At 40.4% G+C, this 144,179-nt stretch overlaps 1 protein-coding gene and 1 pseudogene across 3 annotated transcripts; both read right to left on the minus strand.

Annotated features, from left to right (window-relative positions):
- Positions 1 to 8,363: 8,363 nt before the first annotated feature.
- BRWD1 (bromodomain and WD repeat domain containing 1) lies at positions 8,364 to 117,641 on the minus strand. Of its 3 annotated transcripts, none has more exons than XM_032355136.1 (41): positions 117,458 to 117,641; positions 117,294 to 117,352; positions 117,124 to 117,153; positions 116,880 to 116,939; positions 96,487 to 96,637; positions 94,344 to 94,442; positions 93,816 to 93,976; positions 92,397 to 92,618; positions 88,055 to 88,155; positions 86,713 to 86,783; positions 84,826 to 84,926; positions 84,013 to 84,053; positions 83,068 to 83,166; positions 80,136 to 80,286; positions 79,734 to 79,868; positions 75,280 to 75,408; positions 74,639 to 74,864; positions 64,145 to 64,330; positions 61,898 to 62,081; positions 57,935 to 58,028; positions 54,105 to 54,209; positions 47,345 to 47,439; positions 45,444 to 45,633; positions 42,892 to 43,017; positions 42,689 to 42,796; positions 40,347 to 40,471; positions 39,596 to 39,678; positions 36,221 to 36,332; positions 35,517 to 35,578; positions 34,636 to 34,791; positions 34,288 to 34,408; positions 32,992 to 33,117; positions 31,482 to 31,554; positions 30,552 to 30,590; positions 28,659 to 28,805; positions 27,939 to 28,091; positions 24,540 to 24,706; positions 19,025 to 19,248; positions 17,425 to 17,589; positions 14,357 to 15,268; positions 8,364 to 13,383 (listed from the first exon to the last, which is right to left on the minus strand). In XM_032355136.1, exons 1-41 carry the CDS (start codon positions 117,504 to 117,506, stop codon positions 12,269 to 12,271), a joined length of 6,753 nt encoding a protein of 2,250 aa, XP_032211027.1. In that variant the 5' UTR covers positions 117,507 to 117,641; the 3' UTR covers positions 8,364 to 12,268. The 3 variants fall into 3 exon arrangements, with proteins under 3 accessions (XP_032211027.1, XP_032211021.1, XP_032211034.1); XM_032355130.1 differs by having other exon boundaries at positions 54,105 to 54,236; XM_032355143.1 differs by lacking the exon at positions 17,425 to 17,589 and having other exon boundaries at positions 54,105 to 54,236.
- Positions 103,884 to 105,916, minus strand: LOC116597435 (annotated as a pseudogene).
- Positions 117,642 to 144,179: the final 26,538 nt, after the last annotated feature.

Here is a 144,179-nt window from a genome sequence, read left to right on the forward strand (position 1 = left end):
GACTTAAATATTTTCATTTTATGGTATTTGTTGAGGATATAGCAGCCCCAATGAGAAATTTCTGTAGAATTAAGGGTTAATATGGGAATGGAAATAGATTTATACATTTTAGCAGTCAAAAATCAAACCCCGTGCGCCTAAAAATATTAGCAGTTTATTAGGAATTCTTCCTTTTCTCACCTGTACTAGTAACAAGATACTGGTATCAGTATTTCAGATGAACGTATACTATAAACAGAGCAAAGGACACAGACTTTGTACGTTAGAAATATTCTGGCTTATGCCAAGGGGAAAAAAAAAAAAGACGACAAAAAGCCTTTTTTTTTAAGCAGACATGCAACCACAAACAAATTTCTCAAGTAATCTAGACATTTGGGTCTAGCTGTGTAACCAAAATATATGCATTACATTAGTCTGTTAATGAAAAAGGAATAGAAACTCTCAGGTTTCTGTATTTTACTTTTTCAGATTTACACATGCAAATCATATATTAATATTCACAGATATTTTTTAATGGGTAAACAACTTGTTTCTAACAATTCATTTTTCCAATAACATGTTACTATGTTAAAAAGATTCAACAGTGCATTCATTTAATCTGGTGATCTTCCTTTCAACAAATACCTGTTAAATTAAACCTCACTGCAAAGAATTCTTTTTATTATCAAGATTTCTAATCCTAGCAAAGGCCACAGTGAAAGAGCCCACACATGCTGCCGTTTAAGTTTGTTGTGATGAGATTATAATTAATTTGCTCAAAGCATTCATAAAGTACTAATTTTGCTGTAGAGAAACGTAAGAAGATATCACTGTCTCATCCAAAAATATGACTGTTTTAATCTTCATCTATACCTTTTATTTTCTAACTGGTTAAAACTAAGACCTTGCCTCATAATGAGGCACATTTTGGCAACTCTGTAAATGCTGTTATGTGCAAGTAAAAATGAGGAAAAGTTGTTGCAATAGTCACATTCATAGCCTTCATAGAAAAATATATATTCCCTGAATTAGTCTTATCAAGTGGTCACCATTCCATTTGAATTCCAGTATTATAAACAAAGTAAGACATCATTAATGGGTTTTTGCTAATTGCCTGTTTGCCACTCTGCTTCAGAACTCGATTATCAGCATCCCCATCATTGAATCCCCAGGTCCTTCTAGTTTAAATTGTTTTTGACTTTTAAGGTGGTGAATTCTAGGGACTGGATCTTATGAAAGGATTTGCTTTGCTCAAAAGCCAGGTAAGCTTTGTGGCACTTCTCTTGAAATGTGCCTACTTTTTCCCCCCTCTTACTGCAGTAATGACACACCATAGCTGCGCCCGTCTGAACCCTTAAAATTAGCATCAGTTTGCAATTTTGACATTTTTTTTCAGCCCTTGAAGTTTTTGCTACAGACCCTGTACACTTCCCATTATTTTCTTCCTCTAAGGAATCATGGGGTTTCTTCAAGGCCCTTCCTTTCTGAAGAGGAACAATCTTAGGACAGATTACTTGCCTCTGCTTTCTACCTCTCCACTCCGGCTCCACTGTCTAATTTCCCCCTCATAATCTCTGTAGTTGGGTGTCTGTACCAGGGCTCACTGTGACCCGCTCCATTATGGCTTTTAGAAAATTCCTCAAAAAAGGTGCCAACAAGGGATTAACTTTAGAGCTCGGAGCAGAACACAACTGCCAGTTTACTTGTGGTCCCCGATCCCCCTTCTACGTTTCCATAGTCACTATTGTGCTTTTGCTTTCCAGGATCTGAACTGCCTGAAAAAAAAGTGCTTTGCTATTAATATCTTCTAGCTCTTTTTCACTGTCAGAATTTATGGTTGTATCATCCTCTTTATAAACACTCATTTTTTCTTAGCCACAGAAGAAGTTCGATGCGGCAGCTTTCTGCTGTTCTTCCTAAAACACACATTTTCTGGTCTTGAAATCGCATCATGAGATTGCTCATTATTTTTATCTTATTTGCAGCCACAGCGGCGTATCTGCTGAGAACTTTGTCAGGCACCATGCTTGCTTTCGGAGTTTCACTAGGCACTTACACTGCAGCCCTCTCATTATGCATATATGTTCTCATTTTTGTATTGGGTTCTCTGTTCCTAGGAACAGATTCTGAAAAACGAGTGAAAGTTCATGTAAATGCAAAAACCTTGTAACACAAGTTTTTACTACTACTTACAATTCCTCAGTTACACATTTCCTAAACAATAAATTTAAAAATTACTCACATTGCTAAATAAGTAAAAAACGTACATGATTTCTCATCAGTGATACTACATGTTCTTAACGTCGGTAGAACCTCCCATTTCCTTATCAACAAAAGAAGCCTTGAGTAGTAGGCCACCTGGCATGCTTTCTAATCTGCAAAGACAACTGCCACTTCGAACAGGAGCAGACTTGTGAGACTGTATCTTCAGCATCATAAAGCACTAAATTCTTGGTATCGTTTCGGATATTCTCTGTTGAACTATTTAGGATATTCAACAGCAGTTCTGAAATGATTTCCCTAGAACCTCCAAGAGAAGGCAGTACCATCATGACTCGATGTGGCATCAGCTCTGCCTCAAGAAGGTCCTTGAAGTTTGAATTCCAACACCTTTAGTCAAAACAAACATGAACCAGTAGATAAAAAGGAATTGCCTGTTCGTTTTATCTAACTAAAATATGGTTTTAACCCTAGGTCCACTTTTTTAAAAATATTTGAGCATTTTTACATAACTGGAATTATTAAATCCTGGTTCCATTATTATTTAAATAATAATTTTCTGAGCTAGGTATATGCCGGCCATCCAGAGGATCAGGATAAAGATTCTAAAACACTAATTCTATACATATTAACTCTAATTGTTCTAAGAACTAAGAGGTGTAGGGCGACTGTGAAAACCACATTCTAGAAACCAGAGTCACGGGGTAAGGAAAGCTTCCTTTGAGGAGTGTTACTGTAGCTGAGAGCTAGGAACTGTGGAGGAATCAAACAGGCAGAAAGCACTGCGGAGAGGCAATTTTCCAAGCGTGGCCTGAGATTCATCCCAGCTGTGCTGAGGATCCCATGATGTTGCACCCACTGCTCCATGATCACCAACCGGTGGGCTCAAATCAGTGTTAATTCTGCCAATGTCTCAAAGCCAGATTTTCACATTTCAAATATAGGATTAATTAATGCACTCCTAGGCTTTTGGAAAGTTCACATTATGCCACTTCGTTTTTTACAACCTACCTGATTTTGCTATCCAAAAGAAATCAAAGAGGATCTCACTTTTATTTAAAAAAAAAAAAGGGGGGGGCACCTGTGTGGCTCAGTCAGTTAAGCATCTTATCTGCTTTTGGCTCAGGTTATGATCCGAGCCCCATACCAGACGCCCCCTGCTCAGCACAGAGCCTGCTTCTTCTCCCTCTGCCTGCGGATCCCCCTGCTTGTGGTCTCTGATAAATAAAGTCTTAAAAAAAAAAAAAAAAGTTGGGGGCCAAAAGCGCAAACAGGGTTTGGTGTTGGTTTTGCTGAGAGCCTCTAGAGAGGCAGCAAACACCCTGAGCCGAAGAGCGGCCCACTGAGCTCCTCCCCCTGCTGCCAGAGCTCTGGTACGGTCTGAGCACCTGGGCTTGAGCCACACTGATTTTGTGCATCCGTTAGTAAGACATGTCCTAAGCTACCAGAGAAGCCTGAGAGGTGATTTTTCAGAATCTGCAAAGGCCTTCAATTTTTTCCATCTATATTAATGGTAGCTGCATCTTTATTTTATCCCATATTTGGGCTTATGAAAGGTGATCACAGGAATGCCTTCCTTTCAGAGAGCAGGCAAAATCTGTACTTCTTGATAAAAATGCACCTGAACTTCAGCTGCTGAGGGTTAGGTTTTATCTGTTGGCACTCTAGCCTTGCAGCCGTCAAATCAAGCTATCTAAAACTGTTTTAAAGGTACACAAGCCTTGCTGGGGGGTGAGTTTGGGGACCCCACCTCATTTGCAGACATTCAACAGTTGGTAAGAACAGGCTAGAGACCACCGAAACGATGGAGTCCACATCTGGGCTCTCCCACTCTATCCTTTTCACCACTAAGGATGAGAAAATAAGGACTCATTTTGCCAGCTCTCAAGTAATGCTATTCATTCTACCGCAGTGAAACTCCCAACGATCAACAACCTTCCTGGTTTTTCCTTTATGAACAGAGAGGTTTGCCCTTCTGTCACCGATCACAAATGAGTACAGGTGAAAATGGGCTACTGTTGGTTGATATGTTCATTAAGAGTGAGAACTGAGGAAGTCTTCTGCTCTCGAAAGCTCTTCCGATTTTACCCTCAGTCTGTGAAACTAACTTTAAAGATGTGCTTACGCTTTCTCAAAGACCCAGCATAGGTTAGAACTCCTGTACTAAAAGCAACCCCCCCAAAAAATGCATCAAACCTTTTGCCAACTATGGGACTTCTATACTTTTCCAGTGAAATTCTATTTCTAAAGGTAACTCGTTTTGTTCATTCTACGTCTCCAGGCATTGCAAAAATGGCCTTTTCACAGCTGAGTTCATCCTCAGACTGCTGGGCAGCACAGCCTCCCCCTGCCTGGCTGGGCTGTGTGCGGTCACTCACACAAGCAGCAGAGACCATGAGAAAGCTCGCGTTTTCACTACGAAGGGCCTTTTCTGAGGAATGTTTAAAATTACCAACTAATGTCTCTGCAAAGCAACCCTAGATCCAAAGTCAATCTTCAGCACATAAAATCATTGTTAGCCAATCCTAGTATGTGAATTAGTATGCTACAACAGACAAACGCTCTTATAAACAGGTAACAAAATGAAGGTTAAATCTGACCTACACAGGATGAGGGCAACCAGCATCGCTCAACTATTTCCATTTGCATGTTGAAACCACATCAAAAGTAGATAGCCAGTTCACTCCCAACAATATAGCCACCTGATAGTATAGATAAAACCCTAGCACACTAACCACTTCTGTGGGACAAAAGGACTTAAGTGGCAGCAACTAATTCCTTTTTGATGTACTGATGCAATTTAGGAGCCCAGTAAATATGAGCTCATTTTAACAAATGGTTACTTGTAATCCAAAATAAGGGAAAAAAGTTAAGATTCTACAAAAGAAACTCTGAGTAGGTTTTTTAAAGTGCTTTAAGAAAAGCTGCACTTCAAATATGTAACTATGGTGGGGGGATAACGGAGTCAATTCTACTTGTGTACAGCCACTCCAACTTGATGAAGCTGGAACTCGAGTCTTAGACCTAAAATGGGAAGGTCACAGAATAAAGATAAAAGCACTCTGAGAAAGACAGAAGAGTGACAGTGTGGGAAACTAAAAAAAAAAAAAGCATACATGTAAGTCAGTGTTAATTTTATTACTAAGAACTTGGTAAATTATAAAGTGCTTTATTCGCCTTGAGAAAACTACAAACAGTTTTTAGAAATATATACAGGATCATTCAGGGCTAGAGAGAAGTCCAATTTATATGTTAGGGTACAAGCTTATAACTTTTGGAGGACACTGCTCTAACAATACATTTGTGATTGTGTCACTTAATACTAACCAGTACAATCCCCAAGTCCTCCTGTCCCAGATGGTGTTGGTCAGGTGATTTGGAGGAGTTACTGTGCGCTTGAGGGATTGCTGCTTTCCTATAAATGATTCCCCATTTGGATTTGGCAAAAACCTCATCCACAGAGTAAAAATTTACATCTGTAATAGCACCCATCACAGTTCACCTGTATGACCACTTGAAATTGTATCACTGTGTGTTCTAAGATGGTCTGTGGTGAATAGAAATTTGGATGTAGACATTATACTTTTGATTCAAAGCAATTATCTCTAGTTTCTCTATTTTAAGGACTAGTCATATTCCAATTACGATACTTAATACAAAACTGTTTTCCTAGATCCAAAATAAACTTCACATTGCTGTAGAAGCATGAACATTTTTAATCTCATCAGCATTTTAATTGTAGAATATTAAAAACAAATCTGAAAATGGAAAAAAGATGAAAGCATGTCTGAATTAGAATGAACATGTACTAGCCTATTTCACATATTTTTGAAGTACTGGACATTACTGGTTGTCGTGGCTGGTGGTAAATCCAGAGCGGAAACCTTGGTTGCAAATCAATGTAACCTCTGGAGCAAGGCTTTCATCAGAACTAGTTTGAGATGCCTTCTTTCTTGTCTGCCCTTTGGGGCATCTGGGTGGCACAGTGGTTTAAGCCTCCGCCTTTGGCTCGCGTCGTGATCTTGGGGTCCTGGGATTGAGCCCCACATTGGGCTCTCTGCTCAGCGGGGAGCCTGCTTCCCCTTCCCCCTGCCTGCCTCTCTGCCTACTTGTGATCTGTCAAATAAATTTTAAAAATCTTAAAAAAAAAAAAATTCCTTGTCTGCCCTTCACTGAAAAGCAATGAAATGATCAAAATCTCAAGGCGCAAACAGCATTCATCATGGATATTCATTCCTCCCAAAGCACAGGTTTCCAAAAAAGACCCCATACACTGGAAAGCCTCTTTATGTGTTTTCTGTAACTCCCTGAGCTGAGCACTTTCCTGTCTTCTGGGGGAGCTGTTAACACTGCAAAGTCAGCTTCTACAGTACGGCCACATCAGGTCAGGAGATTGTCAGAAATGATTCCAGAATCAAGAGCTGTTCTTCACTAGCTTGGTCACTTTTACAGTTGAACAGATGAATAAATGCATCTATCAAGTCTTCAACACACTCCGTGATAGGAACCACAGAATTCTGTTTGGCTCTGACGGGTAACGTAGCTCATCACTCTTTCTCGCATCCCCAGAAAACTAGTTGTTAACCAGCAACTGTCCAAGACTTGTGATAGCTACTGCCATTTTTTCCCCCCTAAAAATCTGATAAAAGCTCTGTGAACTATCAATTGAGGGATCCTGTACCTGTCTAATGAAGTTTTTAACTTTTAAATTTTGTTGACGTACAGTGCAATACTGGTTTCTGGGCTTAATGAACTTCTTGAAAGAGATCTCAGAGCATTTTTTTAAAAAGATTTTATTTATTTGACAGAGAGAAAGATCACGAGTAGGCAGAGAGGCAGGCAGAGAGGGGGTAGGGAAGCAGGCTCCCTGCAAGCAGAGAGCCCAGTGCGGGGCTCGATTCCAGGACCCTGAGATCATGACCTGAGCCAAAGGCAGAGGTTTAACCTGCTGGGCCACCCAGGTGCCCCAAGAGATCTGAGAGCATTTTAAACTGTTGGACAGGATAAGGTATCAGGCATTAACCGTGGTTTTCAATCTACTTTATTACTTCCCTAATGAAAAGCAGCAGGGCACAGACAATCCAAGGACAACCCCTTTGGGGCCCATCTTTCAACTCCCTCTCCCGACCCCCAGCTCCTATGACAGGGTGGCCCTGCATTCTGCCTGAGAAAGCAATCACAACAGGACAGAGGTTTGAGAGAAAAAATAGAGCTGTTCAAGAGTAAAGATGAGTTGCAAGGTAAATCGACTGCCTACTGCAGACCTTATAGAATTAATCAGCTAGAAGGCTCGAAGTTGTTTAAGATGGTAAGATAACAACATTAAATTTATTATACTCTTTTAGTTAGTAATTGACTTTTAAAAAGGTAAAGAAAACTGGTTCCTAGATGATAACTGAGTCGTGAGCTGTGACAATGAGTTAATTTTAAAAAGTCTGAGACCTTGTGTGGGAGTGAAAAACCAGAGATTTTTTTCATCCGGCTCCAGTGAAAATGGTCAGAATTTCACAGGTGAACTGAATGTGTGCCTACCGCCCGAGGACTAAGTATGGATTGACACTTCGAAAATTACCTTCAGTATATTAAAAATGAGATTGTTTCATGATGTAACTACTGATCAAAAAAGGTAGTAACTTCTAAATACTACTCCTGGAGGCCAGGCCGGCTGCTGCAGTCCAGGCAAACTGTAACTGGTTGTCCTGTTTCACTTAGGTCAGTCAGAATCCCATTAAAGGTTTTCATAAATGATAAAACTTACCTTAAAAACTAAAGCATGACCAGAAAATATGCTCAAACACTGATAATTAAATTCAATAAAACGGTCAGTTGGTCAGACAAATAGATACATATTCTACAGTTACTTACATGCTGCCAGAGACAGACCTGCAGATTTGTAAGACCCCAATGTTGTAACTGGCCCCCATCCAAACTCCCTACATCAGATCCATACAAGCAAAGCTTAAGGAGACACCAGGTAAAGTCTTGATATTTTCCCACCAAATTCACAGTGTATTAAGGAACTAGCTTGGCAGGTTATTAGTGACTAGTAAAAACCTTCCAACTTTTGAGAATCCCCACGTACTGTTTGGCAACATCTATAATTTAAGAAAACAGCTACAAAAACCTCAATTAGAAAGTGAGAAAAGACAACACAGCCCTTACCATTAAGGTCTTTACACTTTAATCTCCATTCATTCACAACTTTTGAGCTACCAAGTGGTATTAGCACTTACTAATCTAGTTTGGACTAGATTTTTCCACAATGTTCCATTTTCTCCCTAGCGTTGACAATTTTACTTGGTTTGGTCTTTGCTCCCAAATACTAGAATTAGAGACAGTCTTTAAACAGTGACGTTGCAAATTTCTTAAGGTTTCTCCTTTATTCCATCCTGTTATCCACAGCAGGAGTTGAGAGATGGACTTACATAATAATGGAGAGTTCTCCCGCAGGGAGGGGGACTACATCACACCAGAAAATAACTCAACTACAATTTCCATACAACGTAAGACACTGAAGTGTTTGTGGACTACTCCAAGATGCCGAATCAAGGAAATATGCTGACTTAACATGGATGAAAAGGATGGAGCTGGTATTTCAGCTACAAAGGGCAAGGCAAACAGACCTGTTCTAGCCATTTAGAAGTTACTCAAAAAAAACCAACGCAACTGAGTAGAAAGGAAAAACCAAAAATACTGTAAGCACTGTGAACAACATTCTTGCATTCTAGTGATACACAAACCTCATTTTTCTCAGGTGGCACAATCAAATTCAATGTGCACTGATGAGAGATTGAAGTCCTTTCAATGTAGTTTTTAAAATGATACAATTAAATTAACAAATTGTGTTCTGATTATTCTAAAAAAAAGAAGGCTAGAAGGACAGGGAATGTAGTATGAACCCAAGGCAGTCCTAAGAACTCTTATCTAAGACGTCAGCAACCAATGGAGTGTGAAGATTTAGTGACAAGTCTTATTCTTATTTTTGGACGATAATACCTTCAAGATGGCACTTTTATTAGCTTCATACCTTCTCATTTGCAATTCTAGGTTTTGAAGTGCCTTTTCCCCAAACATAAGTTCTTTCTCCCCATTTCTGTGTACTATTTAAAAGAAACTTTTGTGTTGTAACTTAGAAGCTGTGAGTAAATGCTTTATCATTCTTTCCAAATAATTACTAAATTGAGAACGAATGTAATCAGAGATTTTCCCCCTAAAATAAAAAAGGGAGAATGACCGCCCTAAGAATTATCTGAAAATGGGATACACTTTCCCTTTTATTCAGAACTTACTACACATTGTTGGTATACCTTTTAAAGTAAGTCTGATTTTAAAAAAAAAAAAATGTTTTTAAACCTCGCCTATTTCTTAAATGTTTGACATCTTTTTTCTTAATAGTCTTTCAAATGAATCAAAACTCAAATCTAAATACCTCAGCCCTTTTTTTCAACCATATATGAATAAAATCATAGGACCCTGAACATATACAACCACAGCAGTTTTTGTTGTTGCTCATATACACCATTAAGTGACTTCAAGTGCAATGAAAAACTATAGCACTTACTTCCGGATCAGTTCACATTCAGTCTGCAAGCTTTTGTCTTTTTTCACAAGTATATACAAACTGATCCCAAACACATTAAAGTACATCCGTGCATTAAATCCCTGCGCATTTCGCATAAAGAGAAGTAGAAAAAAAGTCAAACATGTTCTAGTGCTCAATGTAAACATTTTGAACTATTAATTATTTATTAATTTTCCTTAAAGTACTTAGGAGTGTGTGTCACATATTCAAAGTTAACCTTAGGAATAGCACCATGACCAAAAAAACCCATAAAAGTGATTCTCACTATAATCCCTTAGTTTTACTTCAGAACTTGAGAAGCTACCACTGTCAACCGTATCTTCAAAGTCATGAGGCCAAATTCTTGGTTTGTTTTTTTTTCCAGGTGAAACCAAAATACTGCTTTCTATACACAAAGGTCTAACAGTTTAAAAAAAGACAAAAAAAAAAAATTAGTAATTGGTTGACCAGCCAATCTATGACCAATTAATTCAGTCCAAAAGATAAGAATAGTTCTACTGATGAAGGCTAATGATCAAAGTCTCATTCTACCAAAAGAATTTCTGTATTTATGAACATATTCTATATTTGTATTTATGGATTTTTTTGGTACCTTTTTGCAGATGATGGTAAACATGGAGTTATAACCCTGAGAATAGATATAAAACTGAGAAGCTTTAGAAGAGTTTAAATAAATTAATGGGTAGGACATCTATCACCATTGCTTAAAACTAGGGAAGTAAAGAACATTCCATTAATGTTTTCAGGTCAAGAGTCAAGGCCAATTCTCCTGAATCACTCTCTCTACCATATACTCAACATGAACTCTAATAAGAAGAGCTTCATAGTTTTGAAGTAATCACAGCTCTCTCAACAACAAAGGATGGGTAGGTCTATCCCACCTACCGCAACTGGGTAATGTCCAAAAATATCCTTCCCCTTACATCTAAGTACCTTCTACCATGTCGAATGAACAGATAACTGAAAAGTAACAACACTTAAGAACATTCTCTAACACTGAACCAGAGTCTGATGCTTTTCCATACCTGCCACCTTTAGGATACACAGGAGAAAAACGTTAATTTTGTCTGGAACCAAACACAGGGCCAATAAATAACAAAGGTGGGAGTACTGTAACATACTCCTTCGCTACAAAATATGTAAACCATTTGAATCAAGTCCATCTTCAGGCACAAACAAGCTAGGAATGGCCACCTACACTGTATGGAGTAGCACAACCTATCAAGCAAAAATATTTGGCTCGAAAATAAGTGTACTTATTTATGTATTTGATGATGTGATAGAAGTTTCACTTTAAATGGATTTCAAAATTATTTTCCCACAACACATGACAGTTTCTTAGATTTAAACTAGAGGTCACTAATAAAGATACACTTAGTTGCCCCCGCAAAGAACACCTGGGATTGCACATGGCAGCAGTAAGCTAAAACAAAGAGACAGAGAATGACGTTTAACTGTTTTCCTATATAAATGAGATTTGTGATTGCACTCTTAACAAAACAACTCTACAATCTCAGTGGGAAGGAGGAGAAACTACATATAATTTAAATACTCTCTTGGCCCTGTACACTCTATTAAAGAACACACTTTTCCTAAATCTAAGGCACACAAACTCCTCTATTTCACAGAGTAAGACTATGGAAGACCAAGATTTTGGTTAAATCCCTTACACAGAAACCAGGAGATCTTGAAAAGACAAATTATATAGCATTCTGTTAGTGCACAATTGAAAAGAAAATGCTAGGACTATGGTCTGGGCCTTAGAGGTTTAAAATATACAATCAAAACATCTTAAAAAATAATTTACCAGCACTTTATAAATTCAAGTTTATAAAATAAAAGTGATGACGTTTTCCTTAAAAATAAAGAAAAAGAGAAAAAAGACCCAACAGCATTTGGAAAGAAACCATTTCAATGAAAATGACCAAATCTGGTATAATGCATTCTGCTCAAGTAGCCAGGGGAAGGGGGGGGAGGGGAGTGGTAGGTACCTCGCCTACTAATCATGGTTACACCTCCCATGATTATAATGTCAGTATGCACATAATATGTATGAACAATCTGTAAACATTGGCCACGTGAAACTGTTCGACTACAACAGGACAGGGGTTAGAAACTACCACTTCTTGACGGGTTCAGAAAGTAACTGCGTGACACTTGCTACCATGAAAGTAATGCTTATCGGTTTCGATAACCAGGATGTCTAGTGTTGAACAGATTTCAAATTCTTGCTATCTGTAGTTAAATACTGTCAAAGTAGATCTGCCCCCAAAATGAAGCATATTTTGGCACCTGTGCTGAGCGCTGCTACAAAGGCAAGCAAGTGCAAATAAAGATAACAGTCATGATTTAGTCACATTCATAACTTTTCATAGAAAAATATAAATATATTCCCTGAATTGTAGGACAAAAAATAATTTCAACAACCAGCTTTCACCATAAATTCCAGTCCATTTCCTCTTTCCATGAACTGGCTTTCTGTCAAGGTCATAAGGTGCAATCATCCAACTCCAACACATTTTCTAAGCTTCTGTCGTCATCCCCATCATGGTATCTCACGGTCCTTCTGCCCTGATTTCTCGTTTTGATTTTCGAACGTCGAAGACCTCTTTTCGATTTTGCATAGTCCAAGTCCTCCCAGTCGTTATCGTCCACACTCAGCCTAGGCCGTTTGCTCTGTCTCTGCCGCCTCGCGCCTCTAGCTGCGGCCGCGGCACAAGCTTTACCTTTTCTCGCCGCTTTTGCTTTTCCTCTCGTTTTCCTCTTTTTGGCTTTCGCGTCACCCGCACAGTCCACGTCGGATTCAGTCACAGACGCCAACTCGGAGTCGGACCCGGGGCCGCCGTCGGCCCCCAGCTCGGACGCGCCTCGGGGCCCAGCCGCCGGCCCGCTCTCGGGCTCGGGCCCCGGCCTCTTCCTCTGGGCGTCGGCCTCGGCCGCCGCCTGCGACGCCCGCAGCGCCTTGGTGGAGCTGAACGGCGCCTTCCCGTAGGTCCGCAGCCGCCGGCCGTTCCACCTGCGCAGCCCGTAGTTCAGGTCGTCCTCAAAGGCGTTCTCGGCGCTCGTCTTCTGCGCCACAGCGGCCTCCGCGGGGCCCGGCGCACCCGCCTCTCCCCCGGCAACATGGCCCGGCCACGGCTCCGCGGAAGCCCCGGCCGAGCAACTCCTGGCGTGCGAGGGCGCAGCGTCTGCCCCGGGGCTCCCGTGCCTGCTCCCGGGCTCGGCGCTCGGCAGCCCGTCGGAGCCCGAGTCTCCGCGGGGAGACGGACGGTCGCCGGCGCGCGGCTCGTCGGGCCCTTCCCGGCCGCCGTCCCCCTCAGACCCGCTCGCCGTCTTCCCAGCGGGCGCGCGAGCGGCAGCGAGGGGCTTTCTCCGGCCGTTTCTGCGTCTGGGGCACGCGCCGTCTGCGCGGACGTCCTCCGCGGCACTCCCGAGCTTGGTCTTACCGGCAGCGGCGGTCGCCCGTCTTCGCGGAGTCCTGAGGAGACCCGTTTTGGCTCTGGAGGCCTTCTTAGCCACCTTCGAATTGCTGTCCGAGTCACTGGAACAGACCCTTTTCCTGGAAGCCTTCCTGCTTTGCCCATGGTCCTGTGACGCGGCACCTGCGAATTAAAAATGAAGAGCAGCCTGTGAACCCGCAAGGGCACGTGTGCAGGAATTCCCTGCCCGTCAGTCTAGACGACCGGCGCGGGCATTCTCCGGCCGCCGAAGGAGCGCGGCGGCGGCGCTCGGGCGCCCGCGCCCCTGCGGCCCGGGGCTCTGCGCAGCCGCAGCACCGGCCACGGGCCCCGCGCGCTGCCAGCGCCGACGCCCCGGGCCCTGCGGCCACAGACCCAACACACCGCACACAGACGTTTTATTTACACGAATACACACTACCTTCTCCTCACTCGTGCCCTAGCGTACGCAAACTAATCACTGACCCTCAGCCTCCCTGAAACTTTTTCACTTCACAACACTGAAGTTACGCCAACACCCTTAATCTTAGCTTTGGCCGCCACCTGCCAAGAATACACCCTTAAATCAGCAGGCGGTTCCCCCTCCCTGTGCTCCAGAGTTCTTAGGAGGCAAGTGGACAATAATGAGAGCCAGGCTCATGGAAAACATGCAGACCCAACGAGCTGCTACACGTCAAGCACGGAGAACAATTTCCCGACCCACAGGCCAGCTGGGGGGGCACTCTGCTGGGGGCTGCTGCTGTCAGTCTTACGCATCCCTTCCAAGCAAACAGTCCTACCCTTTTCTTTCCTCCTCTTAAACTAACACCACAGCTTATAAATGTGCTTGCCTCTGCTTTCCTGAAACCCACAGCCAATACAAGAAGTGAAATCTTACCAGAAACAGCTGTTAAGGTCAAGACTGCCTGTTATGTGAATAAAACTAAACATGTTTGGCAACCAGTTATGCGTGCACACAGAACATCAGGGATGCACAGAACAGACTGAGAACGCATGCGATGGACAGAAAATCACCGGTGAAGAGAAGTTTCATGGGGGGAAACAAAAAAACAAAGCTCTAAGGAGAGAAGAACAGTGAGAACACGCCAGTAAGCCAAGATTACATATTATGAATTACCTTTCATAAAACTGTTTGGTTTTCCTTTTGTATTGTCATCATCTGAATCCAAATCAGTCTCAGATACATGATCTGAGAAACACTGGGACCCGGCAGTGGGTTCACACTTCGAACCCCCTCTAACCAGGTTCGTTTCCATTCTGTGGTAGCTGCCACCTTCTCGATCTTGCTCTTCAGATTCCGAGTCCTCTGAATCACTGAAGATCTTTGCTTTTTTAAGGAAAGTAAGATTCTTGCGACCTGTGTTGTATTTCCTACCAGCATACTTTCTTGGTTCAGAATCTGCTTCCTCCTCTTCCTCTGAGATGCTCTCTGCCTTAAGTTTCTGCCCAGATGTGGATGGACCAGCAGTTCTATTATGTACATTATCGGAATCATGACTTTTAGAGTCTTCATCAGAAGACTCTATTTTCAGGAATTTAGTTTTAGAAGTTGCTGGAGCATGCGACTTATACCCATTAGCATGCCAATTTTTGCGGGCTACTCGCAAGTCACTTTCTGACTCTGAATCCCCATTTTCAGACTCATTCACAGTATTCTGGGCAGCATGAGAACTGAACAGTGGTAATGGCTGATTTCGGTCTTTTAGTTCCTCTTCTTCAATTTCAGACTTTAAGCTCTGATCATCTTCGGAATTATGTAATAATTTTTTTCTAGCCACAGCAGAAGCATTACGGTGAGGCAACTTACGGCCAGAACAGACACTTTCAGAGCTAGAGTTCTCCTCTACGTCACTCATGAGCTTTATCTTATTGGCAGCCACGGCAGCACACTTTCGTAGCACTTTTCGGTTATTTCCAGCCCTGGCTTTTAAACTTTCACGGGTCTCCACTGAATTGTTATCAGAGTCACTTAAATAGACTCTCTTTCGAGTGGCTTTCCTGCCACATCCGTTCTCTAAAGAAACTGGACCTAGAAATAAAGTAGCAATAAGATTAGGAAAGTCTTCCTTATTTCAACATTTTTTTTAAAAAATTTATTATTTTAGAACAGATGTTCCCTACCTTTTAATGCCAAAACAGATTTCCCGTCTATATCTAAAAAGCCCTAAGGATGGGGGCGCCTGGGTGTCTCAAGTTAACTGTCTGACTCTTGATTTCAGCCCAGGTCATGATCTCAGGGTTGAGAGACCCAGCTCTGCCTTGTGCTGGGTGTGGAGCCTGCTTAAGATTCTCTCCCTCTCCCTCGATCATGCATCCTCCACTCCCAAAAAAACCCCAAACCACAACAAAATCAAAAACAGAAACAAAAAACAGCCCTAAGGATGAAACAGAAGAGAGCCCAGAATAAACCCACACCTACACAGTCAATTAATTTACAAGAGAAGAGGCAAGAATATACAACGAAGAAAGGACAGTCTCTTGAACAAACAGTGCTGGGGAAACCCAGCAGCCAACCAGCAAAAACATGAAATGAGATTACTATCTTACACATACACAAAAATTAACATAAAAAAGGATTAAAGACTTGAATGTAAGATCTGAAACCATAAACTCTCCTAAAAGAAAACACAGGGGGTCTAAGCTCCTTAACACTGATCTTGCCAATGATGGTTTTTTTTTTGATCTGACACCAAAAGTAAAGGCAATAAACCCAAGAATTAACAAGTGGGACTACATCAAACTAAAAGCTTCTGCACAGCAAAAGAAATCATCAACAAAATAAAAAGGCAACCTACTGATACATGCAAATCATGTATATGATAAGGAGTTAACTGTTCAAAATATTTAAAGACCTCATACAGTTCATCAGCAAAAAACAATCTGATTTAAAAATGCAGAGACATTTTTTAAAATGCAATCTGATTAAAAAATGAGTAGACATTTTTCAAAATATGGCTCACAAATAATGGCCAAAAGAATGCGAAGATATTCAACACCACCAATAAGGGAAATGCAAATCAAAACCACAGTGAGATGTCATCTCACACCTGTCAGAACAGATAAAATTACACAGGAACAACAGATGTTGGCGAGAATGCAGAGAAAGGGGAACCCTCATGCACTGCTGCTGGGAATGCTAGCTGGGGCAGGCACTGTGGAAAAAAGTACAGAGGGTCCTCAGAAGGTTAAAACTGTAACTGCCCTATGATCCCACAACTGCACTACTAGGTATTTATCTAAAGAAAATGAACCACTAACTTAAAAAGGTATCGGCACCCCAATTTCACTGCAGCATTATTTACAAAAGCCAAGATAAGGAAACAACCAAGGCACCCATTGGCAGATGAATGGAAAAGATAATGTGGTGTATCTCTACAACAGAGTTTTATTCGATCATTAAAAAATGGAATATTTGTGACAACAAGGATAGACCTTGAAGGTATCATACTAAGCAAAGTAAGTCGACAGAGACAAATACTGTATAATTTCACTTGTATGTGGAACCTAACACACAAAATAACCAAAACAAACTAAGAACCAAGCTCACTGATCAGAGAGCAGATCTGGTGGGGGAGGAGTGGTGAAGGAGATCAAAGACAAGAACTTCCAGTTATAAGACACAGGGATGCAATGTACAGCATGATGACCACAGCTAGTACTCCTGCACATCTGAAAGCTTCTAAGAGTGAATCTTAAAAGTCCTCTTCACCAGAAATAAAGAAAAACTTTAACTATGTATAATAACTGACTATAACTGTATTATTGTGATCATTCTGCAGTACATACAAATACCAAATCATTATGTTGTACCCCGGAAATATAATGTTGTATGTGTCAATTCTATCACAATTTTTAAAAAAATCTAAAATGGTGGGACACCTGGGTGGCTCAGCAAGTTTAAGCATGTGCCTTCAGCTCAGGTCATGATCTCAGGGTCTTGGGATCGAGTCCCGCATCAGGCTTATTGCTCGACAAGGAGCCTGCTTCTCCCCTTGCTTATGCTCGCTCTCTTCCTTTCTCTCTCTGGCAAATAAATAAAATCTTAAAAATAAAATCTTAAAAAAAAACCTAAAAAAGACCTTTAACCATATGTGTAGATACATTAAAACAATAAACCATTCTATGCTTAACTTAGGGATTCCCTTGATAAACACTCCTCCAAGTACCAACCACTGAGTGTCTTACCACTTTTCCTCTGAGCAGCTCTGGTTCTTGTCACCCTGAGACTACTGCTTCTGGCCAGCCCACTACGTAAGGAAGCTTCACGCGGTCTTGACCTCTCTTTGCTTTCCTCTGAACTATTAGAAGCTGAAGATGAAGAGGTACCTAAGGAATCTTCCATTTCACTTTCTAAGAAAAAATAAAGCATCACCAGTTCGTCACACATATTCTCTCTTTACACACATACGCAGCTGTTTCATAACAACAAGCTAAAAGCAGATTCTCAAAATACTTAGAGGAGATTATGTTTTTAAAAACTGTTTCAAAGAACAGGTCATAAAATTCTGGCATTAAAAAGTATGTCATCAGCATTCCAAATTCAGTTTTTTCTCTGAAAGGACCATATTGAATCCTGGATTGGATTCAATAAATACAGTTTACGTATTTCATAAACTTCCATTTAGAAAGTATTTCCTTCAGGATAGACAACTGCTGTGTAGTCCCATGTCAGTGGACACCCTTTCAGGCCTTGTGCTAGTAGTAAACCCTCTAACAGCACAGTGGTACCACACGTGCTTTCAGCTCAAGAGCCATTTCGACCTGTTCCACTGCAAAGGGGGAGGGAAGGACAGAAAAAAACAAGATAAATGACCTGAAGAGTACATGTCACTTCTCCCTAACGACCTCACTGAATGAGTGCACGCTCCAGTGCGAACACGGCACAGAGAAGCTTCCCGCTCTTTCGTCTACTCCATCTTTACAAACGTATCACAGAGTGAAAGTTTCATCAAAGTGAGTGGGAGCATGTTGCTAAAAGATAAAATTTTGCTCCACAAATACAACCCCAACTCTGTGTTAAAGTGGCTGCGTTAGGACACGAGTCACCAAGTTGTGTTTCTGTCTCTGAAACTGCTCTGCCATTTGCCATTCTGCCTGTCCCTATTCTATTCCGGTCCACTTCCCAGCACACTGACTCGGTTTCTAGATTCTTCCCTTTCCCTGCATATTACTGCCAAACTGACTGATCTTCCTGAAACAGAATTCATCATGTGATTCCCTTACTCATCCAGGGACCCAAATAAGTAATCCAAATTCTTCTGCAAGGCTTGCCACTCTACACTGCATTCTACCTCTTTGGTCCTATTATTTTAAGTCATAGTAATAAGTCATCAAAATCACTCAGAGCAACAGGGAAGTATACACCCACCACAGCCTCATTCCCACAGTGCTAAAAAAGGTTTAGGATTAGCTTTGGTTACACTACCAAAGAGCCAAGAACCATAAGCAGCTTGGAATTTACTAGGCTCACATGATGATGATAATGATGTGTTTTTTTTAAAAAAAGAAAAAAGCATCATATTTTGTATACTAAGTGTGATATTTATATCCCATTATTTAAAACAGAGAAGATTCAAGTTTGCATAGAATGCAACTGCACATTTGCAAAGACCAGCACTTATCAAACATATAGTAACTGCTGCAATTTTGTTACTTTTGACTCTTTTGAATACAATTTCCTCAACTGTTAGGACAGTCTTATTTATTCCTTCCTCTGAAGGCACAGTAACTGGCAGTGCTACACACAGGAGTGATGGACAGTTAATTAACAATGCTCCCGTCTCACCAGATAACGTGGAGCCATCATGCAGAGTGACAGGCCTACTTCTCCTTCTTTCTGACGATCCTGTTGAATCCGAGGAGTCACCAGACGTCACCCCTGAAGAGACACTAGCACTTGTCCTGTGGCTCGCAGAGTAAGCAGCCCTACTGGAGGTAGACTGGGTAGGAGAACCTACCAATTCAGGAATTACTTTTGTCTGAGATTTTAACCGCTTCTGCTTAATATTTCTGGTCAAAGACAGGAACAAAGAAAACAAAATTTAATTAAACCAAGAATGCCTGAGTAAAAGTATACTATTACTTAATCTGAGAATAATTTTATGATTGAAACACTGAAATATTCATTGTTAACATCTTAATCTGATATGGATTACTACTAATATTCTTACTCTAAATTATACGTAATTTTATTCCAAACTGGAGTAATGAACAAATGATCCAAGTAGCAGAGTTATGAACAGAGAATCAGACTGAATGTCAAAGTTCTTTGGAATAAAAGCCAATGTTCATGTAATACAGGCATTCATTCATAATACAAAACTGAGTATAAGACACAATTTTCTCTCTTGTCTATCTGTTCCTAAACTACAATATAAGATTAAGAAGAGAAAGCAACAAAACCTAAACAGTAAGAACAGAGGCAAAAAAAAAAAAAAAGATCAGAACAAGATAGTTTTTTCTAACACCAATCCACTCACTTCTAAGTACCAATGAGTTCACTATGCTGCGTACCTGAGCCATGGATTATGAAAAAAAAGTAGAAGTTTAGGACAATACAGTCTTTGGTTTTTAAATTACAGATCCGGGTTTAATATTCATCTTGATAATCCTATTTTTGTTTAAAACAAGACAGAGCAGCTTTTAAGAATATCTAATCTGAGCTTAAAAATAACCACAAGGTTCTTTTTTTTTTTTTTTTAAAGATTTTATTTATTTGACAGACAGAGATGACAAGCAGGCAGAGAGAGAGAGAAGCAGGCTCCTTGCTGAGCAGAGAGCCTGATGCGGGGCTGGATCCTAGGACCCCGAGATCATGACCTGCGCTGAAGGCAGACGCTTAACCCACTGAGCCACCCAGGTGCCCCAACCACAAGGTTCTTTAAAGCAGCAGCTGTTTTGGGCCACCTGGGTGGCTCAATGCATTAAAGTCTCTGCCTTCAGCGCAGGTCATGATCCTGGGGTCCTGGGATCCAGCCCCACATCAGGCTCTCTGCTCAGCAGGGAGCCTGCTTCCTCCTCTCTCTGTCTGCCTCTCTGCCTACTTGTGATCTCTGTCTGCCAAATAAATAAATCTTTTAAAAAAAAAAAAAAAAGCAGCAGCTGTTTTGTCATCATCAGGAAATTTCAAGCTTCTTATGTCAAAATATTAAACTTCCATTACTATCAACTGAGGGACAGACCAATAAATATAAAAAGAAATAGTTACATGCTCATACTGATCATACACTTCATTTTAAAACAGAAAACAAAGTGATAAATACCTACGGAGTAAGACTGCTTCCTTTTCATCCTGACTTTTCATTGGTTCAAAAAGAAAGGATTTTTTTTTTTTAAATTAAACTCCTACGATAACCGAAAAACCCAAACTGAGGCTCATTTTATAAAATAAATGGCCCATACTCTCCAAAAATGTCAATTAAGAAGACAAAGGATGAAATTAAAATTCCTGATTAAGACTAAAGAGGGGCACCTGGCTGGCCCAGTCAGTGGAGCCTAGGACTTTTGATCTCAGGGATGTGAATCTGAACCCCTCATTGCATGTAGAAATTTACTTAAAAAAACAAAAACAAAAAAAACCCTGAAAATAGGATCACGTGAGGATTAAATGAGTTAGTATTTTTTTTAACAACAGACTAAAGAAACATATATATCCATACATACGCAATGCAAGATCCTCCTTTGGGTCTAGATTGGAAAAAAAAAATTTTCCCTAAGGACGTTATTGGGTCAATGGTAGAGATGCAATAAGGTATGGTTAGAACCTTATTTATGTATTTATTTTTTAGCAAATCCACACTAAGTATTTAGGAGTAAAGGAATAGGATGTCAGAAACATTTTTTTGAACAATTTAGAAAAAAAAAAGCAAAACACCTCACAACAAGATAAAGCAATGATAAAGCAAATGTGACATACTATGAAAAACTGGTGAGTCCAAGCAAGGGGTATAAAGGAGTTCTTTCAATTATTCTTCAGCTTTTCTGTAATTCCGAAATTATTTCAAAATTAAAAGTTGGGGGATGGATGGGGGGGGAGGCAGGGAGGACTCACATAGTCCACTTCGTAATGTACATCCCTGAATGACAGGCTGCAAAGCAGCTCAACAGGACAAACTCACTCACTGAAGGAGCACGTGTTTACCTGTTTCAAGGCAGCTGTCAGTCTAAACAAGGGGGCAGGGATGCAAGGAAGACTCTGGCAAACCCTCTCACCCAAAAAGCAAAGATAAAACTGGCAAATCATCCGAAAAAGTCACTTCACAACTCTGGAAGGTAATCACAGGCACTTAACAAATTAAAAAGCATTTATTCAAGAAAACCTTCTGAATCTAAGAAAAAAACTGACTGGAGTTTTGGGCATTTTAACTTTCGGCTATTCCCAATCATGCACACCCCAATTCTGTGGCACAGTGAGGACCAGGATCAAGAGGCAAAGGGAGCTGGCCTGATTTGGGAGTTTTGCAAAACAGCGCATGCTCTGCCTGAGGGCACCAAACTCACTGCCAGCAATCCAGCCAGGCCAACCACATAGCTGCCTAAGCTGGGACACCAGTTAGAGCCAACAAGTTAAAGGAGATCTAGGGAATGAGAGAGTCACAGGAGCCTTTGAAAAGCTCCAGTGTCTTCCCGGGGGTGTGGAAGGTTCTACCTATACTCAAAGTTCTACACATACTCAAGGAGAGCCCAGTTATCTAGTTGTCCTTGGCAGACCCTGAGACTCATGCCTGGAAAAAAAATACGAAGAAGGTGAAGTCAGCCCCACTCCACCCAAAGACCATCTTCAGAAAAGGGTGGAAGGCTTACTTAAAGTGTGTGAACATAAATTTTTGACCACTGAGCTATGCTAAGTCAGAGAAGACATCCAGAAAGACACCCCACCCCCAGCCAATTTCTTTCTTAATTTTTAAAAAGCAGATTTCAGGGCGCCTGGGTGGCTCAGTGGGTTAAGCCGCTGCCTTCGGCTCAGGTCATGATCTCAGGGTCCTGGGATCGAGGCCCGCATTGGGCTCTCTGCTCAGCGGGGAGCCTGCTTCCCTCTCTCTCTGCCTGCCTCTCCGTCTACTTGTGATTTCTGCCTGTCAAATAAATAAATAAAATCTTTAAAAAAAAAAAAAAAAAAAAAGCAGATTTCAGGGGTGCCTGGGTGGCTCAGTGAGTTAAGCATCTGCCTTGGGGTCAGCTCATGATCCTAGGTTCCTGGGATGGAGTCCTGCATCCGGCTCCTTGCTCAGCAGGAAGCCTGCTTCTCCCTTTGCCTGCCATTTCCCCTGCTTGTGCTCACTCGCTCTCATTCTCTCTGGCAAATAAATAAATAAAAATTTTAAAAATAATAATAAGCGAATTTCAGTGGCTTAACACTAGAAAAGACAGACTACAGAACTGGTTTAGGCAACTCACTAAACAAAACCAGCAACAAGCACCATCAGTGAGGGAGAAGGATCAGAATCCAGAATTTCTACAATACATTAACAAATAGCAACAAGAAAACCCAAAGAGATGGTATTTCCAGAATGGCAACATTATTTTATTAAGTATGTACTGTGTCCAACAAAACAGTACAAGGCCTATCAAGAGTCAAGGAAGTTTGCCCACATAGAGGTAAAAAAGCAGGCAACAGAAACAGTCTCTGAAAGGACCCAGATGTTGAACTAAAGGTATTTAAATCAACTATTACAAACACATCTGAAAAACCAAATGAAATAATGTTTACAGAATAAAAGCAAGATGACAAGAATATCGATGAAGACATAGAAATTACAAAAAAACACACATTCTTTTGAGTTGAAAAGCACAATAAACTAAAACAGATCTTCAGAAGACAGGCTCAGCTGCGTATGTGAGCTGGTACAGGAATCGGAGACCTTGGTAGGTGCGTGTTATCCCATCTGAAGAACAGGAAGAGAAGGGAAAATGGAAAGAACCTCAGAGGCGTGTGGGACACCATCCACCATATCCGCATATGTACAGTAGGAGTCCCCAGACGAGAGAGGAAAGGCAGGAGATATTTGAGTAATGGCTAGAAACCACCCAGATCTGATGAAAAACATTCCTCTAGAAAGCTGGAAAAATGCCTACAAACAACCATAGTCGGGTGCAAAATGAAGACAGAATTTTGAAAGCAGCAAGAGAAAAACCATTCCGTATGTACCAGGGAGGGACCGTCAGTAACGGGATTAGAGCTGACTCCTCATGGGAAACAAACAGAGGTCAGCAGGAGGTAGAAGGCAATACTCAAAATGCGGGGGTGGCGGGGAACAAGCACCTGACAACTAGGAATTCTACATCCAGCAAAACTAGTGTCAAACAAAAACCGGTCAGAATGAACTGCTAGCACACCCACCTTAGAAAGACACACTAAAGGACATCGGGCTGCAAAGAAAGGACACCAGAGGGTACTCACTCCACACAAAAAATAAAAACTACAGGGAAAGGTAATCACATAGGTAAATATAATTAACAGTATCAATGATTTCTTTTCTTTTCTTAAGCAATTTTAAAGAAAACTAGCTAAGCCATAGCATGTAAGGATGTAATCTGACAATAACAACACAAAAAAGGGAGGGAGGGAGCTAAACTAGAACACACTTCTTAAGAGAACGGTATGAATCTGAAGGAGGCAGTTCCGAACGGAGATGCAGAGTGCCAGCCCTGAACTCGCAGGAAGACCCCCGCCAGGCCCTCAGTGCGGATTCCAAAGATGCCCGGATACACACTAAACACGGAATTACTCCGTTTTCACACTGCAACACTCTAAAAGATTCTGAAAATATAATATTAATGTAAGCTAAACAAAGAAGACAGAACATAGTATTAAATTCCTGATAGAGAATAATTAATTTATAAAAATAAAAAATAAATAAAAAATTAAAATAGATTAAATTAAATTTTAAAATAACAATAAAATAAATATAATAGAATATAAATTTTGTATTTCTTTACAACTATTCCTCAGAAAAAAATAGGGTGCATAAAGTTTCAACAATATTTCCCTTACTCAATCAAATGCTCAAGGATCACCCAAAGTAATCACTTAACTCTGCATTAAAAGAAAAGGGTTCTTATGTAATAAATAAAACTTCAATCCTAAGATTTTTAAAATCTGCAGTTTTCATTAAATGCTTTAAAATTAACCTACTTACAAATTCTATAGTAGCTGTATATATGCAGTGCTTTCAAGTCATAAAAAAACAAATCTTTCTGAATATACTATACTCCTAACCATTTTAGCATAATAAAATTAAAGAAGCATCACCACCTCAAATTTGTCTAATTGCACACAAAGCCTCCAATAACCAATTCACCTGATACTTTTGTTAGCCTGATTGACACGGTTACAATTTTGCCGTCTCTTGAACCTCTGGCTTCTTCGAAGTTTTTCATTGAACTTTTGACCAATTTTAAAATCAGAGGAGATTTTCTTCATTTTTTCTTCAAATAAGGCAGACAATCTCAAGGTCATACTGTAAATCTGCAAAAATATGAAAGCAAAACTAGAACTACAACATACCTTTCAAAATACTTTCACAAAAAAATGTGTAACACATAGGCTACGTGCAGTCTCTTCTATCACTATTCTAGAAAACGTGTGTTCCTTTACCCATAACCCCCTTCCTTCAGAGACACAACAACAAACAGGCACCATCAAACATACACCTCTCAGACAAAAAGAAAGTCATTTTAAATCAAGCAATTCTCTGTAATCTAGGACTGATGTCTACATGTCTGTGGTTCTCATTTGGCTCTTCCCGTTTTCCCATTTACATGTACAAATCCAAAAAAAAAAAAATGCCCCCTCTCCCAAAGTTAGATGTGAAGCTGGTGGGTTCTAGGATTGCTATTTAGACAGCAAAAGAGCACTGTCTCCTGTGGATGAGAAAACAAAGGCACTTTCACCCTCATCTCCAACTTGCAAAGTGACTGCCTTTGATGCCACCTAAATTACAGACCAAAGGCTATCTTCCCCCGGAGAAGAAAACACACCCTAAAACTTTAACGTGAAAGACTGTGTCCTAACAATTTTTACATTTAAATAGTATCAAATCTTTCACAGAATTCTGCAGTGTGATGTTAAGTGCTACTATAAATAACTGGTATAACTATGTGTTTACAGGAAGTATTCTCAACTCATTCACAATCATTCTTGGAAAATAAGCGAAAAAGTCTAATGTTCAAAAGCTGTGTATCAGTAACTCGGATGCACTTGGCAGAAAGGTGGAGAGGCTACCATTATAGAATCTTTAAAAAAAAAAAAGTGTGTGGGATACATCAATTTCCTATACACTTTTAAACAAACATGAACATATATGACTTTAAATGTATATTTAAAATATATTTGTATTTAAATATATATATTTAAAATATATTTGAAAATATATGCACACACATGCATATACACAATGTATGTGAAATTCAAAATCCCACTTCATGTTTGACTATTATTTCCAGTATTTTGTGTAACTTGAATTTATTCTTTTCCTTCGAATCTGAATTCTAGTGTAAGTCACCAGTTTCAACAAGTGATATTTTTTTAATCGTATTTAAGTTCAAAACCTGATTGTCTTAAAAATCATTACTTTCCTATTACCTGTCTTCTCATTAGATTTTACATAAACCTGTAATACATTTGCATTGAACACAAACATTTATCAAAAATAGATATTAATAGCTCCCCAAAATTTTTCATACATGAAAAAAACCACAGGGGTGCCTGGGTGGCTCAGTGGATTGAGCCTCTGCCTTCGGCTCGAGTCATGGTCTCAGGGTCCTGGGATCGGGCCCCGCATGAGGCTCTCTACTCAAAGAGCCTGCTCCCCCCGCCCCGCCTGCTTGTGATCTCTCTCTCTCTGACAAATGAGTAAATTTTTAAAATTTAAAAAATAAAAAAAAAACATAGTTACAATCATACACAATGGTGAAAGACGGAAAATCATTCCCCAAAATGAGCAATGAGAAAATACTGCGGGCTTTTACCACTGCACTTTAAATTCTAGCCAGGCTAATTAGGTAAAAAGAGAAATAAAGATCATCCGGATGGTAAAGCTAGAACTGAAACTATCGCTCTTTGCAGATGACATGCTCCATATTCATGGCAACATTCCTCCTAATAGCCAAAAAGCAGAAACTATTCAACTGTCCAACAGGAAATGAACAGATAAACAAAATGTGATATAGCCATATGATAGAGTTTTTAGTATTTATTCAGGCATAAAAAGGAATAAAGTTCTCATACGGGATACAACACAGATGAATCTCTCAGATGTCCTGCTGAATGAAAGAAACCCGACACAAAAGACAAATGCTGTGTGACTCCACATACATGAAACATCTAGAATAGGCAGATGCATAGTGACAAAGGACAGGAGACATTACTACCAAGGGCTGAGAGAGGGAGAGAGCACAGAGTTTGCGGAGTAATGCTTGGCAATTAGGGCTTCTGTTTGCATTGACTAAAGAGTTTTGGAAATAGTAGTGATGGTTAAGCAACACTGAATATAATGCCAATACCCAATATAATGCCAATACCCTTAAAAGTGGTTAAGACACCCTGGGGATAAAAATACATGTTTATAAAAAATAAAAAATTTAAAAAAAAAAAAAAGGTGGTTAAGACAATAAAGTTAGTTACATATGTATAACCACAACTTTGAAATTCTGATAATACACAAAAATCCAATTAAATGGGTGAGATGTATGATGTATCTTCAAATATATATTTTTAATTAAAGGGGGAAAGAAGCATGAATGAGATTTGTTCTCTCTCTGGAAAGAAAGTGTCTCACTAATGATGAATACGGACAATAACACAAGCTTAGGAAAAAGTCAGACTTGACATTAAAGTGATGTTTAAAAATTGATGTTAAATCAATGTTAAATTTGCACACTGAATGCAAGGAAAGAGTTCTCAAATTAAGAATTAAACAGGAGAGTCTGATAAATAATGAAGAGAAAGTGAATTTAAGGCAAAACGGTTAATTAGCAGTGATAATCGCTGATCATAGATAAGGTGCTACAACATTAATAAGCAAGTGCTTTAGTTTAAGATCTTCTCAAATCATTGTCTTTTTTTAATTACCCAATATACACTGGCTACAAGGGTTTGTGCTATTTATGAAAATTCGCTGAGAGTATATGTACCCTCCCTTTTGTACATTTATTATTCTTCAACAAATTTTGAAAAGTTATCCAATGTGTATCCAATGTATCCAACGTGTGACATTTTAATAATACTTCAGGGATGTCCTCTCTATTAGTACTCTAATAAATAAATAAAGAGTAAGAGAGCTCATGTGCCTCCTCTCTGCATCCAAAATACCGGTGTGGCGTCAGGAGTCCCACCCCCACTTCCAACCGTTCTTCACTCACTTGCAATATGCTCCCAGCCTCTCTCAGTAAATTTCTAATCCACTTTTCAAGATTCCTACATGTATGAAACACCGGTTTTTCTCGTTCTATGTATCAATTTCACTGGCAGCCTCACTCCCCCCAATTCCTATGTGTTTATATGACTTCAGGTAAAGTAAACACGAATTGCTGAAGGTACCAACACAGACATTCAGGCTGCAGCAGGGCACTATTCTTACCAGTGGTTGTCTCTCTTCCCACGTATCTGCAACATTCCAACACTGATTGACCAGCAAGTGGAAAATAACCATCAACATAGATTATGCATTTTTTTCTCTGACGACCACTTTTAAAATTACCTTTGATCTTTTGTTTGGTGTATACGCTTTTGCATTGCTAAATATCAACCGGATGTCTTTGCAAAATTCCAAAGGGCTGTCATAATTTCCTGCTTCTAAAGTTTCCCTTACTGTTCCAAAATCCATTGGAGTATCTATAATATCTCGGTAGTCCTAGGTTTTAAAAACAATAATTAGTTCAAAGATTTGATAGCTACTTTTAGAAATCCAAGTGCAACAGATCTCTAAAATTTCAAAAGGTCAGAAGGACACCTTAAGAATCATCCTTAACTTTAAAGAGACCAGATAAACAAAATAAATAATATACCAAAATGATATACTTGGTAGGATGTGGAATGACTTTTTTTCCTTCTTTACACTCTCATGTAATTGTCAACCTTCCTACAGTAAATTTGTCTACTTTTTTAAAAGGTCATTTCCCACTCCCGTATTGGAGAAATGAATACAGATGCTTTTATCCAAGTTAGTTTTCCCGGGGCTGGCCCCATGTAGGATCTTCCCATTATGATGTAGCAGTGATTAGCTAGGTCTCAGCCCAAGTTACAAGGGTGTCTATAGAGTCAAGAATAACTATGTAATACAACTCTTCCATTCAGTGGTAAGAGACAAAGTTAACACGAAGCTAAGACATCTTACTCATTAAAGTTTACTTTAAATACCTTCACCCCAATCTCTATACAAAACAAGAAAAGGCCCAAACATTCAACATTGACAACTTACTGGATATTCAACCAAATCAACAGGTTGTCTAAATGGTTCAGAATCTTCACACTGAAAAATTAAGTTCACTAGTTCCTTACACTGTTTCTTCCAGTTACTTTCAACATAGTTGGTCGCTTTGATGCTCCTTTTTTTCCAATCATGGACCTAAAAACACATTTATAGTATTAGAAATTTTTTCAGTTTTAGAAATGTAACAGTGTGGTATGACATAGTATGGTGATAAAAATGCAAGTGAACTGTCTCTGTACTGTAACAATGTGGTTACTCTTTTTTTCTTTTCTATTCTTTTTTTGAAGATTTTATTTATTTGTCTGACAGAGAGATCACAGGTAGGCAGAAAAGCAGGCAGAGAGGGGGGGGGGGGAATGCAGGCTCCCTGCCGAGCACAGAGCCTGATGCAGGGCTCGATCCCAGGACCCTATGATCATGACCTGAGCTGCCACCCAGGTGCCCCATATTGTGGCTACTCTTATTTTCTACCTACTTGGAAGAAACCCACTTTTCTGTAAAAAACCAAGAACATTCATCACTCTGAAAATATTGTTCATCCCACCACCTATCTTCCAAGTATAGAGAATATTTTCACAGAATATGAAGCATCACCTGGGATAAACTGGTAGGCTAAATAATGGCCCCAAAGATGCCCATACCCTAATCCAAGAACTCACGACTGTCACTTTACATGGCAGACTTGACTAACGGCATGGATCTTGACATGGGAAGACTGTCCTGGATTATCAGGATGGAACCAATGTAATCACAAAGGTCCTTTTAAGAGTGAGGCAAAAAAGGGGTGCCTGGGTGGTTCAGTCAGTTAAGCATCTGACTCTTAGTTTCAGCTCAGGTCATGATCTCAGGGTTGTGAGACTGAGCCCTGCGCTGGACTCTGCACACAGAATGGAGTCCACTTGGGATTCTCCCTCTCTGGCCCCTCCCACTCGGGCTCTAAAATAAATAAATAATTCCCCCCCCCCCCCCCTTTAAGGGGCAGAAGAGTCAGAAGCCAGAGACTTCAAGCTGCTGGCATAAAGATAAAAGAGGTGACAAGAAGCTCTAGAAGGTGGAAAAATGCAAGGAAAGGAATCCTAACCCTAGAGCTTCCAGAAAGGAACACAGGAATGATACGCTGATTTTAGCTCACTGAGACCCATGTCCAACTGCTGATCTACATAAGTACAAGACCATTTTTCTTCTTTTTTTTTTTTTTTTAAATTTTATTTATTTAACGGAGAGCGAGAGCACAAATAGGAGGAATGGCAGGCAGAGGGAGAGAGAGAGAAACAGGCTCCCCACTGAGCAGGGAGCCCAATGTGGGGCTCAATGCCAGGGTACCAGGATCATGAACTGAGCCAAAGGCAGATGCTTAACTGAACCACTCAGGCACCCCAACACTATTTTGTTTTTAATTGTTTAAGCCACTAGATTTGTAATCTGCTACAGCAGTCATAGCAAGCAAATACTACAGAGATACTGAACACTTAGAGGAGTCTGTTTAAAAATGAAATTATATGAAAATGACAATAATTCAAGTTTAACTTTCTCAATGTTATTTGGGCCAAGCATATTAGGTAAATTACTATAATAAAAAGCTGAGATTTAAGCAGCAAGCATCTGGGTAACACTTAAAATGTTAAGCATTTTTTTGAGAGAGAGAGCACGTACATGCTCACAGGGTCGGGGTGGGATGGGGCAATAGAGAAAGGATCTTAAAAGCAGGCACCATGGCTCAGCACAGAGCCCCACTCAGGGTTCAATCTCATGACCCTGAGATCATGACCTGGTCCTAAATCAAGAGTCAGATGCTTAACCAACCATGCCACCCAAACACCCTTAGACTGATTTTAAAACACAGAATAAGTAAACAAAGGTCAATCAGGAAGATTAACTTACTCTCCTTCCAGAAGATGTTTTAGGAAGATCACTATCATCCTAGGAATAAAAATCAGAGCAGCTTAAGTGTTAATATTCTCACTTGAAATATAATAATCTAAAAGCATATCAAAGACATTAGGTTTACCTTGTTTACAAAAATCTAAAAAGGCAGACCTTATCAGATGACCTCTGTGGCACCGAGACTCCAACCAACCATTCTTAATAATCCCTTACATCCCCAAAGAACATGCAATAATTCCAAAAGAGCTATAAAAAGTTGCTTTGTGCATGACCTAAATAGAACTTGCATAAGCAACTTTAAATTGGTTTTACCTCTATCCATAAGACCCTCGAAACCATCTCCTACATTTCCTGAATTTCCTACTCTACACATTTTCTTATTCTCTAAATCAGTATCTGTATACCCATTTTTATTCCAAGATAAATCAGCATGAAAATCAGTGAATCACAATAAGGACTTATGTAGAATTTGACATTCCACTGACATGGGTGGTGTTTTAAAAGAATATCCTTCCTACAATTTCTGCAACTTCCTGCTCGATTCTGTATAGACTAAAATATTCAACACCACTGACATGTGCCTTAAACTTCAATACCATCTTGAGTGAAGAACCTGTGGGTACTGTGCACATAATTTTTACTTAGAATTAAATCCAACTCTCAGATACTGGTTTCAGCAAAAGTAGAGAACATACTCCACAGCTATGTTATTCATATAGATATACTTTGCTTATTTGGTATCAATTACTGGTTAAAACTAACAATTACCTCACTGAACCATCTAGATAATTAAGAAATATACTTTTACCAAAATAGTTTTAATAATTCACTAGACTATAATGAGAATTGATATTTTCTACTTCACTCAATATTTTTGTTACCATTTGAAATTAACAAAAATCATTATAAAATTGACAAACTTCATACCAAATCCTCAGCATTTTGCTCATCATTTTCAGAAGTGTTAGAAAGTTCTGAGATATTTGTACAGTCTTGATTCCTAAAAAACAATTTTTCACGTTTTTAAGAGTATGTAGATATAGTTATCGCTGTTGTCAAAAATTCAAACTGTAGGTTAAGATATAAATAGTTCCCCAAGTATGCATGCCTAATTTCAAGCGAGGAATATCAGGGTTTTTTAATCTATCCTCTGCGGGAAAAACATACCATCTTAGAATATTAAAAGCAAGCTCCCCCCCCACCCAGCTAGGTATGTATAAAAATTAAGCTGGTAATCCAGAAATAATACATACATGAGCTCAACTGGATGAACATCCAGATGAGTTTTCCTACACATCATCACTAGTAATACTCATACAAGTACCAAGAACATGGTTGACTGAGATAAAAGGGGGGAAAGTAGAAATCAAAGCAAATTATATTTTCACACACAGAAGAAAGAATGCGAAAGTAGGAACGTCCAGGCACAAGGAAGATGAAAATGGTGTGTGATTTTCCGAAGCAGAAAGAAATGAAAGTTCTGGAGAAGTGTTAGTAAGTCCAAGTCGTCTGGGCAAGAGGTAGAGTCAACCCAGCAAAGTGAGCTAGAGTAGAACCAGTAAATTCCCAGGGTGTAGCCTAATGGTGCAAATGATGGCACAGTTTATCAACCATGTTCTCCAATACATAATTCTTTCCAACAATTCGTATGGCTATGGTAGAAAAAGGCATTAAGATCATAGAGCAAAACTCATTAATTTTGAAGGAAACAGGCTGAGTAATCTGTCCAAAGTGACAAAGAATGTTCACTCGAAGAGATTAAAACTCAGATCTCACTTTCCAAGTCAGTTTCCTTCCTACTCTTCGAAACTTATCTCTCAGCCCACGCATGTGCAAAGCCACACACAAACACGCTCATGTGATACAGTCCCAGAGATAAAAACCAATCTAATCATGACAACACATCTCTCAAACCCAAACTCAATACTCTCCACAAAATAAGAGGTGAGAAAAAATGATAAGGTCAGTAAAGAAGGGAAAGGCCAGGCAACAGAGGGAAAGGACACAGTGACATCAGACACATGAAAGCCATGGGGGTCTGAACTGGGTCCTGAGACAGAGCAAGGCTACTGGTGGAAGAACTAAGGAATTTTACAGGCAATCTGGACTACAGTCATTACACCAAGGACCATTTCTTATTGTTTCATGAGGACATCACAGGTACGAAAAATGTTACCCTAAGGGGACACCGGGTGAAGGGTATCTATAGGGCAACTCTCTGGAAAATTAGTCCAAAGTTTTAAAAAGCAGAAAATTTGTTTAATTTCTCATGCCTTTACTGAAATTACGTTCACAATATATATGTAAAGAAGTGTCACTGAATGTAGCACATTAAAAGGGTATAATTCAGAGAGGAGAAATTATGAACTGGCTGGTTTCAAGAGGTACAACATGAAATGACATTTTCCCACAACATCTCTGATAGGAGGTAACTTACTTTATAAATTTTAAAAGTTGGTCAGTTATCTTCTTAGCTGATCTTGCAATTACACTCTCAGGTTCATTAAATGTCCTGGCATTGTGTTCTATGTATCTGACTTCCCAAACTAATGCAGATAGCCTCCTTCAAAACAAAAAGTAGGCAATTTAGGACATAGAAAATGAAAAGACAGAAACCAAGAAAAAAAAATTAAGCCAGCATATATTTATATATTAAATGTAAATGCAAAAGTTACAACAAATAATAACCTCCTAACGCTATCAACCTGATCACAGTCACAAGCAATTATACCGGAAGCTAAACCGCAGAGAATACATGTAAACACCAAAAATCTTAACAGTTCACTTAATCACATCCAGAAAAAAAAACAGAGCAACCCTCCCTTTCACCTTGTCTAGATATACAACTGAAGCTACTAAGACTCAAAGAAAATGTGTTAAATACCATTAATCCTATGAGAGTAACCAAGCAAAGCAGTTTCTGAACAAAAGCACATTCCCAGGTTTGGCTACACAAATAATGTTAAGAAGCCAGTTTTTTGTATTGGTAATTTCTTGAAGTAGATGAATTACTAAAAAAATACCATAAATTACTTAAAAAAATATATCACCAAGACCACGAATTTTATTATCAGTGTTTTAGAACCAAATATAAAAAGCTGGTGACTCTGGGGAATTAATCTTTTAAAGGCCAATCTTTAACCAAGTTAAGTTTTATCTTTAAATTGAGCTGCTGATAAGAAATAACACGGAGGACATGGGGAGATGGAGAGGAGAAGGGAGTAGAGGGAAATTGGGAGGGGGAGGTGAACCATGAGAGACTATGGACTCTGAAAAACAATCTGAGGGTTTTGGAGGGGTGGGGGATGGGAGGTTGGGTGAGCCTGGTGGTGGGTATTAAGGAGGGCACGGATTGCATGGAGCACTGGGTGTGGTACATAAACAATGAATTCTGGTACACTGAAAGAAATTAAATTTTAAAAAAATGAAATCTTAAATAAATAAATTGAGCTGCTGAACAGGAATGTTAACATGCAAATAAAAACAAATAAGGATGTCTAACTACTTAACATAATTCATAAGAAAAACATACTACAGAAGATTGAGGAGTGAAACATGGTATTTGTCATCTGAACATCAAACATGTCTTACACATAAGACCACAAATTACCATAATGAAAGAAGAGAATGAAACAGAAAGTAATGCTGATCAGCTCCCACTGCACCACCATTCACTCTGGTCAGGATGACCAAAGACCCTTTCAGATTATTTTTAAAGGAGGTTTCTACCGACCTGTAAAATCGATTAACGAGTCTCATCCGAATGGTGTAAAGATCGGTTGGATAAGCTACTACAGTACAGTACTTGGGGTATGTACACAGATCGACTGGCCCTGCAAAAGCTGCCGCTATGTCTGTGGAGGCAGACAGAAGAAGAAACCTTCATCAAAAAATTCGTTATTTTTAAGAGGTTACTTCTCTACAAATGATTAAGAATAGAGCTACGTTTAACACCACAGGCCCAACCAAAAGGTAGCAAACAGAAATTGTAGGGAAGAACACAACCACGGCTTGTTACTGTTTTTAAATACTTCTATAGAAAGGAAAACTTGAACATGAAACTTCACACTAAAACACTTACCAAGATTCAAAAGTTGATCGATGCCACTAATAATTCGTTCACACTCTTCATCTCTTGATTTCTGACCCCATTCACCATCTTGTGGTTTGTAGAGCAATTTCTCTAGCTCATCTGAAGTGACAGAAATACTAGCTCCTAATTCTTCAGGTGGATCAACTATGAATCCCATTAGAAAGAACAAAAAGAAAAATAATCAACCAAACAAATATATATTACATTTAAGTTGTCAAAACTCATAAACAAGACACAACAAAGGAAAACGTAGCTGCTTTACAGTGGAGAAACCTGGCAGACACCACCTTAATCACAAGATGAAGGTTAACATCTTCAGTAGTAAAACAAATGGATACCATGTGCCTCCAGGACTCACTGAGGACCACATACCACTTCTCTAACACTAGTGCCAAAAATGCAAACCCTGGATGATGAGTAAATGTGAATCAAGCCTACACTGAGGGAAATTCTGCAAAATAACTAGCCAGGATTATATGAGAAATGTTCGTGGGGCTACTAAGGTGCACTCAGCATCAAGCTGGAAGCCTATGCTAAGAATTAATGAGCCGGGGTGCCTGGGTGGCTCACTCTTTAAGTGTCTGCCTTCAGTTCAAGTCATGACCCCAGGGTCCTGGGATCAAGTCCTGCTGGGCTCCCTGCTCCACGGGAAGCCTGCTTCTCCCTCTCCCACTTCCCCTGCTTGTGTTCCCTCTTTTGTTCTCTGTCAAATAAATAAATGAAGTCTTTAAAAAAAAAAAAAAGAATGAGCCAGACACGCATTAATTCTCTTGAGTTTTAGTAAACCTCACAGTTACCATGATAATTTAAAAAGGTTTCTCAAACTGAAAACATAGGTAAAATATTTTCATCATTTAAAAATTATATACCATTATCAGGAATTGGTTCCATGTCCCATGGGCTAAGTTTTTCAATTTCAGTGTTGTCCCACCTGTTAAAAAAACAGAAAGTCCAGTTAGCCTGTCATAAAAATGACTTGTGGCTAATAACTAGGTAGCCACTACAAAAGTAAAGAGAATGAAAATATGAAAACCTCGTTGTAGCAATACAAATTTAAATATTAATAGTTAAAATTTTTTAGGAAGATATATAATGAGAAGAGAAAGTATAAAAAAGTATGCCGGGTTCAAAGACAAAGCCAGAAATCCTGTGTGGCTTGTACCACAATGTAGGTCTAAGGAAAAAAAATACTCAAAGACACCATGGAGCCTTGAACGCACACTTCAGAATGGGACTTTATTCCACAGTCAATGGAAAAGCAGCACAGACTTCCGTAAACAAGGGAAATGATGTAATAATGTGCTCCTAAACAAGAATCCTGCAGTATTACACTGAGAAAACACCAGGCGGCTATAGAAATGGTCCCAAGGGTAGAAAGCAGAGCCTGCCTCCAGGGGGTACTGGTGAACAGGAAGCAGCAAGGGCATCCTAGAGATACCACACAGGGGAGACAGACTCAATGAAAGACTAAATCGTGTCTTTAGTTAAAGACTAAATCGTCTTTAACCTGAACCTAATAGTTCTTCATAAAACCACCCACCAGTGGAGGATTAATTTTCCACTGCATACAGACCTAACGATGTAGCACTGGAAATGACTATCAGGGTACTGTGGCTGATACGGCTCTTGACTTAGCACTGTCCCGAACCACCAAGCATCATCAATGATGGAGCGGAACCTGTCACCTGTAAGAGAAGACCAAGTCTGAGACACCAATTTGCCAAGATTAACATTTTTAATTTGTAAAATACAATGATACAGATAAAAATTATTTCTTGATCTTAAAATTAGCCACCTTTCCCAACTTTTCAGCAATCTTCAGTGATAAAGTCAATGTAAAAAAGATACAATGTTACAGGAGGCAGTTTACTGAAAGCATATAACCAAACCGTATAACAGATTAAATATTATGACTAGATGCTGTTGTTTGGTGCATCCAAACACCCACCCCCAAATAAGATGCATTACGTTTTACTACAAGAAACAAAAAACCAAGTTTAATAAAACTCAAAAATCATTTGTAACTATATGTACTATCAATAAATACTTGTTTAATAAGTATATTAAATATATACAGCTCTGAAATATATATTTCTTAAAGAATAAAACAGATTATAAAAGTTATGATGTGAATTTAATCCATGATTGTTCCAAAGTTGTTCCTATATAAATAATGCCACATAAAACTGTCTTAATTGTTATGGTTTCACAATAAGAATCAGGTCTAGATGCACCCTTGGAAATGCTTACATATCGATTATTTAAAATGTCAGGAGCCTGGGTGGCTCAGTCAGTTGAGCATCTGACTCTTCGTTTTGATCAGATCATGATCTCAGAGTTGTGAGATTGAGCCTCACCTCAGGCATGGAGTTTGCTTAGGCTTCTCCCTCCTTTTCCCTCTGCCCCTCCCAACTCCCTCTCTTAAAAAAAAGAAGAAGAAGAAGAAGAAATAATTAAACATCCAAACACTCCTTTATCTTGGCAGGATAAAAAAAAGCAGGCAAGTAGGTATTAGGAGGACTCCACTACAAACCCAAATAACTGCAGAGAGTGCTCCAACCAACTTCAGTCATTTTGGGAATGATTTCTAAGAATGCGTCTAGAGGAACATGCTGTATGTGAGCTACTTCACATATGTTACAAAAGAAACACAGACCACTGTAATAACCCCAACTTTCTTTCCCATGTTCTTCACCATTCTCAAAACAAAGTCACATATCTATCCTTGCTAGATTCGCAGTTCTTTCTTCAAGGAAATTTTTAAGGAAATGGTAGCAATCAAAATTAAAGTTACATCTCACCCCAAAGTAAGAAAATACCCACAAATAATATTAACTAAACAAAGTATGCTTAAAACTAAATTCTATAAAACTGAAAAAAACAGCAATATCGCAATTATCAGATCTACGCGTTTTGAGGGATTTTGTTTTGTTTTGTTTAATTTGTCAAACAGAGAGAAAGTACAAGCAAGGGAAGCAACAGGCAGAGGGAAAAGTAGGCTCCCGGCTGAGCAAAGAGCCCAACGTAGCACTCGATGCCAGGACCCTTGGGATCATGACCTGAGCCAAGGGCAGACGCTTAACTGACTGAGTCACCCAGGCATCCCAGTTTTGAGGTTCTTAATATATTTTCAAATTCACGTAAACATGACTTTTTATGTATATTTCATGTTTTTCCACATTATAAGAAGCCCTTAATTCCTTCACCCCTCTACCCATTTCCCTGCCATTTCATTATATAAATATTCTAAAACATAACTTCAACTTTAGAAAAAAATCTTCGTCAGTTCTAAATTTTTTTTTGAGTATTTATTTATTTTTTTGATAGAAAGAGACACAGTGAAAAAGGGAGTACATGCAGGAGGAGTGGGAGAGGGAGAAGCAGGCTTCCTGCTCCGCAGGAAGCCCATGTAGGGCTCAATCCCAGGACCCTGGGATGATGACCTGAGCCGAAGGTAGACACCCAACAACTGAGCCTCCCAGGTGCCCCAAGTTCTCCTAACTTTTTAAATGAAAAGCATATATTAAAAATCTGATGCAACACCCTGGTTTTTATCTAATTATGTAATGAATTAACTTTATAATTTTTTTTAATTTATCTAAAACTAGAAGATCCTTTCAGTTTGAACAAAAGGTTTTTTTCAGTGTAAGATAACACTTTTAATGAAAAGGAGCCTTAAGAAATCACTTTTCTGTGGGCACCTAGCTGACTCAGTCAGAAGAACATGCAACTCTTTAACCTCAGGGTCATGAGTTAGAGCCCCATGTTTGGTACAGAGATTACTTAAATAAATTTTTAAAAATCACTTTTCTGAAGGTAAAACCTGGCTTTTCCTTAAGCACAAACACAAAAAAAGGACCTGTTTTTGCCTATACAAGAGTAGGATAAACTTGAGTCAAGAGTACGGTAGAACTTGAGTAAAGTTTTCAATATAGGAGAATCAAAATCAAGCAGCTTCTTTTAACAGCACTCCCCAAACTTCAAGAAAACAGGAAGATTTCATGGGGGAACAAAACTGAATTAATTAGAAGATCTGGTACATTCACTTCTCAACCTCAAAAATAAAACAAACCCACTAACTTGTGATAGGTGAGTAGGAATCCATCTCTAGAGCTGAGCTACAGAAAACTTAGTTTAAAATAATTTTTGGATGCACATGTTGGTGGAACGAAAGGACAGCTTCCAACAAAGACATCGTAGGGGTTGGATAAACATAATAGATGGGAAACTTCCAAATCTGGCTATAGGACTTGTTAACTCCCATACATTCCAGACGACTCAAGTTTGCTTTTTATTGTTTCTGTGTGTGGCTAGATGTGTTTTTCTTCAAGAAAAATTTCCTTTACCTCTAGTTCCAAAATAATGCTGACTACTTAAATGGATGTTACCATTAAAAACAGTCCAATAAGGTAATTTCATTTTTTTGTCCAGCCAAATGTCTCAGGGTTATAAACTGTAAATGTTCTATGAATTTGTTTTTTAAAGGAACGGTTTCCTCAAGTCAACCTTTTTAAGACTGCGTGGATATGACATTAAAATATTCTGATATACCAGAATATTATGTTTGAAATCTGCATTATTTTTCAACTTTGATTGTTATATATCATAAAATAATTTTGTGAATTATTAAAAAGAAAAAAAGTGCAATGTGGCGAAGTCTGAAAGGAAAGAAAAGGTCAACCCTAGCAAACAGTCAATGAGTAAGAAATAATCCCTTCAAAAAGTCAGGTACTATCCGAATACAAGAAATGGTGCTTGGCTAAAAACGATATTAAGGAGATATAAATACCAAGCCCTAAGCAAAATATACTCCAGTTGCTTGTATCTTTCCACAACTTACGTGTTCACATCCTCCATAAAAAGCAGCACCAGAACCACAAAAATAGACCAATAAAATAAAAAAGATCATTTTTTAAAGGCATATAAAATTCAGTAAGGATGGACTTACAAGACTGCCAATTCCTCTGTCTTGCTTCATCATAAAATTGACGCAATACAAGAAAGTCAATAACATCTGGCATATCATGGTATCTAAACAGGAATATAAAAAATTGTTAAACTCCCTAAGTAGGTGGTTATAGTTTAGAGCAACAATGTCTAAAAGAAACAGGATGGGAGCTGCACTTGGAGTTTTTATTTTTCAACTAGCCTTATTAAAAATAAGTAAAAAGAAGCTAATAAAATTCATTTTAAGAGTGTATTTTATTTAACCCTAGATACCTTAAATCCTGCTTCACATTGTTTTAAGTATAAAATAATGAGATATTTTATATAATCTTTTTCTTTGTATCAAGTCTTCAAAATCTAGCGTGTACACCTAACATCACACCCAACTGAAATCTGCCACTCTAAGTGCTCAAGAGCCACTGTGACTAAGGGCTACCGTAACAGACAACACAGGCTTAACAGATTATTTACTCTAACATTTTCTCAAAAATAGAGACAGAAGAAATGTCCCCCCAGTCCAGAATTCTCCACACATTTAATTGGCACAGAGAAAGGTATACAACACGCCAACACGTAACTGTTGTTCTAACACATGATCTTTACTTCTAGTGGGCTCCCATCCACCAGAACCTCAACTCACAGGCTGTCCACGGTGCTCTACTATTTACCCTACAGCTAGGGAAAGAACCTGCTCATCACCAAGAGGAAAAATCTAAACTTAAATAATTCCATAAAAAAATAGTAACACATACCTAATAGAGAAAGATTTGTCCATTAGTCTTCCAGTTGCAGGATCTATAAATGCAAGTTTGAGGCAACAGAGTGTAGGGGGCCCAACCTCATATCGTATTCCAACTATTTTGACCAATTCTTGATCCTTTTAACAGATTTTTTTTTAAAAAAGTGTTTAAAAATGGTTAAAACAGAGCAATTCCTCAAGACCATAATTCTCCACATACTGCCACATTAAGTAAACTCACAATTTAGCTTCCAATTTAACATTAATTATAATCATTTTTGCTATCATTTCATGACACATCAATTATTAACTGCAATCATTTTGCTTCACATCTTTTTTTAGGACAGACACTTAACACGGTTTCTCACATAAGGAATATAGTCAACTTTAGAAAATATACCACAAGCAGAAGGAGGAACATGTAAGTCACTGACCAGCTCAATATCTAAAGATAACTGCTGTGAATTATCTGAATTTCTTTGCAGCTTTGTTCTCTTCTTAGAGATACACAATCCTGTTCTGTGTGTTTCTGTGTAAAGACACTTCATCTAATACGTTGATTCATTAGCACTGAACACACAGCCCAAAGTAGTATAACTCACATCTCAACGAAGTTTATCTAACACACATTTTTCCCCATAAAGCACATCATCACTTTCTTGTGCTAACACAGGAGAGCACTTTAAGCACTACACTTGCGGGTTCTTTTATACAGCAAGTCACCAACAAAAAGCATAAAAATGTAAACAGTCTTTACTACTGCATTAAACAGACTCTGAAAAGGACCCTTATTTATGAGATGAGGCTCAAATAAGAAGGCATCACATCGCTCACTCTCAGTTGTAAACATACTGGTCATGCAAATCAAATCTTCTGCCACTCTGTGAATGTTTGCAAGTGACCAGAAAGCATCATGAGCATTGATTTTGGGTTACAAATAACGTACACCAAAAGGCAAATTCAAATATGCAATCTGTGAATAATGAGGATCAGCTGTACTCAGAGACTCAGTAGTAAGTGAGAAAGGTGTACATAAATCAGAACATAACCCAAGCCGAGTTCAAGAAGGACAGCCACTAAGTTGAAGAGTATTTAAGAACAGCTGTCTTTGCTAACACAGCTATTCTCATCATCTAATAGTTACTGTAAGTATCAGAAACATAAAAGCATAAAGAATTAAAAAAAATCAACTGTAATGCTATTCCACATATAATCACTATTGACTTTTTGATGTTTTTTGTTAAGACATGCATCTGTAAATTTTTATCATTACCACGAATATTTCACATCCTACTTTTCCTTAGTAATAAATTATAAAAAGTCAATAGTCATTCAAAAACAAGTATTTTAAAAGCCTCAATTACACAGTGGGCTCTACACAGTAGTTAATTCTGTGAATGTACCATGATTCGATTCCTTCAACACTATAGGATATTTGGAAATTTTCTAATTTTTTGTTTTTATAAACAGTGAAATGAAATTGCCTTGCTCAAAAATTCACATGCATTTCCAGTTGTTTCCTAAATTACTGGAAGTAAAATCATAGAATTAAAACATCTAAATAGATATATATTTTTTAAAAGATTTTATTTATTTATTTGATAGAGAGAGAGAGTGAGATAAGGAATATAAGCAAGGGGAGTAGGAGAGGGAGAAGCAGGTTCCCATGGAGCAGGGAGCCCGATGCTGGACTCGATCCCAGGATCCTCAGATCATGACTTGAGCCGAAGGCAGATGCTTGATGGATGAGCCACTCAGACACCCCAAAACATCTAAATATCTTTCATTTTGATTCCAATCATTAAAACAGCCTCCAGAAAGCCTAGGCTTTTTCATGGACCCTGTCCCCAATGTGAATAACTGGTAACAAACCAAAACCTTTGTTACCTGCTAAAATGTGGTAGTTTCTTTGTCTAAATGTTATTTTTTCAAAAAAATTATAAAACTGGTTAAGTACAGGGGTATTCTGTATTGTTTTCAGCAATCTAGTTTATTATGCATGGGGTCCAACCTTTTTTCCAATTTGTATTTCCTCTCTTGAAAAGTTGTACTTCTTTTGAACATGTATCCTAATACATGCATCTTAAGATCAATAATACATACCGCCAAGCTGCCTTCCTGAAAGACTCTGACACACTTAGTTTTGAATGCCAGTCAACAATACACGAAGACCACCCACTGACAAACATGTCTTCCTGCCGGATCGTAAGTCTTAAAAGGTGATAGCAGAAAGCAGGAAACCAATGGAAAGATAGTGAAGAAATATGCCTCTACTGGTTTATTTTTAATGGATTTGTAAATATTTTACTACCCATGTGCTAACTGTTTAATGATGTAATGACACCGTCCTCTTACCCTGAGATCCATTTTTCTCCATGGCTCCTTGTTGGGCTTCAGCTCATAGATGTTACTCCTTCTGACAGCCTCAATATAAGCTTCATGACCCTGTCGAAAATATATTACCTGCAAAAAGCATACATTTAAAAATTAAAACCTAACAGTAAAATATTTTGTCTTATGGTGTCCATATTCACATTTTTAAAATTTATTACTCTCACCTCATCACCCATTTGAGGAACAAAAGGAGACTTTCGAAGTGTGGTGTCAGTTATCCAAACTGGAGGATGAAATTCATATAAATGTTCCGTATTTGCAAGCTCCACCACAGTCATCCTCCGCAAGCTCTGCCAAGGGGAACAGAACCAAGTTTAGTGCAACAGAAAGGGCATGCGTACACTGTTTCACTGAAAAACAGGGGGCGCCTGGGGGGCTCAGTCAGTTAAGCAGCTGCCTTCGGCTCAGGTCATGATTCCTGGAATCGAGCGCCGCGTCGGGCTCCCTGCTCACTGGTGACCTGCTCCCCCTGCCTGTGCGCTACCACTCTTTCTCTGTGATAAATAAAATCTTAAAAATAAATAAATAAACAAACAGACAACAAAAGAAACTTCACCACTGAGAATGCCTATTTATGGGCACGTCACCTAATGATTAGTTTTTAAATGGCATACGTATTTGGTTCCTTAACATATACAGGAACGTATCACTTGTGAAAGCATTGCAGATTTACCTAGCACTTTTCAAGCATCTCCTGAATTTCTAAGGTTCTTTGTAACACTTTATATCCTACAGAAGAGACCTAATTTCCAACCTAAATCCTCTTCAACAGAGCCTGCCCTACCGACACACCATTCTGAATTCTACCAGGGACAGTCTCCTCTTGACTGAGGTTTTAAAACTGGTAATTTTAAAACACGGCCACAAACTCTTTGATTCTCCTCCTCGCCTCTTCGAGAGATGCAGCCACATCTCCACTTGAGGGTGGGCTGGAACTGCTTCTAACAAACAGAATGAAACAGAAGTGAAGAGAGGCTTTGAAGACTAGGCTGTCACAGGGATTCAGGGTCACCTCTTGCTTACACTTCAGGATCACGTGCTCAGGGAAAACCAGCCACCATGTCCCACAGATACCCACACAGCACTGCAGAGGGGCCCTGTGGTAGGAACTGAGTCCAGTGAGTAAGCTTCAGAGAAGATCAAACCTTCAGACAGCTGCCAACTCCAGCCACTGTGTGCAACCTTGTGAGCCACAAATCACCTAGCCAATCAGCCCTCTGAGTCCCAATCCATCAGAACATGAATACAAGTTCACTGTTTTTTGGGGTTTTTTTTTTTTGACACTTACAATGAAGAAGGAAATGTTTATTATACACAAAGTTTTTCTTAGTACTGATAGCATGAATTCTTACCTGAATGTTAACACAGAACTTCCCTATTATTTTAACTAAAATAAATACCTGTAATATAGGGGACATGAAAGATCTGTTTTATTTTTGCTTTAGGTTTTTTGTGTGTTTTATTTATTTATTTATTTATTTATTTATTTATTTATAATAAGCATGTATTTTTATCCCCAGGGGTACAGGTCTGTGAATCGCCAGGTTTACACACTTCACAGCACTAACCAAAGCACAGCACATACCCTCCCCATTTTTGGTTTTTTTTAAGATTTTATTTATTTATTTGACAGACAGAGATCACAAGCAGGCAGAGAGGCAGGCAGAGAGGGAGGAAGGGAAGCAGGATCCCCACCAAGCAGAGAGCCCGATGCGGGGCTCGATCCGAGGACCCCGGGACCACGACCCAAGCTGAAGGCAGAGGCTTTAACCCACTGAGCCACCCAGGAGCCCCACAAGTTCGCTATTTTAAGGAGCTAAGTTTCAGGGTGATCTGTTACACAGCAACAGAGAACGAGTACAAAGATGGGGCATCTTCAAATAATGGCCACCACTGGCACTACACGAGCCCTGTGCATATGGTAAGGAACAGGAACAGCATAGTTAAGAGCGTGAAGATGCCAAAGAAGGAGAACATGCCAGATGTGGCTGGGACAGAAGAAAGTGCCCCAAAATGCCCTGAAGCGTATTTCTGGTGTTGATTAACAGGAGAAAATAAAGAGTTATTGTGGGATTTTGAGCAAACAGAGCTCCTCCTTTAGGTGTCAAACTGGGGAAGGAGTCAGTGCCAAGGCCAATCTGGGGCAGATTCAACAGAGAAGGCTTCACAACAGAGCAGCTTTTCCAAATATAAATTCCATTTTACATTTGAGTTGTGCTAACATTGTCAAAAGAATATAAAAGTTCCAATTTCCTAAAGATTTTTTTTTTTAATTTTTATTTATTTGACAGAGGGAGAGACAGCACAAGAGGGAGGAGCTGCAGGCAGAGGGAGAGGGAGAAGCAGGCTCCCCGTCAAGCAGGGAGCCTGATGTGGGGCTTGATCCCAGGACCCTGGAATCACGACCTGAGCTGAAGGCATACACTCAACCGAGTCAACTCGCCAGGTGCCCCCAAGACTTTTAATTTTTTTTTTTTTTTTAAGATTTTACTTATTTATTTGACAGAGATAAGATATGGGGCTCCCTGCTGAGCAGAGAGCCCAATGCAGGGCTTGATCGCAGGGCTTGATCCCAGGACCCTGAGATCATGACTTGAGCTGAAGGCAGAGGCTTAACCCACTTGAGCCACCCAGGTGCCCCTTAATTTCCAAATATGGACAGAAACACCTCTATAAAAAGTGTAAAAAGATGTTTTTAAAGATATACTTCTCTTACCTCTTTTTTAGGCTTATTTTCTTTCTTTCTCTTTCGTCTCCGCTTTGGAGGAGATAAATTTTCAGCAGACATTTCATCCTCTGAACTACTGCAAAAGCGGGTAACGCGCCGACGCGATGACGTCCGCAGAGGTGGCTGCAGATTGATGCCTGCATCAGCAGTCCAATCAGAATATCGAGATGACGAGTCACTGGAAAAGGAAAAAAGTGTAAGTTGCAGGGAACCAGAATCGAAGCCCTGACAGCAAACCAGTCACATAACACTAAGAGAAGAGATGAAGTGGGAAGGAAGGAAGGATCATGGGGAAATTTAACTCGAACACTCTGCCTTCACCATCAGCGACTACTGAAATAACCAGGGATCATGCGAAAGAGAGAAACCTGCACTGATGCTGGAAATCAGGAAAGGATGTAAGCCTGAGGAATTATTTTAAAGTATAATACAGAGGAGACACTGTGGAGCACAACATTTAGAGCCACCCATCGATCCCCTTTCAGAAGATGGAGTGTAGTTACGAAAACAGGAGAGATCACACAGAACCGTAAGGGCAGGCCCTCCTCCCACCCCAAGTGAGAGGGGGCTCAGGAATAGACTAGAAACTTTAACTGGAACGAAAAACCATCTGTGAACAGACCAAGAAGCCCAAGGAAAACATAACCACAACAAACAGAAAGCTGTAAGTGGTCAGAGCTTCTTGCCAAGAGGGGGACCATTACTTGATATGACAGAAGATTCATGAGAGGAACTCGTAGCCCACCCCAGAGCAGAAGCAGAGTCCAACAGGAAACTAGATCCAGAAAATGAGCCCCTGCCCAGTGCTAGCTTCAGAAAATACAGAAAAGGATGACAAAGGCCTCTATTGGGCCATCACTGGCCAACCACATACCTCTCAGGCTCAATAAAACATACTCACACTAACACACACATTTCTAAGAGCTGTTTATTATAAAAAGAGTTATTTAGAAAAAATTCAAGAGCACCTGCTTTGTATAATAAAATTCAAGAAAAGATAAATTAAAAGATAATAATTATAGAGACAGAAAGCATAAGAGTGGTTGCCAGAGGACGGGGATGGGAGGTGGAGAATCACTGTTTAGTGGGTACGCAGTTACAGTTTTGCATCAAGCTCCAGAGAGTGTGTGCAAGACAGTATGAATGTACTTAACACTACTGAAACATACACTTAACGATAGTTAAGACAGTAAATTTTATTATGTCTGTTTCATAATTAAAAATGAATTTTAAAAAATAAAATAGACAAGTGTTCTAAAAATTACTCCAGCTCCTAATCATAATGGAATAAGAGAAGTCAAGAAAGAAAACAGAGAACAGTAAGGTGGTCTACACCAGGTGGTCTAGAACAGGACCAATGGAAATAGAAAGAAGATACTTTCAGTCCTATTTGGCAGAGGCACCTTCCTACATGTGGTGATGGATATGTTCATGAAAAGAAAAAGAGGTCCAGGTTTCTGGCTTGAGCATCTGTCAAAGGTGAAGCTGACATTTATTTACCAAGAGAAGGAACAGATGTTAACATCTCGATTCAATGAAATTTCGATACCAAAACTAAACACAAGGTCAACACATGCATAACTAATACTAAACAGAATGATGGTGTTACCACACACACTTTGGATACTACTCATTAGAAATGCAGCTCAAGACTGGACTGATTTGGAGTACACAGACCCGACGTCCTGCCGGCTCAAATGTTTACAGTCAAAAATACCTAAAATATTTTCTACAGATAAAGTTGTTAATCCGGTTTTCTTCTCCTTTTCAATGTACTAAAAAGTCAGTTGTCCCACAGATGTGAGACATCTCAAATGCCATCCGTGCCCCACTGCATCCATGCCTACGACTGAACTGCCGAAAAGATGGGAATAAGGAAAAGCAGATACCTTGAACTCTCGCTGTCACTCTCACTTCTTCGATCACTCCTCCATTCTTCCTCTTCAGAAGAACAAGAGCCTTCACTCTGATCACAGGAAGTCTCCTATTGGCCGAGGTCGGGGGGCGGGGGGAGAGATGTAGATAAAATAAAACTCCTGATTTTGGAGATTAAACAATACAAGTCAAGAAAAACTGTACTTTGTCCTGATCATCTTGGGCCATCGGGCAAGAAAAGAGTTAGATGGACTTAAAAAAACAAGAAGTAAATGTTCTTACTATATTCTTTTTCTTATCAAGCATAAGGCATTAGCGTCTAAGACTTAACACTACTACTGTTGATACCGCCAGCCCTTCTGAGTGAAGCTCGTAAAAAGTCAATGTAGATGTCCTCAGCATTTTGTGGGACTTAGGCCACTGTGACAGGTATGCAACCGGCTCTCATCATTCTACTCTCACCCCCATGACGGACGTTGTGCATCTTTCCATATGACCTATAGATATTCTTTGATGAGGTGTTAGGCATTTTGCTAATTCTTAAACTGGATTGTTTGTTTTCTTATGAATCTGTTTTAAGAATTCATGGTATGTTTTAAATACAAGTCCTTTATCAGATAGCAGTTCTACAAATATCTGCCCCCAGTCAATAGGACTGGGAGTCCTATTTTCATTGCGTTTTCATTCTCTTAATGGTATCTTTCCCAGAGCAGATTTTAATTTCAATGAACTCTAGCCTGTCACGTTTTTCTCTATCAGATTGTGCTTCTGGTATTTTATCTAAAAAGTCACTGCCATTGCCAACGTCCCCTATATTTTACTGTATGTTATCTTCTAGAAATTTCCATTTTGCATTACATTAAGTTTATGATCCATTTTGAGTTAATTTTTATGAGAAGTCTCTGTCTAGATTTTTTTTTTTTTTTAGCATGTGGATATCTAGTCATTCCAACACCATTTGTTGAAACACTATGTTTTATCCACTGAGTGGTATTTGCTCCTTTGTCAAACGCTACTTGATGATCTGTGTATTAGTCTATTTCTCGGTTTCCCTATTCTGTTCCACTCAACTATTGTCTATGCTTTCACTGATCTCACATTGTTTTAAAAATTACAGATTTATACTAACTCTTAATGTCAGGTAGTGTCAGTCCTCCAACTACTTTCTTCAGTATCCTAGGTCTTTTACCTCTGCAAGTAAACTTTAGAATCACTCTGCCAACACCCACAAAATTAACTTGGGATTTTGATCGGGATGGTGTTGAATCTACCGATCAATCTGTGAAGAAAAGACATCTAACAACAACAAACAGCAACAGGGTCTCTCCCTCATTGACTATGGAAATACAAAACACAACATGGGACTCGAGAAAGTCTGGAAGTCTCTTACAAAGCTGTCCAACAGGGCCTTATCATTCGATGCAATAAACATGCTCCTTGGTATTTACCCAAATGCATTAAAAATACTGTCCATACAAAACCGGAATGTGTAAGTTTGTAACAGCTTTATTCCTAACTGTCAAAACTTAGAAGCAGCCAGCATGTCCTTCAGTAGGTAAATATATAAACTGTGGTAAATTCAGACAACCGAATATTACTCAGTTCTAAAAAGAAATGAACATCAAGCCACAAAAAGTTGTAGAGGAAACTTAAACCTCTTTTACTAGAAAGTAGCCAATCTGAAAAGGCTCCATACTATATAACCTAACTATACGGCATTCTGGAAAAGTCTATGGAAACCGTAAAAAGATTAATGGTTGCCAGTGGCTCAGGAGGAGGGAGAGAAGAGTTAAGTATAGCCCAGTGGGGTTTTAGGGCAGTGAAACTGTTCTGTCTGATGCTATTATGGGAGATACTGATATGGCAGACAATGCATTTGTCAAAACCCACAGAACTATACAACACACGGTTATCCCTAATGTAAACCAGGGAATTCACCTCACCAGTTAGAGCAAATCCACCACACTAATTCAAGACATTACTAATAGAAAAGACTGTGTGAAGGAAGAGAATATAGGAATTCACTGTACTCATTGTGTAATTTTTCTGTAAACCTAAACTGCTCCAAAACAGTCCTTTAAAAAAAAAATTTTTTTTATTTATTTGACAGCAATCACAAGTAGGCAGAGAGGCAGGCAGAAAGGCAGAGGGGGAAGGAGGCTCCCTGTTGAGCAGAGAGCCTGATGTGGAGCTCAATCCCATGACCTGAGCCAAAGGCAGAGGCTTTAACGCACTGAGCCACCCAGGTGGCTTTTTTTTAAAGGGAAGAGAGGGGAACAAACAACTTTTTGATCATCACAGCACCAATGGTTGTGATCCACTTTAAGTTCTGGCCATGAGTCCCAGGCAGGTATTTTTAAACTGAGACAGGACCTTTTCCTGTAACAGCATTTAGTTTAGGAGCTTTGATAACAGACCATGAAAATGTCAGTAAGATCCAAAACTCAAAAGGCAAAATATTAAGTTAATATCTACTTTTGGGGGCATCCAGGTGGCTCAGTTGGTTAAGCCTCTGCCTTTGGCTCAGGTCATGATCTCAGGGTCTGGGGATCAAGCTTTGCTCAGTAGGAGTCTGCTTCTCCCTCTGTGTTCTCCCCCTCTCTCAAATAAATAAAATCTTAAAACAAAACAAACAAAAAAAAAAACCCCTACTTTTGTTAACTTCATTTGAATAGGCAAAATGTAAAGTCAAAATATTCTACAAACTGTTTCTCAAAATGTCAGCCCTGTTTCTCAACACTATTCCAGGAGTACATTCTAGGCCTAGCACAATAGAACTACTAAATGGAATGTGCTTCACATGCTCAAATCAACTTTTTCTTAAAATCACAGTAATAATAACTCTTGAAAGCTACTACCTCGAAACCACACACCCTATGAAATGTCTTATATGTGTTATCCCAACTCTCCAAACACCTGTTAACATAGGCAGAATTAAGAACAAAGAAAATTAAATTAAGAACTAAGAAAATAAGAATTAAGAAAACTAACAACACTAAGTTTCAGAGATTCTGATTTAACTTGCCTATCAAGGTGGCATAATCTACTTGAAACTTTGAGGGACTTTTCTTTTAAAAAAAAAAAGTCCTAAGATTACACAAGCTTCAACCCCACACAACTTATATCCACCCTGCCTCTGAGTGTTTTGCTGTCTCCCAGACCCTATACATTACTAGCTCTTCATCTATAGGAACACCCAGGGGTAAGAAAAGTAAAAGTAAGTAACAAGCCTGGGGTCACAGGATGATAAGTACAGGAACTAGAATTAAAAATCTGGCTAACTTTCCTACCATGGGTGCTTTCCAAACCAAAATGGAATGGACCAACATGCATATACATAATGCCACAATCTCTATCCTACTGCCATACACATTACATACACACTCTCATCTCCACCCAGCCACAAAAGCCCCCACCCCACCCCCATCCTCCCTACAACAACGTAAGTGAATGAATTCATATCGATGCAAGTAAAACCAAGGACACCAAACCACAAAATCATGATTTTAAAAGGTCAAGTGGTTTTAACATTCCACATTATCTATGCTTTCATTAGTTTAAAAAGTTCCTCATTACTTAAAAACACACCAAGACAAAAATTCTTTTTTTTTTTTAAGATTTTATTTATTTATTTATTTATTTGTTTGTTTTTCCCAGCATAACAGTATTCATTATTTTTGCACCACACCCCGTGCTCCATGCAATCCGTGCCCTCTATAATACCCACCACCTGGTACCCCAACCTCCCACCCCCCGTCCCTTCAAAACCCTCAGATTGTTTTTCAGAGTCCATAGTCTCTCATGGTTCACCTCCCCTTCCAATTTCCCCCAACTCCCTTCTCCACTCTAAGTCCCCATGTCCTCCATGCTATTTGTTATGCTCCACAAATAAGTGAAACCATATGATAGTTGACTCTCTCTGCTTGACTTATTTCACTCAGCATAATCTCTTCCAGTCCCGTCCATGTTGCTACAAAAGTTGGGTATTCATCCTTTCTGATGGAGGCATAATACTCTATCCCCAGGGGTACAGGTCTGTGAATCACCAGGTTTACACACTTCACAGCACTCACCAAAGCACATACCCTCCCCAATGTCCATAATCCCACCCCCTTCTCCCAAACCCCCTCCCCCCAGCAACCCTCAGTTTGTTTTGTGAGATTAAAAGTCACTTATGGTTTGTCTCAAGACAAAAATTCTAAGACTGATACCAGTGATGATTTAAAAAGCAAAAAAAAAAAAAAAAATCTATAATCAATCCTGGTATTTCAAAAAGAATATAAGAAAATAAGCATTAGTTGATATCCCCTTAGCAAAAGACAGTATGTATGTATACTGCAGACACCTAAAATAAAGCATCTTTCTTAACGTGACAATGGTAGACTTGTGTCCACCAACAGGAATGCAGACCCATGTCTCTATAAGAACTCCGCGCTGCGCTGGAAGAACTGAGGAATGCCGTTAGGCCAGAGAAATCCGTAAGAGGCACAAAACTTAGGAGTGAAACTAGGTATCCATGCAAAGGAGAAGAGATACCTGAAAACCTCAGAAAATTCAATGATAAAATTAACCCAAAAATTCAGGAACACAGAAGAATGTGTAAAAAAAATTAAATCTGCTGAAATCAGAAACCTTCATCTACGCCAAATAATAACTACTTAGAGGCCATAATGGCAGAAAACAGCCAGCACCTTACAAATTACAGATAGCTATATATCCCTAGTTATAAAAAAATTTTTTTTTAAGATTTTATTTTTATTTCTTTATCTGACAGAGAGAGGGACAGCCAAGAGAGAGAGCATAAGCAGGGGGAACAGCAGAGGGAGAGGAAGAAGCAGATTCTCCATGGAGCAGGCAGCCTGAGGCAGGGCTCGATCCCAGGACCCCAGGATCAATACCTGAGTCAAAGGCAGGAGCTTAACGACTGAGCCACCCAGGTGTCCCAGTTATAAAGAACTTTTAAAAATTAAGACAGGGAAATGTGCTTGGGTGGCTCAGTTGGTTAACCGTCTGACTCTTGATTTCGGCTCAGGTCACCGTCTTAGGGTTTTGAGACCAAGCCCTGCATTAGGCTCCATACTGGGCAAGGAGCCTGCTTAAGATTCGTTATCTCCCTCTGTCTCGCCCCCCGCCCCCCGAAGAGATAAAAATTAAGGTTCAGGGCAGGGTGAGGAGAGGCCAAAAACATGATAGAGAAATGACCAAAAGACATAAATACACGGAGCATGAAGATTTAAAAAAAAAAAAAAACCACTCTAAATATATGAAGAAATGTTCAACAACTTCACACATATTATAAGAAAGTCAAAATAAAACTTTCTGTGAAATAAACCAAAGACAAAAGAACAAATATTGCACAATTCCACTTACAGAAGTCCCTAGAATAGGCAAATTTATAGAGAGACAGAAAGTAGAAGGCAGGCTACAGGGATGGAGAAGGGAAATAAGTGTCAGTGGTTAATGAATACAGAACGTCTAGGATGACTGATGAGAGAGTGCTAGAAACATACAGTGGTAATGGCCGCACACATCATAAATGTAGTTAATGCCAATGAACTGTATGCAGAAAAATAGTTAAAATGATGAATTTTATATTTTACCAAACTAAAAGAACAGCCAAAACATAAAAATAAAACTATACTAGGACACCATCTCTCACCCACTAAATTGGTAAAAATTATCAAGTATAACATACTCTGTGGGCTAATGGATAGGGAAACAGGCACTCCTAGATGCCACTGGTAGAAATGCCAAGTTGGAACCCTCCTTCAGCAGGAATTTTTTTTATCACTCTCTCATACACCTCACAGACATCCATCTTTGGACCTGGCAATCCCATTCCCAGAAATCTACTTCCAAATTGCATCTCCGACAGGACAAAACTACATACAAAGACACTCTGAATGGAATATGTATACACCCTGTATCTGCAAGGACTCCCATCCAGAATAAAAACCTTTTATGGCAATAACAAAAAAAGACAACCAAACTGAAAAACAGGCAACAGATTTGCACAGACAAGAAATAAGCACATGTTCCACATCACTAATCATTAGGGAAATGCAAATCAAAACCAGTGAGCTAGCCCTTCACTCCTGCGGCTAGGATGGCTAAAACCAACAGTACAGACAATGCCAAGTGCTGATAAGGATGTGGTGAGACTGGAATCCTCACACATTACTGATGGAAATATAAAACAGTACAGCTGCTCTGGAAAACATTTTAGCAATTCCTCAAAAGATAAAAACATAGAGTTACCACATGACCCAGCAAACAGACTCCTAGATACCAAATGAAATGAAAGCCTATATTCAATCAAAAACCTGTCTGTTAGTAAGCTGCATTATTCATAACAGCCAAAAACAAGTATAGATACATGCCACACAGGGATCAACCTTGGAAACCTTATGCTAAGTGAAAAAAGCCAGTTACAAAATCGTATTGTATGATTCCATTCATATAAAATGCCCAGAATAGGCCTATCAATCCATATAGACAGAAAGTGGTTGCCCAGAGTTGAGTGAGGTGGGCTGGGAAGTAACTGCAAATGAGTGTAAGATTTCGTTTTAGAGGCAATGAAAATATTTAAGTTAAATAGTAGTGATGATAGCACAATTCTGTTAATACACTAGAGATACTGGATTATACAACACTGGTATGGTAAGTATCTCAGCAAAACTGTTAAAAATTCTTAGACTCTTGGCAGATACAACGGAAAGAATTAAGACAAATTACTGAACATTATTTTATATAATTTAAAGTTACAAAACTCACATGTCTCATAGAGCTTGAAGATTCATTTCCAGAAGATAAGTCAAGCCGGCCAAGATTTCTTCTACCGTAATTTGGGTATTTGCGCCTGCACGTCCTCTGCCTAGACTGTGACAGCAAAACCACCGAGTCAGACTGAAACATAAACATGCAAATGGAAATCAACACCCAAATGAGTACAAGCATCAGTAAGATGGGCATTCTTTCAAATTCCAAAAGGAATTTAAAGCAAAAATAAAAAATAATAACACTTCAAATACACACACACACACACACACACACACACACACACACACATAGTTAAATTAAACTTGGCATTTTTACTTAGAAGACATGGTTTGCCATTAAGAATGTAACAACAATAACCCAAAACAGATACCTCTTAAAATACGTATCTTAGAAGTGAAAATATATATTCATATATTATCATGCTGTCACCAACATTAAGGAACACAAGTATAGAGAAATATCTGAAATAATCCTCAAATATTAACCCTGCTTATTTCCAGATTTTAAATTTTTAGAGGACTTTTTTTCAGTACTTTTCAGCTCTGCTTGAATTTTTGAAAAGTCGTATTTTGTCAAAACAAAATAATTAAATAATCTTTAAAAATCATCCAAATAAAATAGACTGATTTAAAGGGTGGAGGGAGCTTGCTATTCCTCAAACACCCAAGTTGTATGAGAAATCACTCAAAACACATTTTCCTTGACTGATAAATTAGTTTTCACATTCGTGCCTTCTGTGTGATAATGACTGGTGTCTTATCATTTCAATACATCACTGGCTAACTTTTTTTTTTTTAAGATTTTATTTATTTATCTGATAGAGAGACAGCAAGAGAGGGAACACAAGAGGGAGAAGCAGGCTTCCCGTTGAGCAGGGAGCCCAATGCGGGGCCTGATCCCAGGACCCCGGGATCATGACCTGACCTGAAAGCAGACGCTTAATGACTGAGCCATCCAGGCGCCCCCAAAATATATTTCCTTAATAAGAAGTTTGAGGGAATCTACCTAATAACCCTACAAAGAAGTGTAGGCCCAAGATAGAAAAGAGAATGCAAGCAACAAAAGAAAACCCTAGAATTTCACTCGGGAAGAGAAAGCTGAAGGGTCGAAAGATAGGCAAAACACTGACAGACTAAACTAATTAAATTAGGCTCACAGAAAATTGCAATTCAGAGCCTTCTATGTGTGGGAGAACTCTCCAGGCTTTGGCTATTCGATCAAAGGGTACTGCCAAGCCCTATCAGTAAACCACATTAGAACAGTAATCCAAAGTAACTATAGCCCCATCCTTGCTTGGATTAAGGCAATACAGGCTTGACAGTGGCCCTAGCAGTTTACCAAAAGCAAACATAAATCTTCTCTAGGGGAAAAAATATCCTAGACTTCAAATAATCTCTAACATTTAACATTCAATCAAACCACAGATAACAAAGAAAATGTAATGGTGAAAAATGAGAAAAAAAAAATCAACAAGCAATGGAAACAGGGGAACAAGATAATAAAATAATGAAATTATCAGACATGGATTTTTAAAGTAAGTATGGCTGATTTTTAAGAAATTATAATAATGAGAACTTTAGCAGAAAACTGGAAGCTCTAAAAAGGGACTGTATAAAAATTCTGAACTGAGAAAAACAATAACTAAAACTAAGAACTTACACAATGGGTTTAACACCAGATTACACACAGCTAAACAGAACTAACAAAAGTAAAACAGAGGTCAGGAAAAAAGTTCAGAAAAGCAGCAGCCTAACTGAAGAGAATCAAGCAGTAAAAGTTTAAGACACATGTAACTCAATGTCACGAGGAGGGAAACATATGCTATGCAAGCACTAGCCAAAGGAAAGCTAGCAGAGCTGTATGAAGAATCTGGAGAATAAAGCATTACTAGAAATAAGGGGTGAAAATTCACAATGAGAAAAGGTTCAATTCAGTAGGGGAAAAGGAAATTCTAAAGGTGTATGCACCAAATAATAGAGCGGCAAACCACATAAAGAAAAACAAGTAGAAAGAGAGAAATGTACAAACATAATGAATTTTCACACATACCTCACTACAGGTAGAAGCGCACTCACTCTGAAATGCCACAGGGCATAAACTACCAAATGGAAGACACACATATCCTATAATCCAAAAATTTCACTCCAAGGCATATACTTAAAAGAAATACACAGATACCAAGAGATATATACAAAATGTTGAAAGAAGAATTATGACTGATATTCAAACATGAAAACAACCCAAATGTCCTTCAAGAACAGACTAAATAATACCAGCATAGTCATCAAAGGAATACTATATAGCAATGAAAACAGAAGGACTTCACCTACTCACCACTATACAAGTAAATCTCATCTAGCCAAATGACTAACCCAGATAAAAAAGACTGCATACTGTAGGATTCCACTTAGTGTTTCTTGACATTTTTGCAACACTGTACCCCTTACAGGAAACTATGAACATTTTCCTAATTTGCTCCCCCACAAAATGTAATGTCACAGATCTGTATGGTCAGTGTTTACACACTGTATCTAAGCACGCTTAGTAAGTAAGATGGTTAAGTTATAAAGCTTAGACTTCTTACTCAATATAGGATTAAGAATCATTATTTTTGAATTAGAGATTAAACTGAAAATTTTAAAGCACTTCACATTTAACTATTTCTTAAATTTTAATATATTTTAATTGCAGAGACTATATCAATATAACCAAATTAGAAAATTATAAATACACAAGGAACAGCAATGTAATCAAATTTTTAAAAATCTTCCAAAACTTACTCTTCCAGCAAAAGTAGAACTGAAAATATTTATTAGTTTCTTTAAAATGATTTTAGTGAATTTAACTTTCAAATTTTTTCATGAGAAAACATCCTAACTCAGGCCAAAGATACTCATTCAGTCAATGCTTTTTCTTTTCAGTCTGACGCTCTCCCAACTGACCTATTCCGGCCGCCCAACACTTTTTCTTTTCAATATTCGACATAGTTAAATCACTTTTAAGTTAAAGACAAAAACTATTTTTACTTCATTCTCAAAGCCAAGTCATACAAAATTATCAAGGATCAAGCTGAAACGACAAGGCAGGTCATGGCAGCCAGACCTGCACAGGCCATCGGTCATGACGTACCCTCAAGGCTGAGTGGTGAACTGAGAGCAAGTCCCGAAAACACAACCACTTTCCAACAAAGTTCTGTAGCACTGATCTTGCAAACACTGTGCATCTACCATGAATCAATGTTAATGCTGCTCATGTGATGTTCATGAAAATCAAAAGAGAAACTAAGAATGAGATTAACGAATGAGATTTTCTCCAGCAGGATGAGCACTTTGAAGGGTCACAAACCATTGTTAACATCTAAGGTTTCTTTTTTTAGTTTATCATCTGGATAAACTTCAGAAAGAGATAAAGCTAACCAGCAGTTTTAGAAGTCAAGCAGCTGGCTAGCTGTAGAAGTCAGTGAGTGGGAATGGACTTGAAATGTTTGCAATGAGCCTGTAACATTCTAGCTCACAACCAGAGTGATTATCAAAGAGTAGTTCCTAGAATCCTTCAGGAATGTTAGGCAACTTCCTTCCCTCATTTCTCCTTTCCTAACAGCTGTACAACCTTATGTCTACTATTTTTAAATCGTTCCTAACAGTTGTGCTCTTTCCTAACAGCTGTACAACCTCATGTCTACTATTTTAAAATCCTGAACAGAAGACCTTGAGCAAGAAATATTCTACATCAGGGAAAAGTTGCTAATATTCTCACTGATCCCCCCCAAAAAAGGTATAAATTCAGTTTTGTTTCTAGTTATTGGATTTAAGAATTTAAGTTACCTTTTGTGTGAGCTGGAGAGTCTTCCTTTTTCTTCCTATTATATAAAGATTTCTTTCCTCTTCACCTTTCTCTATTCTGAAATCTTCCAATTTCCTACAAATACAAGTATCCAGTATATTGGTTAGTGAACTGATAAAAGTAAACGATATAAAGAGGAAAAAAATAATCATTATGATTTTGGTCATCATAAGGTTATATACTCTTGAAATTAATACAGAAAATTTCTAAAGTTATAAAAAAAATCAAGCTATACTTTGTTAGAAATTTAATATAAATAAGAAATTTAATATAAATATAATCTGAGAGGTAGCTAGGAGGTCCTAAGATTTTATTTCTTTACTTGACAGAGAGGGCGAGCACAAGCGTGAGCACAAGGGAGCCTGATGTGGGCCTCGATCCCAGGACCCTGGTATTATGACCTGAGCAGAAGGCAGATGCTTAAGGGACTGAGCCACCCAGGTACCCCCTATGTTTCATGTTTAAGACAGAAATAATTATTTATATTTTCATTGACCCAATACAGCCAACTCATACCAGATCTTTCATTATTAGCTACTCAAAATCTTAGTATGAATTTTCCAAGATTGCAATTCCTTACTCTAAAGAAATAAAAGAAGAATCCACCTCTAAATTTATTCAAACTGCATGTTTTGTAATTTGTAGAAAATCAGAATAGTACTGTTACTAGTACTTCTAATCATATCTCTCTCTCAACTCAACACCATACAGAAGATTATTCTATGACCGATTTCAAAGCAAGGGACCTTCCACCATGAGAAAGGTACCAAAGTTCATTTTCCTTTTCTATGGTTAGAGAATTCAAGTGACTAAAAGTCCTTTTTCTCTAATTTGAACATTGCTGAAAACATATGGCTTTGTGTTTGTTTTCACTTTAAAACCCCACTTGGGCCAGTTTCACAACTGGCATATTGGCCATGCTCCAAAATGTAAGCAAATGCTCAGAAATAGAATATGCACAAATGCCCTAAGGTAAAAACTGATTTCTACAGAAACTGCATTTTCCTCAGGGTACATCTGCAGCCCACGCTCAGTATACAGCAGAGCGACACTCTATCTATAGAGCAACTCTAAATCAGACTCAGTCCTTCAAAAGCTGTCTGTTTCAACAATTTCATGTGTATTTAAGAACTATATACGGTTTTTCACTCACAGCCAAATGGAATTCTACTCCATTGCTTCCCTTTGTTTTGAAAATGAAATACTACATACACTTCATTCTCAATCAATAATAAAGCAAAGGAACATTCTAGGCCTTCCTGAGTATCATCTTCAACTCTACAATTCCACGGTTAAAGTAGATGGTCCATTAAGAAAAAAGATAAAGATGACAAGATGGACAGAATTAGCATGAAAAAAATGAGAAGAGTTTCTACTATTACTGAATTAAGATAAATTACGTGCCTGAGTTCCAGCTCCAACCAGAACCGTGTCTACTGCGAAGCAATACTATGCGCTCATCGTTCTGCACACCGGGGCCATTAATTGTCTTATGCTTTCACCTATTACCTAAATTTTTCACAACGGACACATACTACTTTTATAGTTGGAAAACAAAACTTTAATTTTTTTTGATCCTCATTAAATGCCACCCAAAGTGAAGTTATGTAAAATTCTCATTGCTCCCGCTAGAAGGACTGTTATCAAGAGCACTGACCATTACTCCATCAATCAGCATCTCCTTTACAAAATCTCGCGTGTGTTTTAGAACACAGTACTACAGTAAGCTGCACTCTTCCTTGGGAAAATTTCATTATAGCAGACAGCTAACTGATGCAAAAACTCCATTCTCCTTTTCTTCCTTCAAAACAGAATCTGTTTTGGGCGCCTGGGTGGCTCAGTGGGTTAAAGCCTCTGCCTTCAGCTCAGGTCATGATCTCAGGGTCCTGGGAACGAGGCCTGCATCGGGCTCTCTGCTCAGCGGGGAGCCTGCTTCCTCCTCTCTCTCTGCCTGCCTCTCTGCCTACTTGTGATCTCTGTCAAATAAATAAATAAAAATCTTAAAAAAAAAAAAATTGCCATTTAAGAAAAAAAAAACAGGATCTGTTTTTATCACGGCTCTTTGTTGTTCTAAACACAAACTATCACCTAGCCTCCTCCGTAGCTAAGTATGTCCATATGACAACATTCTTATCAATGAGTTATGAACAGAAAAATGAAATGTGCGACCATTAAGGCTTCTTAAATGAAGTTCCTCAATAAGGAAAGTCCTTTTTGACTCTTTCTTCTTTATTCTGGCCTCTATCTCCACCACCATCACAAATGCAGGTATGTGATGGCTACTATATAAAGTCCAGCTATCTTGAACTTTGAGGTGACTTTAAGCCTGGAAGCCATACTATAAGATGGAGATCAGAAACAGCCTGAGTCCCTGATTAACCAGGGAACCATGGTTCCATCTCAAAACTATTTCCAGTCTTCAATGTTAAGAGAATAAATATATGCCTGTTTAAGGATTATTCTTCAGGTCTTTCAATCCTGGTACCTGTCTGCTTCCCTTATTTATGACAACAAAAAGTATCCCAAAATGACACTTTTGGTTCTGATGACTATGCAACTCAGACACAATTTTAAGGCTTAATTAGAGCACAGTACATACATGATAGTGATTTTCTGTATTTCTCATCCCGATTCTAGATTTTGCTTTTCATTATTTTACTGTATATTTGTAAACATTCTTATTTACCATACAATATGTAAGTACTACATTCCTCCACCAATCACTGAAACTCTTCTGCCTAAACACATGAAGCACATACCTTTACAAAATTATCTTCTAAGTATTAGTTATTAGGAGACATAAGAGAATACTGAAAATTTCAGATTATCGGTGAAAAGGAACATTTGCTACCTCTGTTTCATTAACTCAAAAACTCAGCAAGTCACACCTCAGTAGCAAAAAAAGACCCTACTGCCCAGACTATAATTATAAAATTATTTCCCACTATAAAAAAACCCAGGCTACTTCAAGAATGATTCCACATCCAAGATGAGAAATTTACATGATGAACCTATAACACCTTGCCAGGCCTGAGAGCAAGGGTGCTACAGAAGGGTATTATCATCATTCAAAAGGACTCAGGAGGCACCTTGAAGAGACTCCTCCTGGCCAGAGATAGAGAAACTTAATAAAAGGTTATCAGAAATGAGCTAAATCATAGCAGTGTGATTTTTACAGTGAAGTACACAAGCACAAATTGGTCGTTCCTGGGGGTAGAAGGGAGTAAATCTTCAGTTTGAAGTAAATAAAGCAAAATAAGCATATATCTTGTCTTTTTTATACAAACTTTCCCACTAGATAATTGAACAGTACATTTGAGTAAATTTCTTTTTTAGATATACCCACTGTAACAAATAAAGACTTAACAGAGTTGAGCCATCACTGTTTTATGGCCCCAGTGAGTTAATGAACCTAGCCAGTGAGCACCAATGCCTGCCATCATCACAGAAAGAGTATACACATACGTGTCTTTTGACAAAATTATGCCACTGAAGAAACAGTCTTGCAAAAAACTGAAAACATGACATCAAACAACTGGAAATTTAAATGCTGACTGGACATTTGGTTCTACCGAGGTATTATTTTATAAAGGTACGATAATGGCCCTGCGGTATCTGAAGACAATTCCTTATCTTTTAGAATTACAGAGACGTAGTTATAAACAAAAATATACGCCTGGCATTTACTTCAAAATAACACTGAACGGATAAAAGTGGGTATTTGTAAAGATGGAACAGGAATAGTTAAGAAAAAACATACCACAGTAAAAACTTAGAAAACAATTTCAACATTTTCCTACCACAATTAAAATAGATTCCAATCCATTACTAAAATATATTTATATGATTATTTATACCACTAATGCAGTACAAAAACCTGTAAATAACCATATAGATATATTTTTGTAGAGAGAAACAATATTAATAGATATCCTAAAACAAACCTAAATATGCCTAGTGGTACCTCTGGTACAACCACTCTTCGCTTCCAAGCCTGCAGGTCACGTTCTGTAGCAATCTGACTGCGAGGAGCGTTCTGATGCATCTGACGAACACCTTCAACTTGTCCGCTACGACGCAGACCAATATTTGGAGGGGACTGGATGTCTAAGCTCAGTCTTCTAAAACCTGCAGGAAAATTGTCAAAACTGATTCCAAAACAAATTTTAATCTAATATGTATTTTACACAAAACAGGCATATACATACAGTCCTAATAGCATACAAACCAAAAACACAAATCCAAAAACTTTGGAAAAAGAATCACAATGTAACTGAGATCAAAATACAGAATACAGAACAAACATTAACTTCAACTTCCATTTTTACTAGACTTCTTAAAATCTTTTATGGTATTTTCTACTATAATGCCGTATTTGCCATCCTAAAGGCTCTGCCTTCTTCAAAACTGTACACTAAAAACACATCTTTTTGGAAAATTTAGCATTGCAGCATAGTCTCCTCAAACTGTAGCGGCTTTATAACAAGAGCTCAAACACTAACATTACTTGTGACCTTAAGAGATAATCTGAGCCACTCAGGCAGGTAAGCTGCCAGAGTGGCTATGAAAACTTCACAAAATGCAGAGTGGGGAAAGCTGGCAGCACTTGAACTGGAGCTGAGAGAGTGGAGGACAGGACAATGCAGACAGAGCGAGCCCCAAGCCTGTGCAGAGCTGATCAGGTGGGCAGAGGAGACAGGGCAACCCCTCGTGAGTGGAGGTCAGCAAGATGAAGAATGGAGACCAACGTGGTGGCAGGTGTCACAGATCAAGTGCCTGTTCTCTTAAAATCCCAGAAGAAGGGGCTTCTGCTATTAATGCTACAGAGAAACTGGGGCTATATCCTTGTCTGCAGGAGGCTATAAAATTCTACTCCAACTCTGCCAGCTTTTCTGGGCCAGGGCAAAACCCACATGACTGAACACAAACCCCGAGTCCTTCTAGGTACAGCATTCTGTTTACCAATCAAATGTGAACCAACTTGCACTGCACCACACTTCATCTACTGCAGAGAACGTTCTATAACTCTATTTTTTTTTTTTTTTTTTTAAGCAGGCTCCACATCCAGTATGGAGCCCAATGTGGGGCTTGAACTCACAACCCTGAGACCAAGACCCAAGCTGGTATCAAGAGTTGGGACGCTTAACCGACTGAGCACCCTCAGGACCCCTAAAAGTCCCCTATTAATCCAAATATCTGTATTAAAATATACCGATATTTAAGAAACACATTTTGAATTAAGAACCAAGAATAAATTCTAAATTTAACTGCTCAAGTTATAGTATCATTCTCCAACAATGTGAAGAAACAGGTTATTTATATCACTTGTAAATACCAAGTCTGAGAAATAACTCAAATCGTCATAAACAGATTAGTCACAAAGAACAGTTATTCCACACACTAGAGTACTATGAAGCCATAAAAAAGGATGAGGAAGTGCTGTGAATGAATACGGACTGATTGCTAGAATATATTGTCAAGGTGGAAAAAAAGGGCAGAGAAGAACACAGCCTCAACTTGCAGTATTCCTGCCCAAAATACTTAACCTGTCTGTTGGGAGAATTTGCTTTTTCTTTTCTGTAGACACGTGGAAACACGGGTCAAGGAAAGATACAGAAATTCGGGGCCAAGTACCCTGCACAGTATGACATGGCAGGGATGACCTCTGTGGCACCTGCGGCCTCCCTCATCTTCCACAGGCACTTACTTTCCCCATCGAGATTCCATTTGCATAATCACCGTCAGCACCCCTCCATTACTCCCACTACTGAAGTAACTAATACTGTATTCTAAGGTCAAGAACCTCACCCTGAAAACTCACTTCAAGCCTTCTGGTTCCATAAGAAACATATCATGCTCTACGCAACTAATTTTTTTTTTTTTTTTAATTAAAAGCATTTAAAGGGAAACCTAGAATTGTATCCTTTAAAAAAAAAAATTCTTTACTCATTTAATACAATTTTGTAAATACTCTTGTTTTAGAGCAAAAAAGTTTTAATAGTCTTTCAAAGTACTTGAAAATCAAGTGTCCATTTGTCAGTACATCAACTTCACGCCTAATGAAGTTACCTTAAGGTTACTAAAGTTAGAAAAATACACTTATAATTTTTCACATCTCATGTACCTAAAAATGACTTCGTTTACTCTTTGATTTCAGCATATTAAGACAAAACACTTCTCATACATCTTACCTCTTCGGGGTGTTTCTTCTCCACTTGGAAGTCCACCTGGAAGAGCATCCTGATCTGCCCCCATTCTCTGATCCTGCTGCTGCTGCAACTGTCTAATCATTCCATCAAGAACACTGGGCTCTGGGCTCCGTTCACCATTATCATTGGTTTGTAGGCTTATAATCTGTTCAATTACCTCTCCATCACCTGTACAATCACAGCCGTAACACAAAATTATAATAAACATGAACAGGAAAACAAACCTTCAGTAGACTAAAATTAAAATTATACTAGCAATAATCAAATTTCTTTAAAAAAACATAAATGATTGGGGTGCTTGAGTGGCTCAGCTGGTTGAGCAACTGCCTTCAGCTCAGGTCCTGATCCCGGGGTCCTGGGATCAAGCCCCACATCAGGCTCCCAGCTCAGCACAGAGCCTGCTTCTCCCTCTCCCCTCAGCTCATGAGTGAGCGTGTGCTTGCAAATAAATAAAATCTTTAAAAAAATAATGAATAAGCAATAAAAAATATCCTATATATTCATAAATAATTGGATCAGAGAAAAGATTCAAAGCAAACAAAACTCTTCCTATATACCAACCACCACAAAAACCTCAAGAGCCTCTGAAACCCCTGAAGTGAGCACATGGGAACATGTGAGAGGTTCAGTGGAAGCTTTATTTTGCTGCTTCACACTAACACTCCCCTTGCCTCACCTAAGATATATTTCATAACTCTTTTTAAAGATTTTATTTATCAGAGAGAGAGAGGGGGAGAGAGCGAGCACAGGCAGACAGAATGGCAGGCAGAGGCAGAGGAAGAAGCAGGCTCCCTGCTGAGCAAGGAGCCCGATGTGGGACCCGATCCCAGGACGCTGGGATCATGACCTGAGCCGAAGGCAGCTGCCTAACCAACTGAGCCACCCAGGCGTCCCTGTATTTCATTAACTCTTATTTCTCAAAGTCTCTGACAAGACCAGAGCAACAATGTATGATTTCTGATGTAGAGAAAAGCAGAGGTATTTCTCCTCTATTCTCTTAAGAAATAAACAAAAGTGTAATACTCTTCAACCAACTACAGCTGTAGCTCTTACCATCCAAGGGTCTTGAGGCAGGTACGCACACATACCTCTCCCATTAAGCTTAAGTTACTCTGTTTCCTAGGTATGCTTTTAGCAGCCAGTACCCAAAGTACAAAATCAGATTTTTTTAAAAGTGCCTTTGCTTCTTCATTTTTGAAATAACAGGTTCGGTCAACATTAATGGATAAAAAGTGTTAGATGGTTGTGGGGTCTGGAAAGTTATCTAAATGCTAACTTTTTCGGGGCTCCTGGGTGGCTCAGTGGGTTAAAGCCTCTGCCTTCGGCTCAGGTCATGATCCCAGGGTCCTGGGATCGAGCCCCGTATCAGGCTCTGTGCTTAGCAGGAAGCCTGCTTCCTCCTCTCTCTCTGCCTGCCTCTCTGCCTACTTGTGATCTCTGTCCATCAAATAAAGAAAGAAAATCTTTAAATGAATAAATAAATAAATAAATGCTAACTTTTTCATGCAAACAATTCCTGACATAGCCTCCCATATAAAATGCATCTTCTTTGAACATAACATAGGATACAGACCACACCCCCAGCAACTTACAAGGAGAACCCTAACAGACTGAAATTGATAGGTATTAGCCAAAAGAATGCAAAATATAAACTAGCCTCCACAGTAACAGATACAGAAACTAAAAAATGTCATGTACTAATTTCAGGAAAAAAATATTTGCATTCTACTATCTAAGTTAAATTCCCTTGTATCTATGGATAACATCTCCATTTTACCATGGCAATCAGTGAAGAACTTACAAGAGCTAAATATCCTAACCTATCTTAAAATCACGAATTTTTTTTTTAATTTTCAAAAAATGAGCTAAGAAAGCAAAAAGTGGAGCCCTAATCTAAAATGTTAAGAAGGTTTTAATTAGAACTGGGAATAAAAAAAGATTCCTAAGACCACAAATGGAACCACAGGGAAAACAGTAGAAAAGGACACCTCGAGTCCTCCCGTCCCTGGCACGATCCAGGGTCCTGGAGTCGAGCCTCGGGCTCCCTGCACAGTGCAAAGCCTGCTTTTCCCTCATCCCACTCCCCCTGCTTGTGTTCCTTCCTCTCACTGTGTCTTTCTCTGCCAAATCCAATAAATAAAATCTTAAATAAATAAATAAAATGCAGGACTGAACATCATAGAAGACTGAATTGCACAGAAATCTCAAGAGATACACACTAAAGTTGAACTGATGCTTTGACTAAATAATGGTATGTGCACACACTGGGTAAAACTCCACCATAGTAAGGAGAAAAAAAGGCAGTTTCCCAAAAAATTTCCAGCGCTCTCACAGAAGTTGGAAATAGTCCGTGTTCGCACTAGCCCAGAACATATAACTTTGGAATATACAGCAGAATTGTTCAATGCATACTTCCAATTCTAAAACTCAGAACAGTTAAAAATATGTTTAAGGCAATGAAGAATGCAATGACTGCTAGTGGTGTGGTGCCAGAAGTTCCCTCCACCACTGCTACTGTAACACCAGTGCAATTGTCAACACTTTTAAAAAAGTAAATAATATTTCCATATTATTACAAAAATAGTTATGACCTTATAGACTCCATAAAAAAGGTCATGGATAAAACCACAGATCTGCAAACCCACACATTGAAAATTCCTGTCCTACTATATCATACTCAAAGGGTCTGTCCAACAAGAAGATTTAACAATTTTAAATATCTATGCCCCCACGTTGGGGGCAGCCAACTATATAAACCAATTAATAACAAAATCAAAGAAACACATCAACAATAATACAATAATAGTAGGGGACTTAAACACTCCCCTCACTGAAATGGACAGATCATCCAAGCAAAAGATCAGCAAGGAAATAAAGGCCTTAAACGACACACTGGACCAGATGGACATCACAGATATATTCAGAATATTTCATCCCAAAGCAACAGAATTCACATTCTTTTCTAGTGCACATGGAACATTCTCCAGAATAGATCACATCCTCGGTCCTAAATCAGGACTCAACCGGTATCAAAAGATTGGGATCATTCCCTGCATATTTTCAGACCACAATGCTCTAAAGCTAGAACTCAACCACAAAAGGAAGTTGGGAAAGAACCCAAATACATGGAGACTAAACAGCATCCTTCTAAAGAATGAATGGGTCAACCGGGAAATTAAAGAAGAATTGAAAAAAATCATGGAAACAAATGATAATGAAAATACAACGGTTCAAAATCTGTGGGACACAACAAAGGCAGTCCTGAGAGGAAAATATATAGCGGTACAAGCCTTTCTCAAGAAACAAGAAAGGTCTCAGGTACACAACCTAACCCTACACTTAAAGGAGCTGGAGAAAGAACAAGAAAGAAACCCTAAGCCCAGCAGGAGAAGAGAAATCATAAAGATCAGAGCAGAAATCAATGAAATAGAAACCAAAAAAACAATAGAACAAATCAACGAAACTAGGAGCTGGTTCTTTGAAAGAATTAATAAAATTGATAAACCCCTGGCCCGACTCATCAAAAAGAAAAGAGAAAGGACCCAAATAAATAAAATCATGAATGAAAGAGGAGAGATCACAACTAACACCAAAGAAATACAAACTATTATAAGAACATACTATGAGCAACTCTACGCCAATAACAATCTGGAAGAAATGGATGCATTCCTAGAAACATATAAACTACCACAACTGAACCAGGAAGAAATAGAAAGCCTGAACAGACCCATAACCAGTAAGGAGATTGAAACAGTCATTAAAAATCTCCAAACAAACAAAAGCCCAGGGCCAGACGGCTTCCCGGGGGAATTCTACCAAACATTTAAAGAAGAACTAATTCCTATTCTCCTGAAACTGTTCCAAAAAATAGAAATGGAAGGAAAACTTCCAAACTCATTTTATGAGGCCAGCATCACCTTGATCCTAAAACCAGACAAGGATCCCACCAAAAAAGAGAGCTATTGACCGATATCCTTGATGAACACAGATGCGAAAATACTCAACAAAATACTAGCCAATAGGATTCAACAGTACATTAAAAAGATTATTCACCACGACCAAGTGGGATTTATTCCAGGGCTGCAAGGTTGGTTCAACATCCGCAAATCAGTCAATGTGATACAACACATCAATAAAAGAAAGAACAAGAACCATATGATACTCTCAATAGATGCTGAAAAAGCATTTGACAAAGTACAGCATCCCTTCCTGATCAAAACTCTTCAAAGTGTAGGGATAGAGGGCACATACCTCAATATCATCAAAGCCATCTATGAAAAACCCACCGCAAATATCATTCTCAATGGAGAAAAACTGAAAGCTTTCCCGCTAAGGTCAGGAACACGGCAGGGATGTCCATTATCACCACTGCTATTCAACATAGTACTAGAGGTCCTAGCCTCAGCAATCAGACAACAAAAGGAAATTAAAGGCATCCAAATCGGCAAAGAAGAAGTCAAATTATCACTCTTCGCAGATGATATGATACTATATGTGGAAAACCCAAAAGACTCCACTCCAAAACTGCTAGAACTTATACAGGAATTCAGTAAAGTGTCAGGATATAAAATCAATGCACAGAAATCAGTTGCATTTCTCTACACCAACAGCAAGACAGAAGAAAGAGAAATTAAGGAGTCAATCCCGTTTACAATTGCACCCAAAACCATAAGATACCTAGGAATAAACCTAACCAAAGAGACACAGAATCTATACTCAGAAAACTATAAAGTACTCATGAAAGAAATTGAGGAAGACACAAAGAAATGGAAAAATGTTCCATGCTCCTGGATTGGAAGAATAAATATTGTGAAAATGTCTATGCTACCTAAAGCAATCTACACATTTAATGCAATTCCTATCAAAGTACCATCCATCTTTTTCAAAGAAATGAACAAATAATGCTAAAATTTATATGGAACCAGAAAAGACCTCGAATAGCCAAAGGGATATTGAAAAAGAAAGCCAACGTTGGTGGCATCACAATTCCGGACTTCAAGCTCTATTACAAAGCTGTCGTCATCAAGACAGTATGGTACTGGCACAAAAACAGACACATAGATCAATGGAACAGAATAGAGAGCCCAGAAATAGACCCTCAACACTATGGTCAACTAATCTTCGACAAAGCAGGAAAGAATGTCCAATGGCAAAAAGACAGCCTCTTCAATAAATGGTGCTGGGAAAATTGGACAGCCACATGCAGAAAAATGAAATTGGACCATTTCCTTACACCACACACAAAAATAGACTCAAAATGGATGAAGGACCTCAATGTGCGAAAGGAATCCATCAAAATCCTTGAGGAGAACACGGGCAGCAACCTCTTTGACCTCAACCGCAGCAACATCTTCCTAGGAACAACGCAAAAGGCAAGGGAAGCAAGGGCAAAATGAACTATTGGGATTTCATCAAGATCAAAAGCTTTTGCACAGCAAAGGAAACAGTTAACAAAATCAAAAGACAACTGACAGAATGGGAGAAGATATTTGCAAATGACATATCAGATAAAGGACTAGTGTCCAGAATCTATAAAGAACTTAGCAAACTCAACACCCAAAGAACAAATAATCCAATCAAGAAATGGGCAGAGGACATGAACAGACATTTCTGCAAAGAAGACATCCAGATGGCCAACAGACACATGAAAAGTGCTCCATATCACTCGGCATCAGGGAAATACAAATCAAAACCACAATGAGATATCACCTCACACCAGTCAGAATGGCTAAAATCAACAAGTCAGGAAATGACAGATGCTGGCGAGGATGCGGAGAAAGGGGAACCCTCCTACACTGTTGGTGGGAATGCAAGCTGGTGCAGCCACTCTGGAAAACAGCATGGAGGTTCCTCAAAATGTTTGAAAATAGAACTGCCCTATGACCCAGCAATTGCACTATTGGGTATTTACCCTAAAGATACAAACGTAGTGATCCAAAGGGGCACATGCACCCGAATGTTTATAGCAGCAATGTCCACAATAGCCAAACTATGGAAAGAACCTAGATGTCCATCAACAGATGAATGGATCAAGAAGATGTGGTATATATACACAATGGAATACTATGCAGCCATCAAAAGAAATGAAATCTTGCCATTTGCGACAACATGGATGGAACTAGAGCATATCATGCTTAGCGAAATAAGTCAAGCAGAGAAAGACAAACTATCATATGATCTCCCTGATATGAGGAAGTGGTGATGCAACATGGGGGCTTAAGTGGGTAGGAGAAGAAATCAATGAAACAAGATGGGATTGGGAGGGAGACAAACCATAAGTGACTTTTAATCTCACAAAACAAACTGAGGGTTGCTGGGGGGAGGGGGTTTGGGAGAAGGGGGTGGGATTATGGACATTGGGGAGGGTATGTGCTTTGGTGAGTGCTGTGAAGTGTGTAAACCTGGTGATTCACAGACCTGTACCCCTGGGGATAGAGTATTATGCCTCCATCAGAAAGGATGAATACCCAACTTTTGTAGCAACATGGACGGGACTGGAAGAGATTATGCTGAGTGAAATAAGTCAAGCAGAGAGAGTCAACTATCATATGGTTTCACTTATTTGTGGAGCATAACAAATAGCATGGAGGACATGGGGACTTAGAGTGGAGAAGGGAGTTGGGGGAAATTGGAAGGGGAGGTGAACCATGAGAGACTATGGACTCTGAAAAACAATCTGAGGGTTTTGAAGGGACGGGGGGTGGGAGGTTGGGGTACCAGGTGGTGGGTATTATAGAGGGCATGGATTGCATGGAGCACGGGGTGTGGTGCAAAAATAATGAATACTGTTATGCTGGAAATAAAAATAAATTAAAAAAAAAAAAAAAAAAGAAAATTCCTGTCCTGCCATTAGAAATAAGTAAGACAAACAGAAGACATTAGAAGAGATAATATGAAATACTAAAAGGTAATCAATTTCACACAAGGCAGGAAAAAAAAGGACAGAAAAGGATAAAGAGAAAAAAAGAGAAATGGTAGAGAATTAACCCTGACGATACTAATAATTTTATTAACCGCAAATGGTCTCCATTTTCCACTTAACAAATAGGTTGTTGAACTGGATTGGTGCCTACACGAAATTTGTTTTAATATGAAGACACAAATCGGTTACAAAAACTGAGAAGCTACACCATGACAATACTCATCAAAACTGGGTGGACTGGTACATGAATACAAAATAAAGAAAAAGTCTTCAAAAGAAAAAATAATACCAAGAAAAAAGAGGAAAAATCCATAATGATAGAAGAATTCACTCAGAGGGCAATCTGAAATGGGTCTGCACCTAAAAACAGAACTTTAAGTGATGTCTGGGTGGCTGAGTTGGTTAAGCGGCTGCCTTTGGCTCAGGTCAGGATCCAAGGGTCCTGGGATCAAGCCCTGCCTCAGTTCCCTATTCAGTGGACAGCCTGCTTCTCCCTCTCCCTCTGTCTGATGCTCTGCCTATTGTACTATCTAGCAAACAAATAGACAAAATCTTTTTTTTTTTCTTAAGATTTTATTTATTTGACAAACAGAGATCACAAGTAGGCAGAGAGGCCGGCGAGAGAGGGAAGGGAAGCAGGCTCCCTGATGAGCAGAGAGCCTGACCCAGGGCTCGATCCCAGGACCCTGGGATCATGACCCAAGCTGAAAGCAGAGACGTTAACCCACTGAACCACCCAGGCACAAATAAACAAAATCTTAAAAAAATAAAAAATTTTAAAAAACTTTAAAATAGGGGCGCCTGGGTGGCTCAGAGGGTTAAGGCCTCTGCCTTCGGCTCAGGTCATGATCTCAGGGTCCTGGGATCGAGCCCCGTATCAGGCTCTCTGCTCAGCGAGGAGCCTGCTTCCTCCTCTCTCTCTGCCTGCCTCTCTGCCTTACTTGTGATCACTGTCTGTCAAATTAAAAAAAAAAAAAAAACCAACTTTAAAAAAACAAAAACTTTAAATACATAAAGCAAAAACTAATAGAACCAAAGAAGGACATAAGATAAACCCACATGTAGTTTTGGGGTTATTATAAGGAATGATGAAGTATCAGAGTGGGAAAAAGCCAACTGTCCTTCAGCTGTTAATGAATGAATAAATACGGGTATACACATACCATAGCTCACTAACAAACAGGGAAAAAAAACAACTGATTTGTCCAACAAAAATGAATCTCCAAAGCACCATGCTAAGAAACCAGACACTAAAGATTTAGTATTGTACAATTCCATTTATACAAAATTCCTCAAAGAGACAAAATAAAAGTGACAAAACAGAATAGTCATTACAAGTGACCTGGAGAAGATTCCAAAAAGGCCTAACAGAACCTGCACCCCAAGGTATACAGCAGTTACGTCCACAACAGCCAAACTATGCAAAAAGCCCAGATGTCCATCAACAAATGAATGGATAAAGCAGATGGTGTGTGTGTGTGGTGTGTGTGTACACATGGTGGAATATTACTCGGCCATCAAAAAATTGAAATCTTGCCATTTGCAACGATGTGGATGGAACTAGAGGGTATTATGCTGAGAGAAGTAAGTCAGAGAAAGACAATTATCCTATGATGTCACGCACATTTGGAATTTGAGAAACAAAACAAAGGGTCACAGGGGAAGAGGGGAAAGGATAAAGACAAAATCAGAGAGGAAGATAAACCATAAGACTCAATCACAGGAAACAACCAGGGCTGCTGGAGGGGGCGGGGGAGTGGGGGGATGAGGTGACTGGGCGATGGCCATTAAGGAGGGCTTGTGAGGTAAAGAGCACTGGGTGTTGTATATATATAAAACTGATGAATCACTGGCTTCTACCTCTGAAACTAATACACTGTATGTTAATAATTGAGTGTAAATCAAAATAAAAAATTAATTAATTTTGCTTTAAAAGGCCCAAGAAAACTTTTGAGGGCACTGGAAACTTCTATACCTTGACTATGGTGGTGGTTATGTGATTGTTTAACAGCTGCCAAACTCACGTGACCTGTACAGTTAAAATTCATGAATTTTATTTTATGTAAGCTATACTTCAATTAAACACTTAAATTAAACACTTAAAACAGTAAACACATAGTGATAACTGGTGATTAACTTTTAGTAAAATAAACCTCATCCAACAAAACAAGCATTTTTTTTCTTTGCTTAATAACATCTGTATGGAGAAACACTACACTGCTAGGAACAAATACAAAACATAAACTCTGCCCTTGACTAGGACCAAGAGAAAGATGGGACTCAAACATCTTGTGTCAGAAAGGAAAAAGTGTTCAAGGGACTCAGAAAAGGGAACAGTCAGCCTTTAGAGACTCTCACACTCAAATCTAAAACTAGTATGAGCAACAAATAATGACCATTATGGATTATAACCCCTTATATAACAATTCCTAAATCTGAACTACATAAACATATAAACTAATAAAATGCACATGGAATGACAACAGAGCTGGAAAACAACCATTCTGCAACCTTTAGAACTGATCCAGGCAAAAATCATCAATGGATCCTAAAACTTGAAGGTAAAGTTTGGTAAGGAACAGGTTATTTACATCGTATCTCCCCACAAATTTCTAATCAAGTACAAAGAGGAAAATAACTCTGTACTGGAAAACTTGGCGGGCACCTTAACCAAGTTTGCAAAGACAACATCACCAACATTTGGACAAAGCACAATCCTCAGCACCCTGACCTGACACTCCAGGAAGGCGACATCATCATTTACACTGTATTCTATCAAAAACTGTACAACCTGGGGGTGCACCTTGCTAGCTCAGTCAAAAGAGCACATGATTCTGGGGCGCCTGGGTGGCTCAGTGGGTTAAAGCCTCTGCCTTTGGCTCGGGTCATGATCCCAGGGTCCTGGGATCGAGCCCCGCATCGGGCTCTCTGCTCAGCAGGGAGCCTGCTTCCTCCTCTCTCTGACTGCCTCTCTGCCTACTTGTGATCTCTGTCTGTCAAATAAATAAATAAAATTTTTTAAAAAAATTAAAAAAAAAAAGAGCACATGATTCTTCACCTTGGGGTCATGACTTTGAGCCCCACACTAGGTGTAGAGATCATGTAAAAATAAATAAATAAAACTTTTTTTTTAAAAAAGCACAACCTGAACTCCACCAAGGATAAATTTAAGGTGCAGTGCCCAACTGAGATCCACATCAGGGAAGAACAATAAAGTCTTAACAGGCACAGAGTAACAGACAAAATTTGATCACAGACCATAGACTTAGCAACAGTATTACATCAGTGTTAAATGATGGTAACTGCTTATAGTTACATAAGAGAATACCTTTTTCTTAGAAAACACATATGAAGTATTTAGGGATAAATGATCATGCAGTCGAGAACTTATCACTCAAATGGTTAAAAACAATTATATGTATCTAGAGAGAGAATGATAAAACAAATACCGCAAACTATTAACATCTGGTAAGTCTAAAAGTATGTGAGTTCTGTATATTATTTTTTAACATTTTTCAAATAAGAAGTGAAAGAAAAAAATTTTTTTCACTTACTTGTTGCCACATAGCCTAGCTGTGGAACCAAATGTTCATCTGCAGAATTTTCTCGACCTGGTACTAATCTCTGATACTTAGTCGGGTGAGGATTTCCATCTACATCTACCAAGAATGGTGGAGGCATAAGGTGAGGAGCCTGCTGAGTTTGCTCATCTAAGACGTAATTATTAGAATCTCTAATCAGTGGTCGATAGTCAGTATGGAAGAACATCTGATCAGGAATCTGAAAAAAAGGTGTTTACAAATTGACATTTTGAGGTTTGTACATGTTAAAGAATACAAATATTAAAGTTACTTATAATTTGAAAAAACAATGAAACCAAATCAGTACACCTATTTTTAAAACATCCTTCATAACTACTTATTCTACTACTATAAAAAAGTTTAAGAATGACCTTTTCCAGACAAACCAAAAAACAGACTCCTACTATAGACAACAGATGGTTACCAGAGGGAGGTGGGCAGGGAGATGGGTGAAACAGATTAATGAGATTAAGAGTACACTTATCTTGATGAGCACAGAGTAATACACAGAATTGCTGAATCACTATGAAGCTAATATAACACTGTCTGTTAAACTACACTGGAATTAAAATTTTTTAAAAGTGGTTAAAATGCCACAAAAAAATTAAAAAGACCTTTTCATATGGCTTGCTGCATCCAAAACCAAATATCAGAAGGTGTCCATGAGAATCTGTACAGGCAAAATGCTGTCCATCCTGTGAAAACTTACAGTCAAAGACAGCTCCATGTCCTTGTCCTTCAATCTAGGAAAAGGAAGGAAAAGTTAAAACCAATTCTACATGAGTGCTTTTGCTTTATCAAAATTTAACAAAGAGGGGCGCCTGGGTGGCTCAGTGGGTTAAAGCCTCTGCCTTCGGCTCAGGTCACGATCCCGGGGTCCTGGGATCGAGCCCCGCATCGGGCTCTCTGCTCGGCAGGGAGTCTGCTTCCCTTCCTCTCTCTCTGCCTGCCTCTCTGCCTACTTGCGGTCTCTGTCTGTCAAATAAATAATAAAATCTTTAAAAATAAAAAAAATTTAACAAAATTTTTTGTTTTCATGTCACTATAAATATTACTTTTTTTTCAATGAGTTCAATGAGGGGCTTGAACTCATGAAGGCTTGAGCTGAGATCAAGAGTCAGACACTTAACCAACTGAGGCACCAAGGTGTCCCCAAATGTATCACTTCTGAAAGAAAATATTTAAAAAGAACTTTTGCATTATGCACATGGTAATATTTTCAGAAAATAAAATTCATTTCAGATACCACTAGACTAGAAAAAATCTTGAAATGTAGTCTAAGAATGGGTTCTCAGAACCACAGAATGAAAGATCATAAGCCAATCCAAAGCAAAGGCTTTCTTCACTTCTTAGAAGTGAATGACAAGCAATTTCATAAACTTCTGTTTTAATGTATAGCAAAAGGCTATTGACTAACAACCCACAAGATAAATGATTATAGATCAATAAGTGTGGTATTCATTAACTAAAATCAGTACTTTTCCAGAATTTAAACTTTCCGCAAAGAGGACTGACCACTGTGCAAGGTGGAATGCTGCCAAGTCACATGGTGTACAGAAATGCCTGCACCTACCTTACCGCAAACCACCGCAGACTCAGGAAGGACGCGCCAATTACATCGTGACTACTGCCTTACCCGGACTGCTCTTCAGCTCTATTCTTGCTCTTAAACTGAAATTATGTGAATTTAGCACTACCAACTTATAGTTAAGTGAGCTGTTTCACTAACAGCTTAAAGCTATGCCTATTTGTTGTCTGAGCCTGTAACTGCAAAAACTAAACTTTAGGCAAAGTTTGATCAATGCTGGAAAGTGAATCCTCCACTCACTCACTGCCCAAACAAACTCACGCCATGCCCAAACATCTGCTTAAAAAGCAACACTTCACACACAAGCGGCTACCAATTAACAAACTTAGAAATTAAGTTACTGGGATATTTAAGGCACTTCTCTATTTTGTGCACACACAGCACGTATATAAACTTGTATTCTCTAACAACATAAAAAGGCATAAATGGTATACATATCTTTCTTCCAATTTTTTTGTTAAAACATAGGAACACAGATCCACCACACAGTCCTTTGAGGCGCCATCTCCACCACAGCCCGCCCCATGTCCCGGCACCACTTGGCACCCCTTGGGAACCTCCACTCCAAGGAAAGCAGAGGCGGGGCCCAGATCATTGGCTGGTAAGTCAAAGATGGTGGCAGCTCCTCTGCTGTCACTCACGTGGACCTAAGTGCACCAAAAGTGTTGCTAAAGAACCTAGAAAGAAGGAAATTTTCCTGAGTAGGCTCTCCCAGAGCAAGTCCAACTTGGGTTTCTATGTGTAGTTTGAAGAGTTCTCCACAATGATTCCTGACAAAATGCAACCTGCAACTGTTGCTTACAGAACTCGACATCACACTGAAAATTATGATGTATTTAACAAAATACTGTAATGTTAGTAATTTATAACCCTATGTAATCTCTCTAACAGAAAACTGGGAGCCTCTCAGCTGAGCAGTAAAGTTAAGAACTCAATTCAGGGCAGCCTGGCTCGCTCAGATAGCTGAGCATCTGAGTCTTGATTTCAGCTCAGGTCATGATCTTAGGGTGGTGAGACTGAGCCCTGCATCAGGCTCTGCACTCAATGGGGAGTCTGCTTGAGATATCTCCCTCTCCCTCTGCCCCCCACCCACCCAACCGGCTTGCATGCACATATGTGCACTTTAAAATAAATAATCTTTTTTTAAAAAATAAAAGAAGGAAAGGACGAACCCAGTACACACAGCGAAGTTTACATGTCTCGAAGTAAGAGCACTAATGCCTACTTGAGACTTCTTTGGCTCAGAAATTGTTCAGCTTATATTATGCTTAAAGCCCAAATTAATGCAGTTGTCTGTTTTGCTAAGTTAAATTCAGGACATAATGTTCTTAAAGAATTCTAAAAGATAATTAAGAAAATGGAGATACCTATAAATTTTAAGACCACAAAAAACTTGCTGAAAAGGCTTTTTTCCAATAATTTGATGCCTCGTTACACATGTGCAATTCGGCCATGTTATTTGAGTTGTCAGTGCATTTTACGGTAATAAACAGAATACTGCATTTTAAAATGTTTTTCAAGAGGTGTCCAAAATAAGCATACTGAAATAAAAATTTTAAGGTTAAAAAAGAAACCATGGAACACATGGACTCAGATGGCCTTCAACAAAAAGGTCTAAGAACCACTCATCTACACCCTGCAACTAGACTGGCTCCAAAATTAATTACTCTTTGAACTGGAACTCAGTATAAACTGTACAGTAATTTTATAAAACATCTCATATGCATATCAAACATCAGTCTGGACAACACAGAAATCCTTTTATACAATAACTCCCTCAGAATTTATCCTGGGAAATGATTACAGATCTACATGAACAGCCGTGTACCTGGACATTCAAAGTGGTCCTGCTGTGCATACTTAAGAAACCACTGACAGGGTGCCTGGGTGGCTCAGTGGGTTAAAGCCTCTGCCTTCAGCTCAGGTCATGATCTCAGGGTCCTGGGATCGAGCCCCATATCGGGCTCTCTGCTCTGCGGGGAGCCTGCCTCCTCCTCTCTCTCTGCCTGCCTCTCTGCCTACTTGTGGTCTCTCTCTGTCAAATAAATAAATAAATAATCTTAAAAAAAAAAAAAAAAAAAAAAGAAACCACTGACAAAGTAACAACTGTTAAGTTAACTAGGTATGTAACCTTCTGAGAAAGGCTGAATTGACAGTCAAAAATCTAACTGCAAATTCTTAAAAATGTATGTAAGATTTTGGAAAACATTCTGTACATAAGATGAAAAAGACATTACAAAATTGTGTGAGAATGCTAACTAAAAACTATGGAAAGAATGATGCCACTAAAAACCTTCAATGGATGCTAATGTTTTTTGAGTTACAGTTCAATGAGGAATAGGGTATTTACAGAGTCTCAAAATACCTCCTGAAAAAATTGGCTTAAAAGTTACAAAGAGGGGGAAAAAAACCAGTTACAAAGAGGAAAAACAACTATTTTATTGTGGGGGAAACCTGGCAAGTGCCACCTTACCAAATATTTTAAATTACCACCAAAAGGACACCCTGGGTGGTTCAGTCAGTTAAGTGTCTGACTCTTGATTTCAGTTCACATCATGATCTCAGGGTCCTGAGAAACAGCCCCGTGTCTAGCTCTGCGCTGGCTGTACAGCCCGCCTGGGATTCTCTCTCTCCCCCTTCACCTCTCCAACCCACTCACACACTTGCAAGTTCTCTCTCCAAAAACAAAGTTATAAAAAATAATCACCACCAAAGAAGGTGTAACAGAATCAAATCATGATGTTCTGCAGACAAAACAGAGATATTCTGTAACATTATTTGTCTGCACTCATCAAAAAAGTTAAAAGGTGAGAAATAGGGGAAAAAAGGATTGCTGAAGATTAAAGAAACCTAGAAATATACAGCCACTTAACATAGCATAAACCTGAATTAAATACTGCTCCAAGGGCCAAATATAACTAAAAAGGCATTACCAGAACTGACAAAATTTGAATATAAAGCTGATTATATAATGCTACTTTATCAACGTTAAATTTGCTGATTTTGTAACTAGCTTTGTGGTTATATATGAGAAATTCTAAAAATATGCACCAGGATCCTAATTTGGTTTTAGAATATTACATATGCAAAAAGAAAAAAGGCTGGAAAAACAAAATGATGTTTCTGATTCCCTAGATGACTTTACTGAATATTATGTTTTATTACCAAATATTTTAATAAATTTAGTGAGAATGTGTGTAATTACCATAATTTTACCAATTTACGCAAATTCAAACACATTCACACATATACAGGAGGCTAAATAAGTGACTTTTGAAAACTCCTTCCCTCATGTGACTCAGTTACACCCAGAATTTTATGAGCGTATATAAATATGGCTGTCAGATATTTATTAGGCTTTCAGTATCCTGATTTCTAGGAATATAAACTGCCAAAGCATGCAGATCGGTTTCTGGCTTAACTTCATAATCCAAATACTTGAAACCAACGTAAGCATACAGGAAGATAAACTTCACTTACCATATTAAAATAATGTTTCATCTTGGTGCCCTTTGTAATATCCCATATAAATATGCTGCCATCATGTCCTGCCGATAACATAATTCTGGAATCAAAGGGATGTGTCTCCAAAACAAATACTTCATCAGCATGTCCCTTTATTCAACAAAGTCATAAGAGTCATAAGAGTTAAGGAGGGTATGCAAGTTATTAAGTTTAAAAAAATTAAAAAGCCATATTGTCACAGTGTACAAGGGCTTTCAAAATGTATTAATGACAGTGACTGAACATTAGTATACCTACAAATTTCTAATCATTTGATCAACCAGTGGATGAAACATGGCTAATACGTCAATTTTATAGTTTCAAAAATCAAATTATAGTTCAAAAAAAATCTTGATTTATTATATGAAAACCACCTACCAATAAATTATGAAGCAGTTGTCCTGTGTAAGAATTCCACACTTTAAGGACATGATCATTCACAGCTGTGACAACAATGCTATCATTCTGATTCCAAGCAATCATTGTTACTTTGGGTTTCATAAACCTTTCCTCTTCCAAAGATAAGTCCCTAAGAAAAACATAAGCAATTCAAATTCATTTGAAAAGTACAATCAACACAAAAATAACTGAAGTAATGCAGTTCATGTCCATACATGATTATGTATCTAATATACATCTGACTCATAACAGATTATCTCTAAACAGATTTTGGCAAATACTGGGAAGGGGAGGGGATAATTATAGAAGCAGTTTGGGGGATGCCTGGGTGGCTCAGGTGGTTAAGCATCTGCCTTCAGCTCAGGTCATGATCCAAGGACCCTGGGATTGAGCCCCACATCAGGCTCCCTGGAGCCTACTTTTCCCTCTGCCTACCACTCCCCCTGCTTATATTCTCTCTGACAAAATAGATAAATAAAATCTTTAAAAACAACAGCAACAAAAACAGCTCAGGGATCTGGGACGCAGGGTGGCTCAGTTGGTTAAGCATCTACCTTTGGCTCAGGTCATAATCCCAGGGTCCTGGGATCCAGTCCCACATCAGGCTCCCTGCTCAGCAAGGAGCCTGCTTCTCCCTCTGCCTGACACTTCCCCTGCTTGCTTGCGCACGTGCACTCTTCTCCCGCTAACAAGTAAAATTTTTGAAACAAACAAACAAACACTTCAGGGGTGCCCGGGTAGTTCCGTTGGTCAAGCATGTGACTGTTGATTTCAGCTCAGGTCATGAGCTCGGAGTTCTGAGACTGAACCACGTATAAAACACTGGGCATGGAGTCTGCTTAAGTTTCTCTCTCCCTCCCGCTCTGTACCTCCCCCTGCTTATGTATGCTCTCTCTAATTTAATTAGTTTAATTAATTTAACTTATTATTTATTTGTTAATAAATAAAATCTTTTTGTTAAAAAGTTTGGTTTGAATAAAGGCATGTATTAGGACATCACCACTGCTCATAAAAGCGAAGTTTTTTCTCTCTACCCCTTTTCTATTATTCCCTTCCCTTGACCCCAAGCCCTAACAGCAATAATTTTGTGCGTTCTCTCTCCAGGGAAGATGACAAGAAATTTTAGGAAGACAGAAAGAAGCTAATGCACCCTCACATCCCCCCGTGTCTAGAAAAGTAAACTGACACACAGAGAGTCAATCTTTTGAACTTTAAATAAAACTGTACTCATCTCTTCACACTCCTATACAGAGTGATACTATGGGGTCTCCTGGCAAGAATGGCCTTGGATACAAATGTCTACAATACTTTGCAGCTTTTATGAACATGAAGTGCAAAGTTTCTCTGTAAAATATAGTAGTCAGTAAAACACAGAGAAAAGGCAAAGCCCAACTGCTTTTGAAATCAGAGAATATATCCTAAGAGATTGTAACATAAAATAAACATATATTTTAATTAAAGAAAAACGCTGTTAAGAATATAGAATAAGTGCCATGTAACACCTATCCATATAAGCATAATGGAAGCACTGGTCCGGTAAAAGTTTAACAGAAGAGGGGTGCCTGGGTGGCTCAGTCAGTTAAGAAGCTGCTTCACCTCAGGTCATGATCCCAGGATCCTGGAATAGAGCCCCACATCGGGCTGCCTACTCGGCTAGAAGCCTGCTTCTCCCTCTCCCACTTCCCCGGCTTGTGTTCCCTCTCTGTCAAATAAATAAAATCTTTAAAAAAAAAAAAAAAAAAGTTATAACAGAAGAGACAAAATGGGGAGTAAAGGCTAAGATGCCATGCTTCATTTTAAACTAAAAGGCATCACCTGTTAGTAACTTTGAAGAAATAGACGTTGTTTTACTTCATCAAGTTGATCCCTCAAGATGAGAACACTAAAACAAATATACTCACTGATTTTTTTTTTTTTAGATTTTATTTATTAGCCAGAGAGAGGGAGAGAGCACACAAGCAGGGGAACCAGCAGGCAGAGGGAAAAGGCTCCCCACTAAGCAGGGATTTCCCCATGCGGGGCTCAATCCCAGGACCCCAAGGATCATGACCTGAGCTGAGGGCAGAGAGTTAACCTACCGGGCCACCCAGGTGTCCCCCCATGAGTTCTTATATACAGAAAACTCTACTTCACAAGACTGGAAAGATGTAGAACTTTAAATGAGAAAAGAATTATTTCCACCTCTGGAAGGAATTACAGGCAGAGCACTCCACGGCAGTAAGAAAACAGCAGTTTCCAGCCTCGGTAAAAATGTTTGATTTAAGGTTTTTACACTAATATTCCTATTTTGCTTAATAAAATAATTGTTCACAGGTAAATGTGATTTCAAATTATCCTCTTAATAATGAATTAACTTTCATTATTTCAACCAGTCAAGGACTGACGACAGCATTCACTCTCACACTAAGATGCTTTTGAGTATCTAGATAGAGCATTTTTAAATAACAGTAGAGTTGTGATTTGTGAACAAGGATTATCAGATTTCTAGTATATATTCTCTCTACCACATTCCCTACCACAGATCATTTCACAAAAATATGAGTATCCAATTGATTTTGATACCAAATAAAACTGTTGGAGTCACAGCAGAGGAGTTAATTTCCCCTGCAATTATTAAAGGTAAAGCAAACATAAGGATTTTTGAAGAACTCAATGTGAAAAACTGGTGAGAACCTTGATATGGTGCTACCCTAGACCAGGCAGTGTCCTAGAAACATAAACATAAGGATAAATTCTTTGGGATATATGAGATTTACGTATCAACGTATCAGATATGTAGGAAGTAGCCACTCATTTAGATCACTGCTTTGTAATAGGAGGTGGTTCAAATCCCTGACAAAGCTGTCAACCACCAGAGAGAAAGATCACATAACTATGATGCACCCACTTCCTATAAACCATCTCCACTCACCCTGAGACTCGGGTTGCCATATCCAATAAAATGCTTCTCCACTCCAACTGCTCAAATCTCCAAATCCGTGCCGTTCCATCTCTGCTACCACTTAAGAACCTTAAAAAATTCAGAAAAAGATCTTATACTCACATACATGCCAAGAAGTACAGTCAAAATCACAAGCAAAAGGCATTCTCAATGTAGCCATCCTGACCGCAGGGAAACGTACAGGTATTAATTCAAAAGACAGGGATTTAGAGCAAATCTGATGAGGAAAAAAATCTGGTTTGCTCTAATTTGCCTGGCCCTCTGCAGTTAAAGCACTTTTCAAACTCAACCAACAGCCTGTCGAAAAGACTGAGTTTTGAGAAGACAATGTACAAGTAGTACATGGAGGGGAAAACAAACAGGAAGAATTAAAAGATGTGTGGGAAGACCAGTAAGAGCAAAATTCCATAGTAAGCATCTTCATTCTAAACTCAAATTCATCTTGTAACAAAGGATGAACTCGACAAAGGATAAACTCAAACAAATACATCTTTTAACAAAGGAAAGTGTTAAAAACTGCAATTTAGGAAAGGCACCTAAAAAAAAACTGGAGACCAAGAGTATATAATTAAAGTGACAATTCTGTCACATGACACAACATGGTGGCTGCTAGAAGAGATTTTTTTTACTTAAACAAGGAACTTCATTAGCTTTCCACCTAATAGTTGAGCTCCTATTGGTCACAGGACCTGGTAGAAGCTACAATTGTAAAAACCTGTGCTTAACGTGTTCCCCCCACTGCAGACACTTTTCATTCAGTTAATACACTTACTACTAAAGTGCCTGCAGTACATACAGCCATGTATCAGCTGTACTAGTATGAACCAGAGCGGATCGGCCTCAAAGCACATTCACACTGACGCGCTCACTCGCTCTCGCGCGCGCTCTCTCTCTCTCTCACACACACACACTTACCGATCACCATTGTTACAAAACTGGATACTATCAACTTTATCCTAAGGGGGGTGGGATGGGGCAGAAAACAAACACAAAAGTGATCACTCTTATTTGTAAATAAAACAACAACAAAAAAACCCACTCCATTTTTAGAACTGGAAGCATGGTTGAGAGTAAGAATGTGCACTTGTGCGGCTTAGCACCATCGTTCCTACATTTACACGCAAAAAACCTAACTATAACACGACTATAAAAAGAGAAGCTTTCCTTCTAAGTTTAAAACTGTATTTACGTGCTCGCTTCGGCAGCACATATACTAAAACTGTATTTACAAAGAACTACATTTGTTAAGAATTCACATGTAGAAAGTAAAGCATAAAGTAGCTGAAAACAAGGCATTACTTTGATAATTATTTACATATTTAAAATTTTTTTTTCTTTTAAAGTCATTTGGAACTATTAATTTCATAGAACTTCCTATGGGAAAAGACAACCTGACTACTAAGCAGTATTCCAGAATCCTAAGAGTTAACTACTTTACTATACATTAACAGCATTCTGATTTCATGAGTGTGATTAAAATGAGTAAGTCCCCTGAAACTAAACCCACCCAAATAAATTGTCATAATCAAGATTTTCAACTTAAAGCTGAAATAACCACAAAATACTGGCACAGTCATATACTTAGTCGTCAATAATAACCTTCACCTTTATATATGCAATCCCTCCTGCATTTAAAATTAGAATAACAATTTTGTTAGCAATATTTGACTATGGACCAAGAGGAATATTAATGATTAGTTTATAGAATTTTATAACATGAATACTTACAGTGTGGCTTTCAAGTTCTGCGATTTTTTCAGGTGCTTCAAAACCCAAAAAATACATTCTGATTACATGATCAGTACTACCTGTGGCTAAAAACATACCACCTGAAATAAAAATGTTAAGGTTTAAAAATTCAGTGTGTAACAAATATCTGAACCAAATTTCTATATCAAATTAAGCAAGATATTTTATTCCAAAATTACATTTATCTCAATATATCCATTTTCTAACACACTATATAAAGACCTTTTAAAATTAATATAATACAGAGTGATGTAATTTATAACAAAAAATACATATGCATTTGGTCTTCATTCCTGTTTCTGGCACAGAGTTCCTAAAACCCTTGGGATTTCCCAAGCAACAACATTGATGAAAGTATCTGGATATTCAAAACAAATCCATTTCACCCACACCGGAGTTTATGTTAATAAAGTGACTCTTGGGGCGCCTGGGTGGCTTAGTGGGTTAAAGCCGCTGCCTTCGGCTCAGGTCATGATCTCAGGGTCCTGGGATCGAGCCCCGCATCAGGCTCTCCCCTCAACAGGGAACCTGCTTCCTTCTCTCTCTCTGACTGCCTCTCTGACTACTTGTGGTTTCTGTCAAATAAATAAATATAGTCTTATAAATAAATAAGTAAGTAAATAGGGAGAGCACCTAAGAATGGGGGTGCTGACTGCAAGAAGTACCAACCATGTTTAGAAGGTTGGAACTTCTGGTCCCACTTTTCTGACCTCTGAGGAGGGGGAGAAGAAGGGAGGTGAATCAATCACCAATGATTTAATCAACTGTTTCTATGTAACAGAACTCCATGAAAACCTAAAGGACAGTGTTCAGAAAGCTTCCAGGCTGGTGACCATGTGGAGATTTGGGAAGGCCGGCATGTCCAGAGAGTCCGTACGCTTTATCCTCTGCATCCCTTCCACACGGCTGTCACTCAGTTATATCCTTTTATAATAAGCTGGAAATCTGGTAAAACGTCTGAGTTCTGTGAGCGGTTCGAGCAAAATAATCAAACCCAAGGAGGGAGTCATGGAACCTCTGGTCTTTAGCCAGTCGGTCAGAAGCACAGCTGACAACTGGGTCTGACCAGGGTGGGGGGTGGGGGTTTTGGAGAACTGAACTCTTAACCTGTGGGATCACACACTGTTCTTTAGAGAAAGGGTCTCAGAACAGAGCTGAACTGTAGGACACCCAGCTGGTGCTGAAGAATTGCTGGATGGTGTTGGAAAAAAAAAAAAAAAAAAAAAAAGAACCAAATACATATACATCAGATGGAACTTTAATTAAAAGTGTACTTCAATCTGGAAATGTTCACTATCTCCCACTGCTTTATTAATTGTGGCAATGACCATATGTGCTGCTTAAGATGCTTGACAAAAGAGGCCCTGCTTTCTAAATAACTTCACGTACCTAAACTTAGCTTCAGAATACAAAATTCACTCATTCAAGTTTTTAGACTTTTATGTAAAGGGGAAAATCTCTGACTTCCCCTAAAAAGAAAGATTACCACACAAGCTCACTGTACAAGAAAAGAAAATGAACAATAACTTCACCCAAAATGAGTGGAAAACAAATTTAAACTATAAAAATCTGCAGTTCAGCCTGTTCAAGAAAAGCAGAGTTTTGGTATTACCTCACACAGGGGGCTCATGTGGATACCTTAAGCCTCCTTTCGCCGACTCTGATTACCAAGAGAAATCAGAGAATGGGACAATGAGGGGAGTGAAAGACAAGGAGAAAAGCTAATGAAATAAACATCTTGGATTAAACCTAATGAAATGGGCATAAGTGATTTACCATCCATCTGACAAATACTCTTAGCAATAACATGATCATTCAATAAATACTAAATAAAACTAAGAAGAAAAATTACTGAAGTTATCTTACCAACACTAAAAGAAGAACAAAGCATCTGTACACCTGGTCTAGGCTTTTCCGTGAACTTCAGAGGACGTGGACTTTAAAAGAAGTTGTTTTAAAACTCATTAGTTCAAAAGATTAACAGGGTTTATAATGTCGGCTTTAATCTAGCATGGTTAGAAGTCATCACCTTATTATACAGTAGCTCACAGGCATTTCTGCATACGCTGTTAGAGCTGGACGGAGTCCAAAGGCTCTGCCCCATCCCGGTATACCCAAGAGCCTGACCCCACAGCAATGGCTTCACCCGCCAATCCCATCTTGTAACTGAGGAGACTAAAACTCACACTGCAAGTGAACCCACTATGCAGGCTGTAGAGCAGGGTACACAGCCATGAGGAACAGCACTGCTCAACAGAAACAATGCAAGCCACACATGTAACTTTAAATTTTTATAGTAGCCACATTAAATGTAGAAAGATAAAATCAGTTTTATTTCATTTAACCTAATATATCCAAAATATCATATGAATATGAATAAAATATTAATGAGAACTTCAGATACTTTTCTTTCTCTATCTTGGAAATCTTCCAGAATATACTAGATACATACTACACCTTAATTTGAACCCTTTTCATCAAAGATAATTTATCTGTATTTAGGTTTCCTAAAACTCACAGCTGAGAAACTAAATTCACATAGTCTATTTGAAATACACTTACAGGTTTTGTGGTTCCTGAGTCAAGTATCAGTTTTTAAGATGAAACTAATAATTAAGTTCTTCAAATGCACCACCCACATCCGAGATGCTCGACAGTCCCATGTGGCTGGTGGCTACTGTCCGGGACAGCATAGGTCTACAACCTGTCTTCTGATTCTTAAGTAATCCTGCCTAAATTTCTGAGTATACATCTCTAACATTTTTCAAAACACTTCACATACATACAATCTCACTTTTTTCTCCCCATGAGATGTGTCCACTAAGAATAGCTATGCTTCTTTCACACACCTAAACAGTGCATTGTAGGGGCGCCTGGGTGGCTCAGAGGTTAGGCATCAACTCTTGATTTCAGCTCAGGTCATGATCTCAGCATCATGAGATCGAGTCCCACAAGTGGGTCTGCACTCAGTGTGCAGTCCGCTTGAGATTCTCTCTCTCTCTCTCCCTCTGCCCCTCCCCCTGAGCACACTCTCTAAAATAAATAAACAACACACTGTAAAAAGTCAATAGGGCAGTAATGCTGTATATAATAGAAAAGTGAAAAGGCAACCACAATACAGAACTTCTCTTTATAATCAGACTTCATCTCATTAGACTAAATTAAACATTAAAGAAAGAGAACTCATCACACAATTACAGCCACTTACCTGAATTTCAGAGATTCTAAGTCCCACTGCCAGAAACAAACTGTTCCATCAGCACCAGTAGAGACCATGTATCTCTGGGGGCCTTTGGCCATAGGGCTAAACTAAAATGCAACAAGACGGACAATTCAGTTTCCTGAGCTTCTACTGAGGTCATAGTGCAATGGCTTTCCAAAGTTAACTTCAACTGACACACTTAAGTAAAACTTAAGAATTACAAAATACAGGCAATAGCATAGTGAAAAATAAAAGGAAAAAAAAAGGTCTAACTCTAATTTATAAATGTAATGTGATCTCAGTAAAAGACTACTTTCAAAACTAATAACCAAGAATAGCCAGAAAAGCTTTTAACAGAGAGAAAGTGAAGACCTGATCTTACCAATATGAAAGCATTATCACAAAGCCTCAGTAAGTAAAATTCAGGGGCATGGTAGGTACAGTGACAGAATGACCAATGGAAAAGTACACTCTGAAGTCCAAACTGGACCTTGACGTAAGAGCTAAGATGAAGGTGCCCTCTCAAATCATTTGGGAAACAATGGATCACTGCATAAAATGATTTACCAACTGTGCAGCAATCTGGAAGCTGTTCTCTGGACTGTACACCAGGATAAATCCCAAGGAGATCAACAACTCAGATATTTAAAAAAGAGAACTATAAGTGTAGTCTTAAAAAAAAACCACAAGAATTATACTGTAACTTCAGAATTGAGCTAGCATTTATGTTTAACAAAGTTCAACTGTATTACACAACAAGCTAGACAACGTAAGACCAATTTGGACCAGGAGATACCCAAGAGGGCTTAATGGACAAAGAGGAAAATACAAAGAAAACAAGAAAAACACACTAGGCAAAAGAATATGAACAGAAGTACCAGAGTGAGAAGGAATATGGTATGTGATAGCAACAGAAATATCTATGTGACTGAAGTGCTCATTTTGCAAGTGATGGAGGAATGGGTTAAATGGGTAGAGAATCTGGACCGAATAAGATCAAGAAGTAACTGCAGTCCTCAAGTAAAACCCTAAAATGTGTTGGACAGCAGTCCATCACAGTTACGAAAAGGAAACATAAGAAAAACAACTAAGAATCAATCCAGTTAATCTAAGAACCTTAACTGGAAGGAAGTACTCCCTTCCTTTGCCCAGAATGGGGAGGAAAGCCAAGAAGAAGGCCAGGTCGTGCTGACTCATGAGGCATTCGAGACAAAGGAGGTCAGCAAACAAAGACCAGTGAGAAAGGAAGAGCTGCGAAGAAAGTTTTTAGGTTATTTACATAATTATTTACCATTACAGCATCGCAGAGAGTTACAGTGTATTATCTGATTTATTATTTTTCTCAGGATTATGCACTTGGTAAGGGAGGTAGATCTGCACCTAATAATTTTTCAAAGAAGCTTCTTCCAAGTTCCTTCTCTTCACTACGGGAAATGAAGTGCTTTTTAAATGCCAAAAGTGATTAGTTATATCAAAGCAGATGTGTTCCAGAATATGGGCTAAAACTGAGTTTTGGAGGATATCCCATTAAAAGTAGTAACCGAAGGACTTAATAATCAAGTATTTTTGTTAATTAAAATTCCACCATGAAATCTGTACATCTGCTAAAGTACTTGAAGAATTCTAAACCTGAATTTCTGTGGAAAAGTAACTATTTTAAGTGACCTATGTTTTAATTAAATCCAATTCTTAGATACACAAATGGTGTTGCTCTCTATTCTGCCCCTAGCTCAACACCATACTGTTTTCTCTGTAATACCTCTAAAGAATTTTTATACCGAATACGGAAAAAGTTAAGGTCTCTTTTTTTTTTTAATTTTTTTTTTAAGATTTTATTATTATTATTTTTTTTGATAGAGAGAGATCACAAGTAGGCAGAGAGGCAGGCAGAGAGAGAAGGGGAAGCAGGCTCCCCGCTGAGCAGAGAGCCCGATGCGGGGCTCGATCCCAGGACCCTGAGATCATGACCTGAGCCGAAGGCAGAGGCTTAAACCACTGAGCCACCCAGGCGCCCTGTAAGGTCTCTTTTGATGAGGGGTTTTCTGGGAGGGGGCAGGAGAAGGGCTCTATGTGTTTGTCTTCTTCTAAATGAACTTGATGGCATGCTGAACTCCATTCAAACAAAGCACCTGGGATTTCAAACATAAACACACTAACTTTATACCAAGACTTGGAAAGATATGCTATCCTTACATCACTGAATCTTCTGATTCAGGAGTATACTAGACGTTTTAACTAATACAGATTATTCCCTCCCCCCTCCTCCGACCACAGACCCCAAGGCTCTGTCATTATTTTTAAGACCTTTCTTCATATAGACTTTTCCCATTTCCTGATAAATGTGTTTGCAGGCTTTTGTTGCTACTGTGAATTATGTTCTTACTCCATTACATCAGTTAATTAGTTACTGGTAGTTTATAGTGAAGTTTTGGTTTTAGGACACAGGTCCTATATCCATCCAGTTTACTAAGATCTCAGCAATTCTAGTAAGTTTTACTAGAATTCACCAGTGAGTCCTCTGAGCTTGGAGTTTTCTTTTTAGATTTTTTTTTTCTTTTTTTAAGTGCCCAACAGGAATTTTTAACCTTTCAAGCCTGTCCTTTACTGTTTGTAAGTAGCACCACTCCTCAAATGCAGAATCACTGACAGCCAGCCATGTTCCATTAAGTAACCTCAAAGCTACTCATCAGTGACCATAATATGGATTTTTGGATATTAAAAATTAAGAGTCTCACTTTTCCAAGATGGTTTAGGCAAGTTCTGCATAAAGGAAAAGAGTAAGAAGTATGATCTCTCATAGTCGCTGGTGGCTTCGTGATTCTGTACAACAATCTCACACGGCTACTTCCAAAGTCAAAATAGTTTTCTTGAAATCTATACATTTTGAGTAACTATTCAGCACAGAACATACACCTGGATGCATAGTAAGTTCTACTTTTACAACTTGTTTAGTGGCAAAATAAGGACTTTTTAATGTATGCTGATCCTCTGTTTTGCTATTAAAGAATGAAGTATTCAAAGGTAGTTTAGCCCTATTAACAGCTAAATGCACATGTTTCCTGTGTCTTTACTACATGTACATTCTAGACAAAGCTGAGGAGGGGCAATTTGTACAACATAAAACTCACCATTTTAGCTATTTTAAAATTACAATTCACGGAGCACCTGGGTGGCTCAGTCCGTTAAGCATCTGACTCATTTTGGCTCAGGTCATAATCTCAGGATCCTGAGATCCAGCTCCAAGGTGGGCTCCACAGTGGGCTCCCCGCTTAGCATGGAGTTGCTTAAGATTCTTTCTCTCCCCTTCCCCCCCACCCCTCCTCCCTTCTCATCCTTTTTCTCCTCCTGTCTAAACTAAATAAAAATAAATAAAACATACAGTTCACAACAGCACGTAGTAGATTTTCTCACTGGCTGCTATACTGGCCTGGAAGTTTGTATCAAATAACATAATGTCAACTGTGGAACACACAGTGAAGATCTGAATAAATGTTCAAACTATGAAAACTTCTAGAGAATTTCTTGCCTTAAAATAAACAGGCACAGCAATAAACTTGCTTAAAGTTTCAAAATATAACACTATCTCAATTATGTTTGTCTTCATTCAAAAATATATCTGTTATCTTTATTCGTCAAGAAAACTGACCGGAAGAGTTGAGAAAAGTGTCTCTAGTCACGGGACTACATGTATGTATTTAGAGACAACTAAACATACAGCCTGGGTGCAGTGGAACCACTCCCACAGTTTTATCCAAAATCAAATCGGAGGCACCAGTGTACCTTACAAATCAGTATCTTCCTAACAAAACATTCATTTTCAAAAAACTGACTGAATAGCACCATTTTCAGTTCTGAATGAACTAATGGCTCAAAGACTAGGATTTGCTTTAGATACAACAGGAGATGAATAGAGCAAAAAAAAACTGGCCATGAGTTAATGGGCATCTAGGGGTTCATTATACTATTCTACTTTGTGTATACATAAAATTATCCTCCACAATAAAGTGAAAAGATTTTTTAAATATACTTCAGCAAACTTAATCAACTTAGAAAAATCCACAGGTTTTAAAGTAGAAAAATCATGAACCTATCCTGCTTCTAACAGACACTCCCCCAGCTCAACTATAAGCCCAATTAGGAAACAGTTAAGTTATCCATCAGGCCTTGATGTAAAGCCCTAAGTGCAATGGACAACATTACCTCACCTTTCCAAGATCCATGGAGGTATGATTAATTACATTTTCTCTTGATTAGTAAAACAGACCACATAATTACTATTTCTCATCCCTAAGGGGGGAGTTTTAAAGGAAAAGATCATACACAAATGTGCACACTAAAGCTAGTTTACCTGTAAAGATGTGATTGACCCCGTGTGTCCTTGGAGCACAGCAACTGGGGCACAAGTTCTCAAGCACCACACTCTAATTATCTTATCACAGCTCCCTGCAGCAATCATTGTATTCTCATAGTTTACTGCCATATCTGAAATTTCTGCAGAATGACCTCTTAATGTGGATAATAGGCGGCCATTGTGTGTTGACCAAATCTTCACCAAACAATCATCTGAACCCTGAGAAGAAATACACCCAAAGACAAATATTAAAACAGCAAATCTTTTCTAGCATTTTTTTTTCATGTTACAGCAACTTTATTCACAAATGCTAATACTCAGAAGTAACCAAGATGTTCTAGCATTTTTAAAAATAACATTTCCAGGTCACTCAAATTAAGTATAACTCTTCTCTTTCCAACTGTATGATACTCTGTAAATTATGACTCGTACAGTCAGAACACTTACGGAGCAATAGGATTTTTTTTTTTCTTCAAATCAAGTAACATCTATATAAACATACTATGAAAAAAAAAGATACTATGAAGTTTTCATTTCTGTGGATCAGACCACATTACAAATACTAATTTCCCAAAATCCCCCACCAAGTAATGAGTTCAACTAAAAATTCATTGCTCACCTATTTCAATTAACAATGGTTAAATGTCACTTTAGCTCACATCAAGCTAAATAATTTGATACGCATCAGGACAGACCTACAGTTCACAAGCTAAGTGAGTGGCAACCTCAAAAACAACTAAAAAATAATGGGATTAGCATCCTCATTTTAAATAACGGAACAACACAGTCTCAAACTCATAGCCACCAGCCAGCATCCACCTAACTCAGAAAATTTTTTAGTATTTACTCTGAATCTCACAACTGAAAAAGGGAACTTAAACTTCTGACCCATTGTAATCGTCCCTTAAAATATTAAAATGTTAGATTATAAATTTTTACATATAGTTTCACAATAATAATAAAATAATTTTTCACTGTTCAAGTAATCAATTCCCTGGATCAATGAGTAAGCAATATGAATATGAATCGCCTGCAGAGATTTGGATTTTTATGGAAACTTTTTCGGTCTGTTTTGGTTACTGAACATACTAGAAATTACCCTCAGCAGTAGGTCTAGAATGGGCTGGAAGTGAAATACCAGGCATGCGTATTTTTAAGATCCTTGATGATCATGCCCATGAACCACTCTCTAAGTCAATGTCTCACAAACACTACACAAGGCCTGGCTATCTGCATCTGAATCACTTGGGATACTTAATAAAAATGCAAATTCATGGGCCCCACACTAGATCAATGGAGTCAAAATCCCTGAGAATGGAAACCACAGAATCTACATGTTTTATAAGATCTCCTACATGATTCTAATGTACACAATGCTCTAGATGATACCAAATTGAGTTTAAAACGTTAACTCACGGTAAAGATTCTATGTCCTGTCCTATCAAATGCTACACAGTAAACAGCAGACAGATGTCCGAGAATCCTTCTGTGCATTTTTATATGCTGATACATAGTTCCTGGAAATGCTGTGCTAAAAGTGGAACACCCTGTGAGTTGTTTTCCTCGATGTATCTCCACTAGGAAATAAAAACAATGAAAATGGTTAAGGGAAGAGCCAATATGTAAAAAATGAAGAAAAACTCCAAAACAATTTCTAGAGGGTCACAGAATCTACATTCATGATATGCTAAGGACACAAGTTTCTCCCCAACTCTGTTCTACTATAACCACCATTATGAGCCTCTCGTTACCATAAGATTATCTCTCATTAATTTTTATTACATTTAGTAATAACTTTAAAAAATATTAAGTCTGAAAATTGGTACTTATTACTACTGAAACAACACTACCAGTATTTCCCTTTAAATTTTAATATAGCCATTACAAAGTTAGGCAAGAAATTAAAAACATGGTTTCGGGCATCTGCCAAGCACACTCACTCACCAAGACTGGGTGGGGAACCATAATTCACTGGCATTTCTGGAGGTCTTCCTCTGTGAAGAGCAGCAAAGGCAGAGCCCTTCCAAACTGTGTGCCTGCAGTCTTTAAAACGAATTTTAGATACACATAAAATCTTGAAAGTTAACCCCAAGAAAGATTTTATAGAATACTTACGTATATTGTAACAAACTGTTTATTCAAAGTTTTACCAACTAATAAACTTTAACAGAAAAGCCCTAGAGGTTTATTAGACTACTTCTGAAGGGGAAAAAAAAAATAAGACATCTCAGATACAACAACAGCTAACATTGAGTATAGCACTTTACAATGTACAAAGTGCTTTCCACGTACATCATCTCATTGAATCCTCACAACAACCCTGTGAGGTAGGTGTGATCGCCAATGCACAAGTGAGGTAACTGAGGCTCAAAGGTTCTGGGACCTTTCAAGAGACCCACTGCCAATGACCAAGTCCAGACGGACCATAAAACCAAATCTTTTGACTCCCAAGCCCTAGTCAATGCCGAGTAAGTTTTTATTTATCAATGCAGAATTACACCACACGATATGAATGGTAAGAGATCTTAGTCACAACGGATCCAGCTTTCCCAAAATGGAAATTTTTGTAAGAAAAATTTTATTTGACTTATAGGAAAATCCTTAAAATGTTAATGGAGTTTTAAAATTAATTTTTGCCAATATTACCATGACTTTAATCTCCTTAGGAAATATTGACAAAATTAAATGGCTTTCCTCTTGTTTTAGGATCATGGATAAGCCTTTACCCAAGAGCACATACACAGGATCTGTGAGTGTGAACACTAATTCTCGAGTTCCGTCCCTCTTTGAACTATCAACAAATACACTAAGAAGAAACATCTGCCCCCTCTGGAGGAGACAGCAGCGGAACACAGGTTATGCTGTGCCAGGAATTAGCTTCTTCACAAATGAAAGAGGAAGGGAAGGAAGGCATCATATAAACCTCTACTGAGCCTCGGGTGCCCCAACCTAACACGCATGTTACTTTTTACATGAACGGATTCATTACCACTATCATGACCGAAGAGCAGTTACAAGGCATCCTCTCTTGACACCAGTACAAAACAGAGAAATATGGGCCCCTACCCTAGAGCAGCTGGCTCAAGTCTCTTCTAAGGTCTGCCAGTTCTAAAGCAGTGCTCATCACAAAACGACACGGAGCTTGACACAAGTAAAGAAAACAGAGGAAAACAGGCCACTCAGGCAACTACTACATAACAACCTAAAATAGAATAATTACAAGGTGAATAGGGACACAGAGAAGGGAGAGGAAGAACAGTTTCCTGACCCAAGCCACAGTGTGGCAGGGCCACAGAGCACTAAGAAGTAACTAAAGCTGACAAACCAGTCTGGCATGGAACCAAGAAGGAGGGTTGTTCTTTCTCAGTCAAGCTTTATATGCTGCTGGCGCACCTAGGAGGCAGCACCGTATCAGCAATGGATCTTAAAGAAAATCACGGGTATACTCAGGATCAGAAGAGCCAACATGCTTGCCCATTAGCAGTTAAGCCACGTCATATACATAGATCGTATCACATACATATACTTAATCTAAGTGATTTATACCAAGCTAACAGAAAAAGAACAGCAATTCCAAACATTTTGCTACCACATAACTTTGCAAAAAAATTAAAATCGATGAAAAAGAACCATGCAATTGTACATTTTTGGTGCTTGTTTCAAACTGCTACCAATTTAGAAAATCACTTCCCCTTATTACAAAGGGCTTTCAGAATCTAAATACCAAATAAAATACTTCTAGCATTTAAAGAGTTTATTAGACACATACAATTACATTCAATGAAGTTATAAGTGAGCTACAAAATGGAAAATTAAGAACTCACATCGATAAAACCTCAAACACATCTCAGAATAAATTCAAGCTTTTTCACTTAACATCTAAACCTTAATCATTTTTTTTAAATGCAGAAGGACCCATTAAACACTTATGTAGTAAAATTCAATGTCTATGCTAAATGCAGAGAATTTTATAGTCCACAGCATGGTTTATAGTTACATATCGCCTTTCTTCCACAACGCTTACATTACTTCACAATTATAATTATTATTAAGCTACAAAGCAGAACACTTCTTCAAATTAAGGTACCTTTTGCTGTACGTAGCAAAGACTGCCTTCCTGCACCAAGTAAAGAAGTGACTCTTGAAATACTGGGTGGAATTTCTTTATCCAACATGGGACCAATGCGTTGGCAGATTTGCAACAGATGATCAGGAGCCACATGCTTATTGGACAAGACCTAAGTTGGAGAACAAGTTGTAAAAACATTATTTACAATATTATTCAATAAATATTAAAACTTTAGGGATAAGTCTGACAAAACATGAGAAAAACATGTACAATGAAAACTACAAATCATTGATGAAAGAAATTACAGAAAATCCAAATGAACAGCCAGCTGAGACACCTGGGTGGTACAGTCACTGGGCATCTGCCTTCGGCTCATGTCATGATCCTGGGGTCGTGGAATTGAGCCCCACATCAGGCTCTCTGCTCAGCAGGAAGCCTCCCCACTACCGCCCTTGTGTTTCCTCTCTGTCTCTCTGTCAAATACATAAATAAAATCTTCAAAAATAAATAAACATGGGGGCACCTGGGTGGCTCAGTGGGTTAAGCCTCTGCATTCGGCTCAGGTCATGATCCCAGGGTCCTGGGATGGAGCCCCCATCAGGCTGCAGGGAGCCCGCTTCCCCCTCTCTCTTTGCTTGCCTCTCTGCATACTTGTGATCTCTCTGTCAAATAAATCAATAAAACTTCTTAAAATAAATAAACAAACATCAAACTGATCTATAGGTTGAAAGCCATCCCAATCAAAATCCAAGCAGGCTTTTTTGCAGAAATTGACAATTTTACTCCAAAATTCATATTCAAATGCAAGTGGCCTACAAAAGCCAAAGCAGTTTTTTTAAAAAACAAAATTGATGTATGAAAATAATACCAGCGTACAGGAATCATTACGTAAGGACAACTGATTTTTAACAAAAGCACAAAAAACAAAAGATAATCTTTTCAACAAACAGCTAGAACAACTGGATATCCATTTGCCAAAAAAAAAATTTTTAAACTAGCGTCGATCCATACCTCACACCATAAACAAAAATTATCTCAAGGCAGATCACATATCTAAATGCACAATCTAAAACTGCAAAACTTATCACAGAAATCACCAGAGAAATCTTTTAAGACCTGGTGTTAGACAAAGATCTCTGAAGACAACAAAAATACAATCCACACAACAACCAACAGACAGACTTCATCAAAACTAACAGCTTCTGGTTTTTCTAAAGGCTGTTCAAAGCATGAAAAGAGAACCCACAGACTGAAAGAAGTGTCAAAAAAGCTTATCTCTGCTAAATTACTTGTATCTAGAATATAAAAAACTCTCAAAACTCATTTAAAAAAACAATTTTTAAAAACAGGCAAAGATTTGAACAGACATGTCTCTCTCTCTCTCTCTCTCTCTCTCTCACACACACACACACACACACACACACACACACACACAGGAATACTACTCAGCCATCAAAAATAACTAAATCTTGCCATTTGCACTGACATGGATAGAACTATAGGGTGTTTTGCCAAGTGAAGTAAGTCAGAGAAAGACAAATACCATTTGATTTCACTCATATGTAAAATTTTAGAAACAAAACCGATGAACATAGGGGGAAGAGAAGGAAAAATAAAATTAAGACCAAAACAGAGAGAGAGGCAAACCAGAAGAGATGCTAAACTCTAGGAAATAAACAGGGTTGCTGGAGGGGGAGTGGGTGGGTGGAGCGTGTAACTGGGTGATGAGCATTAAGGAGGGCATGTGACGGAATGAGCACTGGATATTGTATGCAGTTGATGAATCACTGAACTCTACCTCTGAAACTAATGATACACTACAGGTTAATTATAACTGAATTTAAATTGTAAGAAATTTTTAAATGAACCATTAATAACACACAAGGAGATGAAATCTCAAATTAATTACGCTGAAAGACCCAGAAAAAAAGCACACCCTGTATGATTTTATTTAACATAAAACTCTAGAAAATGCACATTAATATATCATGACAGAAAGCAGATCTCCCTGGGAACGGGGAGAAAAGAAAAGCAGGAGAGATTACAGAGGGGAAGAAGACATTCTGGGGTGTGACAGAAATGTTCACTATCTTCATTGTGATGGGTTCATCAGCATTAATACACATGCAAATTCATCAACATGAACCTTTATAAATATGCATGCAGTTTATTTCAGGTCATATATATTTCAAAAAATTAAAAACACAGAGGTACTGTGTAAGTTCAACTTCTAAAGATGCCTAATGTTACCTGATTTGAATTTTAATGCTGTGTTAAGGTTTCTCAATCATGAGATGAGGTCTCTCAATGGTGACATTACCAACATTTGAGGGAAGACAAAAATCATCACTGCACAGGACTGTCTGTACAGGCAAGGCACACTGCACCCCGGCTCCCTTCCATCACTGCCAACAGTATTCTCCATGCCACTCTGACACCAACAGTGCCCCACACACTTTTTCAAGCTCCCTGAGAAACCCTGCTCCAGAGAAAATGTGAAACAAACTTCAAGATCTCACTTTTGATTCTTATACATTAATTCAAATATAAAATAAGCCTGGATTCAATATAATGTTGTTGTGGGGTACCCGGGTGGCTCAGTCAGTTGAATGTCTGACTCTTGATTTCAGCTCAGTTCATGATTTTTTTTTTTTTAGCATAACAGTATTCATTATTTTTGCACCACACCCAGTGCTCCATACAATCGTGCTCTCCCTAATACCCACCACCTGGTACCCCGACCTCCCACCCTCAGTTCATGATCTTAGGGTTGTGAGATCGAGCCCCACATTGGACTCTATGCTCAACATGGAGTCGGCTTGAGATTCTCTCCCCCTCTCTCTGACCCTCCCACTTCCTCCACTCTTTTTCTCTCAAGTAAACAGAATATTTAAAATTTTTGTTTGTAAGCCCTTGTGACAGAAGAGGCTAAATAAAAGATCTTCAACTTTTCAACCTGACTTTTGTTTCCTACACTGACAGATTATCCCACAGCAAAACTCCAAAAGGCCTATCAAAGCTCAGATAGACATCAAAGTGTTCCTTAATACTAATTAGCACTCTGTGCTTCAAAGTATCGCATGTGAAAGCCCAAAAACTTGTAGATAATGAGCTCATCACAGGAGGGAAGAGACAGGAGGAACTAGAAGGCAATTACAACAGGGCCAAGAAAATTACAGATCTAAGAATTTGTCAGTGATGCAAATCTGAAAACAAAACCCCCACTGAAGTAACTTGCACTGATCCACCTAAATAACCTATCTAAAAAGCTTAAAAAAGACAAAAGGACTTTGGGCAATGGCAACATAGCTTCTGTAAGGCAGAAAATCACTCTAATAGTTTTAAGATTTCTACTATCCAGGTGGGATGGATAAGATATACTTGGCTTTAAGTTTTGGGGTTACACAACCAAGCCTGTGTCCTGAGTGGAGATAAGACAAGCTATGAGAGACAAGGCTAAAAACAAATTCTCTAACAGAAAAGGTACGGACAGAAAATTTTAAACAGAGTGCTTCCAAGTGCTAGACATGGTCTTATTTTATCTCTTAAATGATCGAGAAGGGGAACTTTCTAGATTATACTCGCTGCCTGAGTTGAAGCAGCAATAAAACAGTTCATTAAAGTAATAGGAGCCTTCGACATAGGCATGTGTACTTAGACCAAGTCCGGGTTTTGTAGGAACATGGATCTCATGCAACAGCTGTAATCCCATAAAGAAAATTAGACTCGTTGCATTTCTGAGGATTCCAGCATAATCATCAAAGATTGAGGTGGAGGAGGTTTGTTAACCTATTTTTGTATAAAACAAGGTATTTCTGGAAAGTATGGTGGTCCTAATACAAACAACAAAAATGAACAGAGAAGGGTCCTGAGTATGAGCCTCACACCGGGCATAGAGACTGCTTAAAGAGAAAAGCTCAAAACACAAAGATAAGGGGCACCTGGGCATCTCAGTCAGTTAAGCAATAACTGACACCTGACTTCTGCTCAGGTCAGGATCTCAGCCTGGTGAGATCCAGCCCCACGCTGGGTTCCACACTCAGCATGAAGTCTGCTTTAGATTTTTTTCCCTCTCCCTCTTCCCCGCCCCCTGCTTGTGTGCACATGCACTCTCACTCGCAAATTATGTTTTTAAAAAAGAAAATGGTTCTCGATTAAAACTTAGTATCATAATGACCAACGATAAATAATGTTCCATCAGTATTTTCAAGTCCTCCACAGGCTGGTAATAGTCTCTACCAGTGACTTCAATGAGTAAGGCAGTTTTACAACGTTCTCAGAATTAAGTTCCTTCCAACATCAAGTATTTCTTGTAGCCACAGTCAGTATCATCTTATTTTTGTAGCCAATCAGTCTCAAAGAGTTCATAAGCCATAATCCTAGGACCACTGTGTTACTGTCACTGTCACCAAATCAAACTGTGAGCACGAGTCTCTTCAAGCCCAGGGCAGCAGCTGTAACGTGGAAGCAGAGTCTAGATAACGGGTCAAACTGGAAAGCTATGGGAGAGAGTAGCTTTTTCTGTTAAGTTTGGGATACCATAATCAGGTCTAGAATGAATGGTTAGTATCTTTAATATGTACATAATCTAACCTTTAGCTTTCCTCCATTAAACTACATCTAGAAACCTTACAAGGAAAAATGTGAACTACCACATCACATCACAACTCCTATATAACGGGCACACAGTACCACAATGAAACAAGATGTGACAACAAAGTCTTTGATAGAGAATAAAAAATGGATGCCTTCCGTAAGTAATTCTCCTCAGCCTCTGATGTCACAGAAGTTCTTGGCCTCTTTTCTAAGCTTTATCAAGAAATGCAAGTTTAGTCAATGGCAAGATAAATATTGCTATAGATGTAAGAGGGGAAAAGAACTTAACCCTTAGTTTATACAAAAGGACATAGGCAGAGAAATGGTCTAGTGTTGGCACAAAGATCCTTCACTCAAAAGCACTGCTTTTAATTCAGGAAAGACACCTAGTTTTAGCTTCCTGGAGACCAGCTTTGCTCACCCTATAGCCACTGTCTCCCCCACTTGGAAAGGATGCTCTTTTGTAACCAGGAGGCCATGTGAGGTATTCCTGCCCAAAGAAATGGAGAAGAAACTTTCTGGGGCAAGGGAATGTTCCTGAAAAAGTCTCCTCCCTAAAAAAAACCTTCCCTCCCAGCATTTCTAGGATAGCAACCCCTGCCCCAGAAAGTCTCTTCTCCTAATAAAAGAACCCTTTCCTCCCATCATTTCGAGGATATGACAGCAACCGTAAAAGTTTGAGGAGAAAAAAACCAAAACATCAATGTGCCCAATCAAAAAGATAGAGACTAAGGCCTTAATGACACCATTAAATCTTTGTATCAATTCCCCTACAGACTTATAAGATCTCTTTATAACTTTATTATTTAGGCCACTGCTTCTGAGCAAGGAAAGCATCCCATAAGCCTTCTATCATGTGCTACGCAATCACAACAATCCTACCAGTGCTGCCCACCAACCTGAAAATCTGAGGATAAGTCATCCACCAGCCATCCCATAAAGTGAGGCTTGGAAATAGCTTGGAAAATGCTATTCATGTTTCAGCCAATACTAAACGAGGACATAAATCCTTAGTTAGTATTTCTGTGTAACCCATTAATATCATTTTCCTCTTCCCTTACTTAGCAAAACAGTGAGCCCTATTTCTAGCCTATAAAAGCTTTCCCAAATTACAAATTATTCATAAGAAGAGTATCTAAGGGGCGCCTGGGTGGCTCAGTGGTTTAAGCCTCTGCCTTCCGCTCAGGTCATGATCTCAGGGTCCTGGGATCGAGTCCCGCATCGGGCTCTCTGCTCAGCGGGGAGCCTGCTTCCCTCTCTCTCTCTCTGCCTGCCTCTCCATCTACTTGTGATTTCTCTCTGTCAAATAAATAAATAAAATCTTTAAAAAAAAAAAAAAAGAAGAGTATCTAAGATTTCCGATATTCCTGATAGGGAGTTCTGACTGATCATCTCAATAGCAAGGAAGATCATCTGAAAGGAATAAAATACAAAAGGCAAACTAATCGGGGCTTTATCCATAAATCAGCTGACTTCTGAAAAGACACCACTAAACTTGAGATTATTCTGTCGTAACATATGAAAATAATTAAATTTTCTAAGCAAAACCTAATTAAAATGAACCTGTGTGAAGACTAATCAAAGTCTGGGTTCTACACGGAACTTAATGAAGAGACAAATATGCCCTAAAAAGTCAACCCTCTTTTTTTCTTATTTCACAAGATGTATTAAAGCAGAAGAGGCAGGACATTTCAAAATATAGGAGTTTTAAACACGCTACGGACTACAGAAGATACGAACTAGTGATGTGCCAGTCAAGTAATAACTTCAGCCACATGAACAAAGATCATAGTTTTCAGTATTAGTATCTTCTAGCCAGACTTAGTTTATCACTTCATCAAGAAGTCTGCCATATTCCAAAAGACCAACAGAAATAAAACCTATTCATCTTAGCTATGTCTTGAAACCAAATTCATGAAACTCAACACAAAACGAGCTTACAGAGTCAAATAAAAGCCCTGCACCTAATGAGATTCCAGGTTTGGCTACAGAATCCTGCAGTGTAGGAAACAATTCTTAATACAGTTAAGGCTCTATTCAGAATAGAAGTATTAGTCCCCAAACGAGTAACAAGCCAGAAAGGATCCAGAGCTGCACAACTACTGGTTCAACTCAGAGTTCAGAACCAATTCCTTCCTAACTGGCTGAAAGCAGAACACTGTGTATTTAAGGATCATCTTCTTTTTGAGCTAAAATCCTGAGCAAAAGGAATTTGATAAACCATTTTAATAAGAAATGTATCATAAATCTGATCACTAACATAGTATACAATGTTACAAGAATGGAGAAGAAAGTCTAGAAGAAAATCAGCAAAGGGCACTTGGGTGGTTTACACTGTTAAGAGTCCGCCTTCGGCTCAGGACATGATCCCAGGATCCTGGGACTGAGCCCCACATCAGGCTCCATGCTCCCTCTCCCTCTGCTACTGCTCCCCCGCATGTGCGCACGCTGTGCGTGTGATCTCTCTCTGTCAAACAAATACAAAAAACCTAAAAAAAAAGTCAGCAAGAATATAGTACATGATGATGACCACAGTCCCTGTAGAGAAAGGACAGAAGACTCAAATGGTACATGCAAACTGACAGTTTGGAAAAAGCTGGATTCATACCTCACACCAACCATATGTTCAAACCAAACGAACATGAAGACATTACAAAGGAATTACAAATGGACTAGAAAAAATAACAATGAATAGATACATAATACCACCTTTTATAATATTAATCTTTGGGTGCAGAAATGCTTTAAGGACAACCCTAAACACAAAATAAAGATTAACATGGTTATCAAACTCTTAAACCTCTGTTTTTTTTAAAAAAAAAAAAAAAAAAAAAGGCTCCAAATAAGGCTCCCAACAAAAGTAAAAGCAGCCTGCAAGCTGGGAAAGGGACCTACAATACATGGCTGACTAAAGGAACCTAGAGAGATGAAGAATTCTTACAAAATGGTAAGACAGAAGTAGGAAAGCAGGTAAGATATAAAAAGGCATTTCAGAAAAGATAAATTATCAACAGCTGCAGAACAAACTTCCTTAAAAAAAAGTCTTAAGCATGTTAACTGCTGGGTCACTATCCTTATGAAGAATTTTGTCTTGTTTTTTTTACTTCTACGATGGCTTAATTGCCAACTAGGAAGGATTACTGATTTAAGAAAAAGCCCCATATTAGCACTTTTATTACATCTTTACATCTTTAAAATATCATAAATAAGGCTGAAAAATCATCTGGTATCTTCTGTTTCTGTAGCTAGACAACTTAAATCTTACTCATCAGCCTGCTCAACTGTTCCTTTTTCAGAAACACAGATACCAGCAGAAAATGCTCTGATATCCTTGTTTTTACAGGCTGTGGCTTGCTCAATCACTTGCTGAATCAAAGCAACTGAGTTTGATACAAGGTCAATGTCCTTTCCTTCAAGAATTAACTCCTCTTCCCTGGCTTGAAATACAGAACAAGCAATACCTGGCCATATCCAAACCCACAGATGGGTGTATTTTTCACTCAAGAAACTTCAGATTTCCACCAGAGAACTGTTCTTCTGAATAACAACGCTGCCAGGGAAGGGAGCATACACAGACGTCATCTTGTAAAGGAAGCACAGTGTAATAATGCCCTTGATCACCTCGTGTGCAGAACCACAGACAGCAAGGACAGTGGACAGCTCTGCTCTCCTTCCCACCAGTCAACTCGGAGCCTTTTCTTCTTCCAAGGAGACTGAGTTCTATATTGATGTGACCGAACTCTTTTCTCAGGGTTCCCCTGGGGCCCTTCATAGTAACACTGTGTCAACTAGAGTGTCAACAGTCTGACTGCTGACAATGGTCTTCATTCCCGCAGCAGACGTGGCGAAGAAGAGCTATGCAGGCTGTAAGACTGGCGGCCCCCGCTCCTTCCTTTGATCCTCTCACGGCTTCACTTCCTTGTTCATCCTTCAAGCCACAGGTCACCCCAAGGACAAAAGCTGTCCCTCCCCACCACCCTTCCCAATCCTTTTCACCTACGTGAATTTGTATTACAGTAACTTGCCTGCTACTTCTAGTTCCCCCTAGAGTGTAAAGCCCCAGGAAACCAGGAGCTTTGTCCGCCTCATCCACACTGGTCTCCCTGGAATCTTGAATACAACAGGCTTTCCTTTACTGAATAAATGCATCCCACATTCCTGAATGACTATCACACAAAGTGGGCTCGCTGCTGGGTCCACCCCTTACAAACACTACCTCACTGAAGTGACTTATCCCTTCCAGCTTCACCTCAAACAAGAATTCACAATACAGACAAGGTAACAGGATTGCTAAAAGTAAATGAAATTATACAGTGAACCTCAACCTTTGAGTAGTACTTGGCAAAAAATGACTCAAACATTAACTACTGAGGGACACCTGGCTGGCTCAGTCAGAAGAGCTTGGGACTCTAGGTCTCCCAGCCATGAGTTCGTGCCCCACCGTGGTCGTGTAGAGCTCATGTTTACATATAAATAAACAAACTTAAAAAAAAAAAAAATTTTACTCAACGGTTAAGTTTCTAAAGATTTATGACAAGTGACAATTATAAAAGATGTAAATAAACGCACAGATCTTACTTTGGTATGCATAGAATCACTAACAGAAAAAAACCTAGAAAACAACCAAATGCCCAACAAACAAAAGGTCAGATAAAATTATCTAGAGAAATGGAAAGGAATTCTCAAAATATTATCTTTTTAAAGATCCTATTCTGGGGGGCGCCGGGATGGTTGAGTAGGTAAAGCATCTGCCCGCAGCTCAGGTCAAGATGCCAGGTCCCAGGATAGAGCATCCCCTATGCCCCGTAGGGCCCGGCTCCCTGCTCAGTGAGCAAGGAGCCTGCTTCTCCCTCTCCTTCTGCCCCACCCCACCTCTTGCCCTCATGTGCTCTCAAAAAAAAAAAAAAAAAGAAAGACAGACCCTATTTTTGTTAGAGTATATGCATGAAGAAAAATGATCACCTATCATTTTCATGATTTTTCTATTTTTTCTTTGCTTTTTGCATTTTCTAAATATCCTACAATAAAAAGCTATTTTTATTTAGTATTAGGACACTTTTGGTCAGATTACATAGAAAAGACTAATAAACAAATTACATCGATTTTCAGATACCCCCGCCCCAATAAAGACCACTACCAACACCAAGATCCTCAAACATTTTACATGTAAATATGGGCAAAATTTAATATCGGCAAAATGTAGGCTTTATATTGGGGCTCAACCACAAGGTCTTTTTCCAACAAGTTTCTCAATGTGGAATCCAGCCTGAAACATACAAATGGTAGTTTAACTAGCAGGTACTTGAGTAAGGGGGTAGTAGACTCTTCCTGACCCTCAGGCAATGTGGTTAAAAGTGCAAGCTAGCTCCACCTAACTAGTTATGGGACCCTGGACAAGGTACTTTCTAGAACTTCAGATTCCACATTCACAAAAATAGGTAATACTGCACACTTACAGGGGTGGGGGGGGGGGAGGCGTGTGGGTGGCTCAGCCATTAAGCGGCGGGGCTCAGGTCATGATCCCAGGGTCCTGGGACCAAGCCCCGAATTGGGGCTCCTTTCTCGGCGGGAAGCCTGCTTCTCCCTCTCCCACTCCCCCTGCTTGTGTTCCCTCTCTTGCTCTGCTATGTCTCTCTGTCAAATAAATAAATAAAATCTTAAAAAAAAAAAAGCTGCACACTTACAATGTACAAGGTACACATCTAAGACTAATTTAATTCTTCACTACCTTAATGATAATAGCTAACATGTACATGATGATTTCTACCTGACACTGTTCTAAGTACTTCACACACACAGACTAACTTCCTATATCCCCAAACTACTCATCTGCATTTTACAGATGAGAAAACGTAGGCACGGGCATTAAATAACTTGCCCAGAAGCAAAGATCTAAGAAATGGCAAAGCTAAAAATAAGAACCCTGGCTGTCTAGTTCAGAATTCTCCAGCGTCTCTGGGTCCCTGCAATCGGCTCTACTGCATTCAAATAAAAATGCCAAGTAACAACATAATCAAGGAATGTCTGAAGAGGTTTAGAGCCAAAGTGGCCCCTAGAAGTTTTTAAAGCCAAATACATGCAGACTGATTAAAATCAACACAGAGAATTTCTTCTATGTAGTTAAGATCCTCCCATCCAAATCTCGTTCACCTACCCCATCACAGTAACAAGCAAAGTCTCCGCCAAATCCTGAATACTGCACTCAGAATTCATCCTGTGCTATGGTTATTACCTAACTGTAACACAAAAGTTTTGTGTTCAAAATGTCACTTTCACATACTACATAACAAAGGAAAGAGTGTCAATATCACTGAAAGATTCTACTTCGTACCTTCCTAATGAAATGGCCTAAGGAACTTTAAAAAAGGGGAGGGGGGATGTACAACTTTCATGTCTCTCACAGCCATTCCTGTGCTGAACGCTGCTCTGACCTACAAATGAAGCACACGACTCAGAGAGATTTTAAGAAATCAAAGATCATAGAAAAAAATCACTTAATAACCAAACTGGTGATGACTGGTTCTCAACAGGAAAACATACTAAGCATTAAGCCACCCACATTAATTCTTCCAATGAACAGAGAGCCGACTATGTGCCAGGAAGTACAAGTGTACCCACAGAGGACTGCAGACAGTTACATGTCCCACATAATTCTGTTAAGTTGAAAGTAGTCATTTATTTCAACTATTAAAAGGAGAGAGTACATGAGACTAGCACTCTCACTTTAACAATGAGAACAGGTTGGTCTAGCTTGAAAATAATTTTTACCCATCACAGAGCTGAGAAAACAAGTTGACATCAACTACACCCCAGAAACTGGTGAGCCCTTCTGTGACCAGAAAGATTCACAGCTGCAGGGAGGCAGGAAAAACTGACCACAGATGAGAACAAGGAAAAACCTGCCAACCTTTTAAACTTCACAGTCACCTATGGGCTGGCATGTCTGTTGCCTGATGAGAATGCTGATGGCCCTAAGTCAGGGAGTGTCGACACCACCCCAATTCTCCCCACGAGCCTTCACCAACTGCACAGGCCCCAAAACGGGATGCAGAGCAGCTGGGGAAGACGCAGTCCACTACAAGGGCACTCCAGAGGCCCTCTGAAGGCTCGGGTAGGAAAACAGAGTAAGAAAGCCAAAGGCCCAACTGGAGAGCAAAGAGATCTTGGCAACCAAAAAGCTGGCAACTGGGCTAGAAAACAGAGCAAGCTCTTTCAAGGTTTGGGGAAGCTGGCAGCCGGGCTACAAAATATAGGCTTCGGGGTGTTCCCACCCTGTGCTGAGCTCCGTGCTGAATGCAAAGCCTACTTAAAAAAAGAGCTAGAGGGCTCACTCGCTCACTAAGGAATCTCACCGGGGCCCAAACCCCAAACTCTGCTGGAAGGTAAAGTCCTGATCCAGTCCTTAAGCTACGTGAAGCTAGGGCTGAAGCGAACCAACTACGGTTCAGCAGAACCCAAAAAAACAGAACAGGACACAAATTAGATGCACCCAGCTCCTCACATTAAGAACGTGAGAGAAAAAGGGTGCATCCTTTACTGGGGCTAACTGTATTACCTCAGCCACTACTCTTTAATACAAAATGGCCCAGCATACTTCAAAAGATGATGGGATACACAAAGCCAAATGGACCCATGATCAAGAGAGGCAGTAGTCAACAGTGGACCCAGAGAAAGCCCAGAGGTTGAAAATGCTCAGCCATTATCTCTTCAAAATATTTCTGTCCCATTCTTCCATTCTTTCCATTTAGGATTTTAATTACACATTAGACAATAGATTCAAGAGGCTTGAACAACCTCAAGCAGAATAAATACAAAGAAATCTATTCATTTAGGTGCGTGTAGTAGGCAACTTCTGATGTGGCCTCCAATGATCCCCAAATACTGGTTATTGACAACCTGGTGAAATCCCAAATCCCTTCCCCTTGAGTAAGTTACTTCTAACCAACAGAAAACACTCAACACTGAGGGGATACCATGTCCATTATTAGATTACAAAAGACTGTGATTTCTGTCTTGCTAGCAGACTATTATTCCCTACTCAGCTTTCAGCTCTTGATGATGCCAGCTGCGTTGTTGGATAGACAAGTGGCAAGGAACTTAGGGCAGCCAACAGACAACTAGAATCGAGACTCCTCCATCCCACAACCTGAGAACTAAATCTAGCCCAAAACCGGGAAACACTGCAAACAGACCCTTCTAAGTCAAGTCTTCTGCTGCAGACCTGGCCAACACCTAGACTGCAACCTTGCTATCAGCTCGGCTGCTCCTGAACTTCTAGTTTACAGAAACTCTGGAATAATAATAAACCTGCATTGTTTGAACCACTAAGTTTTGGGGTAACCTGTCATAAAGGAATAGGTAACAACTATAACACATCACGGTAAAACTGCTGAATATCAAAAACAAAATGAAAATCTTAAGCCGTCAGAAAAAAAGCATCATCTTGAAAGGAGAAAACAGTAAGACTGCCAATTTTTCAATATTAATATACTGAAAGGGAAGGGGAAAAAAAGAGAAAAGCATGAACCGGAATTTCACCTTTAAAACGACTTCTAAAAACAAAGACAAAACAAAAATGTTTCAAACCAAAAATAAAACAAAATAAAATAAACAAGAAAAAGGAAAACCAAAGCCATTGCCAACAAAACCTCATTAAAAGAAATAACGAAGTTGTCCAGACTGAAGAAAAATAATCACAGATAAGATACATGGGAAGATAGGAAGGAACTAAAAATACCCAAAAAAGGTAGACAGTGGGTAAACAAATGAGTATTCACTTTATTTTCTTTTTTAAGATTTTATTTATTTGACAGAGAGAGACACAGTGAGACAAGGAACATAAGCAGGGGGATTGGGAGAAGCAGGCCTCCCGCCAAGGAGAGAGACCAATGTGGGGCTCGATCCCAGGACCCTGGGACTCTAACCTGAGCCAAAGGCAGACATTTAACAACTGAGCGACCCAGGCACCCCAAGTACTCACTTTAAAACAACAGCAGTAACATCTGGAAAGATTTATAACATATGTAGAAGTAAAATGTAATAATAGCCCAAAGGACAGGAGGGTAAGAATTAAGTTTTAATTTCATTTATTTGGGATGTGGTAAAGTAACTAACATAAATGGTCAACAATTACTGTAACATCCAAGGCAACCACTAAAATAGTAACAAAAGGATATAATACCTAAAAAGAAAGAACAGTATAAAAATTAATCCAAAATAGAAGAAAAATAAAGAGATAGGAACATATATTAAAGATACCTGGTAGACTTAACACAATTTTAAGTATTTATATTACTTAAAGACTCCAAGTAGGAGACCAAATAATAAAACTATATGCTGTTTAAAGGAGACATACTTAGAAAATGAGAACATGGAAAAATATTTACTTTACTACAAGTAAAAGGACAGAAAAAATGCACTATGCCATCAGTAACAGAGAGAAAACAGGGTTGGCTGTACTAAGGCCAAGCCAGACTTTGAGGTGAGAAGTTATGAGAGAACATTTCCTAATTTTTAAAAAAAAAAAAAGGTCAAATTCTGGAAAAGGCAAAATTATGGAAACAGTAAAAAGAACAGTGGCTAGGAGGGAGGGAAGGACAACCAGGCAGAGCACAGGCGTTTTAGGGCAGTGTCTATATGATACTGCATTAGTGGGTATGTCATTTGTCTAAACCCGCAAAACACACAACACCAAGAGTGCACACTGTAAGTGTAAGAGAACTCGAATGTGAACTATGGACTTGGGTGCTTATGGTGGGTCAGTACAGGTTATCCACCGCAGCGGATGTACCATTCTGGAGGATGCGGAAAATGAAACAGGCTGTGCACTAAAAGGGGACAAAGGGAGATGGGAAATCTCTATCATCTGCTCAACTTTGCTATGAACCTAAAACTGAAAAGTTAATTTGCCAAATGGCAAAAATCTGCAAAGAATTAGACAATGTGAAAGGAAAAAAATTCACATGACTTTTGTCCCATGCAAATAACTGTCACGATTAGGAGAGCCTCTGAAAACAAAGTAATTAATAACTATCGTCTTTCGAAGCAGTACAGCGGGGGTGCCTGGCAAGCTCTCGGTAGAGCATGCTCTTGATGTCAGCAAACTGAATTCAAGCCCTACGCTTCATGGGGGAGCTTACGTAAATAAAATAGCACCGTCAAGGCTAAGTGACTCATAGGTAACAATACCACTATCATTATTCAGCACCCAGGCAGAGGGTACCACCAGAGTTCCCCATCCCACAACGTGTTCATCCATTAATGGGTAAATACCAGGTATCATTCATTCAGACCTAAGAGCCAACAGAGACCGTATTTTGTTACCTCATTTAGACCCTACAAATATAAATGAAGCAAAGGGGAAGTCTACCCAATGAGGACTTTTCATCCTGCCAATGTTGCTACTTGTTAGTGCTGATCATTACTGTGTGCCGGCGTTGTAAGCCATTTTTTTCCCCATGTTTACAACAACGCTTTGATAAAATTACTATTATCTCTGGGGTGCCCAGGTGGCCCAGTTGGTTAAACATCTGCCTTCAGATCAGGTCATGATCTCCTGGTCCTGGGATCAAGCCCAGCGTTGGGCTCCCGGGTCACTGGGGAGTCTGCTTCTCCCTCTCCCCCTGCTCAGGTTCTGTATCTCTACCGAAGAAATAAATAAATAAAATCTGAAAAAATAAATTACTGTTATCTTTGTTACAAAGATCAAAAAACTCAGGTAGATGAGGCGCCTGGGTGGCTGAGGCATTAAGCGTCTGCCTTTGGCTCGGGTCAGGATCCCAGGGTCCTGGGATCGAGCCCCACATTGGGCTCCCTGCTTGGCAGGCCTGCAGCTCTCTCTCCCACTCCCCCAGCTTGTGTTCCCTCTCCCGCTGTCTCTGTCAAACAAATAAACAAATTTTTTAAAAAAAAGAAAGGAAGAAAGAAACTCAGGTAGAGATTAGAACATCTAGAAAGCAGCACGAGTCACGATTACAGCCCAGCTACCTGGCACAAAAATCCAAGTTTCTAATTTCTATACCACTATATTGCTGGACTGTAACTTGTCATCATACTGCCATGATCATTAAGGGGTCCCAAATTATCAATGAAATGCCTATAGAACAATAGATCTCTGTAGTCAACAACAAGGGAAATGCAGAATTCAGACAGAAAGAGATTAGCTGTGTCAGTATCCTACAATTTAAACAGTGGAGTCAGTTGCAATACAATTATCCAATACAAAGTTGTTTTTGCTTGAAATGGGTAAAGTAGCCTTGCTACAAAAAAAGTTCAACTGAACACTCAAGTAAAGTCAAACAGTGCACCTAAATTCTGGATTCCTTAATATAGTAGGGAGCTCACAACAGTAATACTGCTCTCCCCCTTGGTTTGGGCAGTTAATTCATAACTGAGGGAGATGGACAAATAAGACACAAGAAATAGAAAAGTGCATTGATACATTTGTGCAAATTATTCTGATATAGTAAGAGGTTTTGTAATGACTAAACTATTTTTAATACTTGGTATTAAAAATTATGATAATTTTTAATACTTGGTATTAAAAATTATGATGATAATTTTTAATACTTGGTATTAAAAATTATGATATTATGATGAATTCAAAATATATTTACAAGTGTTAACTTTTAGGGGCGCCTGGGTGGCTCAGCCATTAAGTGTCTGCCTTTGGCTCAGGTCATGATCCCAGGGTCCTGGGATCTGAGCCCCACATCAGGCTCCCTGCACGGCTCTCACTGTGTCTCTCACTGTCAAATAAATAAATAAAATCTTTTAAAAAAAAATGTTAACTTTTAGAAATATTACACTTAGATATGACGAAGTTTGCAATCTTGTGGTGGCTGAAATAATCATATATTTGTAGTAGAGTATGAAATACTGAAGGAAATTTAATTAAGACAAGTGATGTTAAATACCTTAAGATCAAATTCTTATCGCAAATTAAGTCAATAAAAAATAAAATATACTTGTTTCTAGAAATACTACCAAATCTATAAAACTTGTAACGATATAAAGATTTAAGAAAAATGACTACTTACAACTCTAAAAAAATTGGTATTTCTATATAATAGCTTTAAGTCTTTTCTTTAAAGGCCTACTAAACATTTAAAGAAAAGGCATAATGACAATAAATTCTCTAACAATAGGCTCTAATGTAAGGATTTTTTTATTTCATTTATTGGTTAAGGAAGACAGTGGCCTGCAAAGGCGTGTTACTCAATTACTAAGTCTATCCAAACCCATTTGCCGTATTTAAACATGTTCCTCCTTTACAAATTAGGTCCTTCCTCACTCCTGTGCCCCATTCTACAGTTCCATTTCCTTCTTCCTCTTTCATGTTCACCACCTATAAATTATCAACACCCCAATTACATTTTACAAATTCACAGGCCCAACTCTAATGCAGAAAAGTAGTCTCAATTCTTTCAAGAAATATCAAAAATACTCTTGCTTCCAAAATACATGTTGGGAGTGACAACACGGTCCAAGTCTAGGATAAACTGTAACTCTGTAAGCAGTGACACTGGAATCATCTAAGGTTTCAAAAACTAGCAATGTCCCCTCCCAACAGAAAAATTCTGATTTAACTGGTGTGAGACATGGCCTGAGTATCCAGATTTTAAAAAGCTCCCCAGATGGCTCTGATCCAAAAATAAGGACTACTGAAAAAAAAGGGAATAAATTTAACAACACAAGGAAACAAACACCACAAGGGAACTATCAAGCAAAACCCAAAAGTGAAACATTTTACAGACTGACCAACTCAAGTGTCTTCAGAAAATCAATGGTACAGGAGAAAAAATTATTAAAGATAAAGAGATGGTGGGGCGCCTGGGTGGCTCAGTGGGTTGGGCCTCTGCCTTCAGCTCAAGTCATGTTTTCTGGGTCCTGGGATAGAGCCCCGCAACGGGCTCTCTGCTCGACGGAGAGCCTGCTTCCCCCGTCTGCCTGCCTCTCTGCTTACTTGTGATCTCTCTGTCAAATAAATAAATAAAATATTTAAAAAAAAAAAAAGAGATGGGAAATAATTTCAGTACAACACATGGACCTTGCCTGAAACCCAGTTTAAACTAAATATAAAAAGAAATCCAAGCAACAAGAGGAGAAACAAATTTAGCCTAGATATATAAATAAACCTACATATGTATCACCAAAGATTAATATTATTCTTTGGTTTTTAAGTGTGACACTGCCACTGTGGTGGTTTAAGAAACAGCCGTCAGTTTTTACGAGATACACTTGGAAGAACTGAGAGAAGAAATATAGTATCTAGATTTACTTTAAAATACTTCAGCATAATAACCAGTAAAATAAAGGAATGTCTGGAATTTGCTTTAAAACAATACAGCCTGGGGTGCCTGGGCGGCTCAGTGGGTTAAAGCCTCTGCCTTCTGCTCAGGTCATGATCCCAGGGTCCTGGGATCGAGTCCCGCATCGCATCGGGCTCTCTGCTCAGCAGGAATCCTGCTTCCCCCCCAACCCCCTGCCTGCCTCACTGCCTACTTGGGATCTCTGTCTGTCAAATAAATAAATAAAATCTTGAAAAACAAACAAACAGACAATACAACCTAAGGGAGGGAGCTAACAGATGCAACATTCTTTGCTAATCACTCAGGCTGATAAGGAGTACCTAGTGGATGGTTCCTTACTCTTCTTCTATGTTTGAAGATTTCCACTGGTATTTATTAAAAAAAAAAAGTGGTATTTCAAACAGCAGCCAAAATAACGGTAACAAATTGGCAACAGGATTCATTACGTTATTATTTGTGTATATCTGAAATACTGCTTAATTTTTTTTTAAAGATTTTATTTATTTATTTGACAGAGAGAGATCACAAGTAGGCAGAGAGAGAGAGGAGGAAGCAGGCAGGCTCCCTGCCGAGCAAAGAGCCTGATGTGGGACTTGATCCCAGGACCCTGAGATCATGACCTGAGCCAAAGGCAGCGGCTTAACCCACTGAGCCACCCAGGCGCCCAATACTGCTTAATTTTTTAAAAAAGTGGAGTTAAGGGGCGCCTGGGTGGCTCAGTGGGTTAAGCCGCTGCCTTTGGCTCAGGTCATGATCTCAGGGTCCTGGGATCGAGTCCCGCATCGGGCTCTCTGCTCGGCAGGGAGCCTGCTTCCTCCCTCCTCTCTCTCTGCCTGCCTCTCTGCCTGCTTGTGATCTCTGTCAAATAAATAAATAAAATCTTTAAAAAAAAAAAAAAAAAAGTGGAGTTAGTTTGGAGAACTAGAAGCTACTCATACTCAGACAAAAGAATAACTCTCCTGTATTCAAGAAGCTCATCTTCCGTCACTTAGTTCTAGGAGAGGGTAGAGGCGGGGGAAGGCAAAGGACAAAGATACACACCATACTCAACAAGGCAGATGATGAGACCACCTGGCTCACAGCCACACCACAGCAATGTATTGCAGATTTGGGGTAACTTTATGCAGAATTTTAAGTAGGATTTTAAGCAATTCTAACAGAATTGCTTAATTACAAAAATATTACAAAAATGTAGTATTTTAAAAGTTTTCCAGTAGTTATGGTAGTTCAAAATTTGCATAATTATCTCCTCCACAGTACAACTGCACTGTCAATAATGCACCAGAAAGTGTACAACAAATAGTTCTTCAAAACGTTTCCTAGACTTAAGTATTCAAAATAACAAATTCAATTCTGCTACGATGCAGAATTTTTAGAACTCACTTTCTTGCAAATACTATTCACTTTTAAGTGTTTCCTTCAAAAAACCACTACATCAATAAATATTAAAATTGATGACTGAAACAGAATCCTTTCTCCAGACTTTCTCAATAATACTTAACCGTTCATATACAGATGAAAAATCCCCTTATTTTTTGTCCTTTTGTTTAATCCAAGAACAGTGATCATATTCTACTACCAAATCCTATTACAGGTATTAGAACTGCGATAAAAGATCACGTAGAGGTTGTTTTGCTCATACGAGATGCGGATACAGCCTGGCGACTCAAGAATCCTTTCTCCTAACACACGAGTTGGCAAAAATATTTTCCTAAAGAATGTTTTATGTCATAGGGCAATCCGGTGCACAAGACCCAATTCTAGAACTGTGAGAGCAACTCCAGAGTGGACAAGGGGCGATGCAAAGTGTACTCTACGCTAACGGTGCCCCTAAAGGAGAAGCGGCAGAGCTGGGGCCAGCGCTAAGCCTCGTACAGCAAGGTCAACACAAAAATTCATCAAAGTACGTTTTCTAAGGCACTCAACAAGTACTGTACAGTTTAGAGAGGCAAAAGTACTGGAGGAGTGGCATACTGTCACAGCAGCAGGACTTTTATGACGCTGCAGAGGGGAAAGAAAAACCCTAAAGAGAGGAACATTTCTCCACCTTTCAGAAACCAACGATTCTATTCCTAGGGAACAAGTGGTTAGAGGAGCTGGGCGGGGCAAAAGAGAGAAGACCAATCAGAGGTCGAGTTACAAGTCGGGTACGAAAACAGAAGGATGAGAGCAGCTCGCTGAGTGGCTGGAGCCCCGCCCGCGCGCACGCGCGCCCCCCGGCACTCACCAAAGGCAGCAGCACCTGGGGACCCATCCCACCGCAAACCGGGGCGCAGGGTCGCCCCCACCTCCCGCCAGCCGCCAGCCCCCCACCCCCGCCCGGGCCATTTCCTCCCAAAACAAACCCGGCCGCCCCAAAACAAAACAAAACCTGCCGAGGAGTCCCGCTCTCCCGGGGTCGCCCCCGAGCACAGCTCGGCCGCTTCGGCCCAAGAGCAGGAGCCCCGACAAGGGGGCGGAGAGCGGGTGCTCGGAAACACGCGATGGAAATGTCAAAAACCTCACCAATTCCTCGTAGCTCCTGTTGTGCTCGTTGCCCTCCCAGTCCAACCTCTTCGGCAGCAACTGCAAAGGCACGAGACGCACACGAGTGACCACCGCGCGGGGCCGGGCGGGGGGGCGGGGGGCCGGGCAGGGGGCGGCGGGGGGGGCCGGGGGGGGGAAGCTGGGCGAGCGGCCCCGGCGGGGTAGGGAGGGGGCACGAGGGGACGCGGCGGGGCGGGCGCGGCGGGCGCCACGAAGCACAGACCTGGTACTGCTCCAGCTCCTGCACCAGCACCTGCAGCCGACGAGACGCGCAGTTAGGGGGGCGGGGGGCACCCGGGTGCGCCCGGCGCCCTCCACCCGCGACCCCAGGCGGCGGCGGGGCCGGGACGGGACGCGGCCGCCGCCGCCGCCGCCCGCGGGGCCCGCACTCACCTGGGCGGCTCTCCGACACGGGCCGGCCGATAGGTACCGGGCGATGAGGAAGTACAGCTCTGCGGGAAGACGGGGAGTCGGGTCAAGAGCGGGCGCGGCGGCGGGGAGGGGGCCGCGGCCGAGGCCGGGGGCGGCGCGGGGAGGGCGCGGACGGCGCGTCTTACCCGACTCGATGAGGGGCACCGGACGTCGGGCGGGCGAGGGCTCCGCCATGGCCGGGCGCGGGGCACGGGGCTGGAGCGGGCGAGCGAAGCGTGTAGGCCGCGCCGAGGCCTGAGCGGGCCGGCGTCCCTCTACCTCTGGCGCGCCGCCGCCGCCGCCATGCCGTGCGCGCCGCCACGCCGATGCCTCCGCGAAGTAGTCCCTCCGCGGGAGAGAAAGTAGTCCCCGCGCGGCGACCGCCAGGCGACCCCGTCCGACCGTCGGCCGGGCCGCGACCAGAGCGGCTGGCTGCGCCTCTTTCTCCGCAGTGTCAGGGGCGCCGCGACGGGAACGTGGAGGGTGGACGAAGGCCCGGGCCCGGGCAGGCGGCGGGTGGGGGCAGGGAGCGCGCGTGGCCGGGATCCCTGCGCGCGGTGAGGCGGCGCCCGGCCATTGTGAGGCGGCGGCGCGGCGGCCGAGCTCGCGGCGGGGCGGGCGCTGGGGCGGAGGTCGGGCGGCGCGCGGGGGCGGGGGCCTGCGGGGGGCGCGGCGGGGGTGGGGGCAGGTTCCCGGGCCCCGGCCGGAGCGAAGCCGCTCCCCGGGGGTCCGGAACGCGCAGCGTGTCTGGCGGGGTCGCCCGCTTCGGGCTCTCGGAAGGGACGTTTCTCGGACAGTCGTCTGGGGCCGGTGTGCTCCCCCCCCCCGACGAAAGATCGGTCGCTTGGAGGACGCGAGACCCGTAAAACGGAGAGTCCACCACCCGCAGAGCGGAGAACGTCGGCCCGCGAAGCTTTCCCCGGGGAGGGGGGAGGACGGATGCGGGGAAGCCACAGGTTGCGGGGAGGCCAGGGGTCCGCGTCTCGGAGGGCACGGCAGCCGTCCCCCGGGACGGGAGGATGAATAAGACGGAGCCGCCGGCCTGGGAGAGCCCAGCAGTCCAGCAGCAGAAAGGGTTAAGGAAAATGCAGTAACGTCGCAGAGGATGTAAACCTCCCCAGTCAGGGAGAGCAGCCTGGAACCGGCGATGACTTAGCCGGATGGGAAAAAGGGATGGGAGGAAGCGGGCAGTACCGAGGGCAGCTGCCCGTTCGCAGGAAGAGAAGCAGGAAACTTGAGGGAACACACGAGGGGAACCGTGTGTAATTGGGATTCGGAGCTGGAGCAGTGGACGAGGACTTGGCCCTCTCTTAATTGCCGTGCTAGCTTCTGGCCTAAGTGGGGTCGTCGCTCAGCGTGTCCAGAGCATCCTCTCTTGAGCCCAAAAGAACAGCGGTGAGCAAAGCAAAAAATCCCTACTCTCCACGGAGTGTACACTGTCGTTCTAATCCCTACTCAGTGTGATAACCCCCACCGCCTGTGGAGGTTAAACGCCGTGGTTCAGCTCAGGTTCAGGGGGGCACTGACCCTGGGTCTTGGGCCACGAGTAGATGAATCGCTTAGCCTCTGAGCCTCAGTTTCCCCTCACCTGTAAACTGTAAATCATATTTGTGCTTGCTTCGTAGGGTTATGAGCGTTCACAACCCTGTGGGTTAATATGTGTTCCCAGCGTCTATTAATAAGCACCACGTCAGTGCTAGTTTTTTATAATTATTTACACCAGGTTTAAAAAAGTTCTTACATACGTCTGTGAATGAACAACCCAAACATGTTCAGACAACTGCATCAGTAATGTGTTCTTAAACCTGTTAATTCAGCAGACATCAAGTGATGGAAACAAAAAAAGAAAGAATAAGCCACATCTTTGCCATCAAAAGACCTAAGTGTCTTTTAGGAGAAACAGATGTAAGCAGATAATGACAAAATACTGTGCAGAGAGAACATCAATCTGCCTATGGGAGGGAGAGTTGTTAGAGAGGTTTGAGCCTTCCCAACTTCTGTCTGGAACGTGATTCCAAGCATCTGAACGACAAAGGGCCAAGACATGAGTAACATTTCAAGTTTGAGGAACTGTAGTATGACTATTTGGGGTGACTTTGGAGGTATGGATGGGACCCACTAAGAAGTTAAAAGGAAAAAAAGTTAAAATTGGGAGCAATCAAAAGGTTTTAAGCAAAGAAGGGACTTTTAATTTTAGGATTGATTTAAGAGTATTAGGACCAAGAAGCAGGAAAACTACTTAGATGACCATTTAAATAGGAAAGAAATGAAGAAGCATTAGGCCAACAGACATAAGGACAAAGACGCAGAGACAGGATCAGAAACATGGAGTTAAGTCAGCAAGTTTGGGTTGAAGTGGAATGACAAGAGTCACAAAAGTCACAAGTTTGGGGCTTAGTGGGTCAAGGTTGTGCCACCAATTAAGGACAGACAGGCTGTAGCTCATTTCTTAAAATGAGCACAACTTATTTTGAAGTTACAGTGCGTATTTGTGGGACACTATGATCTGATGCTAAAGATTACCCAAGTTAGCAAGTGATAAAGACATAAGGGAAGATTTAAACTTTCAAAGGTTGACCCAGGAGTTGCCTATTTCAGTTTGGGTTTTTTGTTTATTTGTTTTTGAAAGATTTTCTCTTTAAGCAATCCCTATACCCAATGTGGTAGGGAACTAACTAACAAACTAACAAACTCAGAACACCAAGATCAAGAGTCCCGTGATCCACCAACTGAGCCAGTTAGGGGGCCTAACATATTTCACTTTGTCACAATATCATAAAAGCAGAAGATAGCTTCTAAAACATAAGAATTTATATCTCAAGTACTGGTCATTGTCCAAAACTACAATTCCAGTATGGGCAGCCCAGTAACCATTACAAGGTAGGCAACAGAAGTAAGGACAGTTTTCCTTTGCAAAAGCCCATCCCTTTAGAATCCCTTTACAACCTACTCAGAGGTCCATGACAAGTACTGCTTGTAGATTTGAAAAAGAAACAAAGATTCTGACAAGAGGCAGAATATCTTCCCCATTCAACTCTCAAGTGACGGAGACCCAGATTTGATCCCCACTTCTGCTACCTGGAAATGGAGATAGACTCTCTCGTTGGCAGCGCCACAGTGGGGGACAGCCAGGAGTCTCCAAAGCATAAACCATGTATATATTCCCCCAACAGATGAACCAAAACCACTCCAAAAGCAAACAATAAAGTTTGCTTTGGGGTAAATGGAAATAACTTGAGTTGCACCATGGGCAAGCTATATGGAGAGCCAAATTCTAGAAAAGTTGCTAGATAAGCAGGGGCCAGAAGATCTTAACAGCAGGTGACATCATTGTAATGCTGTCAACCATCTCCACTAGAAGAGAACTAGAATGTGTTAGTCCTTGGCAGCCAACACCTCTCCTGGATAAGCATCACTTGATTCTTAGTCAGATGCCATTAATATGCTCACTTCCCAGCTGAAAAAGCTGAGGCTGGCCCTAGGGAAGCCCTAGGTGTGAAACGTGTGAAAAGCACATCTGGAAAATGGGGAGCAAACCAGAGTTAGGGGCAACTTTGAAATAATGAGATCTGTGAGCAGTGGACACCTTGCAAAGAAAACTGTATACAGAATTCGAATTCTAATAGCAGTATGTTTGCACAAATGTACAGTAACTGAATTTCGTCTCATCCAGGAAGCCCCGTTCATCCACACACAGTAGTAGCAGAGTTTTGAGGAATATAATAAAGTAGATGACATTGGACCTACAGACGGGCAATACCACAAAGCTAAATTAGGACACGGAAGTGAAATCGGGTGCACACAAAAACATCATTTCGTTCAACAAAAATTGTATTGGAAGCCGCCTCTAAGGCAGTATGTGCTAATCATGGGTTTCTGGGCTTCTGTGAGCTAAATCCCCTACGAGTAGAAGAGTTAGTATCTTGATAGGTTTCCAGAAGACTCGGGGGGAAAAAAAGAATGAAGGTAACTGGCTTTTGGCAAGACCTCAGTCACCAGCAGACTTTGCCTCTGATTCCTGAGGCTCCTCCTCCACTTCCTACAGTGTCCTCTTTCCCTGAGGACCTTTCCTTCCCTTTCAATCCAAACCAACCAGCTGTCCCCTTAATGCTACTTGTCCCTGCCACCTTCAGCAAATTGCTTCCACATTTACCCCTTCCCTCCACAGTGCCTGCCTCTCCCTGTCACTGGCTCCATTCCCTCCATGTTCCCACGTCACAGGCATTGGTCCATGTCTGTGTCCAAGTCTCATCAGTTCTTTTGAAATTTTTCTCAGGGCGTTGGAGAGAACACAGCGTGACTGGACGAGAGAGACCTTGGGAACGTGGGAGCTGGAATCAGAATATGTCTGTCTTTGAATGCCACTTACAAGTTAAGCAAATTCCCTGGCTCAGCGTTCCTCCTTGGGTTTTGATCATCTTTCAGATAGGAATTAACTACGATAGATAACATTTGGGGAATATGTCTATATCGTAGACAGCACTAACCTATTTACGTGTTTTATTTAATGAAGTGAGATAGCAAGAATGCATGAATTCCTTGTAAGCATTTCAGAGAGAGTGTCTATAAAGCTCTCTGAACAGTGCCCAGCTCTCAACATCATACTATTATGTAAAAATCATTTTTTTTCTCCATTCCCTCAGTCACCAGCGAGTCTCCTCAAAGGTCTCCTTGACTCCCTACCCAATTATTCCTATTACTACTTTTATACTTCCTCAAGTACAACTTAACTTAGTCTCCATTCACCCTGTCTCCTTCCCTATCACCTAGACCCAAACTCCAGGCTTCCTTTGTGAAGCTGGGTAGGATGGTCAGTTTCCCACCCTTTCCCCCTCAGGGCATGCGCAGGAACGCTGACTGCACCAGCCTGGGAGCTCCCGTGTCCTCTGGCTCCTAATGGGTCTTGCCCTAAGAGGCCCCAGCAGGAGATGGAAGAGTGGGAGGAGGACGAGGGTGGCTTCTGTTTTCCCAGCGTCTTTCCTGCCAAGCCACAGGTTGGTGGTGATTGCACGTTCTGGAACTAAAGCCACAGCTCACGTGGGGCAGCCGTGATCTTGTCTCGGTTTTCACAGCCGTCCTCCCCTGGCCCTTCAAGACTTGGGCTTCTCTTCTGAGTCAGATGGGAGCTGCTAGAGGGGGCCCGGCATGCTTTCGGGTCCCTAATGGATTTATTTTAACTCTGCCCATACCCTCATAAACTGCGGCGTCAGCTCTCCTTAGTTATCCCAGCGGAATAGGCCCCTCTCTCCTTCCAGAGCTCTGGTCGGTACCCAAGCTCTCCTTGATGATGCCAGCGCTCGCGCACAGTCCAGAGCATGCCCTCCAGGTCTTCCTCCCTCTGTTCCCCTCTCTGTACATCTTGTCCTCTGGCTTGGAGAGATCTACCTGGATCCCTAACTCCTTGCTTCACAAAACCCTTCCCAACTCATTATGGTCTTTGTTAATCTCTTTTCCGGTGGCCTCGAATTATCTCTTCACCACACACACAATCCATCAGTAAACCCGGATGAACCCACCTTCCAAATATATCTAGGATATAGCCACTTCTCACCTCAATAAGCACAACAACCTCTTAAGTGTCTTCCTGCTTCTCTGTTTATCCTGGAACAGCTGATTTTCAAGAGGCAGCTGGAGGGGTCCTGTTAAAACTTAGGGCAGGTCTGTCCTCTTTTCTCAAAACCCTCTGATGGTTCCATCTGACTCAGGAGAAGCCCAAGTCCTACAAGGCCTCCATCATCTGGCCTGTCCTGTGCTTCTGTGACCTCTCAATCCCCTATTGTTCCCTCTTCTCACTCTGTTCCAGCTGCGTTGGCCACCCTGATGGTCCTCAGACATTCCAGGCACGCCACTGCCTCAGGGCCTTTGTACTTGCTGTTCTTTCTGCCAGGAACATTCTTCCCCTAGAAAATCACACAGCTCAATTCCTTGCCTCACACAAGTCTTGGCTCAGAGGTTGCATTTTCAGTGAGACCCTCCCTGACTACCCTAAACACAGTACAACTTACCCTCGCTCTGTGTCCCCGCTTCCCTTCTGTCCTGCCTGCTTCCCTTTTCTCTGCAGCGCTTGACCTAACCGCTATAAAATGTGCTCGTCATCTGTGTTTATTGCCCGTCTCCTCCCAGTTCATGAAGGCAGGTCAAGAGATTTGTTGTGTTTTGCTCTCTGATGTATCTCTACAGCTACAGTAAGGCCTGATGTGTGGTAGGTACACACTAAATATATGTAGGATAGTTAAAAAAAAAAACAACTAAACAGTTCCTCAAATATGAGATGGTTATGCTCTCAACATTCCCTCATAAATCTTCTTGGATGGTGTGGTGGTTTAGTCTGAGGAGAGCCCACAGCAGCCTGTTGGCTCAGGACATTCCTGGAGACGGGCCCCTGAAGTCAGGGCCCGCAGCAATGGAGCTAACAAGACCAGAAATGCTTTCTTCCTCTCTACACCCCTCCCCCCCACACATACACACAGTGGCCCCACAGAAGAAGGGCCTCCTGCATTCTCTCAAAGGCAGAGCACAGTAATTAGAGCCTGGAGAGAGGAAGGGCGTGTGGAAGAGCCTGCTGGGAGGCAGGAAGGGAGGCTGCTTGAGGGAGATGGCCAGACCTCCGTGGGAATGGGACATCCTGTCCTGCGTTTCCTTTGGACATGGCGGGGCCTTTGCCTCCTCCCTGGACACACAGCGCCCCCATATCCTCGGTCGCCAGCCAGAGCCTCCCCCTCTGCCTCAAGCAAGCACAGCCTGGGTCACGAAGAGGAGGAGGCCAAGAAAACTGGCCTTGCCTGAGGCGGGGAGGTGAGTCTGGGAGCTGCTGGGAGTGGAGGGAAACCCAGCAGGCCCAAGAGGAAGTCTCCAAGAGAGAACAAAGGATGGAGCGAAAGTCCAAGAAGGCGGGGCTGGGGAAGAAAGGAGCACTCCAAGGTCACTGGGTCATCTCACTGGGACAATAGTCCCTGGTCACCAGTTACACAATAGCTAAGTGCCTACCGCAAGGCCTTCCGATTCCTGGGATGACTTTTGACACCTAACTGCAGAAATAACCCCTGTGTGCAAGCTGGACAGAGCTTCCTGGTCCCTCTTTTTTATTTATGGGCAAGTCTGACCTAGAGCAGGGTGGGGTGGGGGGGTAACCCACAGTTTAACACAAAATCATCAATTAAAAAAAAAAAAGCCACGAAAGGTTTAAAATACGAATGTTGGTAATGAGGTGAAGTTCCAATGACGTTTGAGTTGAGAACTCAGAGTCCCAAACTTCCTAGCCAGCCACTTCTTCCCTCAAGGGCTCCAAGGAAGGAGGATATTGGCTGCAAGCCATATTTGATTGACCCTGACCTTGTCCCCTACCGAGCTAGGCTAGATGGTATTTGTTCCGGCCAACCAGTCTTGGGAGACTAATACAAAGGCACCCAGAAGTGCCTAAGCAAAGCTGGGGGAAGGAGTTCCAACAGCGAGAATGTGCACCCAAAGCTTGGAGAGTGCCTGCCAAGACTAGGATCCCTGCTGGGAGTCGTGTGCCCAGCAGATCTTTCCAGCTAGGGAAGAGCAGAAGATGGGATCAACCCTGTACTCTGGAAGAACTGGACTTTGAGTGGGTTAGACACGGGTTGGTTTCCAACTGGCCCTTAAGGCAGCAGAAACCAGCCTACCAACCAGGCTCTGTACTCATTCTGCTCACCCAGAGGACATAATGCAAAATTAACACAATCTCCAGGACCACAAGAATTATCACAAAGTGGGTATGTTCCTTACAGTTGTTGTGAGTGACCTCATTTTGGGTAACAACAATGGCTAAAGGATACAATTTCCTGCAACAAGCCCATAGCAGAAGCTATGCCAGAATCTAACCTCATAACGGTCGCACGCACCACAGAATTTAATTATGAAGGCTTTGCAGAGAGCGGAATGCGAGAGGAGAACATCTTGCACTTTGCAAGATGTTCTGGATAAATAATCCAGAAACTCAATTTCATGAGGACAAGATAAATGAAATATGTAGTTTACCTTGAACCAGATCTTGGTCCCAATGGCTAATGCTTTCTAATTAGTAACTTTGGAACTGCTGGGATATACGTTCTTCAGCTTTCTCTTTTATCTTTATGTATAGAGAGAAGAAAGTAATGACCAGTCACTTTGAATTCTCTCAATCTTACAACTGCCCAAGTATTGTAACTGCAGGGTAGTCTCATTAGGATGGCGATGGTTTGAGCCCATGGGTAAAAAGTTTACTCAATGGCAAATAACCCAGAAATAAATGTTGACAGGTGCATACAGGGTCAGGAATGGCTTAAGAATAGGAGGAATCCATGAGGTGCCTGGCTGGTTCAGTAGGTAAGAGTACGCAACTCTGGATCTCAGGGTTGTGAGATTAAGCCCCACTCTGGGTGTAGAGATTACTTGAAAATAAAATCTTTTAAAAAAAAAAAAAAGAAGAATGGAAGGGATCTGTGTGGAGCAGGGTTGTGGCTTCCACACTTCCTGCTAAAGCTGACCATGTACGTACCCGGTGACCAAGCTGTCCTGCTTCTCAGCTGTACACTACAGAAATGAACACGTGTTCCTCAGAAGATACATCTAAGAATGTTCATAACCGAGCCATCCATAATAACCCCAAAGCGGAAACAACCAAGTGCTCATCAATTGCAGAATGTATAGATGAACTGGGATGCGTTCATAATAATGATAAACTATAGGGAGTGAGGATGAACGTACATCAGTGACTCGTACATATCAGGACTGAACAAAGAAGTCAGAAAAGAGTGCATACTGTATTATTGCGGTGATATGTCGTTCAAAACCAGGCAAATGGGCCTGTGGCATTCGAAGTCAGGATAATGGTCAGGGGCGCCTGGGTGGCTCAGCTGGTTAAGCATCTGCCTTTCGCTCAGGTCATGATCCCGGGGTCCTGGAACAGAGTCCAGTGTGGGGCTCCCTGCTCAGCAGAGGTCTGCTTCTCCCTCACCCTCTGTACCTCCCTATCCCCCCTCCACCTATGCTTTCTCTCTCTCTCAAATAAGTAAATAGAATCTTTAAACAAAAAGTGTTAGGATAGTGGTTAGTTACTTTAGGGTGGATAGTGACTGGAGGGAAACTTCTGGAATTCAGATAAGTTTTCTTTCTTAACCTGGGATGTATTCATTTGGTGAAGAACTCATTGAGCCATATGCTTAGGGCCTATGTTATACTCCAATAAAAAGTTTATGTTAAAAGAAAAGAGGGACACCTGGGTGGCCCAGTTGGTTAAACAACTGCCTTTGGCTTGAGTCATGATCCCAGAGCCTTGGGATCGAGTCCATATCGGGCTCCCAACTCCATGGGGAGTTTGCTTCTCTCTCTAACCTTCTCCCCCTCACGCTCTCTCTTACTCTCTCTCAAATTAAAATAAACAAACTCACTGGTTGTAGTGCAAAAACAATGAATACTGTTATGCTGAAAATAAATAAAAATTTAAAAAAATAAAATAAATCTTTAAAAAGAGAGAGAGAGAGACAAAAGGAAAAATCTCATGGTGTCTGTGGTAGTTAGAATAAAGGTTTACCAGAGACCTCTGCATCCTAACCCTCAGAATTTGTGAATCTCCATTTGTAAATGGACTTTGCAGATGGGCTTTAGTTAAGGATCTCAAGATGGGAAGACTGTCCTGGACCAGTCAGTTTGCCCCATGGAATCACAAAGATTCTTATGAGAACAAAGAAACTTTGTACAAAATGTCTTTTGTAGCCCACCCCAGCTGATACATACAGGAGGAGAATTCTAGAAAATGCAGTTCAGCTCAGCAGGTTGGCACATTACAAAGTTCCTACTTGACTTAGGATTGTACCTAATTGTACATTGGGGACAATTCTTTCACTTCATCTGAAAAATTAAAATGATAATAATTACACTGGATTTGCATAAGAATTAAGTGAAATAATACATGTTCTAGGCACCATGCCTAGAATAAAAGACCTCACATTTTTTGTTGAAATTGTTCATTGAACCCATTACTAACTGAGATGTTCTAAGAATGTGGTTTTGATTTAATTATATTTTACTCATAAAGATAATTAGCTCTCTGAAATGGTCAAAGGATTATTACATACAAACTTGATAACATCACAAATTTGGGCGCCCGGGTGGCTCGGCTGCCTTCGGCTCAGGTCATGATCCCAGAGTCCTAGGATTGAGCCCCGTGTCAGGCTCCCTGTTCAGCGGGGAGCCTGCTTCTCCCTCTCCCACTCCCCCTGCTTGCATTCCCTCTCTCACTGTCTCTCTGTCAAATAAATCTTTTATAAAAAATCATATTGTATCCATTTCTGTAGAGTGTAAATATACATACTGTACTTAACATTTCTTTTTTTTTAATTAATTTATTTGACAGAGAAAGAGACAACGAGAGAAGGAACATTAGCAAGGGGAGTCGGAGAGGGAGAAGCAGGCTCTCTGCTGAGCAGGGACACCAGTGCAGGGCTTGAGCCCAGGGCCCCGGGGATCATGACCTGAGTTGAAGGCAGATGGTTAACAACTGAGCCACCCAGGTGCCCCTTGACCTATTTTTTAAAAAAGCAGTTGATAAAACAATATTGCGTGTGTGTTTCCCTTTTTACAAAGAATTAATCATTTTCTACAAAATCTCTGTGTGGTCAGAGGACAGGGACTTGACTGCGCCCCCGCCCCAAGGCTGGTCATTTGGGCAAGCCAAGTGAAAACGTGACTGGTCAAAGGTAAGAAGGGAGATGTTTCCCTACAGTCTTCATGAGCACCTACTGAGAAAACGTGGGTGGCTGCTTTAACCTGTACGTGGCACACATTTGCTCAGCGCCATCGTCACTGTTGTTAATGCACAGAGAACAGCCTGGAAACATTTAAAGACCTATAGGCTAACCCGTGCGGCGGGACGTCTCATTTCTTTTCTTTTTTTAAAGTAGGCTCCTCACCCAGCTCGGGGCTGGAACTTACGACCCTGAGAGTATGATCTGAGCTGAAATCAAGAGTCGGACGCTCAACGGACTGAGCCACCCATGTGCCCCAAGTTACTTGTTTTCTTCTTTGAGCTTTTCTGTCTTTAGGATCATCAACAATGAACACACACTTGATTCCTGAAGCCCCTCGTGGCCATAAAACCCTTTGTTTTCTCTTCCGAGCCATTTCTTTTCGCTCCATCCACACATCGTTCCAGGTTCTGCTCTTTAGTCCTTTCTGTGTCCCCAAGACCAAGCCCGCACCTCACTGTCTATATGGTTTTCCATCACGATCCCGGATCGCTGGTCTCTGCACGCTCCTCCATTCCCGAAGAGTGACACCTTCCATCCTAACTCCTGTTAGGTAAGCAAGAAAGGCATCTCGAATAGTTGTATTGTAAGAGTCAAATATGACTAGCAGGGGCGGCTGGGTGGCTCAGTGGGTTAAGCCTCAGCCTTCAGCTCAGGTTATGATCCCAGGTCCTGGGATCGAGCCCCACATGGGACTTTCTGCTCAGCAGGGAGCCTGCTTCCCCCCTCTCTCTGCCTGCCTCTCTGCCTATTTGTGATCTCTGTCAAATAAATAAAATCTTAAAAAAAAATGTGACTAGCAGAAGAAAAATGTTTTCTTCTAGCCAGTAGTAGGAGAGGTATACCTTGGCAAACAAAATCATACCTTGTCAACGCCTGATTCAAGGGGCAAATATTCCTCCATGGTTACCCTGTAATCTAAATTTAGATGTCTCAGCAAAATTATCCACCACATTTTCAAAACATCTCTTTCAAGATTCCAAATACATGCAGTGCCAAGTTCAGCAGTGTCAAAACACAGGAATAGCTGTGTTTTATTAACCAAGTAATGTTCCTCTTCTTTTTCTGTTGTTTTGATTCCCCCCCACCTCAACTTCTTATTTTGAACATTCTCAAGCCTATAGAAAAGTTGGAAGAAGGGTACCAAAATATCCAATTTACCCTCCTGTAGTTCATTAGTTGTTGACTTTTTGCTGCATTGGCTTATTTTTAAGCATTTATTTTCCTGAGCCATTTGAGATGAAAATGCACACATCAGGGCTTAACACCACAAATAATTCAATATATATACAAAGGATAAGGACATTGTCCTACATGATCATAATACCATGACCACACCCAGGAAAATAAACACTCTGTCAAAGCTATCTACCAAGTAGTGTATATTCAAATTTCTCCAATTGCCTAAAATTGTCAAGTATAGCATATACATATATATATGTATATATGTATATATTTAAGATTTTATTTTTAAGTAATCACTACACCCAACGTGGGGTTCAAACTCATAACCCTGAGATTAAAAGTCACATGCTCTACCACCCAAGCAAGCCAGGAGCCCCAAGTATAGTGTGTGTATATGTGTGTATATAGATAGATAGATACATACATATATATATATTTTTTTAATCTAGGATCCTGTCTTGTCTCATGTACTGCATTTGGTTTTATCTCTTTGGTCTTTAGAAGCATCTCTTCTCCCAGACCTTATGCACTGACTTTTTTTTTTTAAGATTTTATTTTATTTTATTATTTATTTATTTATATGAGAAAGAGAGAGCATGAGTAGGGGAAGGGGCAGAAAGAGAGGGAGAAGCAGACTCCCCGCTGAGCACGGAGCCCAATGCAGGATTCCATCCCAGGACCCCAAGATTATGACCTGATCTGAAGTCAGATGTTTAACTGAGTGTGCCACCCAGGTGTCCCTTAGACATTGACTTTTCATAAGAGTCTTCTTTTGTGGGGCGCCTGGGTGGCTCAGTGGGTTAAGCCGCTGCCTTCGGCTCAGGTCATGATCTCAGGGTCCTGGGATCGAGTCCCACATCGGGCTCTCTGCTCAGCAGGGGGCCTGCTTCCCTTCCTCTCTCTCTGTGATCTCTCTCTGTCAAATAAATAAATAAAATCTTTAAAAAAAAAAAAAAAGAGTCTTCTTTTGTGTTCTTAACCTGTTTTATAATCTGAGTTTGTCGGATTATTCCTCATGACTAGATTCAGGTCGAACATTCTGGACAAGAATATCTTATAGGTGATGCCATTTAGTTTTCATTGCTTCACATTAGGAGGTGTACAATAGCAGTTTGGATAATTTTGGGTGATGCCAAATTTGATAACTTGTTTTTTTTTTTAAATTTTGTTTATTGCTTTTAATTTTATTTATTTATTTGACAGAGAGGTCACAAGTAGGCAGAGAGGCAGGCAGAGAGGTGGGGTTGGTGGTGAAGCAGGCTCCCTGCTGAGCAGAGAGCCCAATGCGGGGCTCGATCCCACGACCCTGACACGACCGGGGCCAAAGGCAGAGGCTTAACCCACTGAGCCATGAAGGTGCCTCTGATAACTTGGTTTTTGTTTGTTTTTTTTCAAAGATTTTATTTATTTACTTGACAGACAGAGATCACAAGTAGGCAGAAAGGCAGGCAGAGAGAGAGGGGGGAAGCAGTCTCCCCACGGAGCAGAGAGCCAGATGCAGGACTTGATCCCAGCATGACCTAAGCCGAAGGCAGAGGCTTTAACCCACTGAGCCAGCAGGCACCCTGATAACTTGTTTTTTTAACATAAATTAAATCATGCAATAATTTTTTTTTAGAATTTTTTTAAATTTTATTTATTCATTTAGCAGAGAGGGAGAGCACAAGCAGGGAGAGCAGCACGCAGAGTGGGAGGGAGAAACAAGCTCTCTGCTGAGCCGGATGTGGGACTCGATCCCAGGACCCTGAGATCAAAGTCATGCAATAATTTGCTTGTTTCTCTCAATAATATATTTTTTAAATCTTCCTGTTTTAGTAGATCTACCATGTTTTTCATATTCAGACTATCGCTTAATATTCCATAGGGTAGTGTATTAAACACTTGCCAAAATATGGGAAAACTACTAAAATAGAGTGAATGTGTGTGTCCCCACCCAGAATTTATATGTAGAATCCTAACCCCAATGTGATGGTGTTTAGAAAAGCGACTGTGGGAGGTGATTAGGTCATGAGGGAGGAGCTCTCATGAATGGGCTTAGTGCCTATAAAAGAAAACCCAGTGAGCTCCCTCCCTGCTCAGCAGGTAGACGGCTTTCCCCTGCCTTCTTGCCTGCCTCTGCCTACTTGAGATCGCTCTCTCTTTCTCTCTCTCTCAAATAAATAAATAAAATCTTAAAATAAAAAGAAATTGACAAATTGATTCTAAAATTTATATGTAAAAGCAAAGGAACTAAAATAACCAAAACAATTTTGAAAAAGGAGGTTGGGGGCTCCTGGCTTGCTTGGTTGGTAAAGCATGGGATTCTTGATCTTAGGGTTGTGAGTTCAAGCCCCACGTTGGATGTAGAGATTACTTAAAAGTAAATTTTATTTACTTATTTGTTTATTTGTGTGTTTATTATTTTTCAAAGATTTTATTCATGTGGCAGAGAGAGACACAGCAAGAGAGGGAACACAAGCAGGAGGAGTGAGAGGAGAAGCAGCAGGCTTCCCACTGAACAGGGAGCCCAATGCGAGGCTCAATCTCAGGACTCTGGGGTCATGACCTGAGCTAAGGGCAGATGCTTAACTGACTGAGCCACCCAGGCACCCCTAAAAATAAAATATTTTTTTAAAAAGGAAGAAAAGGAAGTTGGAGGATTTATATTACCTGATTTCAAAACCTCATGAAATAAATTAGAGTAAGTGAGATAGTCTGGGATCAGATGAATAGACACAGAAATCAATTAAGCAGAATAGAGTCTAGAAGCAGATGCATAGAAATACAGCCAACTGGCTTTTGACAAAGATGCAAAGGAAATTCAATGGAGAAAGGATAGCCTTCAAAACCAGTGCTTCAGGGGCGCCTGGGTGGCTCAGTGGATTAAGCCTCTGCCTTTGGCTCGGGTCATGATCCCAGGGTCCTGGGATTGAGCCCCACATTGGGTTCTCTGCTCATCGGGGAGCCTGCCTCCCCCTCTCTCTCTGCCTGCCTGTCTGCCTACTTGTGATCTCTGTCAAATAAATAAATAAAATCTTAAAAAAAAAAAAAAAAAAACAACTGTTTCAGCAATTGGACATCCCTATGCTAAACACCTCACTCCATAAATAAAAACGAACACAGAATGAGGACAAGACCTAAATAGAAACCTGAACCTATAAGCCTTTTGGCAGGAAGTCTTTATATTATTCAGTTAGGCAAAGATTTCATGCATATAAAATAAGAAGTATTATCCATAAGTAAAAAAGTTGATAAATCAAACTTTTTATTATTGATTGCAGCATAACACATTATCCCAAAACTTGGTGGCTTAAAACAATGCATATGTATTATCTCACCAGTGTCTGTAGATCAGAAATCCAGGTCTGGCTTAGCTAGATCCTGTCTCACAGTTTCTCTTTCAAGGCTCCAATCAAAGTGTTGGCCATGGCTGGGGTCTCATCTGAAGGTACAACTGGGGAAGAATCGATTCCAGGCCCATGTGGTTTTAGGGCAGATTCAATTCCTGGAGGGCTTTTTGTTAGAGAGTTTCAGTCCCTAGCTGCTGTTGGCCTGAGGCTGTCCTCAGTTTCTTCACACGTGGGTCTCCAACCGAACCTCTTGCTTCATCAAATTGTACATTGCCAAGAAGGCAAGAGAGTTTACTAGCAAGGCAGAAATGACAATCTTATGTAACATAATCCCAAAGTGCTATCCCATTGCCTTTGCTGCATTCTACTGATTAGAAGCAAGTAACAGGGGACACCTGGGTGACTTAGTCCATTAAGCATCCAACTCTTGATTTTAGGTTCAGGTCTTGATCTTAGGTACCTGGGATCAAGCCCTGCATTGGGTTGCCCTCACAGTGGGGAGTCTTCCTGTCTCCCTCTACCCTCTTCATGCTCTCTCTCTTTCCCTAAAATAAATAAATAAATAAATAAATAAATCTTAAAAAAAAAAAAACAGAAGCAAGTAACAGATCCTGCTTACTCTCAAGGACAGAAGATTGCACAAGAGCATGAATATCAAGAATATCAGTCAGGGACGCCTGGGTGGCTCAGTCGGTTAAGCGGCTGCCTTCGGCTCAGGTCATGATCCCAGCGTCCTGGGATAGAGTCCTGCATTGGGCTCCTTGCTCGGCAGGGAGCCTGCTTCTCCCTCTGCCTCTGCCTGCCTCTCTGTCTGCCTGTGCTCACTCGCTCGCTCTCCCTCTATGCCTGACAAATAAATAAATAAAATCTTTAAAAAAAAAAAAAAGAATATCAATCATTGGGGCCATCTTAATGACTCCAATCATTGGGGCCACCCCAGACGTTACCATAATTTAAAAGCTCTGCTCTTTGAAATACACTGTTAGTCAAATGAAAAGAGAAGCCACAGACTGAGAGGAAATATTTGTGAAACCTATGTTTGATACAGGACTTACATCCTGCATATATAAAGAACACTTGAAAGTCAATGATAAGTAAGCAAACAACCGATTTTTTTAAATAGACAAAAGGGTGAATAGATACTTCGCCAAGAATAAAAAGGAAGTACAGAAAGAGATGTTCAACATCACTGATCATTAAGGAAATTCGAACTAAAACCATAGTGGGATACCACTACACTCATAGTAGCATGGCTGAATTTTTTTTAAAAAATTAATTATAGAAAATGCTAGCAAGGACATAGGGCAACTCAATTTCTCATATATTGATGGTGGGAATATAAAATGATACAGCCATTTTGAAATACAGTCAGGCAAATTCTTTTTTTTTTTTTTTAAGATTTTATTTATTTGACAGACAGCGATTACAAGTAGGCAGGGAGGCAGGCAGAGAGAAAGGGGGAAGGAGGCAATCCCTGAAGATCACCATCGCCTGGGTGGCTCTGTGGGTTAAAGCCTCTGCCTTCAGCTCAGGTCATGATCCGAGGGTCCTGTGATCGAGCCCCACATCGGGCTCTCTGCTCAGCAGGGAGCCTGCTTCCTCCTCTCTCTCTGCCTGCCTCTCTGCCTACTTGTGATCTCTTTCTGTCAAATAAATAAATAAAATCTTAAAAAGAATTTGCCAGACTGTATTTCAAAATGACTGTATCATTTTGTATTCCCACCATCAATATATGAGAAATTGAGTTGCCCTACGTCCTTGTTGGCATTTTCTATAACCCTCTATAACCCCCTAACCCAGGCACCCCCAATCTGGCAAATTTTTATAAAATTAAACAAAGACTTATATTCAGGAAAGAGTTAATTCAGCAGGTCTGGCTGCTCAAAATTTGTATTTCGAAGGTCTTTAGGACTGGCCCTTGGTCCAGGTCCTGGGAGATAACCTCCAGGGTCTTCGGAATACCCTGCCTGATCAGAGTGTCTTGGTATGCTGCAGCTGTGAACACCAGAGAATGTATGGTAATAATGTGATTTATGATTAACTTTCTTTTGTGTGCCTGAGGTTTTGGCCAAATTGTATCAGCTTGAGTTCTGGGGGCCTGGGATGTGAGAGGCTGAGGTCAGTCACCTGGGGGCTGCATGTCTACATGACTGACCCCCAATAAAAATGCTGGACATAGAGGCTTAGGTGAGTTTCCCTGGTTGGCACCTCTTCTCACGTGTTATCACACGGTGGTGCTGGAAGAACTAAGGGCCATCTGTGAGACTCCACCAGAGAGCCTGGGAAAGGACAACTGAAAGCTTGAGCCTGGTTCTCCCCGGAGCCCACCCTACATGCCTTTCCTGTTGCTGATTTTCATCTGTCTTTTGCGGTAATAAAATAGAACCATGAGTATAACAGTTTTTCTGAATCCTGTGGGTCCTTCCAGTGAATCATCAAGACTGAAGGGCGTCTTGGGGACCCCCAATGTCTTGGGGACCATTGGCCTCAGCTTTTTCATGCCAGTTCAAAACATGAAAATATATCTTCTCTCAAAAACTTATATGTGAGTATTTATAAGGGCCTTAGTGATGAAATCTTTAAAAACTGGAAACAGGGACGCCTGGGCGGCTCAGTTCAGTTAAGCATCTGCCTTCGGCTCGGGTCATGATCCCAGGGTCGTGGGATCGAGCCCCACATTCGGCTCCCGGCTCAGCAGAGAGCCTGCTTCTCCTTCCTACTCTGCCTGCTGCTCTCCCTGCGTGTACTCTCCCTCTCTGTTAAATGAATAAATACAAATCTTTAAGAAAATAAAAAATAAAAACTGGAAACAACCATCCAAAATGTGCTTCAACTCATGAGTGGATGAACAAATGGGGGTACAGCCGTATAATGCAGTCCGTGATAAAGAGGAGTGAACTGGTGAGGGGCGCCTGGGTTGAGCATCCGACTCTTGGCTCGGCTCATGAGCTCGGGGTTCTGAGATGGAGCCCTGCACTGGGCTACATGCTCAGCAGGGGCTCTGCTTGGGATTCTCTCTCCCTCTGCCCCTCCCCCTGCTTGTACTCTCTGTCTCAAATAAATAAGTGAATCTTAAAAAAAAAAAAAAAAAAGGACAAACTGGACAGACACTCAACAACCTGGAAGAACCCTAAGAGCACTAAGTGAAAGAAGCAGAACCAACAGGTTACATAAGTAATGATTCCGTGTACAGTATATGACTGTTCTGCAAAGGCCAGGCTCTAGGGGCAGAGAGATCAGTGGTTGCCAGGAGCTGAGGGCAGGAAGAGGGCTGATCTACTAAGTAGCACAAGGGGACTTTTTGAAATATTCTGTCTTCAGTGATTACATGACTGCATGTGTTTGGCAAAATTCCTCAAACCAATCACTTAAAAATAGTAAATTTCATTGCATATAAATCTTACAATAAACATTTTTTTTAAAGTAGCAAGGGGCTGGAAATATCAGGAAATCAAATAGCCCAGAGATGGACCAAAGCATTTTTGTCCTGCCTCTGAGCTGTAACAAATATCTTACTGCATGACGTTACGTTATGGCATTGATTTCGGTCCTCTGCTTTCGAGATTTTTTTCTTTTTCTTATGTTTTAGCAGATCTGCCCCCTATACTTTCTTGACTTTTACATTTGATTTGCATAAAATAATATGTGTAAGTTATGAAGCCCAATATCAAAGTCAACTCCCTTGAACACAGTAAAGAATCACCAACGAAAGAACTGGAACAGTATCAACTTTGTAGACGTTGCCCTCTGGATCTTATTCCTGGGTTGGCCCCCAGAGGCACCCACTGGCCTGAACTGTGTGTTTATCAGACACTTGCTTTGCTCTTTGTACATAGTTTTACTGGACATGTAGCATTCCTGCAATAAAATAGAGTTTAGTTTCCTTGGTCTTCAGCTTTGTAAAAACGGGATCATACCGTGTATGGATGATATCAGCTGGGATCTCTCCAGAAAACACAAGTCCACTCTGGGGTTCAAAGGAAGAGTTTGTATTGAAGGAGCTACAAGTTGTAGCTCAAAATTAAGGGAATTAAGTTGTCAAAATTAAGTTGTCCCTCAAAATTAAGGGAACAAGTGCTCCTGAGTGGCTCAGTAGGTTAAGCGGCTCATTCAGCTCAGGTCATGGTCCCATAGTCCCAGGATCAAGCCCGATGTCAGGCTCCCTGTTCAGCAGGGAGTCCACTTCTTCCTCTCCCTCTGCTCCTCCCCCCCCCTTATGCTCATTCTCTCTGAAATAAATAAATAATAATATATTTTTCTAAGACTTGAGAGAACCAACAAAGGACATTGGGGGTCCCAGAGACTAGCAGCAGTGGCAAACCATTACCCCCTAGGTCTGATGCAGCCAGGGAGCAAACCTGTCACCAGATCCAGTGAGAGCTGGGCCCCGGGATGAGGAGCTGGAGCTGTGGAAGTTGTTGCAGCCACTGCACAGGCACTGGGAAGAAATATTCCAACTATTCTCTCCTCTCGCCCTGTGCTGTCCTACTGCCATTCCCATTGGAGGAAACTAGCTGGAACCCAGCCATCACAAAAGGCACCAAGGTTGCCATCCACAGACGGAGCATCTGTGGACATGGGGTGGTGCAAAGAAGGACAGCTTGTGATCTGGGTAGGTGGTTGGAAGCAAACAAAGGAGAACCCAGCTCTCTTTGCCAATCTGTTCTCACTCAGCCATTGTCTTGGGGTGTCTTAGGTGTCCTAAAGCACACTCTGTGTCTTAGGGTTCATCCTTGTCATCATGGCTTGGCTCACTCATTTTCAGGTACTGTTTAATATGCCATGGGGTGGATGCCCCTTTCTTCGTCCATTCTCTTGCGGATGGACATCTGCTTCTAGTTTTTACTGCTAGGAGTGAGGAAAGTGGCAGTGAATATTTCTGTGAGAAAGGGTGGAGGGCTGTGCCTATAACCAAGAATTTCATCAAAGTGGGAAGTATCATGTGCTTTATATTAGCTTTCCTGGGGCAGAAGCGATCCAGTCAGGTCCCCTCACCTCATTCCAGAACAACTGTTTGCGGTGTTCACTGTGATAAAACATACAGAACACAAAGGTACCATCTTAACTATTTTTGGTCTAAACTCAGTGGCATTAAGTGCATTCACAAGGCAACTGTTTATTGAAAACCTGTGAAACTAAATAGCTAGTTGTGTACTTTTTAAGCCAAGGTTTCTCCCACAAATTTTACATATATAATATGTTCCATTTGTTATGGTTTCTTGATATGTTTATGAGAAAAGCTCACACAGCTCTTGGTGGAATTTACTCGAGTAGGAGAATACAAGTTTGGGGGTTATAAAAATCTCTCTTAATAGATTTTAATTTCTTTCTTTGTAGCAAAGTTAAGCAGAAGTAGCAGAGATTCCCCATGACCCCCTGTGCTCTACAGGCACAGCCTCCCCCACCAGAGTGGCACATTTGGCCCAGCCCATGAATCTATGGTGACAGGTCATTATCACCCAAAGTCCATACTTGACATTAGGGGTCTACCTTGGTGTTGGACTATCTGTGAGTTTGGACAAATATATAATGACATATACTAACCATCATTATGTCCAAACAGAGTAGTTTCACTGCCCTAGAAATCCTCTGTGCTCTGCCTGTTCATCCCTCCTCCCCCAACACAAGTATAAGTTTTTTGTTTTTGTTTTTTTTTTAAAGATCTTATTTATTTATTTGACAGAGAGAGATCACAAATAGACAGAGAGGCAGGCAGAGAGAGAAAGAGGGAAGCAGGCTCCCTACCAAGCAGAGAGCCCGACTCGGGACTCGATCTGTGGACCCTGAGATCATGACCCGAACGGAAGGCAGCGGCCCAACCCACTGAGCCACCCAGGCGCCCCAAGAGTATAGGTTTTTATTTTCATGTTAATATTACAGGTCAAGGGTGCCTGGGCGGCTCAGTGGGTTAAGCCTCTGCCTTCCGCTCAGTCCTGGGATCGAGCCCCGCATCGAGCTCTCTGCTCAGCGGGGAGCCTGCTTCCCTCTCTCTCTCTCTGCCTGCCTCTCTGCCTACTTGTGATCTCTCTCTCCCTCTGTCAAATAAATAAATAAATCCTTAAAAAAATATTACAGGTCAATGTAAAGGGGTCTTAGGCCTGTGAAGCAGGATTTGATGAAACTGATCCGGCCAGTCCCCTACGGAGAGACACTGGACTCTTAACCAATTTGCACGCTTGCAAACATTTCTGCCATGATCATCTTCATCTTTCCCTCTTGGTGCTCTCTTAGGAGAGTTTCTTTAGGGTAAGCACTAAAAATGGCATTGCTGGGACACGGGAAATACTAACTTTTAATTTAAGAGGTACTGCTGAATTCCTCAGTCAATTCTTAAAATGTCTAGAATGGTTAGATCAGCAGCATACTATAATATCATAGTCATTCTCCAGGGCCCTGGAGATCTAAAAGCATGTTTGGGCAAGTGTTCCTAAAGTATGTGATTTAGGTCATGTCTCTCCCAAATCTGCGTGAGTAACTTTTCGAAAAAGATTGTATTTATTTATTTGAGAGAGAGAGAGAGAGAGAGAGAGAGAAGGAGCGGGGGAGGGACAGAGAGAAAAGCAGACCCCACTGAACAGGAAGCTCCACATGGGGCTCAGCCCCACGACTCCAGGATCATGGACTGAGTCAAAGGCAGATGCTTAACTGGCTGAGCCACCCAGGTATACCAGCAAATCTTTCATTTAACTCGCTTAACTCATATTTGTTGAGTGTCTATTATGTGCTGTTGCTATTCTGACTTCAGAGGATAAAGAGGTTGAGAAGCAGACCAGTTCCTTTCAGCAAGGAGTTGGGTGTTCTTGCTGCTGTGAGTGTAGAAAGCTCCTGACAGTGCCCTATCCACCAACAGGGACTCAACATGTGTGTGTCCATGCTGGTCTGGCTTTGAACAAGATGACCTTTCTTGGTCAACTGATTGAAACAAATAATTTTCCTAATAATAAGAGCCAAATTTTTACCTTTCTAAAAATATACTATCTCCAAACTAGTCCACAATTACAGAAACTCAGAAACTCGAAATTGCTCCCCATTTATCCAAAAGAAAGGAAAACACGTACACACACACACACACACACACACACACACACACAAACCTTTGTACCGGAGTGTTCGTTGCAGCTTTATGGATACTGCTAAAAAACAGGAACATCCCAGCTCCCATCCGGGGAAGAACGGAAGAACAGATCATGGCGCACTCACACATTGGATTCGTTCTCAGCAATAGCAAGGAATGAACAACTGATCGTGCAATAACATGGTTGAATCTCAAAAACGTTATTCTGAGTGAAAGAAGCCTGACTGAAGAGTATTTATCCTGTGATTCCATTTACATAAAGTTCTAGAACAGTCACAGCTAAAGCCATGGCAAGGCCACTGGTCAGGGCCAGGAAGGAGTGGATGGGGCACGAAGGCACCCCTGGGGTGATGATGAGTCTCTAAACCTTGCTGGGGTCCAGGTTCCACAGGTGTAGCTCATCAAACAGTACCCTTGAGACTTGTAAATTTCATCAGATGCAAATTTTACCACAAAAGGAAAAAACAGAACTGTAAGCAAACACTGAGCTCTAACCATTAACGTGAGTGCTGAAATGTCGGGGGTGGGGGTGCCCTGCTGTCTGCGACTTCCTTTGAAATAGATGAATTCATGGCTAGATAGAGGAGTGGGAAGAGGGATGGAACAATGTGGAGTAAAGCAGGTTTAGTGAAAACACAAACCATGGAATCTGCATGGGGACTATTACAGTGTTCTCTATAATTTTTTCTACTTTGGGGGTGTCTGGGTGGCTCAGTCAGAAAGCGTCTGCCTTGGGCTCAAGTCATGTTCTCCAGTCCTGGGATCAAGCCGAGCATCAGGCTCCCTGCTCAGTGCGGAGTCTGCCTCTCTCTTTCCCTCTACCCAACCCCTTCCCCTCGCTTGAGTTCACGTGCACTCTCTCTCTCTCTCTCTCTCAAGTAAATAAATAAGATCCTAAAAAATATTTTTCAACTTTTTTGTATATTTGAAGCTATCATAATAAAATGTTGGGACAAAAACGGTACCACAAACTGGGGAGACTTGACTTATTTTTCACTGGAAGGCTGAAATTTGGCCGGGTAAAACTGAATTCAAATTCTAGCCATGCAGCTTTCTGGCTTGTCACTCAAAGTGTGTGTACTGCAATTTTCTCAGTATCATGTGGAGAAGATTCTGTTTTTGTAGAGTTTTGTGAGAACTGAATTTTTTTGTTGTTGTTAAAGATTTTATTTATTTGAGAGAGAGAGTGAGCAAGAGAGAGAGCACAAGTAGGGGAAGCGTCAGGCAGAGGGAGAAGCAGACTCCCCGCTGAGCAGGGAGCTCAATGTGGGGCTCATTCCTGGGATTCTGGGATCACGAACTGAGCTGAAGGCAGAAGCTTAACCGACTGAGCCACCCGGGTGCTCCTGAGAATTGAGTTTAGGTAATATACTAAAAGCATGTGAAAGACACAGGAGATGAACAGTGAGTGGGAGCTTTGATATTATTATTGGTGACTATAATGTAACACTTCAAAAAAGATAGCCTTTGAAGTGGACTAGAAAAATCTAAGGAGGCTTCCTGGAAGAGGGATGATGTTAAAAGAAGAGTAGAATTCAGACAAGGCAAATCGAGGGCATTCTGGGTGGGAGAAAAAGCCTGAGGAAAGGCCTAGAAACAAGAACGAGCACATTGGGCAAGATTAGGGAGGAAAGAAGACCTTATATTTTGTTTTTTTTTTTCAAGATAAAATAAAAATATCTGTGTCTCCAGATAAAGGAAGACTTGTTGAACAATTTAACATGCCCCATGAGCCGGATCTAGGGGCAGGATCTTAAAATACTAAGATGAAGACGGTTTTCAGTTCTGAGAGTGAAGTTTCATTGTCTACTGCTTTCCAGCTCTCTTGAAACCAGATTCCATTCTCTTTATCTTCTGCCAAAAGACACCCTGGTAAACGCGGGCCGGCGGGAGCTGAAGCCTCCAGCGAGTCCTTTCTCTCCTGGAGCAGGGCTACCCCCAGGCCAATCTCACCCTAAAAATGCCCAGTAAAGGAATGGAGGAATGGAGCGCTGAGAGGCAGGTCCTTCAAAGCACCCCGAATCCGAACACCCCGCCTCCATCATGCCCTCCAAGGCACAAACCATCTGGCTTCCCAGGGTGACTCTTGCCATGGCCTCCCGCACGTCCCTCTGTTGCACTCTTATCCTCCAGTGGGCAGATAACGGCTGCCGAAAGTGTCCTTGTCTGCAGCTTCAGAATCTGCGGATCAGTTACCTCACGTGGCCAAATGGACTTGGCCGATGGGGTTGGACTTTGAGGTAGGAAGATTATTCTGGAGCATCTGGCCCAAAGTCCTTATGAAAGGGAGGCGGGAGGACCCTAGGCAGAGAAAGAGGTGTGGGGACAGGAACAGAGGACAGAGTGATGGGACTGTTGGAGGGGGTGGCATACAAAGCCGGGAATACCGATGGCCCCACCAGCTGGAAAAGGCAAAGATGTCTCCCCTAGAGCCTCCAGGAGGAACACAGAAGAAAAGGCTGAACATTGACTTCAGGCCAATGAGATTCATCTTGGACTTCTGACCTCTAGAATAATGGCCCCCCAAATTAAGATAATAACCTTGTGTTGTTTCAAGTCCCCCAAATTGTGGCAATTTATTTCAGCAGCTAGAGTCAGCTTTTAAAAATGTAAAGCAGAGCACATTGACTCCCTGTTAAAAACCGTCCAGTGCTTTCCCATCACATCCAGGGTGAAATCCAAATTCTTTATAATCCGGTTCCTGTGTTCTTCTCCTTGGTCCCTGCTGCTCTCTCTAACCCTGTTTACTCTGCCTCACTTCCCTGCCTAAACCCAACTCACTTCTACCCGAGGGCCTTTGCACTTGCCACTTCCACTGATCAGAACACTCTTCCTGCAGACTTTCGCAAAACCTGCTCCTTCTCCTGTTCATGTCTGTTCTGAAATGACACTGGCCCAAAACAGCATTCTGTGAACACCCTACCCAAGATAAAACTGCTCCAGTTTCTACCTTCTTACCCTTCTTTAGCTTTCTTCATAACCCGACTTCCTAAAATTATATCACACACATATTTTAATGTGTCTCTTTCTTGCCTCCACAGTAGGAGGTAAGCTCCGTGGGAGCAGGGAGTTTGCCTGTTCCCTGATGTATCTCTAGCTCTTGGGCTTCATGCGAATAAACAAATGAACAGACTCTCCCTCCCTGATCGCACACTGTTGTCTTACCAATGACCTTCCCACTGATCCATCAGTTTTCATGCAATGTGAGGAAAAAGCTGGATGATCAAGCATCTTGGGCTGTTGATTATTTGATTTCCTGTGCTTCCTGGCAGAGCTGGGACTAAATCAACAAAAAATCCCCAAGGCAGTCAATTAAAAAGGACCTCAGTTCAAAAGTATCTCCTCTAGAGCACCCAGCTGGAGACTTTTTATTATTTTGTTTGTTTGTTTAATTTTTTTTTCTTGCTCATTTGAGAAGGAAAGAGAGAGAGCATGAGGGGTCAGGGGTTGGGGGAAGGAGAGGGAGAGGGGAGAGAGAAGCAGATTCCCCTTGAGCAGAGAGCCTGATGGAGGGCTTGATCCCAGGACCCTGAGATCATGACCTGAGCTGGAAGCAGATGCTTAACCGACTGAGCCACCCAAGTGCCCCTGAAGATTTAAAAAAAACTTATCTTTGGAGATTCAAATGCCTCACCTCATTCTCATCAGGCCTTTCACACCTCTAGATCAATCTCGATGGAGGAGGCTGCACCTCTCTGTGGAAGGGCTATTTCTTGGTGGGGGGTGATTCAGGCAAGGGTAGCAGAGAGAGGGTAAGCATAGGACTGGAAGAGATTGGGATGGATTCTTGTCAGGTGGCCCTCCTCTCCTTGAATACATCCCAGTTCTTCTTCAACAACACACTTAAGGAATTCTTTCCAGACCTTTCTTCCAAAAGGCGCCAAGACAGAGCTGACGGTTGAGACGTTCATATGCAAATGTGGATGGCAAGTTGTGGTTTTGTAACCAACCAGGCTGCAGTACGCTGGTCCCCTCTTACCTGCCAGGCATGGTTCATTAAGAGTTGTCTGCAAGATCTTTTTTCAGAAACTTCCTCAGTGCATCAGTAAGTTGGTGCTGCAGCTGGAACATGTGATCTCACATCACCAGCAACACAGCCATGTTCTGAGCTGGGTATCCTGCGCCCCTCAACCTTGCTACTCTGATTCTTGGCCATTGATGGGTGGAGGTCAAGACTGGGGATTGAAAACACCCCAGAGAAGGTTCAAAGCTGCAGTTTGGGTCAGGACCTCCAGATCCCATGAAGGGTGTGTCCAATTTGCCCTGAAATGGAAACCCTGGTGTCCTGATCATTTTTTGGAGAATCTTTAGCTCAGCTCTAAACTGAAAATTCAGACTTGGATTTTTTTCTATTCCTTGGTTTCAAAAAATTTTTTACAAAATTATTCTATGCTTATGTTAACAACTTCAGATCATATAGACGTAAATAAAAGTTAAATTCCCTCTTGAACCCTTGCTCCTCTCCTCTTTGAATCACACTCCTCTGGGGGAGGCACAGTTAACACTTTCCAAGTGTCTTCCTCCCAAGCTC

Source organism: Mustela erminea, chromosome 1 (genome assembly GCF_009829155.1).
Source record: "Mustela erminea isolate mMusErm1 chromosome 1, mMusErm1.Pri, whole genome shotgun sequence".
NCBI classification, from domain to species: Eukaryota; Metazoa; Chordata; class Mammalia; order Carnivora; family Mustelidae; genus Mustela; species Mustela erminea.

Bases quoted from the DNA above. Each gene is read 5' to 3' on its own strand.
- BRWD1 (XM_032355130.1), bottom strand. From the start codon at position 117,506: ATGGCGGAGCCCTCGCCCGCCCGACGTCCGGTGCCCCTCATCGAGTCG. The intron at 39,679-40,346 runs GTATGTGTTACT...ATTCCTGTTTAG, and splicing joins GACAAATCTTTCTCTATTAG to ATACCATGATATGCCAGATG. The intron at 13,384-14,356 runs GTAATTCATAAT...TTTAATTCGCAG, and splicing joins ACCAAACAGTTTTATGAAAG to GTGCCGCGTCACAGGACCAT.